This window comes from Armigeres subalbatus, chromosome 2, assembly GCF_024139115.2.
Source record: "Armigeres subalbatus isolate Guangzhou_Male chromosome 2, GZ_Asu_2, whole genome shotgun sequence".
Lineage (NCBI taxonomy): Eukaryota > Metazoa > Arthropoda > Insecta > Diptera > Culicidae > Armigeres > Armigeres subalbatus.
Genome location: NC_085140.1, coordinates 105,930,148 through 106,074,326, shown reverse-complemented (window position 1 = coordinate 106,074,326; position 144,179 = coordinate 105,930,148). Strand labels below are relative to the sequence as shown.

The window sequence follows — 144,179 nt, the reverse complement described above, 5'->3', positions numbered from 1 at the left end:
AGCTCGGTTTCGCAGCGAACAAGGAGCCCCAGTTTATCATTCCGTCGGCGATTGCCATAAAGGAGACGGCCAAAGTCGGCGATCAGAGCGCCCGCCGCGTCACGAAAGGGGTGGAAGATTTGGACTTCTTCATCGGCGATGAAGCATTCGATGCCACCGGGTATTCGGTTAAGGTATGGTCCGGTTTCCGTATTTCTGTTCAGTAGGTACGGCGGTGATGAATCACAAAAATATTGAATAAGACTTTATCATGCACTCAGTGTTTACTCATACAATACAGTGTTTCTCAATTGAATATTTGCTGCAATATCATTTAGTAGGGGAAAAGACGGCTTTGGCAGGTTTTGTTCTATTATTGGCAGGGGGTTTTTGTTGACCAAATTTTATGAAATTTGGCCACAACATTCTTTGATATACAAAGAATGTTTAGGCCGAATTTCAGCAATATTGGTTATAGAAAACCCCACTGCCAATAATAGAACAAAACCTGCCAAAGCCGTCATTCCCGTCAGTTTATTTCAATTTACAAGGTGGAAATTCCGTTGTATGTATAACTTTTAGTTTCGATTTATAATAGGGTATCTGTTCCATTATTAATAACATGCTCCTATATCAGTAACATTCACAAAACAGGCAATGTAGGCTCAATTTGTGTCGTATTTTGTCAGCTCTGCTGAAAAAAATTACAAAAATGAGAAATAAAACATTTTGCGCACCAATTCTTTGTTTTCGAATGGTATTGATTTGGGTACATGGTATGATTTCAAAGAGCAGTTCCCCTATTAGGGTTTTAAGCTGTAATTGAGTCTGTACCAGCGAAAGTGAATAAATTAGTAAATTTTACAAATGACGCATTTTCCCAAAAATCCCGAAGAAAATTTTCAAATATACAATTTTCTGTCACTAAATAATATCAACATGCTGCACTCCTAACATAAGGATGTTATGTGATGTTTTTTCCACGTATTTTCATGTTTATTAGAAAATAATGTATGGAACAAAATGCAACGGAAACCCAAAACCGTTGCCAGGAAAAGTGGTACATGTGCATTTGTGATCTCATTCTAAATCCCTGTCCATGGATAAGGGGCTTGACGTTGATATTTCAAGTGTCTTAAAAAGATTTTTTTTTATTTTTATTTTGTTGTTTAATAGAGTGCTTTTTCAAACAAAGGTTAAGTTCAACACTAAATTAAAAGATTAAGATATTTTTCCATTTTTTTATATCTCCTTCACAAGAATATCGTTATTTTAATGGTAATGGTTTGAAAATAAGCTCCGTAGAGAAACTTTTATCACATCTTACTTAAATAAGTTACAGTTATACCAAACACTTGAGGTACCATGCCTCCAAGTTAACTAATGGTTAGTGTCGCAACTTTGATCTAACAACAACTGCCTATTGGTAAATTTGGAGGTGCTGGCAGGGCTCAGTAGGGTCTAACTAACATAACTCTAATACTAACAAGACCCTGAAACAAACGCTTATCCAAATAGCATACATCTATTTATACTTGTAGTAGTAGCTAACAATAATTCATTTTGTACCCGTATAGCTGAAGTAGAATTTTAGTAGTGAAAAGTAGAATTTGTAGATTTACTAATTTGGCATTAGAGATAGTGAATGTATCTATTATATCTTCTCGATAATCTTTTTATTTTAGTCTCTCTAGCTGCATGGATCAACGCAAAAAAAACTGTTTCTCTCTTCCTTCTATTAGGTTAGTTAGAAAAATTAGCGGATATATAGGGGACATAACTTAGTGTTTCTCGTATTAAGACAAATTCGCTGACCTTTACCTTATAATAAAATAAATGACCGATAGTAAAATAAATGACTGAAATTTAAAGATATCAAATAAATAATAAAAAACGAAAATAAATACATGACCATCGGTGGACAGAAAGACAAGAGACAGAGTTCTGTTTAGAATAGTTAATTGAGACCATTGCACTCACAAGATAGAGAATAACTAGTATCACTATTATTGCTACAAGACTAATAACTTGACCACTTACGGAAATGAGGATAGACCATATGATGCGTTCATCCACTATTATATTGAATATTGTATACCCTGAATCTGAATAACTGAATTTTAGACCTCATTATTTTAATAAATAATAAAGGTTTGAATATTAGAAAAGGGAATACTGCCGTTATACGCATAACTGTCCCATGTATATAGGAAATCCCAGCAAACATGGGACAAATATGCGTATAACGGCAGAATAGAACTTGACCAAAAAAAAAGCAATTACGGAACAACTGGACAGAAATTTTGTATAATGATCACTATTAGACTACTGAAACTTTAACATATGACATTACTGTGACTGATAGGATACAATTAACTCGACGACGTATTGACAAACATCCGATACTCAACCGTGTTAAAATAAGGGAAGTTCTTCAATGTGTCCATTTATTACAATAGTACTTAAATTAATCTATTTTGAAACTACCCTACCAGAATGATATCATTACATCTTTATTCGAAATTGTTACTTGGAAATGGCAACAGTACCACCCGTTGTCAACATAGACTGCTATTAGGTATTGAATGTCGGCTCCAAGTAACTAATAATTAAATTTACATGTTAACTACTTATTCAGAAAACATCTATGTACATGTTGAGCTTCCATTATTTGTTCGGTTTATAATTGACAGACTGTAGATAGAAAGAATAATGTATCGGTATGATCACAATACAAATCCAGGCCGCAGTGACCTAGTGAGCAACATAGCTTGAGTCGTCTGCTAGTATTGTGTATCACATGGAGAGCCCAGCCGAGATACCAGTCTATTAAGACTACAACTGGTCAACTCTCGAAAAAAAAAAAAAAAAAAAAAAAAATTTGTGATCTCATTCTAAATGGGAGTGAGTCGTCTTAAAATCCAAAAACCCGACCTAATCCTGTTGGCGCAGTAACCATCGAATTGTTTTATATCATAGTATGCCACTAACATATATGACATTAAATATATCATAGTTAGCCTCTACATATCGAACCAAACAGACGTGTTATGATTTAATTGTCCATTAGGTTCCTAGATTAGGTTATGGGCTCCAGGCAATTGCTAAGGAAACAGTTCTGTTTTGCGAGGTAAACATTTTTTCAACCCGAAGAAAAGTTTAAAGAAAATGGCTAGAGAAGGAGGAAACGGATCTCAAGATGGTTCCGGGGATCAATAAAACCAAGTTCGAAATGGTACCAGGAATCAAGCCGCCATCGGAGGTCGTTTGCCGAGCAGCTCGGTGTCGTTGTCGGCGCGGCTAGTGTTAATCGGTTCGGAGAATTACAGCTCGTGGTCTTTCGCGACTAAAATGATCCTGATCAAGGAACGGACGTGGTGCGCAGTGAAGGACCAGCAGAATGGTGAACCGGCGGTAAGCGACGAGATTTCCGAGCAAGCCACGATATGTCTAAACGTCGATCCCAAGATCTACGGACTAGTGCGGACTGCCAAAACCGCAAAAGAAGCGTGGGACAACTTGCGGGATTCCTAAGAGCATAGCGGCTCGACACGGAAGATTGGCCTGTTGAGAAGACTGGCGGGAATCCGACTGGTTGGCGCTGAACGGGATGAAGAAATCATTTGCCAGATGACACAGGAGTACGTGAACGAACTGTTTACGACGTGTCACCAACTTTCGGAGGTTGGTTTCAAAGTGGACGACACCTGGTTATCGAGCTTGCTGATGAAAGGCCTGCCGAAGCAGTACGAACCAATGATCCTGGGATTGGAGTCGTCGGGAATGCAGCTTACGGCGGACATCGTCAAGGCGAAAATCTTGCAGGATGTGAAGTTCGGCATCCGAGACCGGAGCAGAAATCTGGAGAAAAGTCTGCGGTGAAGTGTTTTTGGTGCAAGAAGTCGGGACACTATGCATCCCAGTGCCAGAGGAAATTTAGTGAGAAGAAGGAAACCCGAGGAGAAGCCCGTGGGAAACAAAGTGGTCACGCTGCATTCTACGCGCCGTTTATCGTAATACAGTCGTCAGAGGTCAATGCCGACTGGATCTTTGATTCCGGTGCAATGACGCATCTGTGCCGGAACAGGAAGTTATTGGAAGAAGCTGAAAATGTGTCGTCAAGTATAAACGTAGCGAATAATGCGAAAGCTGACGTCATCTCGAAGGGCGTCGTCAATCTGGAAGTAGACATCGGAGGTTCGTCGTGTGGTATCACAATGAAGAATGTGCTGCGTGTTCCAGATTTGGCCTTGAATCTGCTGTCCGTGGGCAAGATGTGCCAGAGCGGATACCAGGTGACGTTCGACAAGAGCTCGTGCAAGGTCGTTAGCCCCACAAAGGAGATCGTAGCGGTTGGACAGTATTCAGATGGTCTGTACAAGCTGAAGCTGGTCAAGAATCCGAACGTTCACGTGGCACGGGAGCAGAATAGTTTTCCACTATGGCATCGTCGATTAATACATCTTTCGGCCGACGGTATGAAGCGGCTGAGGAAAATAGCGACAGGCATGCAATTTGAAGACGAAGAGTTGGATAAATGTGTTACCTGCATTCAAGGTAAGCACCAGGGGCAACCGTTCAAGGTAAAAGGTCATCGTGCTGATCCACTCCGATCTCTGTGGGCCAATGGAGACGGTACTTCTTGACATTCAACGATGATGCAAGCAGGAAGGCGTTTGTATATTTTTTGAAATCGAAGGCATTTGAAGATTTCAAGTCATTTGTCGAGAACCAATGAGGAGTACGTTAATTGTGCGATGCGGCGGTGCTTGCGTCGAGCTGGTATCCATCACGAGACAACGGTTCCGTACAGTCCGGAGCAGAAAGGGGTTGCAGAACGGATGAACCGAACGTTGGTGGAGCGTGCCAAGAGTATGCTTTCTGATGCTGGGCTTGGAAAACGCTTCTGGGCGGAAGCGGTAGCCACTGCTTCATACATCGTCAACCGCGCTGCAACAAGTGTGGTGAACCGCATCCGTCCGACGAGTACGACAAGAAGGAGGTGGCCGATCCCAACCAACTACCGCAACAAACATCGGGCCACATCAAAGGGCTGCCCAAAGCGAGCGGGGCTCCTGGAAATCCGAAAGAAGGCTTCCACCAGGACTCTGTTGAAGAAGCGTGTTTCTGCACTCAATGAGGCGAACTATCCGGCCATGGTGGCTTCTCGACGAACAATTCCAATCCTGCCACCGTTGCAACCGCAAAAACGACTGGCAGAAGCAGCTGCGTCGGTTCAAGCTCCAGCACCGCTGGCTCCATCCTCCAGCGAGTGGCTCCCGCTCCCTTCTCTTGGATTCCGTGGGTAGCCGGAGAACGAAAATGTCCCATCATGGAGCAATGATATGGAGGAAGGCCACTACACGATCCTGAGTCCGGATTCCCCCACTCGGCTGGGGTGGTTTGCAAGCGGTCGGGCAGGATGCCAGTTTCCACACCTTGTGGTGCAAGCGATTTAAGCTTTTCATTAACAGCAGCCAGTCACTGATTTTGGTAATCACACTTTTCCAATTCATCGTAGGATACAGAAGGATCTGAAGATGTTGAGATTGTACCAGCAGAGTTTGCTCGGAACCTGGTTAGAAAATCAAGCAACCTACCTGGAAGTATGCGCCTCATGGTTTTCAAGTTGATCGTCGGAATAATATTCCAGACAAACAGAGATTGAATCGTTACTCGTTACAACAACAATGTGAAGAACAATTCGGCGAGACGCGCACCCCAAAACGCCACCGTTTGGGCTCGTTTGGGCGAACGGCCCCCGGGCCGGCACGCCGGCACACGTTGAGGCAAACCCCGCCCAGCACACCAAGGAACGTCCCGTTTTTGACCCGCCTGGCCCGGTGTTACGCACGCGCGAACGAGCGAACACGGACGGCACCGGCCGGGCGCGAGCGCACACGGGCGAGGGTATCCCCGAGCCATCCCAGTCTTCAGAGCCAATCCTTATCCCGAAGTTACGGATCTAATTTGCCGACTTCCCTTACCTACATTAATCTATCGACTAGAGACTCTAAACCAGGCATTGCAATATCATCTGAGCACAGGATATCATCTTTGCTGGTCTAAAGATATTATCCCTAACCAAAGAGCACTCTGGAAAGATATTATCATTAGAGCATTTGATGATGATCCTGATAGCGAGCGCGATTCGGGGTTTGTTCACGTTGCGAGGGCGTTGCTACAACAAAGGCAATGAAAAAACTTTTCTCCATGGCGAACATTGCGCTTTGTTTACTGAGCAGATAGATAACTTAGATCGATATCCCAGCATATCATCAGTATCTTTGCTCAGAAGATCGAATGATGGGATAACTTGCAATGCCTGCTCTAAACCTTGGAGACCTGCTGCGGATTCGATACAAGCTGTTGGGAGTTTGCGTGCCCTAGTCTTCGATTTTCAAGGTCCAAGAAGAGAACATCGACACAGCAATTTAATATGTCCAACCATATCTCTCTATGAAAGACTTCCATGGCTAGTGTGACTGTAAAACAGAAAGGAGAACTTTTCCGATGTCTCTTGTTGGCTTCTCGAAGAAAAGGATTCATGTTGCCTTGGTTACAAAGGCGCTACCGTTGCCGGTATGGGACGCCAATGCAAACGTATACGCAACAGGCTCCGGAATTGTAACCGGTTTCCCTTTCGCTCGTTCAATATATATCTTCGGTAGGTTGCATCAACAACAGACAGGCTGGTTGTATTTGGTTAAATGCTTAATATATATCAGGTTTCCCATAGAGCTTAGGGTTGGCTAACTCGTGTTCAACTGCTGTTGACACGAAACCCTCCTCCACTTCAGTCAACCAAGATCTCATTCGAATATTTGCTACTACCATCAAGATCTGTGCTTACGCCAGGCACTTCAACGCACACCACCAGGCCACCACCTACTCGCTGGCGTCTCAAAGGGCGCGACCCCAAACGGTCGGCCCCACTTGTACGCCAGCGGTAATGTATAGGCAAACGACTTAAGCGCCATCCATTTAAGGGCTAATTGCTTCGGCAGGTGACTTGTTACACACTCCTTAGTGGATGACAACTCGATGTCCACCGTCCTGCTGTCTGTAGCAATTAACACCTTTCATGGTATCTACAGGGTGTCTACTACCTGGAAAAACCTGGAAAACCTGGAATTATCAGGGAATTTCTCCCCACCTGGAAAATACCTGGAATTATCAGGGAATTCCTGACATAATCAGGGAAATTTCAATACCCGGTGATCATGAGTGTAATTCTCTCAAAAGATGAGAAAAATCCTTAAACATATTTGAATAAATATACCAATCAAATCTATTAAAAATGTAGTAAAAGTTAATGGATTGTTGTTCCCAAAAAAACGTTTTGCCATCTTCTAAAAACTTCCTGGAGAATTTCTGAAGCTATTCTTGGTGAAATCTAGGAATTCATTCGGGAAATCAATTAGGGATTGCTTTGTAAATTCTTTTGAGTATTCCCTCGGATTTTCTTTAGGAATATACTAGTTAGTAATGATTTTTCAAAGCAATTCTTGGAGGAACTTCCGAAGGAATTTCGGGATCAGTTTTCCAAGCAATTATTCAAAGAAATCACTTAAAGAGTGTCTATAAGAATGATTAGCAATTTTCTAAATTATTTCTGGAACAATTTCCAAGATAAAAACCGAAAAGAATTCCCGGAGGAATTTCAAAACGAAATTCCGAACGATTTTTTGTATGGTTTCTTTATGAAATTCCCGAAAGGGAACCTGAAGGGATTCTCAAAAAAAAGTGTAGAGTGATTTGTGAAGGATTTCTGCTAAAGAAATTATCGAAAGAATAGCTGAAGGATTCCCGAATGGATTTTTTAAACGATTTTCTAAAGATATTCTCGATTACCAAAGAATGCTTAAAAGCAAAATATCCGGAAAAACTGCTCCAGGTGTTTTCTAAAGTTTTCCTCAAGATTCTTCTGAACAAGTTCCTAAAAAATCCCAAGGAATTTCAAAAAAATATCCGAAGCATTTTTCGAAGGTTTTTACAGTAAAGCAGTAATAGAACGCTAGTGGCGCTGTAACCATTGAAATTATTCTGATTACTGCCCAGCAGTGGTGGAAATACTCGCATCACGAGTAAGAAAAGAGTGTAATTGGGCCTACCAAAAATGCCACACTCGCGCGAACCTACTGTCTGCATTTTTCTGGCGCTTGCTTTGTTCGCGAGTACGGGCAGAGCAAAAACATAAAGCCGGGCTGTATTTTGTTCGGGAGTAAAAACACGTTCGCGAGTTTTTGTGATTACTTCGAATACAATGGATAGGTTTGACTTGACATAAACACAATAACAATAAACAATTGTGTTCTTGCTCGAACATCAGTGAGAAATAAGTTCCGCGGTTGTCTTATGACTTTTAGTAAATTAACCCGAATGACTCGCGAAGCTTCACGAACATTTTTCGGGGTTTGTTTTTTTGTTTTCTCTGCGAGCAGTAGGTAGGCAAGAAAAAAGGCAAAACAAATGTTCGCGAGTCTTTTGCATTGCCTACTTCTTGTTTTGTGAGTAAGGTTCGCAGATTTCCACCACTGCTGCCCAGTGCTTTGAATGTCAACGTGAAGAAATTCAAGCATCGCTACTGTGGGGCAATCAACCGGGGGAAGCACCAGGGGGAAACTGTCGGGCGACCTGCGCGTCCGAAAACGAGAAAGCTGTTTCGTAATGGATCGCAGTGTCTCCACCTAGGAAGGGCATCACGGACCTGTTATCGCTCAATCTCATTTTGCTGAACACAAATTGTCCTATTAAGCAGAAGTCAACCGCGATGGGTTGACGTATTATCAGGTCACACTACACCGCCCCCAGGGGCGACTCGTCCATACGTTCTACCTGTTCATGGAACAGGTAACCATTTTTAGGTCAGAAGTAAGAAATTAATGTCTTGGCAATTAATTATTAGGGCAAATAATTTACTCAGTAAATTTTTTAAACAAAGCTTCACGTAATATTTCCAATGATTTTAACATCTAAATATCTAAAGAAACAAACTATTTCGTAGGCAGATCAAGTTAACGCCACATGCTTGGCGTACAGTCAAATTGCAGCTGAATGTGTGTTTCTCCGAAAAACCACACCCCATCACATAGAAAGCTTTTGCCAATCATACGATCTATAATGAAGAACCAACAGCAGCGCTGCCAGAAGTAAAATTTTAAGTTTTGCGCCATAACAAATGATTTGAAATAATTTCGTCCTTGGTATGCTCACTCGTTCTCCGCGCGCAGAGAACCAGCGTGAGCGTTGCCAGCTTTCTCCATTTTCTCACAGCATCCTCTTTCGAATGCGAAGAATGCGAAGCAAGCACGTTTAGTTGCAAGTTCTGCTATGCGCGCAAGAGTCAAACCCGTTCGACGCGCTGCGAGAACAATCAACGACGCGACGCACCTTCGGTTAGACTCGATCGTAGTGTCGGGCTGTGCTTTGCCGAAAGGCGCACCGCGCACGCTTTCGCGCCGATGATTGGAAACAGTTTGTTTTTCTTTTTTCTCGTGATGAATATGCAATGCATCAAGAACATAAACTTAGAGAAAAAGGTATAGTTTTCACTAAATTTGAAAAATTAAATGACTGGAACACATTTCAGCTTCTAAAGTAGAAACCTTCTTGATCCTGTGTCAATGACGAACGTTTCGTTTACATTCAATTCCTATTTTCTTATGACTTTTTCATATACTAAGGTGCTTAAGTGTACGGATTTCGATGCCCCACGGTAAATGTGACTCATTGGTCGTCACAATCTGGGGTCGCATCAAACAATAATAATTGTTTATTGTTGTATTGTTGTTGTATTATTGTTGTATACACTGGATTTTGTTTTTACACGATTTACATTTTCTCAATTTTCCACTCATCCTAAATGTTTAACGTATATTAATTATCATGTGATTTTTCTTTGATTTATTCTGGATTTTTTGAAACATGTTGCGAAGAGTTTGGTGGCAAATTGAAGTCACATGATCAAAAATACGAGCGAAAAAAAATCGTGTAAAAACAAAATCCTGTGTAATTATATACTAATTATATACTACATATAATTATTATACTAATAATGGTTAATAACATTTCTTTCATAGCAACAAAATATGTGAGAGTTTAAATATTAGCGGCGATGGGACCCGTGTACCCTGAATGGTGGAATGAGCCGATATGAAAGATCTTTATTCTGAGCAATATCCAGTTATGTTACCAAGTTAGATTTTAGACGATTTGCGAGAGTCTAAAATTTCAAGTGCATCTAAATTTAAAACATTTTTGTAACAAAAGAGAAAAATAAGTCATTTATTGTTTTGTAAATCTTTTCTATTTAAATTGTTTTTTTTTCTAATATTTGGTTAAGTTGAACAAGAAAAGGTTGTAATATTTGATTAAATGTCCAACTTTCATTCGAAACCACTCAGCTTGATGAATATTTTTTTATCAGCATGGTAGAACAGGTGTAGCAAAAGTCCACGAGACGCCCCTGACCGCCCCCCAGCACGAACGGCCCGGAGGCGATATCAACAGGCCGCAGGCTCCATTCCTGGTGGTGCCCTTCCGTCAATTCCTTTAAGTTTCAACTTTGCAACCATACTTCCCCCGGAACCTAATTTTGGTTTCCCGGAAGCTACTGAGTGCACCATAATTGGGCTTATTCTACGAGTCGAGTGACGTGAGGTGAGTCGATTTTAGCAATTCTCACGTGAGGTGACCATGTTATTCAAATGGGGCTATACGACTCTTCTCACGTCATTCGAGCAATCTCACGTCACTCCACTCGTAGAATAAGCCCAAATGTAGCGTCTCCCAATTGCTAATTGGCATAGTTTACGGTTAGAACTAGGGCGGTATCTAATCGCCTTCGATCCTCTAACTTTCGCTTTAGTTAGTCTTACGACGGTATACGAATTCCACCTCTCGCGCCGTAATACTAATGCCCCCAACTACTTATGTTAATCATTACCTCTTGATCTGGATTACAAACCAATGAATATTAAGACCGAGGTCACATTCCATTATTCCATGCAAGATTATTCTCGGCCGTAGGATAGCCTGCTTAGAGCACTCTAATTTGTTCAAGGTAATAGCAGCTGGGCTTGCGGAAAACACTGCACCCGATGAAAGGCATCACGGTCACACTACGCCGCACGGCCGCCGCGAGGCAAAACCGGTGACGCACCCAGTCTTATAGTCGCAACAATCCAGTGATCTACTGCCATCATTAGGAGTAGCACCCGTGTTGGACAAGAATAAGCTTCGAACGTTTTAACCGCAACAATTTTAATATACGCTAGTGGAGCTGGAATTACCGCGGCTGCTGGCACGAGACTTGCCCTCCACTTGATTTTTGTTGAAGGATTTATGCTCAACCCATGTGGACTGTTACGCATTTATGGGCAGTCTATTTCTTTCTAATTTGCTTCCCAATTTCTGCTTTCAGTACCCAGTCCGCCACGGATTGGTCGAAGATTGGGACTTGATGGAACGCTTCCTGGAGCAGTGCATTTTCAAATACCTCCGAGCCGAACCAGAAGATCACCATTTTTTGCTAACGGAGCCCCCGCTCAACACACCGGAAAACCGAGAATACACCGCGGAGATTATGTTCGAGACGTTCAACGTGCCGGGGTTGTACATCGCAGTGCAGGCGGTTCTGGCGCTGGCTGCCAGTTGGGCATCCCGCCCGGTAGAGGAAAGAACGCTGACGGGAATTGTGGTCGACAGTGGGGACGGTGTGACGCATGTGATTCCCGTGGCCGAGGGCTACGTCATCGGATCGTGCATCAAGCACATTCCGATCGCTGGTCGGAACATAACTTCCTTTATTCAGAGCTTGCTTCGTGAGCGTGAGGTTGGAATTCCCCCTGAACAGAGCCTCGAGACGGCGAAGGCAATCAAGGAACGGTTCAGCTACATCTGCCCGGACATCGCCAAGGAGTTTGCCAAGTACGACTCTGAACCTACCAAGTGGATGCGTCACTACGAGGGAATCAATGCAATCACCAAGCAGCCGTTCGGTGTGGACGTCGGGTACGAGCGGTTCCTTGGTCCGGAAATATTCTTCCACCCGGAGTTTTCCAACCCGGACTTCACGACACCACTGTCGGAGATTGTTGACACGGTTATTCAGAACTGCCCGATCGATGTGCGGCGGCCCTTGTATAATAACATTGTTTTGAGCGGTGGATCAACCATGTTCAGGGATTTCGGTGAGTTTGTTGTAATTCTGATATGTTGAATGTACTTATTATTCTATCGTCTTACATCTAAGGTCGAAGGCTTCAGCGTGACATCAAACGTAGCGTAGATGCTCGGTTAAGGATTAGTGAGAACTTGAGCGAGGGACGAATCAAGGTATGGAATCTTTTTTCAAGTAGTTAAACACTCTGGCTCTACTGCTGCTTGTCATGATTAGAACATTACAGCATTGACCATTGTAACCTTTTTAAGATATTCTTACAATTGTTCAAATCCACTATTCTTACTTGCAGCCTAAACCAATTGACGTTTCGGTGATTTCCCATCATATGCAGAGATACGCCGTATGGTTCGGCGGAAGTATGTTGGCCTCAACGGTAAGTCATCTACCTCGTTATTTTACATCGTCATGTTACACATATATTCATTACTATTTTTTTGCAGCCGGAATTCTACCAGGTATGTCACACGAAAGCCGCCTACGAAGAGTACGGGCCGGGCATTTGTCGTCACAATCCCGTGTTTGGCACCATGACGTAGTTTTGTCCCCAGAGGTCTGTCGACGTTCCTTCTGCTGCTGCATTGCTACTACCAATTACAACTAGTATCGTTTCAATTTGCATTTAGAAAAACACAAAGAACAAGTTAGTCCACAAAAGGCACAACGAACGGAGAACCACTTACAGGGTGGTTCCAACCGAGTGGTGTCGTCTATTGCGGCCGTGCAAGTCAAAATTTTAAGAAAAAGCAGTGTTGATCATCATTCCTCTTGTTTCTATTTCTATCGGCTTTATAAAAGAAAATAGTTTCACTCCATTTGCATGCTGCGACACGCATAGAAGCATTAAGTTTATAGGTATATTTATTAATTGTTTTATGCACTAATAAATTTTGAATTTACCGACAAAAGTTCATCAGTTTTCGTTTGAAGTCACGTCCCATCGAAGCGGACCGAACCGCAGATGGGATGTTGAGTGAGATGAGATACTAATCTGGATAATGGAAGCAACAAACATGCCAAAATTTACGATAGAAACAACCATGGGGTGCATTTATTTTGGGACTCATCATGACGAATTATAGGGAAATCGATATGAGATGCGTAATATGAAATCACAAGTCACACAAAATAAAACGAAAGTATTCTTCAAACCTACAACAAGGCAACGTCTATTATGGATTGGAAAGTCTTTTATTCTTTAGGCATTTTCACAGAACTATGTATTGAATTGAGTGATATAATAAAAGCAAAATTTAAACGAGTAAGACGGTTTATCCAAACGGTCACCGACCTGTTGGTAACTGAACCAAAATTGAACAATCGAAATTTGATTGAGTAATGATTCATAAATCAAATATGTAAACACATTCTAGATAATAAAGTTAAACTGAGTAAAATTATTATTTTGTTTGTGTATTAAGAGATATCACATAGAAAACTGAATAATCCATAATTCTCGTAGATGAGCGAGTGTACTGAAAAATGTTCAAGATGATGCGACTGCAAACCCCAGCATGCCATGTATTTTAGGCGTGCCACAAATGTAAATTATTGTAGAAACAAAATTTAGTCGTGATTTGACCGTCTAGCAACAAAGCCGACGACGGGGACATGAAGGAACTGTTTGTATGCCTCGCGAACGCATGGCCGAAGCTTGAACCTAGTTTGAAGGTAGCGATGGTGTTGAAGAGTATGCCCGACTCGTTCGATACCTTAAACAAAACTACAGCGTTAGAAAGCCGATCCGACAATGAGCTTACCATGAAGATGGTGAAGCGGAAGCTATTAGATGAAGCACAAAAGCGAGCAGAAAAACAAGAGAAAAACCATAGAGGTGAGTCTATTCTGCCTCTGCGTACCGGTGGGGACAAAAAGTCTACTGTCTGACACAACTGTCACAAACCGGGACACGTGAAGCGCGAGTGCCCAGTTTCAAGAATGGGAAGGAAAGCAAGCGATGGAGCGCCAAGTCGCGTGTCAAAGAAAAATTCAAAATCCAAACCTAAGGTTGGCAAGGCAACGCATTTTGCATGCATGGTTATGGATAGTCAAAAAAGTTATGGATAGTCGATTCGGGTGCAACATCGCATATGTGTTCTGATGACCATTCGTTTTTCGATGAAAGCCAAGCTCGGGGGTTTTCATTACGTTGGCGGATGGAAATGAAACGTTGATGAAAGGAGTTGGTTCCGGACGTCAGGTAACCAACAAGTGGTTACTCTTTCAGACGTCTCCCAAATTTGGATTCTAACTTGCTATCGTTAGGAATAGGTTTCCAAGGGAGCGGATGTAATATTCTCCAATCATAGGGATTGCGTGATCCAACGTGACGGAGTCGTAGCGGCAGTAGCGAAAAAAATGGTAGGCTGTATACCAATTGAAGATTTGCAAAGAGCAGGGTATGCTGGCATCGTACCACAAGAAGAACTGTATACACTACTGGCATCAACAATTAGGTTACCGTGACAACTAACAACAGCATGCAGAAGTTTGGCGTATCGAAAACATGTGTGTGTTGAAGGAAAAATTGCTCGACTGCCTTTCCCCTGAAAATTGGATAGACAATCGTCCAAAGTTCTTGAAATCGTTCACATGGACATTTGTGGGCCTATGAGCACGGTGTCGCCAGGTAGTGCGCGATACTTCCTGTCGATGATCGATGACTTCAGTCGGAGGGTGACTGGGATCGATTCCCGGTGCCGTTCTAGGCAATTTTCGAATCATCGTATCATCGTGTTAGCCTTATGATTACGAATGCAAAAATGGTACCTTGGATTATAGATAGTGGAATATATAGATGAGCGAAGATAAATCCTCTGTCTCCAAACGAACTGTCAAACGTGTCTCCAAACGAGCATGACGTCACGATTTCAATGGAAACGTTAAGGGCTGTGACGTCATATGCGCGTGTGCACGGGCAAAAAAATCGACTCAGCCATGCTTTCGCTCATCTATAGATTCTACTATCTATACCTTGGATTAGAAAACTTCGATGAGTTGCACCTTTTAGGAGTGTTTGTTTTCCTTTTATCGGCATTCACACATTCAGACGTGAGAATCTCAATACAGACAACAAAGTAGGCTAATCCCATTCAAATTGTCCGAGGAAGATGAAAATGAAATTATTCATTTATTTAGTTTACATCCAAACAGATAACACAGAATCAACAATTTGACGCCACAATACACGCCCATCGTACCCTGACCTGCCAATCGTACCCTTCCGGCTTTAGCAATCTTCTGGATACCGGCTTCGCCGTAGAGCTGGGCGTGCTCGTGGTTCATCCTTCGTCGCCAAACACCGTCTTCTTGCACACCGCCAAAGATGGTCCTAAGCACCCGTCTCTCGAATACTCCGAGTGCTTGCAAGTCCTCCTCGAGCATTATCCATGTTTCATGTCCGTAGAGGACAACCGGTCTTATTAGCGTCTTGTACATGACACATTTGGTGCGGTGGCGAATCGTTTTTGACCGCAGTTTCTTCTGGAGCCCGTAGTAGGCCCGATTTCCACAGATGATGAGACTTCGTATTTCACGACTAACATTGTTATCAGCCGTTAGCAAGGATCTAAGATAGACGAATTCCTCGACCACCTCGAAGGTATCCCCGTCTCTCGTAACATTGCTTCCCAGGTGGGCCCTGTCGCGCTCGGTTCCGCCCACAAGCATGCACTTTGTCTTTGGGGTCATCCACAAATTATGTAAGGGAATAGGGGGGGAGTTTTCTTACATTTGCTTACGATGGAGCGAGGGGGATTTGTTAAAATCTTACGTAAGATAAGAATATATATAAAAATTTAAATTAGGGGAACAGAGGGGGGGTTGAAAATCTTCAAAAATATGACCACGTGGTTTCTGGATGGCCCCTAGTACGTTCTGCGTCTCAACAATTCGAAATATTGAATCCATTGCCTCACTGCTGGGTGGCGATCAGGTTATCTTTATCAGTCAGGACGACAAAGCTAAAGTCCCGATTGGACTCACAGCGGCACACAAACAGTCACCTCTACTTATGCACCTTGAGTACCATGACCATGACTGGGTAGTAGCCCCAAAACACAAACTTACACCTTCCGTCTACAGTGCGATTGTAATTAAACCACATGGACAAGGCTATCCAGAAGCCATGACTTATTCAGGGCCAACGTATATTGCTATTAGAAGCCTCAAGAATGCTTCTTCCAATGCCGCAACGCATTCGGATGATTTAGATACTTTGATGGATGTTGAAGCTTTTCAAAGTTGCATGAAAATTGAAGATGGATTTGTAAGACCAGTCATGTTATCTCTGCAACACTTTCTTCGGTATGACCTTGATGCAATGCTTGTGATGACCAATGCGCCTGGAAGAAGCGCGTTCAATCGCGTAGAGCGGAAAATGGCGCCACTCAGCTCCCAACTAACTGGAGTGATCCTGCCTGCAGATTCATATGGATCCCATCTTGATGAAAGAGGTAAAACCATAGATGGAGAACTCGAAAGAAAACTTCACAGCAGCGGGTGAAGCATTGGGTCAATTATGGAGTGCATTGGTCATTGATGGATTCCCAGTTGTAGCCGAATATAAAGAACCAAGGAAAGCATGTGATCCTCCTAGCTTGCCAGATCATGAGTGGTACAAGGACCATGTACGCGAATCTCAATATGCCTTGCAAATCGTTAAATGTGAAAATACGGGATGCTGCAAGCCATTCCGAAGTAGCTATCTCCATGTTTTACCGAACAGGTTCCTTCCACCACCTTGCCTATTGAGTAGGGACGTTCCGATACTTCCGATATATCGGAATATCGATATTTTTGTTTCGATATCCGATATTTTTGTATCGATATTTTGCTTTCAATATATCGGTCATATCGATATTTTTGCTTTCGATATCGATATATTGAATCAGAACAAACACAAAAATAAGAGTTGCAATGTATTTTGTAAAAGAAGATTCTTCAAAATTATGAAGGCTATGATGATTTTTCCCGGTAGCGCGGATGGTGTAAGGTGTGCGCAGCCATCACAAATGGTTTTGGCAACTCGACACTTTGCATGAACCGCCGTTGCGCAACATATGTCGTGTCGCTGGTCCTTGAATCCTTATGTGAATTCAATTAAATATTTGACGTGATCCTATGATAAAATAGATAAATTATCTTTAGAAATTAAGAACCGATTTGTGAAAATGAGAATTTAGAAACTTCCGTGGAAATTCTGAGGGAAGAATTTCCTGTTGTTAAGAATCAGAATAACGCTAGGAGAAATACAGAAAAATTGTCAAGGAATTTTAGCAAATTTGTCGAAACTTCAGTTGATTTTTTCGAGCCAATGGAAAATAGCGAGTATCATGCCGAAAACGCTGCCGCTACCGGTTAAAGGCCGTTCAACATTTGGCGAATTACCCAATTAGAAAAAAAAAGTAATCTCCAATCATTATGTTGAAGGGGTAATACGATAATACGATAGTAATTGGATAACTTCTTTTTCTTCTTCAATGGCTCTACATTCCAACTGGAACTTGGCCGGCTTTTCAATTTAGTATTCTATTAGCATTTCCTCAGTTATTTAATTGAAAACTTTTCTATGCCAGCCATTACATGAGTATGTAGCTTATGTGGCAGGTGGTACAATGGATGAACTATGTTCAGGGAGTCGAGAAAGTTTTCAACCCGAAAACATCCTAGACCGGACCGAGTTTCGAACTCGTCATCTCCTGATTGGCAATCCCACGCATTTGCTCGCAAGGATAAATTTTAAATATTCTCATTTCTGAAATATCATATGATTTTCCGATATATCGATATTTTCATTCCAATATATCGGTGATATCGATACTTTGATTCGATTATCGTATCGAATCAAATATCGATATTTTGAAGTATCGGAACGTCCCTACTATTGAGACAATCTAGTGTGGGTATCATGGTACCAAGACCAGGTGTTGTAAAACAGACAGATCGGTTTTTGCCTCTGTTCCAGAGTCTTGCATTGGGTGTACCTATACCTGTTGGTTCTGACATGGTTAATGTACCATACGACATGTACTGCCCTTCGCTTCGTAATGAAATCAAGCAAAGAACCTGTAAGACTTGTGGTTTGTATTTGGCATCGATGAAAGCTGCTGGTATACACAATACACACTAAATCGGTTCATGGATCTTCGTGCAACAAACAATCTGGTAAAGTTCGTCCCGTGCGAGTAGCAGCTCGCCGATGCAAAGAATTGCTGTGTGTGATCCGTGACGATTACACAGGAGCTGAAGATGTTGGCTGGATGGATGAAGAGGATGTTGATACCGACAACGCAACAATCAATGGACGATTATTTTGCTGAGGTTCAAGCCGTCGAAGCCTGGGTAACAAATGAGTTCACAGCAGCTGATAATCATTTATGTTTGCTGAATCGTAAGAACACATAAATTGATGGTTCTGCTGATTCGTTTGCGCCAAAATTGATTTATTATTTTTTTATTCAACTTTCTTTTGTATTCAAAGTTTCAATAAAAACATAAACTGCTTTAAGAACATTTCACAAGCAATTTTGAATAATTTTAATGAAATCTTACTAAGATGTTAGGGGGGTCTTTGAAAATCTTATGATGCCTTACAAGGGAGGGAGGGGGGTACAAAAAATGGCAAATAAACCCTTACGTAATTTGTGGATGACCCCTTTGACGCATTCACCACCAGTCCAACTTTTGTTGCTTCACGTGTGTACAGTTCTGCCACCTTTGCAAATATTCGGCCGATAATGTCCATGTCATCCGCGAAACAAATAAATTGACTGGATCTGTTGAAAATCGTACCCCGGTTGTTACACCCGGCTCTTCGCATGACACCTTCTAGCGCAATGTTGAACAACAGGCACCTTGTCTTAGTCCCCGGCGCGATTCGAACGAACTGGAGTGTTCGTCCGAAATCTTCACACAGTTTTGCACACCATCCATCGTTGCTTTGATCAGTCTGGTAAGCTTCCCAGGGAAGCTGTTCTCGTCCATAATTTTCCATACGCGGTCTATACTGTCGTATGCCGCCTTGAAATCAATGAACAGATGGTGCGTTGGGACTTGGTATTCACGGCATTTTTGAAGGATTCGCCGTACAGTAAAGATCTGGTCCGTTGTCGAGCGGCCGTCAACAAAGCCGGCTTGATAACTTCCAACGAACTCATTCACTAATTAATGGTGAAAGACGACGGAAGATGGTGGTCGCTCGAATGTTCTCACACTCCAGCTTGTCGTCTTTCTTGTAGATGGGGCATATGAACCCTTCCTTCCACTCCTCCGGTATCTGTTCAGTTTCCCAGATTCTGACTATTAGTTTTTGCAGGCACGTGGCCAGCTTTTCCGGGCCATTCTTAATGAGTTCTTCTCCTCAAAAAGGCGGGTCTGCTGTCTCCGCTTCCGTCTATAATGTTCCACGTTCTGCCGGGTACCTTGCTGTAACGCGACCGCTCGCGCTTCGTCCTTCTCCTGCAGAATCTGTCTGCACTCTACTCCGAACCAATCGTTCCGTCGACTTCGTCCCACATACCCGACGTTGTTCTCCGCTGCGTCGTTAATGGCTGCTTTAACTGTTTTCCTGCAGTCCTCAAGAGGGGCCCCATCAAGCTCAGCCTCTTCCGGCAACACTGCCTCGAGATGCTGCGCGTATGCAGTGGCGACACCAGGTTGCCTCAGTCGCTCTAGGTCGTACCGCGGCGGTCGTCGGTACCGAACATTGTTGATGGCGGATAGTTTTGGGCGCTGTTTAACCATCACCAGACGGTGGTCAGAGTCGATGTTAGCGCCACGATATGTCCTGACGTCGATAATGTCGGAAAAATGCCGTCCGTCAATCAGAACGTGGTCGATTCGTGATTCTGTCTGCAGTGACGATCTTCAGATGTACCGATACGGAAGGCTGTGTTGGGAGTAGGTGCTGCGAATGGTGCTATGATGATTTTGACGTCGTGACTTGGGCAGCTGTCGTACTCACGTTCCAGCTGCGCGTAGAATGCGTCCTTATCATCATGAGTGCTTTCATAATGCTATGGCTATGGTCGTTGATTATGCTGAAGTTGAAGAACCGACCTTTGATCCTCAACCTGCACATTCTCTCATTGATCGGCCACCACCCGATCACGCGCCTTTGCATATCGCCCATCACTATGAAATCTGTTCCCAGCTCGTGTGTGTTGCCGCAGCTCTGATAGATGGTATGATTACCTCTAAACGTTCGTACCATTGACGCTTCCAACAAACCCCCTGCAGCATTATGATGCCGAATCCATGGTCTTCGAGCACATCGGCGAGTATGCGTGTGCTCCCGATGAAGTTGAGGGATTTGCAGTTCCACGAACCGAGTTTCCAATCGCTAGTCCCTATTCGTCGCAGTGGTCTTCGCCGATGGTTCCGGTCCGTACTCTTTTGTTGATTGTTCGTTGCTTATGTTTTTTTCAAAGGCTGGCTTGCCGGGCCTGACACCAAACCCCCTAATTTTCAAACCACCAAACCCTCTCAATTCCTCCTTATTTCCGGAGGACCATGGTGTACAGTTTCACTTAGAGAAAAATGAAAGCGAACTCATTCAAACTCATTTCAATAAAAGTTAATTGCCTATTTTCAGGGTATTAGCCACTCGGCATGGCTTATACTTACAACTTACAATATTCTGAAAAACTCCGATGTGAATATGTACCTTTATGTGTATGAACTTGATTTGAAAAATGTATAGAAGTTCAACATTTTCTTCTGATTTTTATGAGTGCTGAGTGCGTTCTTTAGATTTGTCTTCTTCTTCTTCGTTGGCATTGCATCCCCCACTGGGACATTGCCGCCTCGCAGCTTAGTGTTCATTAAGCACTTCCACAGTTATTAACTGCGAGGTTTCTAAGCCAAGTTACCATTTCTGCATTCGTATATCATGAGGCTAACACGATGATACTTTATGCCCAGGGAAGTCGAGACAATTTCCAATCCGAAAATTGTCTAGACCGGCACCGGGAATCGAACCCAGCCACCCTCAGCATGGTCTTGCTTTGTAGCCGCGCATCTTACCGCACGGCTAAGGAGGGATTTGTTGTCGAGATATAAAAAAATGATGTGATATTGGTCACTTGAATAAACCACGAAACCCTTCTGTATTTTTGCCATATATTTATATTATTGATTTTGACTCTTCAATAAATCAACATCACTTTGAAAGATTATACAGTACAGTTATTTGATTTGCTTCTGTGAACTCTGCCACATTTTAATATTTGATTCAGATGTGCCATTAACATCTGTGCTGTGCAAGTTGTCTCTCTGAGTAATGCGTGCACTTTTGTTTGATAGATTTGATTAAACGAATAGCAGTTTGAACGTGAATGTATTTAGATGAAGAGCACAATGAACTTAAATGACGTAAGCAATTGCCTTCTTGTTACATGCTTGTCTCGCTGATTGCAGTCTGTTCGATTGAATACTTTTTATTTAGTTATTCATATAATCTTTTACTTATTTAAGTATCGGATATACGAATTATGGTTTGATAGATCATAGTTATTATAGCCCTTGGTAAATTTTGTGGTAAATTAGTAGAAGACAGAAAAATGATTGAAATGTATTTCGATGCATATATTTTTTAAGATGTTTCATAGTTCGTCTAGTTTGAACTTCAAACTATCCGTCCTGAAAAAACATTTAAAAAATCCACCAACACATTATCATGAAAAATCCTAAAGTTTTCGATTTATTTCATCATAGACGAATTTGAAAATATAAACAGATATATTTTCATACATTTTGATTGATTGGCCGATTAACCAGCGAGTGTTATAGTTAACTGTTCGTTTATTCCTCCCGTTAGTGTATAGCAAAGTGTGACCAATAAGCGCGATAATGATTTCTCTTTATATAAATAAGCTTTCAGTGCAAATACAATCAGTGAGAGAGTGGATATTTATACGTAAACGGAATCAAATCTATTATATATTTCTTTCATTGATAATCTAATCGATCACATTTTATTATTTCTGCTGCAACAGTGTGGGGGCAATGTATCGTCGCAACAGAATACAATTTTGATTATAAACATTGATTTTTATTGATTGATTAAAGCAAAGCAATAGAATTTTCTAAACAGCCTTTGAGGATTAGAATAAATTGAAGGAAACAATATATGTAATGTTGTTGACTTTTGAAAGTGATGTAATTTGACTGTGGACACCCTTTATTTAGACTTTCTTCGGAAGACTTCTGAATATTCCAGGGCATTCAATGATTTCTCACGAAGAATTCTATTAGGTACATTTGTCCAGAGAACATTTTAGAATTTTTAAAACTTCGCAAAGGTGTATAAAAGCAAGACTGTACAGATAGAAAAAAAACTTGATCCTTTCTACTGATTACACCTGTTGGAGTGAATCTAGTTGGTTGGGGTATGTAACTGGTAGTTTAATGTTCTCAAATTTATGCAGATCTCTCTTCAGTTTAGGCAGATGATGAAGTTTTCATCACTTATGAGATCATCTTGGCCATTGTAAATTAGTACTGGCGGTGACAGAGTTGTGACAATGTTCGTTCACCAGAAATTTTGACGTAATTAGTTCATTCATAATTTGGCCAGTACAGAAGTTAAAATATTTTGACGCTGAAATTAAGATAGCAACCAAGAAAATCCCCCAAAATATCGACATTATAATCCATATTTGGTGCAAAAATTCCTCGAAAAAAATCTTGGAATATTCATCCTGGTGTTGTTTCATAAATTTATGCTGAAATACTTCAGAAAGTCTTCCAGGAAACATTCAAAATAATTCTATATGAAATACTCCCAGAAATTAATTCGGTAAGCCATACACATATTTCTACCTTGAACTTTTTTTAAGGAATTCCTTCGGAATTTAGGTATTTCATTGAAAATTATTTCAGGAATTCATTTTAATATTCCAACAGAGCTTCTTTCAAAAAATTCTCCGCAAATGAATTCAGAAATTGTTATCGGAAACTCTTTAACTCACTTTCTTCGGAAATTTCTATAGGAAAACCAAATTCCGCAAGGAATTATCCTGGAAATCCGTTCAGAAATTCTAAGGATTTTAAACGGAAATCATCCAAAAAGTCCTTTTGTAATATTTTCAGAAATTCGTACAGGAATTCCTTAAGAAATTATTTTATTAAGTCCCAGAGCAATCGCTACAGCGAAAATTATATTTCTTCTGAAATTTATCCAGCTGAATTCCCACCAAATAGAAATGATTTTTTTGGGAATGGATGAAAAAATGTTAAGTCGAAATTCTATGAATATCCAAACGAATTACAAAAGGAATTTCTAAAGGATTTTTGTAAAACAATTTTAGAAATTCTTAACCTTCCGGGACTCGCATGGTCCTGGATCGGTCACGCAGTTCCGCCTCTGTTGTAAATGACACGCGAGCTTTTTTCGGAGGTGTTGTACTTATAACACAGAGAACAGACGTTCATCTTCATTCGCGTGGTTGTGTAAAGTTTGTACTGGTCATTTTAAAGTATGTCGTAGTGTGCTGATAAATATGATGAAGATTTGCCGTGTTTTACTTTTTAGCGCTAGTGTTCATTCCAAATTGCTCCTAGGCTCGCTCCTGGGTGGCAGCACTACATTGTTTATGAAGTGTATGCCAACGCCATCGCTTAGTGAAATTGAGTTTTTATGTCGGGCAGCCTGCGTTGGCGGCGCTGAGGCACGATTTAAATCTTTACACACTTTTTTAACGAAATTTTGTTCGAGCATCCATGTCTGTTCGCTAAACAGCCCTGACACGACGGCCCTCCGACGAGACAGGAGGTTTGCGCAGGCCCAATAAGCCGCCTTTAAAAACAACTATTACGAACGACATAGAAGATAATACGACTCGATACAATCGGCAACGACCTAGGCGACGAATAAAGGATCACGATTGGAAGCTTGGAACATGGAACTGCAAGTCGCTAGGCTTCGCCGGTTGCGATAGGATAATCTACGATGAATTACATCCCCGCAACTTCGATGTCGATTTAGTCTGATGATTTAGTCTGATGATAAATAATAACTTCGATGACGTAGCGCTGCAGGAAATCTGCTGGACAGGACAGAAATTGTGGAAAAGCGGGCATCGAGCGGCTACCTTCTACCAAAGCTGTGGCACCACCAACGAGCTGGGAACCGGCTTCATAGTGCTGGGAAAGATGCGCCAACGCGTGATTGGGTGGCAGCCAATCAACGCAAGGATGTGCAAGCTGAGGATAAAAGGCCGTTTCTTCAACTATAGCATCATCAACGTGCACTGCCCACACGAAGGGAGACCCGACGACGAGAAAGAAGCGTTCTACGCACAGCTGGAGCGAACATACGATGGATGCCCACTGCGGGACGTCAATATCGTCATCGATGACATGAACACTCAAGTACGAAGGGAGGAAATGTATAGACCGGTCATCGGACCGGATAGTCTACACCGTATCGAATGACAACGGCCAACGATGCATAAACTTCCGCAGCCTCCCGCGGAATGGTAGTCCGAAGCACTTTCTTCCCCCGTAAGAATATCCACAAGGCCACATGGAAATCACCTAATCAAGTAACGGAAAACCAAATCGACCACGTTCTAATCGACGGTAAATTCTTCTCCAACATCACGAACGTACGCACTTACCGCAGTGCGAATATTGAATCCGACCACTACCTCGTCGCAGTATGTCTGCGCTCAAAACTCTCGACGGTGATCAACACGTCGGAGTAGTCCGCCGCGGCTTAACATTGGGCGGCTACAAGAGGTAGACTAGCCCAAGACTACGCGCAGCAGCTGGAAGTGGCACTCCCAAAGGAAGAGCAGCTAGGCGCAGCATCTCTTGAAGATGGCTGGAGAGATATTCGATCCGCCATTGGAAGCACCGCAACCGCTTCTCTAGGCACGGTGATTGGTATGACGGCATATGTGAGTAGTTAGCTGAGGAGAAGAATGCAGCATGGGGGAGATTGCTGCAACACCGCACGAGGGCCAACGAGGCACGATACAAACGGGCGCGGAGCAGACAAAACTCGATTTTTCGTAGGAAAAAACGCCAGCAGAGTTCGAGACCGTGAAGAGATGGAGCGAAAGTTCCATGAGAAGTTAAACCGCTTATGTAAGGGCCACGTTCCACAGCCCAATATGTGTAAGGATATAAATGGGAACCTTCTTACAAATAAGCGTGAGGTGATGCAGCACTACGAAGAGCACCTGAATGGCGATATGGCAGACAACGGTGGCGGTATGGTAATGAACCTAGGAGCACGCGCGCAGGACATGCGACTTCCGGCTCCGAATCTCCAGGAAATCCAGGAGGAGATCGGCCGGCTGAAAAACAACAAAGCCCCTGGAGATGACCAACTACCAGGAGAGCTGTTTAAACACGGTGGTGAAGCACTGGCTAGTGCGCTGCATTGGGTGATTACCAAGGTTTGGGAGGATGAGGTTCTGCCGCAGGAGTGGATGGAAGGTGTCGTGTGTCCCATCTACAAAAAGGGCGATAAGCTGGATTGTAGCAACTACCGCGCAATCACATTGCTGAACGCCGCCTACAAGGTACTCTCCCAAATTTTATGCCGTCGACTAACACCAATTGCAAGAGAGTTCGTGGGGCAGTACCAGGCGGGATTTATGGGTGAACGCTCTACCACAGACCAGGTGTTCGCCATACGTCAGGTATTGCAGAAATGCCGCGAATACAACGTGCCCACACATCATCTATTTATCGACTTCAAAGCCGCATATGATACAATCGATCGGGACCAGCTATGGCAGCTAATGCACGAAAACGGATTTCCGGATAAACTGATACGGTTGATCAAGGTGACGATGGATCGGGTGATGTGCATAGTTCGAGTTTCAGGGGCATTCTCGAGTCCCTTCGAAACCCGTAGAGGGTTACGGCAAGGTGATGGTCTTTCGTGTCTGCTATTCAACATCGCTTTGGAGGGAGTAATACGAAGGGCAGGGATTGACACGAGTGGTACGATTTTCTCGAAGTCCGTCCAGTTATTTGGTTTCGCCGACGACATTGATATCATGGCACGTAACTTTGAGAGGATGGATGGAGAAGCCTACATCAGACTGAAAAGCGAAGCTAAACGGATTGGACTAGTCATCAACACGTCGAAGACGAAGTACATGATAGGAAGAGGCTCAAGAGAGGTCAATGTGAGCCACCCACCACGAGTTTCTATCGGTGGTGACGAAATCGAGGTGGTTGAAGAATTCGTGTACTTGGGCTCACTGGTGACCGCCGATAACGATACCAGCAGAGAAATTCGGAGACGCATAGTGGCTGGAAATCGTACGTACTTTGGACTCCGCAAGACGCTTCGATCGAATAGAGTTCGCCGCCGTACCAAACTGACTATCTACAAAACGCTTATAAGACCGGTAGTTCTCTACGGACACGAGACCTGGACGATGCTCGTGGAGGACCAACGCGCACTGGGAGTTTTCGAAAGGAAAGTGTTGCGTACCATCTATGGTGGGTTGCAGATGGCGGATGGTACGTGGAGGAGGCGAATGAACCACGAGTTGCATGAGCTGTTGGGAGAACCATTCATCGTTCACACCGCGAAAATCTAAAGACTGCGGTGGGCCGGGCTCGTAGCCTGAATGTCGGACAGTAATCTGGTGAAAATGGTTCTCGACAACGATCCGACGGGAACAAGAAGGCGAGGTGCACAGCGGGCAAGGTGGATCGATCAGGTGGAGGACGACTTGCGGACCCTCCGCAGACTGCGTGGTTGGCGAAGTGCAGCCATGAACCGAGCTGAATGGAGAAGTCTTTTATGTGCAGCACAGGCCACTCCGGCCTTAGTCTGATGATAAATAAATAAAATGTCTGTTCTCTGTGCTTATAACGGTGCAAGTCCTGGAAGGTTAAATTTCTTCAAGAATTCTTTGGATATTCAGCTAAGAGTTCTCCTCCAGAGATTTCTTTGGAGAACCCTCACGAAATTACTCCAAAAATAAATCCTGAGTATTCTTGGGAAATTCCTCCAGATATTCATTTGAAAGTCTAATAATTTGGAAATTCTCTTAGAACTTTCTTCAGAACTGCCTCCAGCATATTTATTTTAGAAAACTATAGGGAGTTTTATATGGATTTCTTAGAATTTTCCGTGGAATCTTTCGAAGCATCTTCTGGAGAAACTCACAAAGGATTTTCCGAAGGTATCCCTGGAAGAATGTTCAATGGAGATTATTTGGAACTCCTCATTAAGCTCCCGAAAGTATTTCTGAAGGAATTTACAAATGATTTTTAGAAAGATTTTCCAAAGAAAAACCCGAACGGATTTTCTAAAAGTATTCCTGAAGGAATCTCTGAGAAAATTTCTAAAAAAAATTTGGATGAAGTTTCTAAAAGAATTTTTTGTGGAATTTCCGAATGAATTCCTGAAGAGATTTTTGAAAGAATTTACGATGGAAGGTCTAATGGAATGCCTAGTTTCTCCAGATATTTCTTCGAGAATTACTTCAGGATTTCCTCCAGGAAAATTTCATTTTCTCACCTGTGTGTTCTATATTTAAAGCACAGACGAACTGACGTAACAGCTTGAACATTTTTCTGAAAAGTCCATCGCCCAGATTCTCTACCACCATCTTGCGATCATTTTACACGAAACAATGTTCATATGACATTGCTCCCAGAAGGCGCTTAAGTGGAATATCAAACTCGAAGGATTCCGACGCTAGCGCCTGTAGTTGTGAAACGTGCAATCAATCAAATTTAAATTGATCGTTGAAGTCATTGTCGATGGTAATTTCTCTAGTGTTACGTCTGTTTGTCTGTGCTTATAGGTAGCTATAATTAAATTAAGTAAAAATCATTAATAAATAAAAAATCACTCCAATTGAAATTGAAAGTGCACTTAAAAAAAAAATCCGTAGATATCCGTAGAAATCTTCAAATTTCCGTAGTTTTTACCTACGGATCCGTAGATCCGTAGAAAGCACTCAATTCCGTAAATCTACGGGAATTTCCGTAGATCTGGCATAGCTGATTCTGTGTATAGTAGAAAATCGAAGATTTGTTTTCAATAAAATGAAATATCTGCAGTTATCATACGTCGCAACTCATTTCTGATTAGTGCGCATGATAGTACATCCATGCGTGCATGATGCGCACTACTAATGAAATATTTCAAATTGTCGCGACTCGCGTCGCAGCGCGAGTGCTCAATCGCGCGGTCCGGTTTGGTGGCGGCCGACAATATAAAATTTGTAGTCGAGTAGCAAATCAATTGTACCTGTATCCTAGAAACCTCTTAGTAACATAATTTTGTTGGTCCAACACTGTCAGCGCTCCCTTCGCACTTAGAACATTGCGAGTCAACAAGGCGCAGCGGAAAGGAGCGCTTTGGCTCCCCGGTAAGTTTATGGATTGTTGGTTACGGAGCAACTTCTGGCGATTCATTTTATGCAGATGTCCCACAAACATATGACAAGATTGTTGAACGAGACGATAGCAAAGATTAGTTTCAAGCGGTGTACAGCGAACCTCAATCCCTCAAATCAAACAACGTGTGGCAGTTAACGACGTGCCCAGACGGTATGAAACCCCTAACATCAAAATGAGTATTCCGGCTAAAAGAGGATGAAAATGGCAACTTATTCGCTGCAAAGCAAGGTTCGTTGCGAAAGTTGGAGTTCATCGCAAGTTTCACTTGCATCAAATGGACGTCTCAAGGAAATCATCTACATGAAACCTCCGGCTGGTTTTTAAGCAAAGCCTGATGAAGCATGTCGTTTAATCAATTCGCTATATGGTATCAAACAATCACCTCGATGCTGGAATGGGTCCTCCAACGACGAACTCCTCAAAATGGGATACTTAAACACGGTTATTGCCTGTACACGAAGCTGATTCCAGGACGATGAACTAATCATCATCCTGTATGTGGATGATCTGTTGGTTGTAGGACGAAATCTTTCATCTGTTCGGAAACTAAAGTTAGATCTGGCCAAGTTTTTTAAAAAGTCGGATTACGGAGAACTTCATCTTTTTTTTTAGGAATCAAGAAAAATTACGACTATGAAACCGGAGTGATGCAGCTATCGCAAGGTGCAAGTATCGACCGATTAATGAAACGTTTTGGGATGAGTGACTGCAATCCGGTTAGAGTTCCGATGGAAAAGGGATTGTCACTGGACCTGACGGGACAACACATCGATAAACCATATCGAACTCCTGGGATCGCTGATGCAGCTCATGCTGTGCGTGCGGCCAGATATTTGTTTTCCGATTGGATACTTGGGTTGTTTCCTGCGAAGCCCTAAATCTCTGTTTGATTTTAGTCTATTCGCTCCGCTATCATATCATCAAATTATGTTGATTTTTTATTCATTTAGGGTAACTGTACCAGTTTATGCCATGTTCCTAATTTGGCCAGTTTCTCGTATAACTCCAAAAGTAAAGCAATTTTCGAGGGTTTTATTAACTCTAAATCTTCTGATTTTTTGCAAGAATTTTTTTATAAACTTCCTCTGAACTTTCTTCTGAAACTGAAAGAACAGTTATTTGGAATTAGAACGATTTGAAAATTAGTCGATCCAAGTACGAGACACTTAAACGGCCTTACTGTTGAGGTCGAATTACGTATAGCTGTAAAAGTTACAATTAAGTGGTGGTATTAAATTGAATAGTACTAACTCGCCGAACAAGTGTCGAAATCTAATATTCACGAATTTTCTTTAAGGATTTTTTTTTTGCATATATCTAAAACGTTCTGGATTCTTCCAAAGAATACTTAACAATTGAACGCTATCTTAAACAAATCGATTTATGACCGTTTTAATCGGAATCAAAACTGTATTGCCAATTTGCAGTGAAGTCTACTCAGCATAACCAATTTCAGGCCATATGAAGGCTAGTGTTCCACTCCGTTTTTTTAAAATAAATATTGCATTAACAACATAACAATTCTCAAGTTACTGCCAGAGTAGACGCAACGCAAAAAACCTACAAAAAGAAATAATAATAATCGATAAGCTGCCAAACCTTCTTGAGGCATCCCTCTCCATCGTGTTGATATACCTACTATGCCCGCATCCTCAGGCTGACAACACAAAAAAAAAACGATGCTTTTAATATTAAAAAATAAATGAGTCGAAAAACTAGCAAACTATCAAATTATACCCTAAAAACTTGACTACTCTCCATGTGATGGAAGGTTTCCTAAAATCTTAAGCGTGTGCCATTCTCAATCCTTCCGGCCCATTAGCCAACCACAAACACCCACCGTTCCTCACTGCCCCCGCTTACGTGAGATAGTCGTTCTGCTCGTCGCCGTCGGAGCTTTCGTTGTCGTCCACGTCGGCATCATTGGGCCTCTCCAGCACCCGAATGTCGGACAGGAAGTCCCGCATAGCATCCACAATGGAGTTGAGCGAATTGGTGTACGCCTGGAGGCCGGCGATGGCACCATCGCCGGCTGCAGGGGCCGCCGCAGCAGCAGGACCTTCGCCGGCTTCGCGGTTACGGATCGCCAGCTGGCCCGGTTGCTGCTGTTGGGCTTGCTGCTGTAGACTGAAGCTCGGCAGTAGCGATTGGAAAAACATCGAAAACGGTGAAGCGTTGATCAAGTTCCTTGTAGTCGGGCTAATTGACGGCCTGAAAAGAAAAAACGAAATGGATAGTTACTGTTCTACAATCTTAAAAAACAGTAGAATAATGGAGAAAGGCATATAAATTAACTACGTATTGTTTAAATTAGTAAAATACAGATATTGTATTACTCTCAGTTTTTAAACCCATAAATCGTTCTTTTCGTTTTCATAAAAATAGGCTGTTTAACTGTTCGATGAGAACTGTGTTTAGTTCCTGGTAAAAAAATGTGTGTTTAGTTATTGGTAAAAAAAATCGCTCAAGACTTTATCTAAGAACATATGTTTCCTAAAATATCTATTTTAAAGATTCCTTCAACAGTAATGTGACCAGCAAGCTGCCGTAATCTCAAAAAGTGACGTATACGCCATTTTCCAATAATGGTGTTAACGAGTACTACTTATCGAGCTCTTTAACAGAAAAATTGGAAACATGCATGTTGTAAAATGGCTGTTACGATTACGGCAGCAAGCGTCCTGCGAAACGTGGGACGCCTATCTGGATTACGTCACTGACTTGAAAATGAATTCGACAAAAGTGCATTCCGCATAGATTTTGGCCCAAAAAAATAAATAAAAATATTCGTACGACTGCAAAAAATCAGTAAGAACTTTAAAAAATGAAATTGAAAAATACCGCGTCCCCCGAAACGCCTGGTCACATTATTCAACAGCAGATGGGTAGAGCAAGATGGCCACCCTAAGCGAAACTTTCGTAAAACAGTAAAAGGCTTCAAAATGTGTACTGTAGATTTGTCACCAAAAAAATCTGTATAATGCTTTTTCTTTTGTATCGGTAAATAAAAATCCTGATTATTAAAGTTTAAAATCCGAAAAATTTGGGTTAAAAAGATGATTTTGTGTTGCTCATATTTATTATACCTATGGGTTATTATGTCTGTGTTGTAGAGAAAACGGAAACGGTCATAGTAGGCGTATAAGAATAATTATTGTCGTTAATAATTAGAAAATAAATTCATTTGCATTTGTTTGTTCATTCTAACCAGACATATTATCCACTATGAGTTTACTCCTCACAAGAGGTTACGGGTACCAGTGTTAGCAGTTAGTAATAACGAATTAGAATCCCGGAATCTAACGGCTGGTTGGCAGAGAAAATTGAACCACTTGGAAATTTGCCGTCCAAACTTATCTTGAAGTGGAAGACCTTTGGGAAGCCGTCGAGCCCAAGAAGAATGCAGATGAATCGTTGGCGGTGGTGGACCCCGTGAAAGACAAGAAAGCGGGACGCGAAGACAGCTCTGGAGGCTTGGAAGAAGCTCAACGCGGCGTTCGAGGAAAATGGCTTGACGTGAGAAGTTGGATTGCTTACAAGCTGATTCGGACCGACATGGAGTCCTACGGAACTATGGAGGCGTACGCAAACAGGATGATTTCCACGTGCCATCAAGCTGAACAAAATTGGGTTTCCGATTCCAGAACGTTTCGTCGGGGTTTTCCTGCTGGCCGGACTACTGGAGCGGTATCAGCCAATGGTCATGGCGAAAAACTTCGTTCGTTGCTAGGGGTAAGTTTCAAACAAAACTACAAGCTCACCATGGCAACGAGAAAAACAGAAAAAATTAGGCGCCGCCCAGGGGGCCGCCGCAGTGCAGGAAGTGCAGCAAATTTGGCCACATCACGAAGTTCTGTCCGGAGAATCCAGGAAGTTAAAAAGCTGACGCTTTTTTCACGGTGCTGTTGACAATACAGGGTCAGGATGCGGACCAGTGGTACCTGGACTCGGGTGCAACTAAGCACATGACGAGGGATCTGCAGCTGCTAGATGACGTGCGCAACGCTAGCGGGGTAGTTTTTGCTGCCAACAAGGAGACGATGAAGATTGAAGCGTGTGTACAGCCACTATTTACCCGGTGTGCCGCAACGATCAAGATGGAATTCGTGTCCGCGACGTGCAGTTCATCCCGGATCTGTCGAACAACCTTTTGTCGGTGGTACAGATTGTGAAGAAAGGCTTCAAGGTTATATTCCAATCGACAGGCTGCGAAATCTTCAACTCCGAAGGCAACCGGAATAATCGAGAACGAGTTGTTCAAGCTAGCACAGGTAAGAAAACCCGGCCAAGCAATGTTGAGCTCTGCATGTGCCTCTCTTTCGATACCTGGCACAAGCGGATGGGACACCTCAACTACAGTAGCGTGAAGAAACTGGCCGGTGGAATAGCGTGTGGAATCCAAATTTCCAACGATAAGCCCAGGACTGCGTGGTGTGTCCGATGGGGAAGCATACCCGGACTCCATTCAGTAAAAGCGGTTCAAGAGCTGAAGAATTGCTGGAAGTGATTCACTCAGACGTAGCGGGACCAATGGAGGTATCGTCACCATCTGGAAGCCGTTATTACCGTAGCCGTTACCTCATTGACGATCGTTCGCGTAGGATGTTCGTGTACTAGAAGAGGTCCTCGGCCGATTCAAGGAATTTCAGGCGCAGGCGGAGCGTCAGTGCGGACGAAAGATCAAGATCCTGAGGACAGATAATGCTAAGGAGTATATCAATAACGGATTTTAAAATTTTGTTGAAGCAGATGGGAATACGCCACCAAACAACCAACGACTACACGCCCGAGTAAAATGGGCAGGCAGAGCGTGCACACAGGACGATTACCGAGCGTACGCGGTGCATGCTATAGGCTACCGCTTGTACGATAGGCTACCGCTTGTACGATCCCAGTACGAAGTGCTTCCTGAAGAGCAGAGAGGTGAGTTTCATCGACTAATGCACTGGCGGTTTGCTCTACCAACGAGGCAGCAACGCACGGTGGTGCCGGTGGACTTTGAAAGCGCTCCAGGTCAAGTGTCAAATGTTCCGAACATTCAAGACCATGATGAGGTAGCATACGAAACAGCCGAAGAAATCTCTGAAGATGAAGACATCAATGACACTTCTACTGATACTATTGTTGAGATGACTGTGCTCCCTTCGCAAAAATCTTCAAATCCACCTTCTCAGTCAAAGGTGTTGGGGCGCAGCAGACGGGAGCACGTACTACCAGGCAAGTACAAAGATTTTCATTTGCAAAGCAAACGACTTCCCGTGCAAAACATTTCTCCGAGTCCGACCATATGATTCAAGCGACTTCGAGGGGTTCAGCGATGTGGATAGCAACCCCGATTCCAAACAGTGCTTGGCTACAAATTCGAGCCGATGGATGACCACGAACGATGGGAACAGCGACCCGAAGAACTACAGGGAGGCGATGGCAGCCCCGAACTGGAAGAAAACGATGGCGGAGGAATTAAAGTCGATTCATGCCAACAACACTTGGACGTTGGCTGATTTCCCTCCATAACGGAAAGCTGTAGGATGCAAGTGGGTATAAAAGATCAAGTATGACGTCGCCGGAGAGATTGTTCGATTCAAGGCTCTAGCTACGACGAAGTGTTTGCTCCAGGGTTACAGCCATCTACCTACCGGACGCTAATGGCAGTTGCACCGAAAAAAAGCATGGTGGTGAAGCAGTACGACGTCAAGACCGCATTCCTGAATGGCGATCTTTAGGAGGAGGTATATATGCGGCAACCATGTGGATTCGTGCAAAGAGGAAGCGAAGGCATAGTCTGCCGACTTAATCGAAGCTTGTACGGGCTGAAGCAGGCGGCAAGAGCGTGGAACCAGAAGCTACATGAAGAACTGGTTCGACAGCAATTCGAACGCTGTGTATCCGATCCTTGCCTGTACCGGAAAAAGTTGAAGGGGCGATGGTGGTACGTACTGGTGTACGTCGACGATCTCGTAGTGGTGAGTGATGATCCGGCGATGATTGAAGCGTTCGTGAGTAAACTGAAACGCTCTTTTGAGATCTGGGTGATATTCGTCATTACCTAGGGATGGAAGTAGAGAAGGATAAGCACGGGGATTAGTTTCTGAGTCAAAGGAAGTACATTCGAATCAAGCGGATTGACGGACGCCAAAGCATCCAAAAAAAAACGTTGGACCCTGGATACATCAAGAGCGAGAGCGACGGGACGCCGTTGCTGACCAACACCGAATACCAGAAGCTTATCGGGAAAGTGTTGTACATAGCTGTGGACACCCGACCCGACATTGCGACTGCGGTATCTATTTTGAGCAGGAAGACGAATCGGCCCACTTAAGAGGACTGGACCGAGCTGAAACGTGTGGTACGGTACCTCAAGGGTACAGCCGACTATCGACTACGACTAAGCAGGAAAGGTGAGACCGGTACCATCATTCTGACGCCGACTGGGCGGAAAATCGAAACGACCGAAAATCCCATAGTGGTTTGGGATCAAGGTCAACGGAGGAACGATAAGCGGCGCAGGAAGCTCTTTTGGTTAAAGCTACTACTGCAAGAACTGAACGACGAGCAGCGGGTAGTTACCCACGAGGACAACCAAAGTTGCCTGAAGATCATGGAGAAAAATGAAACATATCGCAACGAAATTTCATTTTATGAAAGATCTCGTTGAGAAGCAAGAAATGAAGTGCGTGGTCTGCCCATCCGAAGACATGGTGGCCGCAGGGACGGGAACGGTTGACATTTCTTTTTATCATTCGTTCTGCCACGCAGTCAAAGAAAAATAAAACCACGGCAGCCGCAGCAGCAGCCACGGCCAAGCAGACGACAGTCAGCGCATAATTTTATTATTTTCTCTCCCCACAATTAATGTTTCTGTACGCTCATTTCACGACGTATGACCGTTTTTGGTGGTAAATGATTATTTTATTATTCCCTGCTCATTTTAGAGGCTAGAACTGATGAATTAGTACCAACAGCTCAGCTAGCATTCTTTCTATGCTTTGCGCCACAGGCAATTTGACTCGATTCTGTTCTGTTTGCGCTGCGCACGAACCGAAACAAGAAATCTCATGCAAATGCTGACCGCACCGACGGCTCGACTCTCACGCAGCAGCATGCAGCAGCAAACAAACAGTTTGCCTCATCAGCAAAAAAATGTCACAATGAGGCGTACATTTGTTTTTGAAAACTGTTTCGGTTTGTGCGGTGCGTGAAATTTGACCGGATAAAATGTAAACATTCGCATAATCACAATGTTTTACTGTACATTTCCCAACACTTGTGGCGGATCTATTAACGAATCCGTTAGGGCGCACAAGACTTGAGAAGTTAGTCAAGTTGATTGGACTAACTGTTGCCGTTTAGGAGGAGTGTTGTAGAGAAAACGGAAACGGCTTTCACGGTTAATGCTATTTTCGTTGTTTCAAATCATCTCTAATTCATGCAAAAACTATTTTAGTGGTTTTCTGAACACTTGGGAGCATAATCAGTGGTTAGGCGTTTCTCAAAATTAGCTAAAATATTGTCCTAGCTGAGTTTGCAATACCGCCCCTAGCCGATACATACTTAAACAGAGGTGCGTCCACATTCCGAGTCGTGGGTAGGACAAATAGGAAACGCCGATTTGGGCACCAGTACCAGAACACAGCTAGTATCAGCTTTAAGCAATTAGCATCACTTCCATACGTTACCACAGGTAACTACATCACTGTCAAAAATATCTATATTATGATATACGTGTCGTTATACATTTTTGCGATCCAGTTTTCCGCGAGCGGTAATGACCGCCAGCTTTCCTGTGGGCTTATATCTGATTTGACGTTTGCGGAGGTGAACTGCACCCACCGTTCCCAGCATTTTAATCAATGTGATAAATAAGAAGGTGCTGATGAGATGGATTCACATCAACGTTGGCATTATTTCCTGAATGGCGATCTTTTGCAAGCGGAAGTTATGCCGTTGATTTCAAATTAACAACTTACCTGCTATAAATGTTAATTGAATCCAACGGGGGTAGTGGATCGTACATCAGTACAGGTTCCGTTTCTTTCTTGATGAACTGTGCGAGCGGAACTTTCTCCTTGAAATCCGACAGGACGATGTGTCGCAAGATTGCCCTCGGAGGATTCATATATCTATAACGCAGATAGGAAAACATTGAATTATTGATGTTATTACTAAATACATCTTTCCTCCTGCACATTTACCTTTGATTCCTTTTTGCAGTGTACTCCGCAACGATTTCATCCTTGTTGTCAACCCGATCCAACACCGTGCTAACGTTCCGTTCCAACCACGGCAGAATCTCCGTATCTCGCCAGACCAACTTCGACCGACAGACGTACATCGACGTGAGCTGTTGCAGGGCAACAGTGGCCTTGTCGTAGGTGCTCGCAGCGAAATAGCTGTGCCCGATAACTCGGGAATCCGGCTGAATACCCAATTCGTCCAACAGTAATCGCAGCACGGACGGGAACATCAGCAGCGCATACTGAAGGGCACGATCGGCAGCCTCTGTTCGCTTCAAGAGAAACAACGCCAGGGAGTACGAATATGCCATGTTCGGCAGTTGCGACAGGTTGTTGGTGGCCTCCCACTCATCATATAACTGGACCAACCAGTCATACTGTTTGGCGCGAATAGCATAGAAGTCGATCATAAGAATGATCGCCAGCGGGTCATTGACCGGATCAAAAGTGAGTATCAGTTTCGCTACTTCAAGAGCGGTCCGAGAGCACGCACGAGACTCGAGGTACTGCGAGTGCTTGAACAGAGTTATGAAAGGGCTCGATTCTCCTGACGCCGATAGTCCAGCCGGCAGGTGCCTTGCGTCAAACTGAACATGGTATGAAACGAGGACTCCAGTGCAAATAAAGCGTGCTCGATCAGGTCGGAAGCCATGGCATGATCCTCGGACATCTTACACAGCTCGCTTAACTGAATGAGAGAATCCACATGATAAGGATGCTGATTGATAATCTTGATTATGTTGTCTGAGTCCATGCTCTCGACGGCATTCAAGAACTTTTGTTGAATCTGCCGGTACGAAAGACTGTGCTCGAATGCGAAATAGATTACATTTTTATCGGAAATCCCTTTGGATGTACCTCCCACGGATTGTTCTGGAGCCTGCACTAGGTTCATATATATACCGGACTTGCCCACTGGTGGCCAGCTGTCTTTGGGATTGACCAAGTAAGTGGACTTCAAAGTGCGCGGAGCTCCCCGATTGTTACGCCTTTTATTCTGCTGATCTGCCACCACCTTGCTACCAAACATGCGCTTCATTTCATACTGCGGATTAAGGTTCTTGTGTTGAATCGTGAGCAGAGATTTTCCCCCACTGAAGCTGGGACCGGCTTCGTCTCCCATACCGTTTGCTCTGTTCGCCACGGCTGCGCTGTTCTCCGACTTTCCGTAATCGGCGAAAAGCTGGTCCACCTCTTTGACCGTTTTGGCAAAGTCGTCCTCGACGTCGGCGTTGTCTTCACTGCTACGGCGAGCTGAATTGGCCACATATCTGCCAGTACGCTTCTTCTTCTTTTTCTTCTTCTTCTTGCATTCGACCAGATTGGTATTTTGCGTCCCTCCGGCGGCGTCCCGTTCCGTTTCGTCGTTATCGTCTTCTTTGACTTCGCTTTCCGAGAGCGACTGCTGTTGGTTCAGCTGGAATTGTAATGAGAAATGAGTTATGTAAGATGAAAACTGCCATAATACACTTTTGTACAATCTTAGATCGTTTAGCAGTGCTGTTACCTATCTCGTTAAAAAAAGTAAAAACAGCATTTGAAAGGTTAAGAATAGCACTGATAGGAGCAATTATTATCATTTTTTGCATGATCATATTCAGATTAGTATTTCAACATACTTGTATTACTGATATGGTATTATTAAAATATTTAGTAGCATAATTTTATATGATTAGCTTAATAGTTTATTAAAAGAGAAAGTGAACCTTATACAATAATTATTTCAGTGAGGTCAAGGAAGCAAGTAGAGGGAATGACGGCCTTGGCAGGGGATTTTCGATAAACTAATGATGCTCGAATTCGGCATGAACATTATTTGCATGTCAAAAAATATTGCGGCCAAATTTCATAAAATTTGGTCAACAAAAACCCCCCTGACAATAATAGAACGAAACCTGCCAAAGCCGTCATTTCCCCTATATTAAGTTTTCTTTTATCTTTATTAATTAGAGATATTTGCAGCCCTCGGCTGGCTCATCTCTTCAAGCTTAAAATATTTAATAGAAACTATGTCCTACACTGGTCTCCGCAAAGATGAGAGGAGGATAATAAAAAATAAATATTAAAATATTAAATCCGACCGTTTCTTTCAATATTAATATGTCTTCCTTGACCTAAAATAAGGGGTAACATTTTTTTTATTCAGAACGTTTGTTTGTATCCGCCTTTCTCGGTTTTTCAAAACGATATAAAAGTTAAATAAATTATTCAAATTAAATTTTATTAAAACTTTGAAGCGAGACATACGACGTCATTGCTCGAACATTATTCTGACTTCTTTGTCTTGGCCATTTTTATGAGAAGCTTTAGTTTTAAATGTTTATCAGGACATTCACCCCGGAAATACCCAAACATATCACCTGCTGAAGATATTCAATTATTGTACTTACCAAATCAAATCGATTTATATTGATTTTCTTACGGGTCTGACTGCCCACACTGTTGGTATCGTAGTCCGCATCAGCCCCATCCGAAATCTCATCGATGGGGTCCTTGATCTCGAGCTCGTTGCCCTGCAGCTTCCGTAGAATCCGGTAGGACATTTTTTTAGCGTCACTTTTTTATAGTCTTCTGTTCCACGACCTTTCAACCGTGGCCCGTAGGTTCTGTAACTATATTGTAAGTGGGAACGCGGAAGGCGACACGTTTGATGACGATTATCACTTACGCACTAGTGCTTGCAAATTAGTTCACGATGCTCATCAAAGTTACACATCCAGTGCAACGGGTTTTCACCGGAATCAATCCACCGATCGATTACTCTGAAGACGAAAACTGCGTGGTGCAAGTTAAGTGACACGAAACAAAAACAATAAACTTTCGTCCGGCTGCAGAAGAAAAATTGCAGTCGAGTAGTTTTTTTCGAGCAGATACGATAAAAATGTTAGCAAAATATGCGTTTTTGCCCCGAAATCTCCTAAAACAACTGTCATAAAAATACATATGGACCATAGAAAATAAAATGCTGAAACATTATAGCACAGACACACAGAGGTAACACCATCGGAGAAAAAAGCCTTTTATTTTAAAATAAGGCCACAGAGAACAGACGTTCCCCAGAAAACAATTTGTGAGATGTTAGATGCTGGTTAGGTAGGTTAGATATGCTCTTTAAAAAAACATAACCATGTTCATGCTTTTATGCTGATACCGTTTTTCTTCTTCCAGTTCTTGTTCGACAATGAAAACAGCTCCGCGAGGCAGTGGAAAACAAAAACAAAATTCAGAGCTCAATTAGCGGAAAAAAATCGTAATCGCGTGTTTGAACGGTCATTTATTATGCGCAAGATTGTGCGTTCCCTAGCAGGGGGATTCTAAGCAGTTCAAGACAGCGGCCTTCCTTTGTTCGCGTGTTTGTGCTCATCAGGAGATGTGCATCCGGAATAAATATTAAATATACACAGCAAAAAAAGTTGTTGAATATTACATCGAAATCGATGCAACCCATCGAATCCGTCGATTGTTGAATATTACACTGCACGATGTACCCGAGAGCTTGCTGTGTAATAAACAGTAACGATGTAATTTTTTCCCGATGTAAAAATTATTCAACGTAAGCTAGGCGATGTAAAGTTAAACTATGTAAAATAGTGTAAGATAAAAGGCATTTATACCATTGAGTTTTCTTTTGGTGGATTTCTTTCATCAATAATTGTTTGGTCAAGTTTTTTAAATGATTCGTGAATACAAGATAAAAAAATACTATATTTTTTTACTACATCAGTAGATCTATCGCCGGTAGATCAAATGCAACGGCGATACATATTGAAGCGAGTATATTGAAGAGCATCAGGAATCCAGTATCGATCGGCAGACCCAGGGTGGCTCATGTCTTGCTGGAATCCCATCGCGTTCGGAGGCGCTTTGAAGCCGCTGAAAATAATAAAATATGTTAGCATGCAGATCTGGTATGCGGGTGTATGACATAGGAAAATATATAACTTAATCTGAATCGAAGACGACGGGAAACCTATCCGGATTGCGACAGAAATCCTTTCTGGATTCCGGCGAATATTCTATAGGGATTCCGACGAGAATCCAATTCGGTTTCCACCGGGAGTCCTTTATAGTTTGTGACGGGAATCCTTTCCGGATGCCGACAAGAATCTTTTCGAGATTCCGACAAGATTTTGCCTGGATTTCGATAAGAATCTTCATCAGGCTTTCGGGAATGCGTCAGATATCCTTACGCAAATCCGATGAAACTCTTCCGGAATCCTGGCGAAAATCCTTTCGAGATTACGACCGGACTTTTTTCAGATTTCCGACGGGACTCCTTTCGGGATTTCAACGTGAATCCTTTCGGGATTCCGACGGAAATCCTCTCTAGGATACCAACAAAAAAACCTATCGAAATTTCAACGAGAGCCCTTTTTGGATTTCGACAAGCATCTTTTCGTTATTCCGACAAGAATCTTCTCACAATTTCGTCAAGAATCCTGCCCGGATTTTGACACAAATCTTTTTGTATTCCGACAAAAATCTTCTCAGGATTTCAACAGGAATATTTTCGTGATTCAGACGGGAAGTCTTTCGGGATTTTTCCGGAAAGCATTTTGCGATTCCCACGGTAAGCCATTCGGGATTTCGACGGGAAGCCATTCGGAATTCTGACGAGAAAGCATTCGGGATTCCGACGGGAAACCATTCGAGATTCCGAAGGAAATCCTTTCGGGATTCCGACGGGAATCCTTCCGGTATTCCGACGGAAATCCTTCCGGGATTCCGACGGGAATCCTTCCGGGAATCCTTTCGGGAATCCTTCCGGGATTCCGACGGGAATCCTTTCGGGAATCCTTCCGGGATTCCGACGGGAATCTTTTCAGGATTCCGACGGGAATCCTTTCGGGATTCCGACGGGAATCCTTTCGGAATTATGACGAGAAACCATTCGGGAATCCGACGGAAATCCTTTCGGGATTCCTATGGGAAGCCATTCGGGATTCTGACGGGAAAGCAGTCGAGATTCCGACGGGAATCCTTTCGGGATTCCGACGGGAATCCTTTCGGAATTCTGACGAGAAAGCATTCGGGAATCCGACGGAAATCCTTTCGGGATTCCTATGGGAAGCCATTCGGGATTCTGACAGAAAAGCAGTCGAGATTCCGACGGGAATCCTTTCGGGATTCCGACGGGAATCCTTTCGGGATTCCGACGGGAATCCTTTTGGGGTTCCGACGGGAATCCTTTCGGGATTCCGACGGGAATCCTTTCGGGATTCCGACGGGAATCCTTTCGGGATTCCGACGGGAATCCTTTCGGGATTCTGACGGGAATCCTTTCAGGATTCAGACGGGAATCCTTTCGGGATTCCTTTCGGGATTCCGACGGGAATCCTTTCGGGATTCCGACGGGAATCCTTTCGGAATTATTACGAGAAACCATTCGGGAATCCGACGGAAATCCTTTCGGGATTCCTATGGGAAGCCATTCGGGATTCTGACGGGAAAGCAGTCGAGATTCCGACGGGAATCCTTTTGGGATTCCGACGGGAATCCTTTCGGGATTCCGACGGGAATCCTTTCGGGATTCCGACGGGAATCCTTTCGGGATTCCGACGGGAATCCTTTCGGGATTCCGACGGGAATCCTTTCGGGATTCCGACGGGAATCCTTTCGGGATTCCGACGGGAATCCTTTCGGGATTCCGACGGGAATCCTTTCGGAATTCTGACGAGAAAGCATTCGGGAATCCGACGGAAATCCTTTCGGGATTCTGACAGGAAAGCAGTCGAGATTCCGACGGGAATTCTTTCGGGATTCCGACGGGAATCCTTCCGGGATTCCGACGGGAATCCTTTCGGGATTCCGACGGGAATCCTTTTGGGGTTCCGACGGGAATCCTTTCGGGATTCCGACGGGAATCCTTTCGGGATTCCGACGGGAATCTTTTCGAGATTCCGACGGGAATCCTTTCGGGATTCCAACGGGAATCCTTTCGGGATTCCGACGAGAATCCTTTCGGGATTCCGACGGGAATCCTTTCAGGATTCAGACGGGAATCCTTTCGGGATTCCGTCGGGAATCCTTTCATGATTCCGACGGGAATCCTTTCGGAATTCTGACGAGAAAGCATTCGGGATTCCGACGGAAATCCTTTCGGGATTCCTACGGGAAGCCATTCGGGGATCCTACGGGAAGCCATTCGGGATTCCTACGGGAAGCCATTCGGGATTCCTACGGGAAGCCATTCGGGATTCTGACGGGAAGGCATTCGGGATTCCGACGGGAATCCTTTCGGGATTCCGACGAGAATCCTTTCGGGATTCCGACGAGAATCCTTTCGGAATTCCGACGGGAATCCTTTCGGGATTCCGACGGGAATCCTTTCGGGATTCCGACGGGAATCCTTTCGGGATTCCGACGGGAATCCTTTCGGGATTCCGACGGGAATCCTTTCGGGATTCCGACAGGAATCCTTTCGGGATTCCGACGGGAATCCTTTCGGGATTCCGACGGGAATCCTTTCGGGATTCCGACGGGAATCATTTCAGGATTCCGACGGGAATACCTTCGGGATTCCAACGGGAATCCTTTCGATTCCGACGGGAATCCTTTCGATTCCGACGGGAATCCTTTCGGGATTCCGACGGAATCCTTTCAGGATTCCGACGGGAATCCTTTCGGGATTCCGGCGGAATCCTTTCGGGATTCCGACGGGAATCCTTTCGGGATTCCGACGGGAATCCTTTCGGGATTCCGACGGGAATCCTTTCGGGATTCCGACGGGAATCCTTTCGGGATTCCGACGGGAATCCTTTCGGGATTCCAACGGGAATCCTTTCGGGATTCCAACGGGAATCCTTTCGGGATTCCAACGGGAATCCTTTCGGGATTCCAACGGGAATCCTTTCGGGATTCAGACGAGAATCCTTTCGGGATTCCGACGGGAATCCTTTCGGGATTCTGACGGGAATCCTTTCGGGATTCCGACGGGAATCCTTTCGGGATTCCGACGGGAATCCTTTCGAGATTCCGACGGAAATCCTTTCGGGATTCCTACGAGAATCCTTTTGGGATTCCTACTGGAATCCTTTCGGTAAAGAAGAAAGTTTTCTCTGGAACAGCAATAATACCTCCGGAAGTTCCGCCAGGAATTCCTCGGGAAGTGACACCAGGAATTCCTTCGGAAGTTCCTCCCGGAAGTCCTCTGCAAGTTTCACCAGGAGGTAATTCGGAAGTTCCGCTAGGAATTCCTCAGTATGTCACGCCAGGAATTCCTCAGTTAGTTACGCCAGACATTCTGCCTGAAGTTCCTCCAAGAATTCTTCCGAAAGCTCCTCCATGATTTCCTCTAGGATTTGCTCCAGGAATTCTTCGGAAGTTCTTCCAGAAATTCTTGTGAAAGTTCTACTAGAATTTAGTTGGGATGTTCGTCCAGGGATTCTTCGGAATTTTTCTCCAAGAATTTCGGAAGTTCCTCAGGGAGTTCATCCGGAAGTCTCAGGTAACTCCTTCGGAGATTCCTGCAGGATTTATTTGATATTTCTTGGAGTAATTGGTCCGAATACCCTGTTAAAACTTTCTGTGGCGTCCACAAATTTCATAGGAACTATTACGAAATTTCTCCGGGAATTCCTCCAGTAAGTTTATTTATTTACGAATAGTCATGTAGAATATCCCCCAGTTTTTCCAGTTTCCAGTAGTTTTTCTAGGAATACTCGCGTAAATTTAATTCTGAATTGCCTTCTCTTCTTCGAGTTCCTCCAGGAGTTTCCGCGGAAATTACTTCAAGAATCCTTCTTCAAATCCATCAATATATTCCCCATGAAACTTCTCGGAAATTTGTTTTTAAATTACCCCAGCAAATCCTTAAGGTGTACTTCAAAACTGCTCCCGGATCTACTCTGGTATATTTCTCCTGACGGAAAAGGTATCCTCCTTAAGGATTTCTTGAAGAAGTTCCTGGATAAATTCGCAGAGGAATTTCTGGTTGAAAACTTTCTATAAATTCTAGGATGAATTCCGCGAATTTCCGATGAAATGTTTGATTCATTTCTCAATGGACTTCCTGGAGAAATTCTCAAAAAAAAAATCTGAGATTGTTTTTGGAGAAATACCTGGAGAAATTCGGGTTTGGTGATCATTGGAAGAACTCTTTTCATGATTTCGGGTGGAAATCATCGGCGGCGGTGGCGCACAAATCTAGTCAGGAGGAGATTACATGGGAATTCTTGAATGATTTTCTGGTGGAAGTTCTGCGCAAATAGACGTGGAAGTTTCTAAGGGAATTCTTAAATGAATTGCGAAGAAATTACCGAGGAAATAAGGGAATTTCTTGGGTTTATTTAAAAGAATTAACGGATAAACACTTAGCAATAATTTAAGATGGGTATCCGGAGGAATATTTGAAAGAATTTCTTAAATTTCTGGAGTAACTACTCATATCAATCCTAGTCGAACTCCAGGAAGAATTTCTAGAGGAATTCCTGGAAGAACTGGCCGCTGGCTAAAACATTATCTATCATGCCACCATCGATAAAATTTCAATCGGTCCACATGTTAAGATTGAATATTAAGTGAATTCCCGTTGGAGAAACTGCTGTTCAAGGGGAAACTTCTTCGGGAATTCCCGGAACTTGAATCTCTAGTGGAATCCTGGGATGAATTTTTGGAAAAAAAACTCCATAACTATCGACCATAACTATCGAATAAATAAGTATCTGAAAACCCAGATTAATCACCTAGCGGTGATGGAGCCTTTCTCGTGTGTTATAAAAATAGTGTTTTGGCCATCACTTTTGAACCCATAGTCCGATATGGGCAATTTTCAATAGGAAACAATGGGACAAGATTTTGCGTCGAATAAAACTTGTTGCGAGCAAAGAGTAAGTTCCTAAAAAGTGAGTGAGAATTTTTCTTGTAATAAAAACATATTTTGCCCATCCGTAGCCCATAGTCCAATTGGGCCAATTTTCAATACGAAATAATGGGGCAGGATTCCGCGTCGAATGCAACATGTTGCGGGCAAATAGCTTAAGGATAAGTCCCTGAAAAATGAGTGAGATTATTTTGCACACACACAGACATCACGTCACTTGGGCTGCGAAATGGAGAGTTGACGTCTGGGAAGGAGCGACCTACACAGCTCTGATCCTCTCAAGTTTTAATCTCACGCTTTTACGGGTCTTCCGATGACAATCGACCGCCAGCTAAGGGTTTTGTACTTAGCCGGTAGTGCAGCCTGGGCACTGTTGTCCTTCTGACATCATCTAGAGTGAGGGGGTGCGACCAAGGGGATCATCGTCCCTAACCCCTAATTCCAAGGCGTTATGCGACCCGTGCCGAGGGGATGCATGGCCAGGGGGGTGAAATAATGAGCTAGGCCTTTAACGGAGCCTGTGGGGTACCTGGGCACCCTCCACAGTAATTGTCCCTTACCGCGTCATGCTGGGCTCTGGCGTGGTGGACCTCTTTTCCTGAGCAACTCGTGGGACCAAAATGGAAAACCAAATCAATTATTCAATTAGTGGTAGTAGTGTAGGCGACAACCCCTTCGCAAGAGGTGGGTTGTTCAGGTCTCCGCCTAGGAGGTCAGAGGCAATAGTCGGCAGCTCGGTGCGCAGCGCCAGCGTGGGTCACTCAACCTTCTCCTCGGCTACGCCGGTAGTGGTTATGGACGACCCATGGCTTCGAGGTGGCGACGGAACAGCTGGACGCCATCATTGACTTTGCGTCATCGAAGCATAATATCAGTAAGGTCCTCAAGGGGAGCTTGCTGAAACTTCGAAAGTCGATGTTGGACGCCAAGCTGGAGAGGGCGATCGGGACGCCCAAGTGCAAACCCGTGAAATTCGTGGAGTCGATGTCTACCCAGACTGAGGCCCAAGGATTCGCGGACTCGGGCAAGGTCGAATCGACCGAGGGCGTGCCAGCGAAGACGGTGGTGCCAAAGTCTACCCACACTGAGGCTTAAGTATTCGCGGGCACGTCGGGGGTGACTGCTCCAAAGGAGCAGACACAAAAACGGGGAAGACAGTCCCCAGGGGATGAGCTCCCTGGGGGCCGCTCCAAAACGCGGAGGGTTACTACCCCGAACAAGGGTAGTGGGGCTGGGAAGTTGAACCCCGGCCAGGTACCTCCAAAACCGAGGAAGGAAAGGTCCGTCCACCCAGGAAAGACGGTAGTAAGGGGTTACGGCAGACTGAGAGCTCTCAGCCGCACCAGATCAGGGAAATAGAGGGGGATGACGCCTCCTGGACCTTGGTCAAGAACAATAGCAAACCGAAGACGTCACGAGCCGAAAAGAGTGCCCAGGCGAATGAGGGTAGCAAGAAGTCTAGGGTAGGCGCCAATTACTCCAGGGGCGATGCTCTAGTCATCAAGACGGACGAGGCTAAAGCCTCAAACGCAATACAACGGAACGGCGACGGAAACGGAAAATTTGACAGTTAGCCCATATATTTTCTGTCAAATTGCCGTTTCCGTCGCCGTTCCGTTGTATTGCGTTTGGGGCTTATGTACTCGGACATCTTGAAGTCGATGAGGAGTGACGTCAAGCTCGGTGAACTCGGCGCCGACATACGTCGAATAAGACATACCCGGACGGGCGAGATGATCCTCGAGCTGAAGCGGGGCGTCTCGCAAAAGAGCGCCGCCTACAAGAAGTTGGTGGAGGAAGTCCTAGGCGAGACGGTCAAGGTGAGGGCACTCACGACGGAGGTGAATCTAAGGGTTGAAGACCTGGACGAGATCACCGAAGTCGAAGAGACTGTCACGGTACTGCGGCAACAGTGTGAAGTGGAGACGCTCACCGCAGCCGTTCGGCTACGGAAAGGTCCGGCAGGGATGCAGGTAGCATTAGTTCGGCTATCTGCAGTGGACGCCTCCAAGGTAGTTAAGTTAGGGAGCGTCAAGGTGGGATGGTCGGTGTGCCCTGTGGGCATATTCAAGTGCCAAGTGCCTGAAACCGGGGCACAAGTAATGGCACAAAGCTGCGAACAGCAAGCACCCCATGGGGAGTTCAAAGTGCTCGGCGTTGAGGCGTGTTGCAAAATCACAGTGCAGGTACGATGGACACATAGGTTGATACCGGAGATAGGTACATGGGTTAAGAGACGCCATGGGGAAATCACTTTCAACCTGACCCAGGTTCTTACAAGGGCCCTCCTTAGCCTAGCGGTAAGATACGCGGCTATAAAGCAAGACCATGCTGAGGGTGGCTGGGTTCGATTCCCGGGGCCGGTCTAGGCAATTTTCGGATTGGAAACTGTCTCGACTTTCCTGGGCATAAAAGTATCATCGTGTTAGCCCCAGAAACCTCGCGGTTAATAACTGTGGAAGCGCTGAATGAACACTAAGCAGCGAGGCGGCAATTTCCCAGTGGGGGATGTAATGCCAGTAAGCAGGTCCTTATGGTTGTTTCAGACAGTATCTACACCGGTTCGGACACTCGGCCTCGCCCGAGTGTCCGGTGTGCGCAGGTTTAGAGGAAACGGCAGAACACGTGTTGTTCGTGTGCCCGAGTTTTCGCAAAATGCGTGACCACATGCTTGCCACATGTGGTCTGGACACTACCCCGGACAACCTAGTCCGGAGGATGTGTAAAGATGAAGTTGGCTGGAACGACGTTTTATCGGCTATCGTCGAAATCGTCTCGGAGCTACACAGAAGGTGGCGCGTGGACTCGAGGAATGGCTAGTTCAGGCGCAAATAAGAGATGGTCCAAGGGTTCGCATGGGTCATACCGGTGCCCTGTGGTCTAACTCCTTTTATCGAACAAGTGGACGCGCGAAGAACAACATGGTATCGTCGCATTCGCGGCGTCGGTCAATCGAGAGGGTTCCGAGCCCGAGAACGGAAAGGTTCGATGCTGCAAGGACACGCAGCTAACCTCGAGGGTGCGTTGTGCACTGCCTCCCCTTTGAAGCATTACTTTCTAGTTGTACCGAAGGGACGACGGGCTTGGCGGCAATGGAAACGGTTTAGCGGGTCGGGGATGCAGTCCTGCCTCCCTCGTTTGCTGTTGGAGGTGGTCCCTAACCCCGCACTTCCTGGACAACCCAGGATGTCTGTTGAGCAGATTCCCCCTCCATTGCTTAGGAAGAAAAAAAAAACACAGACATCACTTTAATCCGTCGAGCTGAGTCGATCGGTATATAACACTATGGATCCCCGGGCCTGCTATAAAAAGTTCGTTTTTGGAGCGAATATATAGCCTTTACGTATACTTTGTATACCAAATAAATTTATCCTCATTTTGAAAACGCTGTTAAAATTTGTCACCGAAAAGTTGGAACTAAACTTACTGAAAACTGAATTAAACAATTAAAAATCTTGTCGCAAGTTCAATGATGGAATTAATTTTCTCCTCCGACAAATATTCTCTGATCTTTTAGGTGAAATAATGCATAAGGAACTAGAACTTACTTCCTTGGTAGATAAAATAATTCAGACATAATAAAAGTTCAAGTAATTGGATAGCTATTCTGCTTTCTAAAAAATAATGTATACATCCATACCCATACAATTTGAACCATTGCTGATAATACTCTTACGAGTATGTAATCAGCTGGTTTAGATGCTCCTTGAATAGTTTAAAATAATAATATAATTTGTGTTACGTAAGACTGTCAAACATTTATGACACGCTGCATTTTAAAAGTTTTGCTACTAAATTCGCTACTAAATTAAAACATAATCAATTACTCACCAAACTATGCCAAGGCGGCTTCTATGCTCCTATATGATACTGGATATGTTGTAACCGAACGTCTGTCAGCGAGGCATAAATTGTTCTTGAGCCGGAAGAATCTCGCATGCTTGACTCCTTTGATTAGACTCGCTGATGGAGATGAACCGTTCCAGTCTGAAAAAAAAGTTCCAGCTTTAGGAAGTACTTTCAGATGTTTTCGAACAGTGCTTAGAAAATCGATGGATCAATTGAACACACTAAAAGATTACTGAAAAGATGCTTCTAAGGTTTCTGTTGAACAATTTTGTAGTTCTTTTGAAAATCGCTTTATAATTCTATTAAGAATCTACCTAGAATTCAAGTAGGAAGTTTGATTATGTTATATACACAAACCAGATAGGTCGAAACCAAGAAATGAGTGTTGCAGATATACAGATAAAGTATCAAAACTCTTGAACCGGTAAAACTACAAATTGTTTCTAGACCAGTTTCCACAAGTACTCACCAATTTTTCGCTACATTCGGCGATATCTAATTCCTTCTGTCTTCTGCAAAATAATCGTCCAGTTTCGGCTATGTTGCCTTTGTTCCCGAGTTTGTACCATCCCTTTGCCAACGATTCGCAAAACTGTTTCCATCGTTTAGCACTGGATCGTCATCCGGTTTATTTTTTTCTGCCGGGCCTGAGCTTTTTGAAATCGGAACCAGGAATTCCAAATGATGAATGTTGCTCATCACGGGCAATAATTTTAATTTTGTTCCATTCCAAATGAATTCCGTTCCCGAGTAGTTGTGCTGAAATTAAAAATTTCCTTGAATATTGTCAAATGAAAATCCGAGGGGAACCCGGTATAAACTTTACAGGATGTTGATGATCGGATACTTACATTAACAGGAGTGTCGTTTATCCAGTTCTGCGATCCAGATCTCAAATTTAGTTCACAAGGGATGCTCGACCTTTTCGCGCACCAAAATGCCTGCTTTTTTTTAAATTGAAATTCAGCAAAGCAACCGCAGCAAATGCAGCAAACAACCAAACAAAAATGGCGTACTGATGACAAACGATGACGAATGACGAAAAGCGAAAAAGGTCAGTGTTGCCAATATACAATATTGCGTAGTAAACTATTGTGATATCACATTCAAAGTTGTGTAATTTCACACTACAACTTTTGAATAAGTGGGTTGCACATGATTGTGTGTAATATTCATCGCTTTGACATGCGAATATTACACACTTGCAACGTAAATGGAAACTGGTAGTTCTAAACCTGTGTAATTTCAAGGAGATGTAGAATTACATCCAAATGGATGTCATTATACATTCGAATTTCGTCATTACATCGAATATTTGCTACGTTGCTCAAATTACGTCGATGGACATTACATTATTTTTTGCTGTGATTGCCGATTTCACCAATTTGAAGAGTTATGTGTAGATTGTGATTTGCTCGCTTCTTTTTCTCACACTTCGTCTCAGGTCATAATCAAATAGTTTTTGTTTTTAATTTATTTGCACCCAGGAAAAGATATTTTAGTTACTAGATAAAGATTGTCGCTGTCGTCGCTGTCCGGAACATCTTTTGCTGGCGAGGATAGGGGAGCTAAATGTCAAAGAAGGAAAATCCATACGATTTGACAGGTATGTACCTGAGACGAGACCTGCAAAGACGCTGCTTCTTTTCTCTTGTTTTGACACTTGTTCTTCTTTTCATCACAGTTGACCATCGAGTTTCAACTGTTTACTTAACTGTTTCACCTAAGCCCCAGGTGGACCCTTCTGAGCACAATAAAAGTGTATCCAATTCACGAAATAGTTTATTCATTTTCATAAGGATTTTTATACCGGGAACAAAACACAGGTTTATTACTGATTATTAACAAGCTAAACGGAAGGTTTGGAATACTCGTTAAAGTAAAAAAGTCTTGGTGAAACAAAAATGATGTGAAATATTTTATTTGGGATACCAATACTTTCACTCAAAAAGCTGCTGGTTGCACCTGCACCTGACAGTTCGTGACAGCAGTTGACTGGCAGCAGCTGAAGTTACATTTTTTCCTCTTTGCAGGTCTCGTCTCAGGTATGTACCACACATGTTTCGGACAGCAGAACAAAGGGAACCGAAGCGACAATCTTTATCTAGTAACTAAAATATCTTTTCACCCAGGTAATCGTTAAGCACTGTAATAAGCCGCATTTGTACCATATAACAGCTTTTCAGTGCTTATAAGTTCTATATATGTTTTTCAAGTGCTTATTGGCAGTATGAACCTCAAGCAGTAAAAGAAGCCGTATATCGGTATATAACGCTTGAATGTAAAGCTGATCAGCTCTGTGGATACAAGCCGAATAAAGGAACCTTTAATTCTAATTTAGAGCTATCATGTATGACGTTTGGGCGAAATCATAAACAATAACGCCCATAATTTTATAAGCTATCTCTTTCACTCGCAGAGATATTTTTGAAAACCTGCAGGAATAATATTATTGATATTTAACATTCGTATAGAGAATGTATGATCCATGTTTCGCGAGGTGTGGATTTCTTCTATTTAACGATATCAATTGCCACCTGAAAGGCTCGCTGATGGTACATTTTTAATAGACTTAATTCGAAAAGTTCCGTTGGCCTTATTATAATAAGTAATAAATCATTCGTATACGGAATATATGTTTTGAACATTTTCCTCGCCATTGGCATGAAAGCAGATAGAATTCTTCTGTTAATTAACCCCTCCCAGCAATGTATCCACTCAATACGGTGATGGATCAGATGGCAAACTCTGCTATCAACTAAATCCACACAGCAAAAAAAGTAGTTGAATATTACATCGAAATCGCTGCAACCAAGTGAATCCATCGGTTGTTGAATATTACACTGCGCGATGTACTCGAGAGCTCGCTGTGTAATAAACAGAAACGATGTAATTTCTCTCGATGTAATCCATACAACTACGTAAACAAAGCGATGTAAATCAATATGTGATGTAAAACCTCCTGTAAAGCTGCCTAATGCATGAAGGTATTCAGTATTGGTATTTTCGGTTTATTAAACATAACTTGTTTTTTAATGGTATTGTACATACAGTCATTTTTATTTGTTATATTTTGCAGCATTTGAACGAAGAAAATTAAATTTATGCCCACAGATTGAATTTCCCTGAACGGGTGTCATTGATCGTCGATTGGTATAGTCTTGCTTGCCAGGGTATGTTAAGGAGTTTCCACTATCTGTTCGTATGATTAATTGCCATCATCCGCTGCAATAATTACCGGAGGAAGCGAGTAATCCTGCAAACGAAGCCCATCGGGTGTAACGGCATGGCGAAATGTGAGCAGTTTATCACTTGAAATATGCCGGTTCTAGACGAACATGCACGATGAATGGCGACTTGACGGTACCACCGTATGAAAACGATGAAAATAACTTAACTAATTGGCACATTCGATGACTTCAGACGCTGAAATACAAAAAAAATGTCAATTGGAATGGAAGCATTATTTATTTTAAGATAATTCAATAAATATAATGTATCGTAGGTTTTGTTCCAAGGTGTTCCAACCTCTAGAACACAGCAGAGGATTTTCCAGAATTCACAAGATTTCCAGAGGTGCCTTGAGAAACTCCTAAAAGAATTTTCCAGAGTTTATGCAAGATTTTGCCCAAATAATTGTATTGAAATAAAGTATTTCGGTTGGAATGGATTCCGATAAAAATCCATTCGGAGTTTCAACGGAACCACTTTAAGACTCCGAAAAGAATTTCTATGAAATTCCAAACGGAATACTTCTTGGATTCTATATTGCATATTTATTGCAATTGCAATATTTATGGGACATCGAAAGGAATTCTCCTGAAATTCGGAAGAGAATCCTTCCGAGACTAGAAAAAATTTTAAATTCCAGTAGGATTCCCTTCGGGATCACTTAGGGGCTCCGTTCGAGATCGCAAGAGGATTCCTCCTAAGATTCCATAAAAGTTCCGTTCAGGATTCGAGCTCTCTTAGGAATCCCAGATTTGTTCCGCCTTTGGGATTCTAGAGAGAATTCTTATGGGATTCCTATTATTATTTATTTTCTGAGTCTGCGTCCGACATTCTGGTTACGTGCCCGGCCCACTGTAGTCGTAAGATTTTCGTGGTGTGAATGATGGGACGGTTTTCCCAACAGCTGATGAAATTCGTTGTTCATTAGTATCCTTCATGTACCTTCCGCCATCTGCACCACATCATAGATGGTATGCAGCACTTTCCTTTCGAAAACTCTAAGTGCGCGTTGGTCCTCCACGAGCATCGTTCAGGTTTCGTGTCCGTATAGAATTACCCGTCTGATGAGCGTTTTGTAGATAGTCAGTTTGGTACGGCGAACTTTATTCGATCAGTTTGGAGCGTATTGCGGAGTCCAAAGCAAGTACGACTTCCTACCGCGATGCATCTTCCAATTTTTCTGCTGGTATCGTTTTCGGAGGTCATCAGTGAGTCCTCGATTTTGTCACCACCGATACAAAATCGTGGTGAATGGCTAACATTGTTTTCTCTTGAGCATTATTTATCCTATCATGTACTTCGTATTCGACGTATTGATAACTAGTCCGATCCGCCTTGCTTTCCTCTTCAGTCTCATGTAGGCTTCTTCCATCTTCTCAAAGTTACCCCTATATACCTATTTATACGTATGATGGTAGTACACTCCGTGTTGTTCGGAGCAAAACCGTATGCAATGTCTTAATCCTGGTCGCTCCGTCTTGGGCCGCCAGTCGTCAGTGTCCCTGCACGCCGGCCGCAAGCGGGTCTGTCTCGGTTGCACACAGCCAGTGACTGCGGGATTAACTCCGGAGCCGACGTTTTTTCAAGTTTTTCTGCTAAACATGATTTTTTCTGATCTCTTTTCCGGCTTACGCACTACATGTCCAGCCCACTGTAATCTGCCGTATTTTATCAGCCTGCCGATTTCTGCATATTTGTACACTTGGTCTCTGTTACCGTTACTGGAGCGTTACCACATGAATATCAGTGGTCCATTGAAACGCGTGGTGAATGTTTGTCATTTGCTTGGTGAATGTGTACATTTTACTGTGGGGAATTCCGTATTTGTGGCGCACAGGGTGATGTAAGATCTGTTGTTTACTCCTCTCCCTCCTCGGGAATGTGAGATCGATTTCAAGGAAGGAAGAAAATAACAAAATAAAATCAACAAACATCACCTTCATTCAGTCCTGCCGAATATTTACAACCCAGCTCCCAACCATCGGTCCTACTCACAAAACCCTCCTTGGGAACCAACGGCAATATCCCCCCGGGACAGCTTTCCAGCATTACTTCTGGGGGATAGGCTATACTTTATGTACTCATTCACACAGGCACTCACACCATTTGAAACGTACTTGGATACTCACTCTATCAATCCATTACCATGCCTCGATGAGTCATTAGCGGTACACTAAGCGGAGGTCCTTCGTAGCTTAGTTGGTTAAAGCACCAGTCTAGCGTACTGTAGGGTCATGGGTTCGAGTCCCATCGAAGGGAAAGTGGTTACCTCCAATACATTTTCCAAATCAATATCTTCCACATAACGTACATATTCACATATGAGTTTTCATAACATTGTAAATTAACGTCCAAGTCGGGTGGTTTAATCCCCGGAAATAGGCAATTACCTTTGATTGAACTGAACTTGAGTTGCGTGCTCTTGCCTACGCAATGCGGTCGGGTCTGAGCTTGACGACCGACTGGCAAATAGCTTACACAACCTCGCTTGATCGGTACCGTTGCTGATGAAGAATGTGTATAGCCGCCAGACATTCTAAATACTCACGCTCCTCTAATGTGGACGTGTACAATACACATGTGGAAGTATTGGCTTGATAAATGGATTGCGAGTGATTTGACTATGTGTCCAATTTGGGAATCTCGAGCTCGTTCAGTAGCCGCTAGGTTGCGAAGGCCGACGGAGGTCCTTCGTAGCTTAGTTGGTTAAAGCACCAGTCTAGCGTACTGTAGGGTCATGGGTTCGAGTCCCATCGAAGGGAAAGTGGTTACCTCCAATACATTTTCCAAATCAATATCTTCCACATAACGTACATATTCACATATGAGTTTTCATAACATTGTAAATTAAAATGAGAGCTGATTAAGCCAAAATAGCCCTTCTTATCCGAACTTCTGGTTGCTTGGGTAGTCTATGCACAAACTTCAGCCGTGCCTCGGGATGCCGATAGCGGTTACCCGCTACGACAGTCCTTCCTCAGCACAAGCCGATCACTCACTCTTTTGCCGAAGCAGACCACACGCTACCCTACCGAAGTAGGCACACTCCCCATGCAACACTTGGGCCTCACTGTGGGTGTGTAGATTTAACACACCACTACCGTCCCGAGATCCATCCAAGGAGAATCCTTCCGGGATTCTCGAAGAAATCCTTCCGGGATACTAAAGAACATTCTTCCAAGATTCCAAAGGAAATCGTTTCATAATTCATCCAGGATGCCATTTGAGATTCGGAGAGAAATCCTTCCGTGAGACGGGGATCCTTTCAGGATTCGGACGGAGATCATTCAGGGATTGAGAAAGGATTTCTCCCAGAAGTCAAAGGGAATCCTTCCAGAATTTCGAAAAGAATTCATTCGGGGTTTTGAGGAGAATTCATTCTGGATTTCCGGGATATTTCATCCAGCATTCAAAAGAGAATCCATCTTGGATTTTCATCAGGGGAATCCATCGTGGACTCCAAGCGGAATTCATTCTGGATTCGGGTGAATCCCCAAAGATTCCGAAGGGAACCCATCTGGGATTTTGCGGCGAATCTATCCAAGATTTTTAGCTGAATCCTTTCAAGATTCGGATGGAAAATTTCCGAACTGGAGTCTTTCCGGGATTCCAAAGAGAATCCTTCCAGCATCCCGAGGGAAATCCATCTGAGAGGAATTCATCCGGGCTTCCAAGGGGCATCCATCTGGGATTCCGAGGTAACTCATCCAATATTCCGCAGAAACCCATCCAGTATCCCGAGGGAAATCCATCTGAGATTCTGAGAGGAATACTTCCGGAATTCGGACGGGAATCCAATCGGAATTCGAACAGGAATCCTTTCTGGATATTGGCACAAATCATTCCAGAATTTAGAGGCTAATCCTTCCGGGATTCAAGGATTCTGAGGAGAATCGGGCTTTCAAAGGGGAATCCATCTTGGATTCCGATTTGAGTTTATCTATTCCGAGAGGAACCCGTCCGGGATTCAAAGAGGAATCCATCCGGGATTCTAAGGGGATTTCTTATGGGATTCGGGCAATAATCCTTCCGGAATTCGAACATTTCGGACGGGAATCCTTCCGGGTTTTCAAAAGGAAATCTTTCAGATATTCTAAGAGAAATCATTCCAAGATTCCAAAAGGAATTCCTCCGAGATTCTGAGCGAATCCTAGTGTGGTGGATAGCTCAAACAGTAAGTATAGATCACCGTCTTGTGTACGGGTCTCCATGTATGGGTATTGCCTTGGAGCATTCTAGGGTTAGACTAGCGAGTGCGCGAGCACAGTCGATTATTACTTAAGTTGGACGCGTGTGCTAAACATCTCGGTATCACAAGTGGCGACGAGGGTGAAAAAAAAAAATCTCGGTGTTTAAGAAATTGGAAGTGTTAATTTTCGAAGTGGAAATAAATTGTTCATCGAATTGTTGCAAAAGAAGATCCAATAACCAGGTAAAGAAAAAAAGAAGTGATTATAAGTGCATTTGGAAATTTAATTGAAAGAAAGTGGAAAAAAGAATATCTACCAACCAAAGCTTGTGACCCGCCATATTGCGTTATTCGTATAAGTTTAAGTGAAAAAAACAAAGGAAAATTAATTAGAAAGATTTGTGAAATGAAAAAAAAAAACGAGAATGGTGTTTATAAAATGTGCTTGATAGTGCGTTCTTGCTGGTTAGCGAGAAGATATCAAACTACGACACCTTTTTTCTCCAAGGTATGTACACACATTTTAAAATTCCTGCAAACATCCAGCCGAAAACGTAATAACTTTAAATAAAATTTGACCACACAGCAATTAACTAAGAACATTTTGCTCGGTCTCCACGCGACATGACGCGCGGCGCGAAAAAAAAAAATGGCGTCTCACAATGAAACAATCAATACATGTTTCTGTGGAAAAAAAAGAAATGAGAGAAATCTCAAAACGCGAATCGTACTCAATCATGCGCTCGCGAAATTCAAATTACATATACGCGCACGTGTTCTATGAAGTACGCGCATGAATTTTCAATTGTCTATGCACCACGAGATGAGTGTAAGTACGCAATAACCCGACACATAACTCTTACCCTCTAATGATCAAACGCGAAAACGTACTCACTCACGCGCACCCATAATTCAAATCACGTGTTCCCACATAGACGCGAATGCTTATCTTGTATGCGCCACGAAATGTGTATGTAACAACGCGCCACGCACTGCTACCGTTGCTGCTGGTACGGTTGTCGGTTGAAGCTTGTGAGCATTCGTTAATCCATTGAGATTGCTGTTGGATGCGCTGCGCTGCACTTAGCAAGAGAGAAGAGAAGCTTAGAAAAGAGAGACGAATGCAGAATAGAGAACAACTAAACTAATAGCGAAGACCACTTTATCAAGAAGACTGGCAGCTCTGGCATTTTTCCATACAAGCGGTCAACTTCATTGCCGACAGAGCCTCTTCTGAGTTAAAGTGGTAGCTTGTTATCTGTGTGGTAGTGATCTTAGCTGACAAAAGTAAATGGGATCTAATAAAGGTGCGGAGGAAGTCGATGTCTGCTAGTGTTAGTTAGCTGTCAACAAATTACTTTTAGAAAAAATATTTTCCACAGTAGCGAAAAGTAGAATTCTACTCTAAATTGTGTTGACATCGCGATTGTATCTGTATTGTATCTGTATACTTGGGATCGCAATATGCCAAAAGAATTGTCATGAAGCGTGTATACTAACTATTTTCGCAAATCGCCAGTACCAATCAATTTACATTAGCCATCCACGATTATGCCCTTCAGTTAATTGCCTAGCTTCTGGCTATTAGTCAACCGGCACTACGAACCCTCGCCGCTTGGTTCGCCGGGTTACAAAATTTCTCTTTTATGTTTATTTTGCTGAAGATCTACCAACACAAGCAAACGTCGATGAACCCCACACCTTTATTATTTGCAATGGAATATAGCTGTCAATTCACAAAACAAACCACACGGAATCACAAATCAGCTCAGTTTTGTACAGGCAGAAAAATTCCTCGTGAAAATGAGTTTGAAACAAAAAGAGTTTTTCGTGGCAATTTAGAAAAAACAAAAAAACACAACAACACACGAAATTATTATTTGTATGAAAATCTCGCATGGACAGTTCCTTAGTACTTAACATCAATCAAGAGAGAGAGAGTCAGAGTGTAAGTTTAAAATTGAGGCTGTTTACTTAGTTTTATATGCTTTAAACTTATTTCTTTGGGGTCTTTTTTGTGTTCTTATCCGTTTGTCTACAAAATAAAGTGTTGTAACGAATTTGAACCTATTGGAACGGTAGAAACATCAAAAACTGAAAAGCGATAAAAATGAGTTTTATTTGCATGGGAAAATTATCAATCTGTCAAAATTCTGGCTTGCTCCAAGGTATCATAATCACGGCTAGTGAAGTAACATTCTCAATATTTGCCGTTTCTGTATGTTAACATCTATTTTTGTTATCTATCATCTGAATTTTCTCAATGAATTATTAGCAATGACTGGTTTCCTACTCGCAGCGGCCAGGCGCTAATGTACAGTAGACGTTCGATAACTGCAAGTCATTTAACTGCAATGCTTTTTAACTGCAATTCGATAGTTGCAACAGTTTTGCGGTCCGACCAAACTTCAAACTGATGTCAAACTCAATGACAGCTGCATTGCGCTGCACATTTGGATGCACTTTTATTGCATCTGACGTCGATTGACAACCGTTTGACGTCTAGAATGCGTTGCAGTTATCGAACGGCATTCGTTAACTGAAAAGTAAACATTTTGCAGTTATCGAACGGCTACTGTATATGTGCAAACAGCCAGCATAAGTTAACCGCCGGAAATTTGTATGGCGAAAAACATCTAACGTGGGTTTTCTCGAAGTTAGGAATTTTGAAGAAAAACTATTTGGTACTATTTCTGTACACGCCCGTTTCAAATTACTCAAAGACTAAGTGAAATTGACGTCTCTTTTTTCTGACGGAAATCTTTCTCATTTTTTCGTAAAAAGTGGAACTAATCAAAATTTGAGCAGTTCCACTTTTTACGAAAAATTTTCGTGAGATAAATGAGATAAAAAGATACGGCAATACAATTTCACTCAGTCTCTGAGTGAAGAGTTCATTTTCTACTATGTCTAGGATAGCAGAACCTTTTCGAACTTTTGGGTTTTTAGGCAAGGTAATGATAAAAATTAAGAAAAATCTAGGGTAAATTGTTTCAAATCAAATCATGAAAGCAGTCTTCAGTCGAAATGTGAAGGAAATTAACGGGTCCGTACGGAAATTGATATAGAGTGCGGCACTTTAATCGTCAGCTCAAGGTAAAATTCCGAATATTATTTGGCTTAAAGTTATGCTGATCTCATAAAATTGAAAAACGTTTAATCTCAGTGTACTTCTCGAGAGTTTTTTGTAGCATAATTTAAATATGGTTTTAATGTATTTTGATTGATCGTGTAACTGAGGTTACAGTGTCAATTCACTCACACAAACATACATAGTACCACCTCGGCTCACCGACAGCGCTGCTAACAGTGTCGCCCGATTTCAGGCTGTGTTGTCAGTCTTCTTGATAATGTGGTCTTCGCTAATAGCCTATTCAGATTGGGCTATTTATGACTTTGTTAAGTGAGAGGGTATCCAATTATTACGAGGTGTTCAGACTGCAGCAAGATAATATATCTTGACGTTTCCATGTTTCCTCATTTGCACGCTAATACAGGGTTGAATTCAAGGAGAGTTTAAAAATTTAATTTACGAAATCAACCATTTGTGTGGCGACAATCGAACATTTTTTTCTGAACAAAGTTTCTACGAAAAAAAATATAAAAAAAATATGAAAAGGGATTTTCGAAGAATATATGAAGCTCTCATTAAGATAATGAAGCGAAGCTACATTCATTAGTTGGGTGCACCATTCTTCGGGGAATCAGACTATTCCTCAATTTATGTTTACGTTTAAAAAGTATTTTGTACTATGATCGAACGGAGATTTGATAGAAAAATTTAGATACTTTTGGGAATTCTCACAAATAAATAAAAAAAGGACGATTGGACCAATTTTCAAGAAATATTATCAAACTAAAATGTATTTCCACCAGTATCTCCATGTATGAAGGGCAACTCAGCAATTTAATTTTTTTCAAAAATGGAAACTGAACTGTTGCGTTCTACTCGACAATCAAAGATACAGCTTCTAACAAAAACGAATCGTGTGAATGTGATATAATTTAAACTGGATTTTGGATGACTTAATGCATAACCAATCCATGTTTTATATCCCATTCAAATCGTACAGTTGTCCCACGTGAAAAATGTTGAAATCCAAAGTATATTAAGCCATTCAAGGAGCAGAATTGAAACAATTTATGAAACCATGTTTATTCATCATGTATTCGTTTTACAACCATTCCTACGTTTTAAATTGTCTTCCGCATTGGCCCTTGAAATTTGAAAATTTATTCGATTTGTTCTATTAAATCTAGGTTTAAGTTAAATACTTCATGTTAATTCTAGAGAGCCTCTGTTTTTAAACAATTCATGTTGAATAAGTGGAGAATAATTATTATCATCATTATTTTCATCATATAAAATGCTTTCCACAAAACCATCACAATCCAAGTTATTCTTCAGCGCTCAGATGATTTCCATCTAACATGCATTCGACCCTGCTGCGACAGAAAGAGCATGACTGTCAACTACGAAACGAAATGTAAACAGAGAGAATTTTCTCTGGCAAAGAGAGCGTGACGCTTGTCAGTTTTGTTTTGTTGAATTACTCCCTGCATCCCAGTTAGAAAGAAAGCTCTCTCGTAATAATTGTTCGTAATAAATTCTTCATGACTCTTTTTAGCGGGTATCTTTTGACAGCGCAAAATGTATGAAATATTACGTAAATAATGACATCATAAAGCGTATTTACCCTGAAACGCCAATTATTATGTCATTAATGGCGTAATCTGAATAGGCTATAATGTGATTGAATTCACTAATAAGTTAAAAAGGTATCTGACTGGAAAGTGAAATATTGCTTGCCTAAAACGTGATTCAATTCACTGAGAAGGAAACGAAGATATGCGCTTATACAAGAACAGAGAATGACAGTGCGTTAGATGTTTCCAGCTTGCGCATGGGCTCACTATTACTGGTATGGAATGGAGAAATGAATGATTGCGATGGTGACTTGGACTCTGTTGAATGCGATTTATGATATGAACGGTGATTTAGCCATTCAAAGTGGGATGAATTGTTTTCTATGTGTGTGTTTTTATTCGAATAAGCACCAGCAGATTAATAATGTGATTGAATTCACTGGTCATGAAAAGTGATTTGATTCACTACATAGATTGAAAGAGCATAACAGGTGATTAAATTCACTATATGAGAACCGGAAAAGAATAATTAGGAAATATGGCGGTGTCATTTGCTATAAGACGATGCCCACCAGTGCGTAAATAAAGCCAAACTAGCAACCTCTATCATGACGCGAACGCGCACCGGTCGTTGGTAAACGGGTTTGGGAAATGTAAACGCAACCTTCGGTGAATAGCGAGTTGGCAAATTTGGCGACCCGCTCCAACCGTTGCCAAACCATCACACGGAAATATAAAGTAACCCATAAATAAAAAATCTGCCGTCTGCTGAAAAATTGTTCGGGTATTAATCATCAAAACCATTGTGATGGAGGTCAGTTTAGTTTGGATTTCAACTGATTGGCGGCGCTAGTGCATATGAAATAACCTGATAGGTTAGATATCTCGAAATCTGGAATTTTTAGAATATTGGCGTCTTCTACAAAGTTGTTCGGGTGGTCAAAACCATCATGACGAAAACAAGTTTAATTTGTAATACAACCGCTTGGCGGCGCTAGTGAATTGGAAATAACCTGCTAGGTTAGATATTTCGAAAACTGATTTTTTTTAATATTGCCGTATTCCACAAAGTTGTTCGGATGGTGAAAACCGTCATGATGCTAGCAAGTTTAGTTTTAAACACAATCGCTTAGCGGCGCTAGTGTATAAAAAATAAACTGATAGGTTAAATATCTCAAAATCTGGAATTTTCAGAATATGGCCGTATTCTACAAAGTAACTTGCCATAAGACGAGTTCGTACAATTCCATTTAATTCCACCACTTGGTTGTACCTTTGACAGATACTACAGTAAGACCATCTTCAGTGTCTCGTACTTGACTCGATTCGACTCAACTCGAGCGCCAACGAGTATTGCGGTTTCAAACTAAACTTCTGGTTTTGACTCCCCTTTAAAAATTTAACATAATAACCAACCTAACAGATAATTCGGATAACTTTGTAGAAGATGGCCACTTTCTAACTCTAACGGATTTAGAAATATTTAACCTAACATGTTATTTCTCATATACTAGCGCCGCTATGCGTATGAATTCCAAACTAAACTAGTCTCCGTCATAAATGTTATGGTTACACGAACAACGTTGTAGAAGACAAAATCTTTCTAAGTCTTATAGATCTCGAGATATCCACCTCACTAAATTATTGCATATAAGCTAGCGCCACCTAGCAGATGTGTGTCTAGCTAATCTGATAATCACAAAATGTATTACGCACATATTTATATTACAAAAGTTGGAGCGCGTTCTGAAATATCTGAAAATAAATAATATTTTTTTCCTGATTTTATTTATTTCCGTGTTTGCCTCAATAGCAACCGGATATTCACCACCCGTGCGAAGCATGATTGCACTTCAACAACCTTGATAGAAACAACCGGTGCGAGAACAAGTGCATAAATAAAATATGAACGCATTTCGTTCCTATACTAGACACTCATTTGGATACACATTGGTGGGGATCGTCTAAAGGATATGGTTTCAATTTCCTGGTTCGTTTGTTCTCAGTATAACGCCAGTCTTGTTGTTTTCGTTAATAGGAAAATGGATTCTGCTGCACGGGAAGTTGTTCACGAGGTGCCATTAGCATCATTTTTCAGTCCGGCGTACAATCATTCCCCAATTCAAATTTCCCATCTTCCACCATCTGAAGTAAGGAATGCTTGGGTTGGTTGGCTACGGTGGTTCGAAAACGTGATGATCGCCACAAGCATTAATGACGGGATAGGTCGTAAAGCCCAAATGCTAGCCATGGGTGGAATGGAACTTCAAAACGTGTTCTACGGCATACCTGGAGCTGATACGAACGATGATGATGGTTCTGATCCATACGAAAAGGCGAAACAGAAGCTGACTGAACATTTTCTCCAAAGTAGCACGAAAGTTTTGAACGATTCCAGTTTTGGTCTATCCCCAGCCGACGAGGAACCTATCGAGAAATTCTCCTTCGTGTTCAGCAGAAAGCGGATAAATGTTTTTTTGGCCAAACGAAAATCAATGTCGTCAAATCGCTGTTTTGGATAAGGTTATTCAGAACTCACCTGAAGATCTGAAACGGAAACCGCTGGAAAGGAAAGTTTAACACTTGACGGCGCAACGAAGATCATCAATGCACATCAGTCAATAAAACAGCAAGCTTCTTTGATGAAATCTGCCTCTAAAGTGGATATCAATCGTCTAATCGGTCAGCAAACAACGAGTTCCATACTACAGAGATAGCGGACTATTGGCATATAAGGCGAGGTGTTCTGATGTGGCCGATTGCAGCATAGAGATGACGAAAATGCCCTGCTCTGAGTAAAACGTGCCATCGTTGTCACATGAAAGGACATTTTCAGTCTATGTGCAAATCCAATGTTGAACGAACTGTAAGATTATTGACTTAACATTACATAACATTACAATTATTACTTCGAATATTTCATTTTATTACTAATCCAAAAGGGAATGAAGCGAAAACATTCGCCGTACAGGTCGGGTCGTGAATCTAACTACTTCAAGCGGACGAAGACAGTAAGAAACATTGAAACCACTGAAGACAACGACACTAGCAGGGAGGACTTGTCAGTCTACAATATAGTTGATGAAGAAGACGAATTCATTAAATGTTGCGTTGGGGGAGTCGAAATTGATATGCTGATTGATTCTGGTTCTACTTATAACTTGATAGATGACGCGACCTGGCAGCTTTTGAAATTCAATGATGCCAAATTCACTGCTGAAAGACACGATGATTCGAAGCGATTTCTAGCGTACGGAAGGGTTCCGCTAAAACTATTAACAGTATTTGATGCGGTCCTTGAAATAAAAGATGGTCTTGAAAAAATTTCGACTGAGACAACATTCTACGTAATCGAGGGGGGGCAGCAATCCTTGCTAGGAAAAATTACTGCCCGTAAACTGGGACTTTTACAAGTTGGTCTACCAAGCACTTTTGGGATGAATATCAATCATGTGAAGAATACAAAATCGTTCCCAAAAATCAAAGGTTTTCAATTAACCTTACCAATTGATCGTACCGTTCCTCCCGTTATCCAACCTCTTCGCCGTTGCCCGATCCCCATTCTTGGTCATGTAAAATCAAAGCTAGACGAATTACTGGAAATGATAATCATCGAACGTGTTACGAAGCCAACTTCGTGGGTGTCCCCCCTAGTCCCGATTATGAAAGACAACGGTGATATCAGGCTGTGTGTCGATATGAGACGAGCTAACCAAGCCATTCAGCGATTGAACCATCCATTACCCGTGTTTGAAGATTTGTTGCCAAAATTCAGCGGAGCCAAATATTTCACGACGTTGGACATTAAACAAGCATTCCACCAGGTTGAACTGGCGGAAGAAAGTCGAGACATCACCACCTTCATTACGAACTGGGGATTATATCGTTATACTCGGTTCTTTTGTCTGGTGTAAATTACGCCCCAGAATTCTTCCAGAGCCGATGAAAGTATATTAGCAGAATGCCTCGAACAGTTGTCTTCATTGACGACATTCTAATGTGGGGTTTGACAGAAGAGAACACATGACATCGCTGTAAAACAAACGTTGGATGTTTTGGAATAGATACGGTTCATCACTGAATAACAGCAAATGCAAATTCAAACAACTTGAAATCCAATTTCATGGACATAAAATGTCTGCTAATGGAGTTCTTCCATCGCAAGATAAAATAAAATCCCTCTCAGAATGTCGACCGCCATGAAACAAGGAAGAATTATGCGAAGTTTTTGGGACTCGTGACGTATATTTCCCTGCTTCATTCCCAACTTGGCAAACTGAAAGTCATCCGCCAGCTACGAGAACTTTTTGAAGAATTCTAGCTATTTTCAATGGCTACCGCAACATAACAGCTGCTTCGAAAACTGGAAAACAAAGAATCACAAACCTGGAACATTTGGGATATTATGATCCTAAAGATCAAACAGTTCTAGTGACGGATGCTTCTGGAGGACTCGGAGCTGTGCTGGTGCAACTGAAAGAGCATAACCTGCCTGTGTCATCAGCTACGCATCGCGTAGCTTATCAGAAGCAGAAAAGCGATATCCCCTATAGAGAAAGAGGCGTTAGGAATTGTCTGGGGTATCGAACGATTCAAAATTTATTTGATCGGAATATCTCTTCACATTAGAAACAGATCACCGACCCCTGGAGTGTATTATTCTTATGACTATGTTACAAAAGAAACTTCTGAAACTTATGTTATTATTCTTATTCAGGTCTTATTTACAACGAATTCACGTCCGACAGCTAGAATTGAAAGGTGGTTGCCTCAGACTTCAAGCGTTCAGGGTTTAGAGTTGTATACAAAAAGGGTCATCGAATATCGCTGACACACTATCACGTTTATGGCACATGTCACTGATAACTCTTGGCAAGAAGACTCAGATGTTTATATAAGGAGGACGATGGTGTCAGCTTTGGCTGCACTGATCGATTACACTAAAGAGTCAGACTATGATCAAGACATGGAAAACACAATTCGGTCTATCCAAGAAACCGCTGCGATTGACATTTCGGAGGTTACGGAGGCGTCACTGAAATGGATGGTGAGCTGCAGGTCAGTGAAAGATGCGATAATGACGGATAACTGGTCCTTAGTACAAGTTAAACAATATTCCGTATTTCGTACTGAACTATCGTATGCGAACAACCTTGTCCTTAGGGGGTCGAAGTTAGTAATTCCAGCAGTTTTGATGAACAGAATGTTGATGCTAGCTCATGAAGGCATCCAGGTCAATCCACTATGAAAAGACGTTTACGAGACCGATGTTGGTGGCCAAACATGGACCAAGAAGTAGCAGTAAAGCATGTGAAAAATGCGAAGGCTGCCGTTTGGTACAGATTCCAGATCCCCAGAACCTATGTCGCGTAGACCATTGCCGGATAAAACCCTGGATAGACATTGCAATCGATTTCTCGGTCCGCCGCCATCTGGGGAGTACATTTTGGCGGTAATCGATTATTTCAGCAGACACGTTGATGTTGAGATAATGACGAACATTACCGCTAAGGGAAACAATAAAACGGCTGGATAAACTTTTTCGTGTTTGGGGTATTCCACGTACTATAACACTAGATAACGCGAAGCAATTTGTCGCAATCGAATTCGATGAGTACTGTCGAATGAAAGGAATAATCCGGAATCATACGTCACCGTATTGGGCCCCAGGCGAACGGGAGGTAGAACGCCAGAACCGCTCCCTTCTAAAGAGGCTGAAAATCGCCAACGCATTGTACGGCACCTGGCGTGCGGAGCTGGATCGATATTTAGAGATGTATAACAATACACCGCATTCAACCACCGGTAAGACTCCGAATGAGCTCCTTCAAAATCGAAAACCACGCTCGAAGCTTCCTGGGGTGGCATTGTGTATCTCGAATCGAATCACTCGATTCGTACGTTTTTGCATTCGTTTCGAAAAAATTGCGGCATTATGTATTTCGTTCGACTTCATTCAGTCGCAGTACAAGATTTCGAATGGTGCTGTACTAGCTCAATCGAGTATGTCAAACGAAAATGTAAACAGAGAGAATAAGAGATAGCTGTCTCAGAGCCAGAGTGCCGCCCGCTGGAGAGACAACCTCCAGCGTATGGCGAATGTGAGTAAATAGAGAGAATAAGAGTAATTTCATCTGCGTGTAGCATGTTGTCTGTTGGAAAGGCATCCTTCAGGGCATGAATTGGCAGTTAATTTATAAACAAGCAAATTGTGCTCAATGACTATAAAAAGGAATATTATTTATTGAGCAGTTGCAAACTGATTAAAACATTATGCCTATACGATATGTTTTGTAAATTGAGATATTGTTACGACACAAAATTATAAATTTTATGTTTATTCGAGTTTATGCCAAAGATCCAATTTTGAGCCTAAAGAAGGATTCGAAAATAAATTACTTTGATGTTTCCATGTGTTTTGAAGTTAAATGCACTTAAGTTATCTCTTACGCGTTTTTTTATTTAACTCAACTATTTTACGTACATTAATCGAATATACACGTTTACGCAGATTTTACTCTATCGATTTTTCATGCGGTTTATTGAAATCGGCATGAAATACGTGAAAGCCGCAAAAAAAAGATTTTAGTTGAAGTTGTTTTTACGCGGATTTGGGATAATTAGAGATTGCATATTGTCTGGAAATTATAAAAGTAGTTATACTAATGACATTCTTTTCCTCAAGATACAATAATAAAACATGTATTCTCTTCCCGTAGAGAAATAACAACAAATATATTTAAAAACTTTCAGCAAGAAACGACTCTCGAACAACATTCGAAAGCCATAAAGGGGTGTTTTCAGTGTTTTCATTCGACTTAGATCGTTTTCCAGTGTGCTATCGAGTATCCATAATGCCAAAACATCTCGTTATTCTTGTACCTCCTCGAGCATACTCGAACGATGAGTCGTTTTCGAGATCGAATCGAAAGCCGTAATGCCAAACATGTTCGACTCGATAGTATTACGTTCGAATCGAGATGCGCAATGCCACCCCTGATCTGGAAGATCTCTCTACAGCAGTTACTTTTGCAGATTTCTCTGATCGAGATAAAGCGCAGAAATTTTTGGGAAAAGAACGAGAAGATACCAATCGTAGAGCAAAGCTAAGCGACATCGCGATTGGTGATGTCGTTCTTATGCGAAATCTACATCCTTCTAATAAGCTCTCGACTAACTTCTTGAAAGAGAAGTTCCTGGTTGAACATCGCAACGGCTCAAACATTTCTGTAAAATCATTGGAAACAGGGAAATCATTCGAAAGAAATGTTTCTCATTTGAAGAAGATTTCAGATTACACACAAAGTATCGCCGAAACGGATATGCCCCCAAGTAACCATGAAGATGAACAACCTCGACGTTCGGAAAGACTACGGCAACTATCCAATAGTTATAATTCAGGTAAACACTAAATTGTGAGAAAAATAAGTTTTGCTTTACCTTAAATTTATATGAATATTAAATAACCAAATAATAATAAAATTATCTTTTCTTTATAAAAAAGGGGATGTGGTGGATAGCTCAAACAGTAAGTATAGATCACCGTCTTGTGTACGGGTCTCCAGCAGGGTATTGCCTTGGAGCATTCTAGGGTTAGACTAGCGAGTGCGCGAGCACAGTCGATTATTACTTAAGTTGGACGCGTGTGCTAAACATCTCGGTATCACACCTAGAACCCTTTCGAGATAAGAACGGGAACTACCGGCATAGCGAAAAGAATCCAGTCAGGTTTCGATGGGAGAATTCATTCAGGATTCGAGGGATTTTGAGTTGATTTCTGCCAATATTCGGGTGGGAATCCTTCCGGTATTCGTACGGGAATATGCCGAGAATAACCAATCTAGGATTCACAGGGGAAACATCCAAGATTCTGAGATGAATCTATCCGGTATTATTAGAGGAATCTATCCGGGCTTCTTGGGGAACTCATCAAAGATTTTGAGAGGAGCCCTTCCGAGATTTGTACGAGAATTCTTCCGGGGTTCTGAAATCCCTGATTTTTTAATACATCCTTGTGGGGTTCCGAAAGGAAATTCTTCCAGTATTTCGAAGGGAATCGTTCCATAATCTCAAAAAAGCCTTCCGGAATTCGTACGGGAATTCATTTGGGGTTCCAAAAGGAAATATTTTGGAGATTCTAAGGTGATTCATCCAATATTCTGAGGGGACTTCTTCGTGGATTCAGACGAGAATCCATCCGAGATTATAACGAGAACTCTTCCGGAACTCCGAGGGGGAATCTATCCTGGGGAATCCATTCCGTATTCTAAAAAGAATTCATCCATGATTCCGAAAGGATTATTATTATTTATTCAGACTAAGGCCGAAATGGCCTGTGCGGTATATAAGAGTCTTCTCCATTCGGCTCGGTCCATGGCTACACGTCGTCAACTACGCAGTCTACGGAGGGTCCGCAAGTCATCTTCCACCTGATCGATCCACCTTGCCCGCTGTGCACCTCGCCTTCTTGTGCCCGTCGGATCGTTGTCGAGAACCATTTTCACCGGGTTACTGTCCGACATTCTGGCTACGTGCCCGGCCCACCGCAGTCGTCCGATTTTTGCGGTGTGAACGATGGATGGTTCTCCCAACAGCTGATGCAATCGTGGTTCATTCGCCTCGTACCGTCCGGGCCATCTGCACCCCACTATAGATGGTACGCAGCACTTTCCTTTCGAAAACTCCAAGTGCGCGTTGGTCCTCCACGAGCATCGTCCAGGTCTCGTGTCCGTAGAGGACTACCGGTCTAATGAGCGTTTTGTAGATTGTCAGTTTGGTACGGCGGCGAACTTTATTCGATCGAAAGGATTCAATGCGGAATTGCGAAAGTCCTCTTCAGTGATTCCAAGGGGAATCCATTCGGGATTCGGAATAGAATTCTTCAAGGATTCAAACAACAATCCTCTCGGGATTCGGAAGAGCATCTTTCCGGGATTCGGACGAGAATCCTTATTACGTTATCCCGTGGGGAATCTTTCCAGGGTGCCAAAAGGAGATCATTCCGTGATTAGGAAGGGGATCCTTCCAAGATTACGAAGAGAATCCATCTACTATTCGTACGGGGAGTTTTCCGGAATTCCAAGGAAATTTATCAGGCATTCCGAGGGGATTATATACGGGATTCTGAGGGAATACTTCCGGGATTTTGAGAGAATGCATCCTGGGTTCTAAGGATAATCCTTCCGAGATTTGGTGAAGCATCCTTCCAAAATGTTGATGGGAATCCTTCCGGGATTAACACAAGAATCTGTTTAGGATTCAAACGGGAGTTCTCCGGAATTCCAAGGGGATCCATTCGGGATATCGAAGAGCACACCCTCTGGGATTCTCTTGTAGGTATCACTTGTAGTAAAAAAATACGGATTTAACACGGTTAGCTGTTGGAATCCTGATAACGGCGTCCAGTCCCGGGTTACTTATTTTTTCACATGTTTTCACCCGCTCCCAATCCTACATTCCTAGCTTTGATGTCAGCATTTGGAATTGGATGGCTTCCAGAGACTTCGTGAACAGATCAGCCAGTGGATCACTAGTGGCGATGAATTCAACGTTCAGAGTTCCCCTTTCGACCATATGAAATGATGCTTCATGTCGATGTGTTTGGTCCTCTTGTTCTGCAGGTTTTTGGGCATGCACACATAGCCACGATTGTGTATGTGTTATCTGCGTGGCCCTCTATCTGTCTCTGCTAAATTGCATTTAAAATCAAGAAATACTGTGAGCTATCGTCGATTTTATTACATTGTGTTATGATCTCGTATGCATCAATCATCATTGTTCGTATGTTAGTTATCGGATGCATTGTTGGCCGGTGTTCTGAGCCAGAAAAAGCAAATTGAAAATTTGCCATTGTGCAGTGATTCAATCTACATATTGCCTTCATTACAATCAGCTGTACGGGATTACATCATATGCAATGGTCTGTATCTGTAAGAGTTGCTTGATGACACCAAACTTTGGAGAAGCGGTCGTTGTATGTGAAGGATTTTGTGCCAGCACATACACACTTAATCACGATTTTCTTGTTCGGTAATTTTTTTTACCGATCTGAACTGCAAATTGTAAAATATACCGAGAAGGTCGTCAATTTTTAGAAATTTTTCAGTCCTATATCAGTAACAGATTCATTGAATTACTGACCACTGTTATTTTTATACAGGGGTTTCAGCAAAAAGTTACGTTTACTGGATAGATCATTAAAAGTCAGTACAAAAAAATACTGACTATTCGGTACATATCAATATTACGTGCTGATGGCTTTGAACTGTCAGAATTTTTCATTTTAGCCGCCACCTTCTCCGAGGACCGAGCTGAAACATCGGGAACATCCATTAAATCAAGTTTCTTTCCACTGGCAAACCGTTCCGATGAATTTACGTTTCCTGAAAAACTAACCGACGCGGAAGCAGAAACCGAAGTAGACTATACATTACTGGATAGTGAGTGGACATTTGTTGCAAAATTAATATTATTCATTCGAAACAAAAAGAGAATTGCAATCGAAGCCAACCTGTTTCTTCAGGGCAAGGATTCAAGCCGGCAGAATACCAATGTTGTTTGCTGCTTGTCTTGCGCCAAGCGCATAAACTGGAATAATCCTGTGCACTTAAATAAAGCAGCTCAATTTTACACAAAATTAGATTCAATACCGTCACTATTGCAATCGAAGTTACTATCTAGCAAACTTTTCAGGGAACGTCTTCCATCGGAGCGGTAAAACAGCAGTGGAAAGTTTCGTATTCCATTGACTTTTGAAATGAAATGTGGAATGAGACAGGATTGATTTCAATAATCAATCTGTATGAAAATGATAAGAATACAATTTCACATAACAATAAAATCAATATGTTTGAAAATTTAAATTTAATGATAATTGTGGTAAATCGGAGAAAACAAAGTATTACCGAAAAAGACAGCAATGAAATTTACCGACAAACTCGGTTGTTTTTGACATTTGGGAAATTTACAACTCTACTGAGTTTTCAGTAAATTCAAAAAATTACCGAGTTAAGTCCGCTGTTCAAAAACTCAGTAAAATTTTACCGACTTCGGTAATTGAAACTAACTGTGTACCATTCCAAATGTGTTGGATTGTCCACCGAAGAAATTAACAGCTATAAATTAAACCGTCACATGTTCTGGATTTGTGTTGATTGTAGCAGCTTACTGCGTGACATCCGATATAGTGATAGTATGCAAGATGAGCTCCGAAAGCGTAAACCAAACTTAGCAACTCACAGAGACAACCAAACGACCTCAAGTAATGCATGTACATGAGAAACGATATTGTCGATATTAAACAAACAGATTGCTAAAATTCACAACAGCTTAGCTGATCTCGCCGCTCAACGCTCTCGTGAATCCATCCCTTCTGTGGTAGTTCAACCGCTAGCACATTCATCTCCTACATCGTCGTACAAACTCATTCGTGGATGCCGCAAAGTTGAAAATCGCATGAATTCTGCAGGAGGACCGACTACGGAAAATGCAACTGAAACATTTTTTGGATGTTTTACACGAATTAAAACGATGTCACCGGAACATGAAGTCCATGATATGGTGTCCGACTCTGCTTGGTACTGATAGCAACATTATAGTAAAGAAACTAGTTCCTGACTGGAAGGATACATCACTAATGCCATTCATCCTGTTCAAAAATTGGAATCGATAACACCTTCGTGATCGTGCATTGTGTTCGTCGACTTGGCCAACTGGCATTTGTTTCCGGGAATTTCGCGACAAATGTGTCACATGGGAACCATTGATTCGTTAGAATTTTAAAATATCTCCGATAATATTGTTTTATGTTTAACCCTTAAAAGACTGGGACGACACTTTGACCATACTTTTGGTCATAGCTCATGACGCCGTGGGCCGATTTTCGAAATTTATATAGTTTTACAAAGGGGATAGCAACTGCTTTCAAATGCCGTTACGAAATTCTAGTTCATAGATTCCCGTCCGGAGGAATAACTGGAAATGTAGTGGACACCTCGCATATTTCCATATATCGAAGGTCAAATTTTAATTGTGTAGCCAATAGTATTCTAATAAAATGGCTTAAATCGACAATTATATTAATATATGATTGCCGGGAATCGATATCTCAGAATCAATAGACTTATATTGACAACTACGTCCACTATTCCGGGACCGGAATCACCGGTAGGTGGTTCCGAAGGACCAAATCAAAATTTCAGAGAACCATACCATGCGACACATCAAATTACACTGCCGCAACGAGATATGACCAACGAAAGTGTAATTGGACCGTTTTGGTCACATGTGACCACTCTGGCACAGGTTCCGGTACGCCACTATCCGGTTCCGAGGACCAAATCAAAATTTCAGAGAACCATACCATACGACACATCAAATTACACTGCCGCAACGAGATATGACCAACGAAAGTGTAATCGGACCGTTTTGGTCACATGTGACCACTCTGGCACAGGTTCCGGTACGCCATTATCCGGTTCCAGAGGACCAAATTATAATTTCAGAGAACCACAGCATGCGACACATCAAATTACACTGTCACGAGATATGACCAACGAAAGTGTATTCGGACCGTTTTGGACACATGTGACTACTCCGGCACAGGTTCTGGTACGCCCCGATACGGCTCATCCCTTGGGGATTTTTTATTTACGAAAACTTTAATTATTTACGAAAACACCTTAAGGAATTGTTCTGGATAGTCTTAGAAAAAATCCTTTGGATGTTCCTTCGGAAATTCCTTTATGAATTTCTTTGGAAATTTTAATAAATTCCTTCAAGAATTTCTTCGGAATTATTTCTAGAATTCCTAGAGGAGATTATTTTCGGTATTTGTTTTGAGGAATTCTTCGAGTAACTTTTCCGGAAATTTTTTCGGTCATTTCTAGAGTGTTTCTCTTCTACAAATTTCTTTGAACATTCGTAAATTCTCTTAAAATTTCCATAGAAATTGATTTCGAAATTCCTTCGGGAATCTTTTCAAAAATTCATTTCAGAATTTGTCTGAGGTATTCTTTGTTTTTGTTTTGAGAATTAGTTCGAGATTACCTTTGAAAATTGTTCTGGGAATTCCTTGGAAAATCCATTCGATATTCCATCGAAAATTCCTTTAGCAGAAATCCTTCACAATTTCCTTTAGATTTCTTTTCTTGAAAATCTCTTTATGTTCTACCGTGGGAATTCTTTAAAGAATCCTTTCGGAAATTCCTCCTCAATTACCTTTAGAAATTCCTCCAGAAATTTATTCGAAGATTCATCATGGAAATTCCCCCAGAAATAATTCAGAAAATTACGCTTATAATTCCTAGGTTTTCCAGGTAGTAGTAACCCTGTGGAAATTCTGGAAAATTGCGTACAACTTTTCATGGAAATTTAAAAAAATCTCGTGCCAATTAGAATAAATTTTCTATGAAAACTAATTTCCATTGAAATCGATTTTTTTTCTCATTTTGAAAAATTTCCCGCGGTAAATTTCTGGTGAAAACTCCAGCGAGTTTCCCGTAAAAACTCCTTGGAGTCTCCCATGGATGTTCCAAAAAATGTTCAGTGTAAATTTGACAAAATATTTTGTTGAGTATTCTGGAGTACAAAATTTAGAACAATTTCTCATGAAAATTCTGAAAAGTTTCTCATGCAAATTTTGAATTGTTTTCCCCTGAAAATGTTGATAATTTCAAATCATTGCCAACGTTTCGATCCGGGGGTTTGGATCTTCATCAGACAATGATTTGAAATTATCAACATTTTCATGTGACTGAAAGCCGAAAATCCTGAAAATTAGCAACTAATCCAGTCGAAATCCCCAAAAAAATTTTCCCCTGAAATTCTAAACAATTTTCCTTGGGAATGACAAAGAGCTGCCAAGTAGTTCTTGTGGAAAATTCGAAAATGATTTCCAATAATGAATAGGTATTTCGGAACAAAAAATCTGGAAGAGATGCTCCCGTTGATGCCTTGAAAATATCCCGAAAAAATGATAACAAAAAAATCTTCGAGAACGTTATAAAAAAAATCACCACGCCGATTTACGCCGCCGTCGCCGCCGGTTAAAATGGCTTTCGGCGTGACGCCGAAAACGCCGCCGCCGCCGACCAAAATTCCGACAAACGCCGGCGCACACTACATGCTGCTCTCAGCACATAAGCTTAAAAATTATGCTTTCAGCATTATTTCAACCATTATTCAAACATCTATCAGCATGTTCTGTTGGCTAACTTTTATGCATCATCAAAAGCTGAAATTTTTTTCGGCAACATTTTCTTGATCTGTATACTGCCGCTAACCGCAAGTCAGACTTATCTGTATATGGACGCCATTTCCAGATAAGTCTGACTTGCGGTTAGCGGCAGTAGATGCTACTCTACTCGCTTCTAAATGGCTTGTTTTCTTACACGGAAGAAATAAACTACCCAATAGTGAGTTTAATTCACCCAGCCTCGAACATCCGTACGGGAAGCCAAAATTGAGTAAGTAGGGTCGAAGTAGTTTGGTTTACCTCATGTTAAAAAGTACCCAACGGAAAATTTATTGACCCAAATTTAAGTTTAATTCACTCAATTTCGACCTCAGGTAATAAAACTCAAAACTGGCTTCCTGTATTGAACTGGCGTCGTTGGATTGTTTGGCTCTTTTGTTTTTGACAACACAAGAAAGCGTAGATGAAAGCGAAGAGAAAAAATAACTCAAAAGTAAGTTTAAAAGTACTCAATTTTGGGTACTTTTTTTTCTTCCGTGTACACTATCTGCTAGCATTAATGACAAGTTGAAATTTTAGACTAACATTAGGGAGGTTGTAAATTTATTCCTTCTGATTCTTCATCTACATATATAGCTATATATGTGGACTAAGAATAAGAAGGAATAAATTTTGGCTGTTACGCCTTTTTCAAATGTTGGTCTAGAATTGCTATAAGAGTAGGTGAATACCTTTGTAGCTGCATTACAGAAATCAATAGCTCATACACAGCTCCGGCAACAAAAATCAAATGTGAACAAATTGCGGTTTTGACGTTCCATACTGATAAGCTATTAAAAGAAGCAGTATATAGTTTATTTATAGCGCCGTTACGCTATATTGTTAGTGCTATAACAACAGCGAAAACGTTTTCATTGTGAAAGCTACTCACCGTAATATGTGAAGTTGCTAACAAGCAACTCAGTTACATACATGAGCTCTTAACCAATAAGCTTTGTTGCTAATTCAGACAGAGCTGTTTTATGACCATATGAAAGCTGCATAAACGATAAAAGATGAAATATATTCGGCACAAACTGACTAGCTGATAGATATTTGGTAATAGTCGAGTTGAAGTTTAAGGGATTATTTGCGGAGGCTTTTCTTTTATTCAGAATTGGCTGCTTTTATTCAAATATTATACAGCCAGAGGCTAGAAGTTGAAGCTTTTAGCACCAAAATTGTTAGATGGGAATGTTGAAAGCTTCTAATATCTTGGTAGCCAAATGACGTCAGACGGCGGTAACAAGATCGACATAGGCGCACGGATCAAGAAAGCAAGGGCTGCCTTTGCGAGTTTAAGAAATATCTCAAAAAACAAGCAGATAAGTGAACGCGCCAAAATAAGAATTTTCAACTCTAACGTGAAATCTGTGCTGTTATACGCTAGCGAAACATGGTGTGTATCAGTGGAGAACACTCAACGGCTGCAGGTGTTCATTAACAGATGCCTGCGGTATATAATCTGGACCTGGTGGCCTCACAACTGGATCTCAAACAACGAGCTCCATCGTCGTTTTCGTTGTCACCAGAGGCCGATAGCAACAGAAATTCGGGATCGGAAGTGGGTCTGGGTCGGCCACACGTAGGGGCGGAAACGAAATCTGTAAACAAGCATTAGACTGGAACCCAGCGGGACATCGCAGCAGAAGCAGACCCAGAGGGTCATGGCGGCGAAGCCTCAATAAAAAATAAAAGAAGTCGACCGAAAACTAACCTGGCAACAGGTTAAAGCGATAGCCGGGCAACGCTCAGGATGGAGATCTTTCAAGTCGGCCCTTTGCACCACCGGAGGTGTACAGGATCCATAAGTAAGTAAGTTTCTTGAGAACGGCATAGTTGTTCCATCTCCTCGCACTCCGTTTCTTCCAGACGGCGTTTCTTCTCCAGAAAACCCTAAAAGTTCGCACCATTGATCCCTCCCAACAAACCTTCTACAGCGTTACGATGCCGGTCCTTGAGCACATCGGCGAGTATGCATGTGCTCCCGATGAAGTTAAGAGATTTGCAGTTCCACGAACCGAGTTTCCAATCGCTAGTCCCTTTTCGTTGCAGTGGTCTTCGCCGATTGTTCCGGTCCGTACTCTCTAGTTGATTATTCGTTGGGTAAGTTTTTTTAGAGGCCGTATAGCAAAGTGTGACCAATAAGCGCGATAATGATTTCTCTTTATATAAACAAGCTTTCAGTGCAAATACAATCAGTGAGAGAGTAGATATTTATACGTAAACGGAATCAAATCTATTATTGACAGATTTTCTGGATATGATACACTGCGCGGCGTTTGTAGTATTCCCAAATGGGTACTTGCACAAAACTTCACGCGGCGAATGACTGTCGAAAGGTACGGCCGCGCCAAACGATACACCGCAATGCTATTCACCCATAAGAATCAAGTAAACGGGCTGCAGAAAGCGCGGCGGTACCTTTCATGAAGGGTTCGCCGCGTGCAATTTTTAGAAAATCAGGCAATATATATTTCTTTCATTGATAATCTAATCGATCACATTTTATCATTTCTGCTGCAACAGTGTGGGGGCGATGTATCGTCGCAACAGAATACAAATCTATATAATAAAAATGAGTTGAGATTTCCTTCCTGACGATTTAACTCGCGAACGGGTTGACCGATTTGCAAGATTTCTTCCCTAATTGATTCGATTTGGGATCCGCAAGGTTTGTATATACAAAAAGCTGTAAGAATATAACGGGAAACAAAAAATCATTAGAATACAATTTTTGTTCAGCTATTGAGGAAAACAAAACAAACGCACGGAAATTGATCTAGAGTGCGGTGCTGCAAATAGTTCATTGTGACATTTGCAACACCCGCAACACCGCAAAGCTGGGTTTCTTTTGCTAGTTTGATTATAAACATTGATTTTTATTGATTGATTAATGCAAAGCAATATAATTTTCTAAACAGCCTTTGAGGATTAGAATGCATTGAAGGAAAAAATATATGTAATGTTGTTGACTTTTGAAAGTGATGTAATTTGACTGTAGACACCTTTTATTTAGATTTTCTCCGGAATACTTCTGAATATCCGGAATATCCCAAGGCATTCAATGATTTCTCACGAAAAATTCTATTATATTTGTCCAACATTTTAGGTTTTTTTTAACTTCAGTATTTTCAGAATTTCAGAAATTCTTTTAAAATTCCACGACAGTTTTTTCAGATTTTCTGCGCGAAAAGACTCCATTTTTTTCAAAAAAAATTCTGAGGTGAACTGTAATATTTTTTACAAATTTCATCAAAAATCCTGCTTTTCTCGAGAAGTTCTCCTGAATATTATAGAGAAATTTGATGAGGTATGCCTTGCACAACTGTCAAGCAGCCGAATACGGATAAATTGAAAGTATGCTTTTTTCGGGGAGATTTTTACACTTTTACGGGAGAATGGGACAACCCCTTGAAGTACCTACAAAAGGAATACAATTTGTAATCGAGTAGCAAATCAATAGTACTCAACGCTATCCTAGAAACCCCTTAGTATCATAATTTTATTGGTCCAACACTGTCAGCGCTCACAACGCACTTAGAACATTGCGAGTCCAGCGAACAATGAGGCGAAAGGGAGCGCTCCCCGGTATGGATTCATTTTATGCAGATGTCCCACAAACATATGACGAGATTGTTAGACGAGACGATAGCGAAAATTAGTTTCAAGCGGTGTACAGTGAACTTCAATCCCTCAAAGCAAACAACGTGTGGCCGCTAACGACGTGCCCAGACGGTATGAAACCCCTGACATCAAAATGAGTATTCCGGCTAAAAGGGGATGAAAATGGCAAGCCTATCCGCTTCAAAGCAAGGTTAGTTGCGAAAGTTGGAGTTCATCGCAATTTTCACTTGCATCAAATGGACGTCTCAAGGAAATCATCTACATGAAACCTCCGACTGGAGTTCAAGCGAAGTGTGATGAAGCATGTCGTTTAATCAATTCGCTATATGGTATCAAACAATCACCTCGATGCTGGAATGGTCCTCCAACGACGAACTCCTCAAAATGGGATACTTAAACACGGTTATTGCCTGTACACGAAGCTGATTCCAGGACGATGAACTAATCATCATCCTGTATGTGGATGATCTGTTGGTTGTAGGACGAAATCTTTCATCTGTTCGGAAACTAAAGCTAGATCTGGCTAAGTTTTTAAAAAAGTCGGATTGCGGAGAACTTCATCATTTTTTTTTTAGGAATCAAGAAAAATTACGACTATGAAACCGGGGTGATGCAGCTATCGCAAGGTGCAAGTATCGACCGATTAATGAAACGTTTTGGGATGAGTGACTGCAATACGGTTAGAGTTCCGATGGAAAAGGGATTGTCACTGGACCTGACGGGACAACACATCGATAAACCATATCGGGAACTCCTGGGATCGCTGATGCAGCTCATGCTGTGCGTGCGGCCAGATATTTGTTTTCCGATTGGATACTTGGGTTGTTTCCTGCGAAGCCCTAAATCTCTATTTGATTTTAGTCTATTCGCTCCGCTATCATATCATCAAATTTTGTTGATTTTTTATTCATTTAGGGTAACTGTACCAGTTTATGCCATGTTCCTAATTTGGCCAGTTTCTCGTATAACTCCAAAAGTAAAGCAATTTTCGAGGGTTTTATTAACTCTAAATCTTCTGATTTTTTTGCGAGAATTTTTATAAACTTCCTCTGAACTTTCTTCTGAAACTGAAAGAACAGTTATTTGAATTAGAACGATTTGAAAATTAGTCGATCCAAGTACGAGACACTTAAAACGGCCTTACTGTTGAGGTCGAATAACGTATAGCTGTAAAAGTTACAATTAGGTGGTGGTATTAAATTGAATAGTACTAACTCGCCGAACAAGTGTCGAAATCTAATATTCACGAATTTTCTTTAAGGATTTTTTTTTGCATATATCTAGAACGTTTTGGATCCTTCCAAAGAATACTTAACAATTGAACGCTATCTTAAACAAATCGATTTATGACCGTTTTAATCGGAATCAAAACTGTATTGCCAATTTGCAGTGAAGTCTACTCAGCATAACCAATTTCAGGCCATATGAAGGCTAGTGTTCCACTCCGTTTTTTTTAAATAAATATTGCATTAACAACATAACAATTCTCAAGTTACTGCCAGAGTAGACGCAACGCAAAAAACCTACAAAAAGAAATAATAATAATCGATAAGCTGCCAAACCTTCTTGAGGCATCCCTCTCCATCGTGTTGATATACCTACTATGCCCGCATCCTCAGGCTGACAACACAAAAAAAAAACGATGCTTTTAATATTAAAAATAAATGAGTCGAAAAACTAGCAAACTATCAAATTATAGCCTAAAAACTTGACTACTCTCCATGTGATGGAAGGTTTCTTAAAATCTTAAGCGTGTGCCATTCTCAATCCTTCCGCCCCATTAGCCAACCACAAACACCTACCGTTCCTTACGGTCCCCGCTTACGTGAGACAGTCGTTCTGCTCGTCGCCGTCGGAGCTTTCGTTGTCGTCCACGTCGGTATCGTTGGGCCTCTCCAGCACCCGAATGTCGGACAGGAAGTCCCGCATAGCATCCACAATGGAGTTGAGCCAATTGGTGTACGCCTGGAGGCTGGCGATGGCACCAGCGCCGGCTGCAGGGGCCGCCGCAGCAGCAGGACCTTCGCCGGCTTCGCGGTTACGGATCGCCAGCTGGCCCGGTTGCTGCTGTTGGGCTTGCTGCTGTAGTCTGAAGCTCGGCAGTGGCGATTGGAAAAACATCGAAAACGGTGAAGCGTTGATCAAGTTCCTTGTAAGCTTGCTAATTGACGGCCTGAAAAGAAAAAACGAAATGGATAGTTACTGTTCTACAATCTTAAAAAACAGTAGAATAATGGAGAAAGGCATATAAATTAACTACGTATTGTTCAAATTAGTAAAATACAGATATTGTATTACTCTCAGTTTTTAAACCCATAAATCGTTCCTTTCGTTTTCATAAAAATAGTCTGTTTAACTGTTCGATGAGAACTGTGTTTAGTTCCTGGTAAAAAAAATGTGTGTTTAGGGTAAATGATGTATCTTGGACAAGCGCAGGACTTTCATTAGAAAATATATCGAGAACGGATAGTATTAATCAATTGAAAACCACTAGGTTCATCCATATACATAACCTATGATTAGTCTTGTGTCTCCATTGCCCAATTTTTGAGTAAATTACGTTTACTAGTGTAACGAGCTTGCCGTAGGTTGTTCGGATAGAATGAACTTAACGAGGAGAAGGTCTAGTTGCAAGTGTGTTCTGTATTTTTCCAAACTTCTTAAGTTAACTTATCATCTAGGAAATAATGGTTGAACGAGGAGTGAGCAAACGACGGTCGGTGTGTTTAACAAACAGCGTGAATGCACATGGTGCTTGTTGTGCACATGTGGTAATAATTTGGAGGTTTCATAATAACGAAGAGTAAATACAATACGTGTAAAATTGGCCTAGTGAGACCTTCTCATTAGGTCAAGTACGGGTGGTCGGAATTTAGGCAAATAACTGTGTCGGATTGAGGAAGTGTTTAATTTATGGCCCAACTAACATTTTTGGTGCTAAAAGCTTCAACTTCTAGCCTTTGGCTGTATAATATTTGAATAAAAGCAGCCAATGCTGAATAAAAGAAAAGCCTCCGCAAATAATCCCTTAAACTTCAACTCGACTATTACCCAAATATCTATCAGCTAGTCAGTGTGCCGAAAATATTTAATCTTTTATCGTTTATGCAGCTTATATAGTCATAAAAACAGCTCTGTCTGAATTAGCAACAAAGCTTATCGGTTAAGAGCTCATGTATGTAACTGAGTTGCTTGTTAGCAACTTCCCATATTACGGTGAGAGTAGCATTCACAATGAAAACGTTTTGCTGTTGTTATAGCACTAACAATATAGCGTAATGGCGCTGAAAATGAACTAACGAAGCTTTAGGCAACTTCTGTACCTTTGAAGATTACACAACGTTTAAGTAAACCTATTACTGCTTCTTTTATTAGCATATCAGTATGGAACGTCAAAACCGCTATGTTTACATTTGATTTTTGTTGCCGGAGCTGTGTATGAGCTATTGATTTCTGTAATGCAGCTACAAAGATATTCACCTGCTCTTATAGCAACTGACAAAGCGCTGTCATTAATGCTAGCAGATAGCGTAAGAACTCAAGCCATTTATAAGCGATATTTCTGTTGACGACTACTGTTAAAACGATTAGCAGCAAAGTAGCATCTATACAGGTCGAGAAAATGTTGCCTAAAAACAATTTCAGCGATTGATGATGGATAAAAGTTAGCCAACAGAACATGCTGATAGATGTTTGAATAATGGTTGAAATAATGCTGAAAGCATAATTTTTAAGCTTATGAGCTGAAAGCAGCATGTAGGCCTCTTTCTAACGTTTATACAGCATGAATCTTTAAATAGCGTTAGTAAAACAACCTATAGGGTATGCGAAGAAGCACATCCATAATTTTCTTTGTTATTTACATATGTCAAAGTGACGGTGATGACAGAGCAGCGGCCATTGAATCAGGAGATCAGGAGTTCGAATCTAGGTAGCAACATAATTGATATTTGAGTTTTCACAAAAAAAAACATTGAATAAACTCCCGAAATTTACTCTCCTCTCAAATAATATTTAATCAAATTGAATTCAGTGGCTGTATAAAACTTATTTAACAGATTCAAAAAATCTGCATAAGCGCCATTGAAGCGAATTATATTACTAAATGGTTTAGTAAAGATTGAAAAAAAAACTGTGTAACATGCTGTAAAGTAGTTGTGCAGACACGTCAAAAACAGCTGAATAGATTCGCCAGATTTGCTGGTAAAAGCATTGAATAGAAGTTCTTGATCATATGTATAGCACACATATTCAGCTTGAAGCCGTATAGACGAGTTGAAATAACATTTACATTGACATTAAATGTTAGTTGGGGGGTTTGTGCAAGAATACACATTTTATACATGTTTGAAATATGAATCTTAGTGTGGTGTTGTATTACTACACCTCCCTCCTTTAGAAGAATGGTGGAACCATTCGAATAAGAAAAAAATTGGTTACTCTGTCGTTCACTCATTCATCATTTTGTATTGACATTACCTTTTTTTAATTATTGTGTTTTATTAATCTTGTTTTATGAACGGTTATGGTTTGATTTGTAATGTTGTGCTTAATTTCAGCGTTACTTCCATCTAACTTTATGATTTCAAAGGGTCCATTATGTACGTTATCTAACTTTTTTCTGCCTTCTATTTTCAAATATACTGTATCATTTAAACTCAGATTTGTTGGATTCAAGTTTTTGTTTAATTTCTGTATTCTAGAGAGTTTTGTTTTTTCTATTTTATTAAAGACATATCTATGTTCATTTCATTCATTTCATTTATTTAGTTAACATCTAAACAGATAACACTGAATCAACAATTTGACGCCACAATACACGGTTCGAGGCTGCATCTCTCCATCCTCGGATACGCCCCACGCTCGCCAAGTCGTTCTGCACCTGGTCTGCCCATCTCGCTCGCTGCGCTCCACGCCGTCTCGTACCTGCCGGATCGGAAGCGAACACCATCTTTGCAGGGTTGCTGTCCGGCATTCTTGCAACATGTCCTGCCCATCGTACCCTTCCGGCTTTAGCTACCTTCTGGATACTGGGTTCGCCGTAGAGTTGGGCGAGCTCATGATTCATTCTTCGCCGCCACACACCGTCTTCTTGCACACCGCCAAAGATGGTCCTAAGCACCCGTCTCTCGAATACTCCGAGTGCTTGCAAGTCCTCCTCGAGCATTGTCCATGTTTCATGTCCGTAGAGGACAACCGGTCTTATAAGCGTCTTGTACATGACACATTTGGTGCGGTGGCGAATCTTTTTCGACCGCAGTTTCTTCTGGAGCCCGTAGTAGGCCCGACTTCCACTGATGATGCGCTTTTCGTATTTCACGGCTAACGTTGTTGTCAGCCGTTAGCAAGGATCCGAGGTAGACGAATTCCTCGACCACCTCGAAGGTATCCCCTGTCTATCGTAACACTGCTTCCCAGGCGGGCCCTGTCGCGCTCGGTTCCGCCCACAAGCATGTACTTTGTCTTTGACGCATTCACCACCAGTCCAACTTTTGTTGCTTCACGTTTCAGGCGGGTGTACAGTTCTGCCACCTTTGCAAATGTTCGGCCGACAATGTCCATGTCATCCGCGAAGCAAATAAATTGACTGGATCTATTGAAAATCGTACCCCGGCTGTTACACCCGGCTCTCCGCATGACACCTTCTAGCGCAATGTTGAACAACAGGCACGAAAGTCCATCACCTTGTCTTAGTCCCCGGCGCGATTCGAACGAACTGGAGTGTTCGCCCGAAATCTTCACACAGTTTTGCACACCATCCATCGTTGCTTTGATCAGTCTGGTAAGCTTCGCAGGGAAGCTGTTCTCGTCCATAATTTTCCATAGCTCTACGCGGTCTATACTGTCGTATGCCGCCTTGAAATCAACGAACAGATGGTGCGTTGGGACCTGATACATATCTATGTATCACTTGTAATTTGTGTTTTATTTCTTGTAAGTATGAATCATAATTATAAATTGGGTCTATATAATTTAAGTCTATGTGATCGAATTTGTGTACAGGTTTGCCATAGAGAATTTCGAAAGGTGAGTATGCATGTGATGAATTTGGAGTTGTATTGTAACAATAACTATAGAATGGAAGCCAATTATCCCAGTCAGTTTTCAGATCATTGATGAATGATCGTAGGTATTCATTCAAACACCTATGATTTCTCTCCAATGATCCTATTGTCTGAGGGTGATATGCCGTAGAACAAATATGATTAATTTTTAAAAGATCGCATATGTTATCAAATATTCCTTTGTACACGGTTCCTTGGTCCGTGCGAATGGCACACATAGGACCATAAACTAAGATACAATGCTCAACTATTGCTTTGGAAATTGTAGCTGATGATTTGTCTGGAATTGGAATAATAATTGTATATTTGCTGAGATCACATTGCATGGTCACAGCATATCTGTTGCCGTTAGAGGTTAAGCTGAATGGACCAATTGTGTCAATTGAAACAATTTCGAAAGTTTTGATAGGTGTCGTTGTTTTAATCATTTTTTCTTTGACGGGTGTGAAATGTTTGTTTATTTTACATGACTCACACGATTTAACAAACTTGTTAACAATGTACTTCATGTTGCGAAAAATATATGAATTTCGTATTTTTTTGTATAATCGTGATATACCAATATGTCCTCCAGTTGGTGAACAATGATTTAATTCCAGTAGTTTCTGTATTTCAGTGCTATCTGATAGAAATTTAGGTGGTTCAAAAATAATAATTTGAACTTTGTTTAAAATTTTGTTTCCAATTTGTTTGAAATCATTAAGATGTATAGAATTGAATATATCATCGTTTTTCGAAATTGCTATAATGTTTTCAAATTTGGATTGTTGGAAAGAATCATTAATAATATGAAAAATGTTTTTTAAATTTTTCAGTAAATTCTAGTCCTAACGCTAGAGTTAGGCCTTTTTTATATTTTTGTCAAATAAGCTTATGTTTCCCACCGGTGGATTTAAATTTTGCAATATTTTGAATGCGATTTTACGTAATTTATAAATTTGTTCATTATTTATCGCTTCATATATGTGAAGATGATCAGGCTTCACTTTATTATTTTTCTCGTTGCTTTTTGCTAGGCAAGGTTTGCTTGTCATTGACCTTGTCTGCATTTGTAAGATATTCATATTCTTTAATTCATCAGAGTTTACGTTAATTCTAGATAAAGCGTCTGCTACGACATTACTTTTACCTGGGACAAACTCTATCTCGAAGTCGAACTCTTCGAGGTCGACTCTCATCCGAGTTAACTTCGAGGAAGGGTTTTTCATGCCAAAGAGGTAAATTAAAGGTCGATGGTCAGTACGCACTATGAATTTTTTACCTAATAAATATGGTCGGTAATGCATTATCGCCCAGTGAATAGCAGCTAATTCTTTTTCGATGATGTGTTTATTTGCTTCGCCTTTTGTAAACGCGCGACTGGCGAAAGAAACAGGCAGATCATCGTTTCCATGTGTTTGAGATAGGACAGCACCGCACGCAAAGTCAGATGCGTCTGTTGTAACAATAAAAGTTTTTTCAAAATCTGGATATTGTAAGATATGGGGCGAGAGTAAGTTATTTTTAAGTTTAACAAAAGCAGTTTGACAGTCTTTTGTCCAAGAAAATTTTGTATTTTTTCTCAATAATTTGTTCAAGCAGTTACAAATAGTAGCGAAATTCGGAATGAATCTTCTATAATAGTTGCACATTGCCAAAAAACTTCTAACTTGATCAGCATTTTGTGGTATGGGGTAATTCTTTATTACCTCGAATTTGGAATCATCGGGTAAAATTCCTTTATCGGTAATCTTATGCCCTAAGAATGTAACTTCGCTGAAAAAACAACATTTTTCAGGATTTAATTTCAAGTTTCGTTCTCTGAAGCATTGGAAGACTTTTCTTAAATTTTTAAATGGTGTGATACCGAGCAACCTACAACAATCACGTCGTCAATATATAAAATGCGCACTCGACTCAAGCCACTTAGTGCCATGGACATCATTCTCTGAAAGCTATTTGGACTTATATTCAATCCAAACGGCAATCTTTTAAACTGAAAGTGGCCACGTTCTTGTGATGAGAACGCAGTGAATTCTCTTGAATTTTTGTCTATCTCAATCTGATGGAAACCAGACATTAGATCTAGAGTTGTGAAATATTTGGCTCTGCCGAGTTGATCAAGAATGTCATCAATTCTCGGTAGAGGAAATTTATCAGCTAACAACTTTTTGTTTAACTGACGATAATCTACGACAAGTCTCCATTTTTTTTTCATCATTTAAAGACTTTTTAGGAACCAGAAGAATTGGAGAATTGTAATTTGAAACAGATGGTTCGATAATGTCATTTTTTATTAATTTATCAATTTGACGACGTTGACTATGGGCATTTCGGTAATTTTTAATATAGACAGGAGTTTCGTCCTGTACTCGAATTTTCTGCTTGTAAAAATTATTACAAGTCAAGAAGTCATCTTGAAGACTAAAAATATCGTTGTACTCATTACATAAATCATTCAATGGTTTTTTTATGGAACATGGAACGTTACTTAAATTTAACTCTTTCTCTAGGGCTGCAACTCTATTAATTTTATCATTATTTTCAATATTGTAAATGTGATAATTGTGTAGTGGATTTATACGTGGTTTGAAATCTTTTAACATTATAATTTCACTATTTGTGTTAATTATTCTAATAAATGGTGAATGTTTTGATATTATAGTATTACTGCAAAACACTCCCGGTGAAATCTCTGAAGATTCCACTAAAGCATCATTATCTAGCTTTAAATTGCCAATATGTCTGATTACTTCAGAACGTGCTGGCAAAATAATCGTACCATTTAAATTATTTTGGATAGGCACTATTAAAGAATTGTTATTAAAGTTTATTGTTAAGATCCAAGAATCATAATCTATGTTACACCTAAAGTTTACTAAGAAATCTCGTCCTAATATACCATCAGCAGGTATTGGGAACGAATTATCTACTAATTGAAAATCATGTGATAAATTAAGATTGTTTACAATTATATTAATATTTACACTACCAAGACTTAAAATTTCTTGGTCTGTGATGCCACGTAGTGCACTTTGATTTTCAGGATTGTAAAATAGTTTTGTGCATAAAAGTTTGGGTTTAAAAATTGATACATCTGCACCAGTGTCAACGATAAAAGTGCAGGGTTGATTAGTCACATTTGTTTCGAGAGAAACAAAATTGCTGGCGGTTACATTTATTGTGTAAACTGCCCTTGCGTCCCGCCTAAAGGGTGGATACTTTGAATGTTTTCAATCTGTGGGGTAATTCGTGAAGAGTTTGATTGCTGACGTGAAATGTTCGGCAGAAGTTGGGTTTGTTGGTTCATAAAATTTGGGTCAGACTGCATGCAATAAACACGCGGATTTCTTTGGCTATTTTGTGACGAATTGTGGAAAAATCCACGACTATTGTAAAAATTTCCACGACCACGTGGAGAATAGTAATTTCTTTGATTGAAAGTCTCATTATTGTGAACTCTACTTTGCATTCTTTGTCGATTATTATAACTATTTTGTTTGTAACCACGATTAACGATGTTGTTACTATAGTTTCCACGGTTATGGTTCAAATTGTTTCTTCGCGGAAATCCTCTTCTGGAATTTACTGTCAATACTTGTGTAGATAAACCAATATTCTCGTTTACCTTCTGAATAGCTGATTGAATTGTAGGGAATTCATTAGCTTTTAAAATAATCTTTGTTTCGTTATCCGCTACTCCGTTTATCAACGCATTAACTCCAGCTTTCGTTGCCATTTTAGTGGCGACGTCTGATGGAATTTTGCTTTGTATGTACAAGGAAGTTAACTGTATAGATAATGCTTCTACTTGTTCCAAAAAATTTTCTGAATGTCTGTATTTCAATTGGTTCAATTTCGCCAATACTGTATCTGGGGATTCAGCACTTTTACAATTCTGCGATACGGCGTCAATGATATCGTTTAATGTTGTAACATTAGCGGGTAGAGCTAAGCGAGCTTTCCCACTTAATCTTGTTTTTACAAATTTTGTTGCAGTAAGCATTTGCTCTGGTTTAATTAGTTCCGACAGCAAGTTTACTGCGTCAACAAATGATTCCAATAACGATGGAGAACCATCATATGGCTGCACCAATGAAATAGCGGTTTTTATATCAAAATTTGCTGTTGTCGTCATTTTAGAGCTGTTCTGGCTGGCTAATTTCCTTTTAGTTATTTCGTTAATCTCCCAAAAAGTATCTCTGGTTTGTTTACAAATTTCATTAAATTCTTGAGATGGCAATTCCTGGTATTTCTCATTTAAACAACTTTCGATCACTTCTTTTAATTCTTTAGCAAAATTTAGGTTAAATTCCAATGTATTTATAGAAATTTGTTTGTAAATCGATTTTTTGAGATTATCCCTAATTCTTCTTAAATCATTTATAGCTTCTTTTAGCGAAGGACAGCTAGAAATTGTTATTAAAGATTGAGTTTCTACAATATTGAATTCTTTTCTTGTGTGGAACATAACAAAGTCACTTATAAATTAATACATACATTTATGATGATACTCCAACTACCGTTTTAGTACACTGCTACACATATGTCACTTCCATACATCCATCGGGGTTGCTTCCTTTTTAACTTTCTTCTTTACGCTGCTGTTGCTGCTGCTACTGCTGATGCCACGATTTTTGTTAACTGCACATATCACATCCATCGAGCCCGTTGGTATAATTATTTCTTCCTATCCCAGCTAGGTGGACTGCATTCATGTTGTTCGTCTACTGGAAGAGTGACATTCCCTCCAGTTGCTCTTTGATCATCTTGCACCATAAGTATATTGTCAATTGCATAAGAGCTAACGCTGCACCGCGATTTCTTGAAACATTTTTGGTTAATGTGAATTTTAAACTTTTAAACTACACTTGTTTTTAAATTATTCAGACTCATTGAATTGTTCAATCGTGTTTGCGCTCTCATGCGTTCATAGTTCGTTATTATTTTATACGCTATGTAAATTACTCCGATTGTGACTGTCACTAGTAGCGTATATGCAATAAGTTCCGTCGAAACACTTGTTCTTTCTGCATGGTCTTTAGTTTTCGCATTGCTTGCGTTTATTATATTCACTATTTGTTCTTGTGTCATTCCTGACTCAGACGGTTTGGAGTCACTCGCACCCATTATCACTGAATTTATTTAACTGATTTTCCGTTAGGGGTGATCGGGGCAATATGGGCCACCTAAGGAAATCGTTCCGAAAAGCGCTGAAAAGCTCAAAAAAACATCATTCAAATGTAGTTGACTTATACTAGAGAATGTTACCTTTCATTTAACGTCGATGAATGACGAAAAATGCGTTTGGAAATTGTTGGAATGCACTTTTGAAAATGTATTGATTTCAATGTGTGTTCCCGACTATACGGGGCAATATGAGCCACCATTTGGGGCAGTATGGGCCACCCATTCAAAACGTTTATTTAGGCGAAAAAAATATCGTAATATAGAAGAATATGATATTCCTACACCAGTTTAGAGTATTCCATACCAAATAAAATTAAAAACCGCCCAACAGCGGACCAAATCGATTTGCCACTCTTCACCGTTTGAACAGCCACATTTCAATTGGCCAATGGTCATTTTTTCTGTTTCAATCGCAGTAATGCGCTGTTGTAATTTTTCCGTAATGAATCTTACATATATGATAATATTCTTGTATTGGACAACTGAAATTTGAACTTGTTCGTATTTTAAGGCCTGATATCTTGCTCTGTACAGGTATGCCCATATTGCCCCATAGAGACTGGTTTTGGGAAAAAAAAGTTTTATGTTAAATTCAGATTTGTATCAATACAAACATGTGTGTACAATATTCAATTTTAATATATCTTTTGATTGTGGTGTATTTTTGACCTGTATTTTAATCAGTTTTGTGTCAAAACCTTATTTATAAACTTCAAATCTTATAATAATTTTGCCTATGCAGCGAAAATATACATTTTCAAGTGTATTTTCATGTTTGAATTGAATTTTAATGCGGTTTTCACGTTGATGCATATGTGTAGCATCCTCTTAAAGATCATATAACTTTTACATGATAAAACTTGTCAATAAGCTCAAAATGAGGGTGGCTCATATTGCCCCGTATGTTCATATTGCCCCTACTACCCCTATAGTCGGTAATTACACATTGCACCAAAAATCACTTTTTCCGTTACGGTCAGCCATGTAACGAGCTTGCCGTAGGTTGTTCGGATAGAATGAACTTAACGAGGAGAAGGTCTAGTTGCAAGTGTGTTCTGTATTTTTCCAAACTTCTTAAGTTAACTTATCATCTAGGAAATAATGGTTGAACGAGGAGTGAGCAAACGACGGTCGGTGTGTTTAACAAACAGCGTGAATGCACATGGTGCTTGTTGTGCACATGTGGTAATAATTTGGAGGTTTCATAATAACGAAGAGTAAATACAATACGTGTAAAATTGGCCTAGTGAGACCTTCTCATTAGGTCAAGTACGGGTGGTCGGAATTTAGGCAAATAACTGTGTCGGATTGAGGAAGTGTTTAATTTATGGGTTTGTGCAAGAATACACATTTTATACATGTTTGAAATATGAATCTTAGTGTGGTGTTGTATTACTACACTAGGTGTAAACTGTGATAAACTGCGAACTGAAATATTTTCTTTTTGGACATCAAATATATAATTTCGACATGGAAAATGCATATATTTTGGACAGAGTCATTTTCTCCTAATTTAAAAATGGCCACCTACAGATCTCGATGGTATGACTTACCTACACGTATCCACATTCATTTAAATGCATTTATTTGCTTAACTGACATAGATTAAACCAGAAATTAACATTATTTCGCAATCTTATCGATATCATTGAAAACAGCCTGAAAGTTGGCAATTAATGGTTCATCCATGTACTGTACATGGGGTGACCAATAAATGTCTGATGAATAAAAACATAACTTCATTTTGGTCACTCCTTTTTCATCCGTCTCAAGTTCATGTTAAGTGATTGGAATATGTTAGTATCTCAATTACAATCATACTTTGGCCACAGGACTTCAAGATTGCCGTTTGAACCAATTTAAACGTGTTTCAGGTGCATGTTACGAAGAGTCCTATAATGCATGTTCTCCTGCATACTGGCGTCCAGCAGGCACTTTGGTAGATAGCTTTACATTTTAGAAAATTTTAAAGACAAATAATAGTTGATTTGTGAATTCTCATCAGGAGCCGCTAGAGTTGAGGTAAAACTATGCAATGATTATACTTTCAATAAAAATTTTCCTACACATTATCTAAAATTGATCGAAGAAGCTCAGGCTTGTCCAAAATATGTACATGTCCAAAATATATCATTTGCCCTAGTTATTGGTAAAAAAAAATCGCTCAAGACTTTATCTAAGAACATATGTTTCCTAAAATATCTATTTTAAAGATTCCTTCAACAGTAATGTGACCAGCAAGCTGCCGTAATCTGAAAAAGTGACGTATACGCCATTTTCCAATAATGGTGTTAACGAGTACTACTTATCGAGCTCTTTAACAGAAAAATTGGAAACATGCATGTTGTAAAATGGCTGTTACGATTACGGCAGCAAGCGTCCTGCGAAACGCGGGACGCCTATCTGGATTACGTCACTGACTTGAAAATGAATTATTCGACAAAAGTGCATTCCGCATAGATTTTGGCCCAAAAAAATAAATAAAAATATTCGTAAGACTGCAAAAAATCAGTAAGAACTTTTAAAAATGAAATTGAAAAATACCGCGTCCCGCGAAACGCCTGGTCACATTATTCAACAGCAGATGGGTGGAGCAAGATGGCCACCCTAAGCGAAACTTTCGTAAAACAGTAAAAGGCTTCAAAATGTGTACTGTAGATTTGTCACTAAAAAAATCTGTATAAATGCTTTTTCTTTTGTATCGGTATATAAACATCCTGATTATTAAAGTTTAAATATCCGAAAAATTTGGGTTAAAAAGATGATTTTGTGTTGCTCATATCTCGCGTAACATATGATTACGGCTTATAAACCAAACCCATGATTTTTCATTTTCTAGCATAAACGATTGCTTTGTAAATGATTGTTTATCGTAGGTAAAACTCCGTACTTAATATCTCTTAAGAAACACATTTTTGTGTTATTTTGAGTGAACGTCTCATGAACCATTTGCACTATAGTGGTTTTTAAGTCCTTTGTTGGCGCCCTTAACTACCATGCAGAATGTTTGCTTTGGTTTTTAGGCCGTTCACTTTTTATTGTTTTGCCTTTCTCGTACAACAAAGTTGTACCGAAAGGCTATCATTTCACTCTGAAAACGAACTTTTTACAGGAACATCTGATAGTAAAGTTTCTTATACCATTCGACTCAGTTTGATGAATCGAGGTGATGTCTGTGTGTGTTCATTTCATTTATTTAGTTAACATCTAAACAGATAACACTGAATCAACAATTTGACGCCACAATACACGGTTCGAGGCCGCATCTCTCCATCCTCGGATACGCCCCACGCTCGCCAAGTCGTTCTGCACCTGGTCTGCCCATCTCGCTCGCTGCGCTCCACACCGTCTCGTACCTGCCGGATCGGAAGCGAACACCATCTTTGCAGAGTTGCTGTCCAGCATTCTTGCAACATGTCCTGCCCATCGTACCCTTCCGGCTTTAGCTACCTTCTGGATACTGGGTTCGCCGTAGAGTTGGGCGAGCTCATGGTTCATTCTACGCCGCCACACACCGTCTTCTTGCACACCGCCAAAGATGGTCCTAAGCACCCGTCTCTCGAATACCCGAGTGCTTGCAAGTCCTCCTCGAGCATTGTCCATGTTTCATGTCCGTAGAGGACTACCGGTCTTATTAACGTCTTGTACATGACACATTTGGTGCGGTGGCGAATCTTTTTCGACCGCAGTTTCTTCTGGAGCCCGTAGTAGGCCCGACTTCCACAGATGATGCGTCTTCGTATTTCACGACTAACGTTGTTGTCAGCCAGGATCCGAGGTAGACGAATTCCTCGACCACCTCGAAGGTATCCCCGTCTATCGTAACACTGCTTCCCAGGCGGGCCCTGTCGCGCTCGGTTCCGCCCACAAGCATGTACTTTGTCTTTGACGCATTCACCACCAGTCCAACTTTTGTTGCTTCACGTTTCAGGCGGGTGTACAGTTCTGCCACCTTTGCAAATGTTCGGCCGACAATGTTCATGTCATCCGCGAAGCAAATAAATTGACTGGATCTGTTGAAAATCGTACCCCGGCTGTTACACCCGGCTCTCCGCATGACACCTTCTAGCGCAATGTTGAACAACAGGCACGAAAGTCCGTCACCTTGTCTTAGTCCCCGGCGCGATCCGAACGAACTGGAGTGTTCGCCCGAAATCTTCACACAGTTTTGCACACCATCCACTGTTGCTTTGATCAGTCTGGTAAGCTTCCCAGGGAAGCTGTTCTCGTCCTGTGTGTGTGTATGTATGTTTGTGTGTCTGTATGGTCACTTTTTTAACCTCAAAAACTCACACGATTTTCATGTACTTAGACTCAACTGATTTTATCGCAACATGTTGCATTCCGCAGAGCCACTCTTCTAATTACATGCTATTTAATTTCATCAAGAATAATTAATGCGTTTGCAGCTGACAAGGAAAATGGTTTAGGAAGTTTTCGATTTTTCCCATATAATCGGGACTACGATTGAGCAGCTACCATGAGGCTATCTGACGTTTATCATCTTTCTCTTGCTCGCGCACAGACGGAATAGGATTTGTTTTCATACGGAAACGCTTCGGAAGCGTTTCCGTATGAAAACAAACCCTATCCTTTCCGTGCGCGTGCAAGAGAAAGACGATTAAACGTCAGATCAAGATTTTTTTTATGTATACAGGTTATCCGACTTCGTCAGTAGATGGGAATAACCAGCGCGGGGGGGGGGAACATACATTTTCAGTGCAAAACGTAAACAAACGAGCATAAATTCCATACAGAAATCCAAGATGGCTGAGTTGGGGATATTGACAAGTCGGATAACCTGTACATAAAAAAATCTTGCGTCAGATAGCCTTATGCTGTAATATAGATTACGTTTGGTCAATGGGTTAGAAACCTCGCTACGGCAATATCGATAACGCTAACGCAACGAGCAAAGCTTTTCAAAGCTTGCAATGTGGAACGTGTTGAACACGAAAATTAATCGACGAACAACATACGCGCTTTTAAGTGTAGAGCCGACTCGATGATGTTTATTGCCGGAGCATTCGCACCAACACAGTTGTAAGTTTCATCGTTGGCAACAGAAATTGCACTCGATAACGACACGATTAACTGCTGGTTCGTACGCTCGTGGCCATGGTGGTGTTTGCGTTTGCTTTGTGTCATACATTGGAAGGGGAAAAAGAGGGGTTTCATTGATGCTTCAACATGCTGTTTGGTTTGGGTGGTGTGTGGTATGATGGGTGATGTGGAGTTATGGTGAAATTTGGGTGATTTCAAGGGCAAATATGAATATAGTTTTCGTTTTATACATCTCCTTATTTCCATACTATATTATGTATTCGGTTTAGTTTGTCTTCTATTTATATTTAGGAATCGTTCAAAAATGGCATCGGGGCCTTGGCTAAGGGGGGTGGGGGTGTCGATCGTCATAACTTGATCGATCGATCGTCATAACTAGATTATAACATAATGTGATGGCATAACGATTATAACATAATGTTATAACATAACGCGATGGCATATGAGCAAGTCAAACCACCTTCCTTTTGCCAGTGGAGATATATCAGCTTCCACACTGATATTCTTCCCTCCCCCTTCATACGGGAGCTTGGCAGAAGGAAGGTCGTGTGATATATGCCATCATAAATATTGCCCTCCGCTCGCTTTCAAATCGACTTCTATAAAAACATTCTTCATGCCTGCCGTACCTTTCGGCCCTAATCATATGGCCCTAATCATATGTTGCTCGAGATATTTATTATACCTATGGGTTATTATGCCTGTGTTGTAGAGAAAACGGAAACGGTCATAGTAGGCGTATAAGAATAATTATTGTCGTTAATAATTAGAAAATAAATTCATTTGCATTTTCAGAAAAAATATATTAAGCTCGTTTAGTGGAATGTATTTAAACCGTCTAAGACGAATTAAGTACTGTCCATTTAATTCCACCAGTTAATTTTCGTTATCTTTGCAGATACGTATTTCGACCACAACTGTGTGGTCGTCTTCAGTGTCTTGTGTCTTGTACTTGACTCGACTCATTTGCATTTGTTTGTTCATTCTAACCAGACATATTATCCACTATGAGTTTACTCCTCACAAGAGGTTACGGGTCCCAGTGTTAGCAGTTAGTAATAACGAATTAGAATCCCGGAATCTAACGGCTGGTTGGCAGAGAAAATTGAACCACTTGGAAATTTGCCGTCCAAACTTATCTTGAAGTGGAAGACCTTTGGGAAGCCGTCGAGCCCAAGAAGAATGCAGATGAATCGTTGGCGGTGGTGGACCCCGTGAAAGACAAGAAAGCGGGACGCGAAGACAGCTCTGGAGGCTTGGAAGAAGCTCAACGCGGCGTTCGAGGAAAATGGCTTGACGTGAGAAGTTGGATTGCTTACAAGCTGATTCGGACCGACATGGAGTCCTACGGAACTATGGAGGCGTACGCAAACAGGATGATTTCCACGTGCCATCAAGCTGAACAAAATTGGGTTTCCGATTCCAGAACGTTTCGTCGGGGTTTTCCTGCTGGCCGGACTACCGGAGCGGTATCAGCCAATGGTCATGGCGAAAAAACTTCGTTCGTTGCTAGGGGTTTCAAACAAAACCACAAGCTCACCATGGCAACGAGAAAACACAGAAAAAATTTGGCGCCGCCCAGATGGCCGCAGTGAAGGAAGTGCAGCAAATTTGGCCACATCGCGAAGTTCTGTCCGGAAAATCCAGGAAGTAAAAAAGCTGACGCTTTTTGCACGGTGCTGTCGACAATACAGGGCCAGGATGCGAACCAGTGGTACCTGGACTCAGGTGCAACTAAGCACATGACGAGGGATCTGCAGCTGCTAGATGACGTGCGCAACGCTAGCGGGGTAGTTTTTGCTGCCAACAAGGAGACGATGAAGATTGAAGCGTGTGTACAGCCACTATTTACCCGGTGTGCCGCAACGATGGAATGAAGATGGAATTCGTGTCCGCGACGTGCAGTTCATCCCGGATCTGTCGAACAACCTTTTGTCGGTGGTACAGATTGTGAAGAAAGGCTTCAAGGTTATATTCCAATCGACAGGCTGCGAAATCCTCAACTCCGAAGGTATAATCTAGTGGCAACCGGAATAATCAAGGTGAATACAAACAGGTGTAGCAGTATGCCAATTTTATGATTCAGCCATCTTGGATTTTTATATGGGGAAGCCACCGAGTTTGTTTATGTTTTGCACTAAAAAGGAATTTTTCACCCCCGCGCTAGTCTCTCCCATCTACTGTCGAAGTGAGTGAACCCTGATATAAGAACCCTGGGAATAATCGAGAACGAGTTGTTCAAGCTAGCACAGGTAAGAAAACCCGGCCAAGCAATGTTGAGCTCTGCATGTGCCTCTCTTTCGATACCTGGCACAAGCGGATGGGACACCTCAACTACAGTAGCGTGAAGAAACTGGCCGGTGGAATAGCGTGTGGAATCCAAATTTCCAACGATAAGCCCAGGACTGCGTGGTGTGTCCGATGGGGAAGCATACCCGGACTCCATTCAGTAAAAGCGGTTCAAGAGCTGAAGAATTGCTGGAAGTGATTCACTCAGACGTAGCGGGACCAATGGAGGTATCGTCACCATCTGGAAGCCGTTATTACCGTAGCCGTTACCTCATTGACGATCGTTCGCGTAGGATGTTCGTGTACTAGAAGAGGTCCTCGGCCGATTCAAGGAATTTCAGGCGCAGGCGGAGCGTCAGTGCGGACGAAAGATCAAGATCCTGAGGACAGATAATGCTAAGGAGTATATCAATAACGGATTTTAAAATTTTGTTGAAGCAGATGGGAATACGCCACCAAACAACCAACGACTACACGCCCGAGTAAAATGGGCAGGTAGAGCGTGCACACAGGACGATTACCGAGCGTACGCGGTGCATGCTATAGGCTACCGCTTGTACGATCCCAGTACGAAGTGCTTCCTGAAGAGCAGAGAGGTGAGTTTCATCGACGAATGCACTGGCGGTTTGCTCTACCAACGAGGCAGCAACGCACGGTGGTGCCGGTGGACTTTGAAAGCGCTCCAGGTCAAGTGTCAAATGTTCCGAACATTCAAGACCATGATGAGGTAGCATACGAAACAGCCGAAGAAATCTCTGAAGATGAAGACATCAATGACACTTCTACTTATACTATTGTTGAGATGACTGTGCTCCCTTCGCAAAAATCTTCAAATCCACCTTCTCAGTCAAAGGTGTTGAGGCGCAGCAGACGTACTACCAGGCAAGTACAAAGATTTTCATTTGCAAAGCAAACGACTTCCCGTGCAAAACATTTCTCCGAGTCCGACCATATGATTCAAGCGACTTCGAGGGGTTCAGCGATGTGGATAGCAACCCCGATTCATAACAGTGCTTGGCTACAAATTCGAGCCGATGGATGACCACGAACGATGGGAACAGCGACCCGAAGAACTACAGGGAGGCGATGGCAGCCCCGAACTGGAAGAAAACGATGGCGGAGTAATTAGAGTCGATTCATGCCAACAACACTTGGACGTTGGCTGATTTCCCTCCAGGACGGAAAGCTGTAGGATGCAAGTGGGTATAAAAGATCAAGTATGACGTCGCCGGAGAGATTGTTCGATTCAAGGCTCTAGCTACGACGAAGTGTTTGCTCCAGGGTTACAGCCATCTACCTACCGGACGCTAATGGCAGTTGCACCGAAAAAAAGCATGGTGGTGAAGCAGTTCGACGTCAAGACCGCATTCCTGAATGGCGATCTTGAGGAGGAGGTATATATGCGGCAACCATGTGGATTCGTGCAAAGAGGAAGCGAAGGCATAGTCTGCCGACTTAATCAAAGCTTGTACGGGCTGAAGCAGGCGGCAAGAGCGTGGAGCCAGAAGCCACATGAAGAACTGGTTCGACAGCAATTCGAACGCTGTGTATCCGATCCTTGCCTGTATCGGAAGAAGTTGAAGGGGCGATGGTGCTACGTACTAGTGTACGTCGACGATCTCGTAGTTGTGAGTGATGATCCGTCTATGATTGAAGCGTTCGTGAGGAAGCTGAAGCGCTCTTTTGAGATCAGCGAACTGGGTGATATTCGTCATTACCTAGGGATGGAAGTATAGAAGGATAAGTACCGGGATTACTTTCTGAGTCAAAGGAAGTACATTCGAGAGCTAGTCAAATCAAGCGCATTGACGGAGGCCAAAGCATCCAAAACACCGTTGGACCCTGGATACATCAAGAGTGAGAGCGACGGGACGCCGCTGGAGACCAACACCGTATACAGGGTTGTTACGGAGATCCTGGAATATTTTTCGCGCCAAATCCGCGCCGACTAAAATCAAATCCGCGCCATTTCCGCGCGACATGAAATCTATTTCGCGCCAAATCCGCGCGACCCAGAACTGACTTCTCAAATATACGTGAAATATCAGTTTTGGTTACCACAATTAACTAAACATAATCTTATTTATTTAAATTTGTATCAAGAAACAAATAATAAAAAAATTCAGCAGCAAAAAACGAAAACTCCAGCAAAAGCTAGTCCGAAATTTGTGCGGAAAGCTCTTTTTCAAATGCTTGTGACAAGTATATCTAGGAGGAAATTCCTCCAATTGACACCTATTTTTTCGTAATTCTCCGACAAGAACTCCTGTGTCGTTTTTAGTAGAATTTCAACTAAAAACTTCAAGAATATCTGCAAAAAAATTCTGCAGAAATTCATCATTCGTGCTCACATTCATTCCGGAGATTTCTACGGTGAGTACTGCGGAAATATTCGCGGAAATCATCCTGGAATTTTTTTTTGCAGAAATCCAATTGCTCTTGGAACTTCTGAACTTCTGGAACTTCTGGAGTTGTTCCAATATTGTCTGGGATTTTTTTCTGAGAACATCTGTGGAAATCCCTCCGGATATTCTTGCAAAAGTTCCCCTGGAAAATCAAGCGGAAATTCATTCGGAAATATTGTAATAAATTCAAGAAAACTCTTCAAAAACAACCTACGGAGCATTTTCAGAGAAAACATGTAAAAATTCCTTCATTAATTCCTGCGGACATCGGAAAATATTTCGTTAAAATCTAGACACAATTTTTGAGAATTGTTTACAGAAATTCCTGTGATCATCGCTACAGGAATTTCTAAAGAAATCGCAACGTAAATTTATGCGGAAATTTCTCTCGGAGTCTGTAAAAATTCTTCCGGAAATACATTCAAAATTTCTTTTATGAATTTCTGTGGAAATCGCTTTGGAAATGTATGCAGACATTCTTTGGTGAATTCCTGTGGATAATCTTCTAAGCATCGTTTCGAAAATTCAATATGGCATTGCAGCGGATTTTTTACAGTAATTCCTGTGGTTCAAGGCAAGACCCTCGCGAAGAATTCCTCCACAAATTTCTTCATAATTTTTCGGTTTTAAAATGCCGCATAAATCATCTTTAAGCTGCTTTAAGCTGTAAAGATATTTATTAAATTCCTCATAGAATCCTTGTAAAAATTCTTCAGGGGATTTCGTAATCGGTGAGTTATCTGAAAATATCGCAAAAAATGCTCCTAGAATTACTGTGTTTTTTAGAAATACCTTTTGAAAATTACATTCTAATGTTTGAACGAATTTCTGCTGAAGTACTTATTTAAATGAGGCATCTGCATCAAATTAAGGAACATTTTTGTATTTTCAATTGCTGAAAAACCCTTATTCGTTTAAGATGAATGCTATGGAAGCAATATTAAATGTTCAACACTATATCTGAATTCTTGACGAAAAAACTATCGAAAAATGATATAATATAGCATGCTATGTGGTTCCTTACGATAATCAATCAGAAACTGACACATATCTCGGGTGTTCATGTCCTTCAACAGACATGTTTTGTATGTATCATGCTTTAAACTGGTTTACAAATGACAACAAGTGGCACCTCTCTCCTCATAACATTTGTTTAATGGATGCTCAAGAATGTAATCATGGCAATTAATAAGGGCTTGTAAATATCCGAAAATAATGTGAGTAATTGACTTCAAACGTAAATTTTATTCTCAACGACATTTGCTCACAAAACGAAAATAAAGCCCATCTAAAATTTAGATTCTAGATAGATATAAAACTAATTTTCAAATAAACATCCTTAGATTTAGCATTTTATTTGTAAAAATTTCACCTAAAACTAAATCCGCGCCAAATCCGCGCGAAGTCCTAAAATCGTTATGTAAATCCGCGCCAAATCCGCGAAAACCGCGAAATCCGCGAAAATCGCGAAATCCGCGTAGTCGTAACAACCCTGCGTATACCAGTAGCGTATCGGCTGTATACATAGCTGTGAACACCCGACCCGACATTGCGACTGCGGTATCTATTTTGAGCAGGAAGACGAATCGGCCCACTTAAGAGGACTGGACCGAGCTGAAACGTGTGGTACGGTACCTCAAGGGTACAGCCGACTATCGACTACGACTAAGCAGAAAAGGTGAGACCGGTACCATCATTCTGACGCCGACTGGGCGGAAAATCGAAACGACCGAAAATCCCATAGTGGTTTGGGATCAAGGTCAACGGAGGAACGGTAAGCGGCGCAGGAAGCTCTTTTGGTTAAAGCTACTACTGCAAGAACTGAACGACGAGCAGCGGGTAGTTATCCACGAGGACAACCAAAGTTGCCTGAAGATCATGGAGAGGGAGAAGCTAACAAGAAAAATGAAACATATCGCAACGAAATTTCATTTTATGAAAGATCTCGTTGAGAAGCAAGAAATGAAGTGCGTGGTCTGCCCATCCGAAGACATGGTGGCCCGGCAGGGACGGGAACGGTTGACATTTCTTTTTATCATTCGTTCTGCCACGCAGTCAAAGAAAAATAAAACCACGGCAGCCGCAGCAGCAGCCACGGCCAAGCAGACGACAGTCAGCGCATGATTTTATTATTTTCTCTCCCCACAATTAATGTTTCTGTACGCTCATTTCATGACGTATGACCGTTTTTGGTGGTAAATGATTATTTTATTACTCCCAGCTCATTTTAGAGGCTAGAACTGATGAATTAGTACCAACAGCTAGCATTCTTTCTAGGCTTTGCGCCACAGGCAATTTGACTCGATTCTGTTCTGTTTGCGCTGCGCACGAACCGAAACAAGAAATCTCATGCAAATGCTGACCGCACCGACGGCTCGACTCTCACGCAGCAGCAGGCAGCAGCAAACAAACAGTTTGCCTCATCAGCAAAAAAATGTCACAATGAGGCGTACATTTTTTTTTTGAAAACTGTTTCGGTTTGTGCGGTGCGTGAAATTTGACCGGATAAAATGTAAACATTCGCATAAGCACAATGTTTTGCTGTACATTTCCCAACACTTGTGGCGGATCTATTAACGAATCCGTTAGGGCGCACAAGACTAGAGAAGTTAGTCAAGTTGATTGGACTAACTGTTGCCGTTAGGAGGAGTGTTGTAGAGAAAACGGAAACGGCTTTCACGGTTAATGCTATTTTCGTTGTTTCAAATTATCTCTAATTCATGCAAAAACTATTTCACTTGGTTTTCTGAACACTTGGGAGCATAATCAGTGGTTAAGCGTTTCTCAAAATTAGCTAAAATATTGTCCTAGCTGAGTTTGCAATACCGCCCCTAGCCGATACATACTTAAACAGAGGTGCGTCCACGTTCCGAGTCGTGGGTAGGACAAATAGGAAACGCCGATTTGGGCACCAGTACCAGAACACAGCTAGTATCAGCTTTAAGCAATTAGCATCACTTCCATACGTTACCACAGGTAACTATACCGTGCTGTGCCCTTATTCCGTTCACCTAAGACAATGCGCTATGTCTAAAAGCTCTAAAAAATACCCGTTTAGTATTTTGAAGCTGCAATTTCGCTACATAGTGTCATTTGCTATATACAATTGAAAATAAAATATGTTGGGATGCATTCATAGACTTAGGCTCCACTAGTGAAAAAAACATTGACAAATTATGTGGTCCTAATTCCAATCATCTGAAATGGCATTGTTCCTAATTCCGTTCATTCGTGTTCCTAATTCCAATCACCCGAAAAACATTTGATTTCTTGAAGATGCTAATACCAGGCATCATTTTTCTCACAAATCCATCTTTTCATTTACTATAATATTGCAAATAAAAAGCTTAAAATGTAATTTCCTTCCAAATTTAAAATACAATGAATGATATTTCCTTAGTATAGCCAAGTTGACTGTTTTTTCGTTTGTTTCACTTACCATTCGAGATATATTCAACATGAACATTGATGCTAGCTGGCCAGTTGCATCAGGTACCACAGAGAAGGCCAGATACTATTCCTTATCGGAGTTTTACACTTTAACCTCAACGTAATTTTGACTAGAGCCTGGATACTAGACCTTTAATTCTGACCTGAACCTTCCAAAACAATGTCTCTGTTCGTTTGGAATTGTTCGTACCACTGTTTCGTTGAAATTGAATATTCTTGAAAGTTCCTGTTCTTTATAGTACCGGATAACCCTACTTCTACGAAGTATTCACGCATTTCGGTAAAACATAACCTTATTTGCATCTGAGAGAGGGCAGTGTTTTTTTTATAGAAATTACCATGAAATTTCCGGATAAAGCTTTCAAACAAGAACGCCGCAATTATGCTGTTTAAAACTGTCCATATTCTCCGGAAACCCTTTCTTAACATTGTCCAGCATTCACTTTATAAATCATCATTAAATCATTGACTGAAAAACTGTATTTTCCCGGCACGAGTTGAAAAAGGTCCCATAACCTGTCGTTAACGGAATTCCTTTCGGTCTGCCTGCTTGTGGGATAGAATTTCAAATATTCACCATTCACCACTCATATGGCTTCATGTACGATGTACCTTTTCTTGCTCATAGATTAGATTATAAAACACAGAACTTTCGGAATCCATCCTCCAAACCCAATGAACGGAATAAGGAACGAGTAGATTTAGAGGTACCCTTATTCCGGTCAAGATATTTTTCACTTTTCACCATTTTCTATCGAGAAAATACAGGCAACAATTTGGGAATACGCTATAATGTTACCTGTTTTGCCTTGTTATGCTGCTGTGTTTGAAATCCAGGACAAATTTTCACTTAAAAATGCTTAAATATTATGACAGACGTTCTTAGCAAGTGGGTTAATGAAAACAGTCAAAATGGCGCTCGTAGTGACGACCAACAAATTTTGTTTAAATTTTCACTATTAATCGCTAAAAATGACGCTGGTTTTCATTTCATTTCATGCATACATAACCATAGAAAAGTATAAGGATATTTTTCTGCTATTTGTAGACAAAAACTCTTTATTATTTATCATTTTGTCTTGCGTGAACGGAATTAAGCGCTGATTGGAATAAGGGCACAGCACGGTACATCACTGTCAAAAATATCTATATTATGATATACGTGTCGTTATACATTTTTGCGATCCAGTTTTCCGCGAGCGGTAATGACCGCCAGCTTTCCTGTGGGCTTATATCTGATTTGACGTTTGCGGAGGTGAACTGCACCCACCGTTCCCAGCATTTTAATCAATGTGATAAATAAGAAGGTGCTGATGAGATGGATTCACATCAACGTTGGCATTATTTCTTGAATGGCGATCTTTTGCAAGCGGAAGTTATGCCGTTGATTTCAAATTAACAACTTACCCGTGGTAAAGGTTAATTGAATCCAACGGGGGTAGTGGATCGAACATCAGTACAGGTTCCTTTTCTTTCTTGATGAACTGTGCGAGCGGAACTTTCTCCTTGAAATCCGACAGGACGATGTGTCGCAAGATTGCCCTCGGAGGTTTCTTATATCTATAACGCAGATTGGAAAACATTGAATTATTGATGTTATTACTAAATACATCTTTCCTCCTGCACATTTACCTTTGATACCTTTTTGCAGTGTACTGCGCAACGATTTCATCCTTGTTGTCAACCCGATCCAACACCGTGCTAACGTTCCGTTCCAACCATGGCAGAATCTCCGTATCTCGCCAGACCAACTTCGACCGACAGACGTACATCGACGTGAGCTGTTGCAGGGCAACAGTGGCCTTGTCGTAGGTGCTCGCAGCGAAATAGCTGTGCCCGATAACTCGGGAGTCCGGCTGAATACCCAATTCGTCCAACAGTAATCGCAGCACGGACGGGAACATCAGCAGCGCATACTGGAGGGCACGATCGGCAGCCTCTGTTCGCTTCAAGAGAAACAACGCCAGGGGTACGAATATGCCATGTTCGGCAGTTGCGACAGGTTGTTGGTGGTCTCCACTCATCATATAACTGGACCAACCAGTCATACTGTTTGGCGCGAATAGCATAGAAGTCGATCATAAGAATGATCGCCAGCGGGTCATTGACCGGATCAAAAGTGAGTATCAGTTTCGCTACTTCAAGAGCGGTCCGAGAGCACGCACGAGACTCGAGGTACTGCGAGTGCTTGAACAGAGTTATGAAAAGGGCTCGATTCTCCTGACGCCGATAGTCCAGCCGGCAGGTGCCTTGCGTCAAACTGAACATGGTATGAAACGAGGACTCCAGTGCAAATAAAGCGTGCTCGATCAGGTCGGAAGCCATGGCATGATCCTCGGACATCTTACACAGCTCGCTTAACTGAATGAGAGAATCCACAAGATAAGGATACTGATTGATAATCTTGATTATGGTGTCTGAGTCTGAGCTCTCGATCAAGGCAATCAAGAACTTTTGTTGAAAATGCCGGTACACAAAACTGTGCTCGAATTCGAAATAGATTACATTTTTATCAAAAATCCCTTTGGATGTACCTCCCACGGATTGTTCTGGAGCCTGCACTAGGTTCATAATTAAACCGGACTCGCCCAATGGTGGCCAGCTGCCTTTGGGATTGACCAAGTAAGTGGACTTCAAAGTGCGCGGAGCTCCCCGATTGTTACGCCTTTTATTCTGCTGATCTGCCACCACTTTGCTACCGAACATGCGCTTCATTTCATACTGCGGATTAAGGTTCTTGTGTTGAATCGTGAGCAGAGATTTTCCCCCCCTGAAGCTGGGACCGGCTTCGTCTCCCGTACCGTTTGCTCTGTTCGCCACGGCTGCGCTGTTCTCCGACTTTCCGTAATCGGCGAAAAGCTGGTCCACCTCTTTGACCGTTTTGGCAAAGTCGTCCTCGACGTCGGCGTTGTCTTCACTGCTACGGCGAGCTGAATTGGCCACATATCTGCCAGTACGCTTCTTCTTCTTGCATTCGACCAGATTGGTATTTTGCGTCCCTCCGGCGGCGTCCCGTTCCGTATCGTCGTTATCATCTTCTTTGACTTCGCTTTCCGAGAGCGACTGCTGTTGGTTCAGCTGGAATTGTAATGAGAAATGAGTTATGTAAGATGAAAACTGCCATAATACACTTTTGTACAATCTTAGATCGTTTAGCAGTGCTGTTACCTATCTCGTTAAAAAAAAGTAAAAAACAGCATTTGAAAGGTTAAGAATAGCACTGATAGGAGCAATTATTATCATTTTTTGCATGATCATATTCAGATTAGTATTTCAACATACTTGTATTACTGATATGGTATTATTAAAATATTTAGTAGCATAATTTTATATGATTAGCTTAATAGTTTATTAAAAGAGAAAGTGAACCTTATACAATAATTATTTCAGTGAGGTCAAGGAAGCAAGTAGAGGGAATGACGGCTTTGGCAGGGGGTTTTCTATAAACTAATTATGCTCAAATTTGGCATAAACATTCTTTGCATATCAAAGAATATTGTGGCTAAATTTCATAAAATTTGGTCAACAAAAACCCCCCTGACAATAATAGAACGAAACCTGCCAAAGCCGTCATTTCCCCTATATTAAGTTTTCTTTTATCTTTATTAGAGATATTTGCAGCCCTCGGCTGGCTCATCTCTTCAAGCTTAAAATATTTAATAGAAACTATGTCCTACACTGGTCTCCGCAAAGATGAGAGGAGGATAATAAAAAATAAATATTAAAATATTAAATCCGACCGTTTCTTTCAATATTAATATGTCTTCCTTGACCTAAAATAAGGTAACATTTTTTATTCAGAACGTTTGTTTGTATCCGCCTTTCTCGGTTTTTCAAAACGATATAAAAGTTAAATAAATTATTCAAATTAAATTTTATTAAACATACTTTGAAGCGAGACATACGACGTCATTGCTCGAACATTATTCTGACTTCTTTGTCTTGGCCATTTTTATGAGAAGCTTTAGTTTTAAATTTTTATCAGGACATTCACCCCGGAAATACCCAAACATATCACCTGCTGAAGATATTCAATTATTGTACTTACCAAATCAAATCGATTTATATTGATTTTCTTACGGGTCTGACTGCCCACACTGTTGGTATCGTAGTCCGCATCAGCCCCATCCGAAATCTCATCGATGGGGTCCTTGATCTCGAGCTCGTTGCCCTGCAGCTTCCGTAGAATCCGGTAGGACATTTTTTTAGCGTCACTTTTTTATATAGTCTTCTGTTCCACGACCTTTCAACCGTGGCCCGTAGGTTCTGTAACTATATTGTAAGTGGGAACGCGGAAGGCAACACGTTTGATGACGATTATCACTTACGCACTAGTGCTTGCAAATTAGTTCACGATGCTCATCAAAGTTACACATCCAGTGCCACGGGTTTTCACCGGAATCAATCCACCGATCGATTACTCTGAAGACGAAAACTGCGTGGTGCAAGTTAAGTGACACGAAACAAAAACAATAAACTTTCGTCCGGCTGCAGAAGAAAAATTGCAGTCGAGTAGTTTTTTTCGAGCAGATACGATAAAAATTTTTAGCAAAATATGCGTTTTTGCCCCGAAATCTCCTAAAACAACTGTCATAAAAATACATATGGACCATAGAAAATAAAATGCTGAAACATTATACTTGCCCACACGGAGAAATGGGAAAACTCAGAAATGGGTGATTTTTCACCCACCTTCGAGATAAGTGGACTAAACCACAAGGTGGGTAAAACGTCTGTACCCATAAGTGAGTACGACCCTTGTACGTCAAAATGGATGTGCATTTTTCACCCACCTTCTCAAATCAAGATTTTCGCCAGATGGGTGAAAAATACCCATCTACATAAAAATAATATTGCGAAATTTGGAGATAATTCAATCTATTATTTAAAACTGAAAATCACACGATATGCTACACAGAAAAAAATTCCATGGTAACGGTTACTATTTTGTAGACTACGCCATGTTTTTAAAACAACCACAAATTTTCAGTTAAATTAACCACGCACTCGGACAAATTCACCACTGATTCAGTTCATGCAACAACATTCCGCCAGGGCCACAGTTGATTTTTACTGCGCGCATGGTAAAATCAAATGGGTTTGTTGTCTGCTGAAAATCGTCGGTGCGTATTCTTAAATTAACCCTCGGAATGGTAGTTTCGACCGCAATATTTGTTTGCGTGTAGTCAATTGTTGTTTATTTAATTGCTATAATTTTACATTGCACATTTCAAGAATAATAAAATGTATAATGAAACGATGTAATTTCCTCATCTTCACCACAATGTTCCCGATATACATATTTTTGTTCACTTTTTGTTGGATTGATTTGTTCTTTACAGGGGGGAAACTTCAAATCCTTTCGGCGGCGGAGGACGACAATCTGTACACATTCGGGAGGAACCATACGCTATTTGCGGGGCAGCAGGGCTTGGGCCAATACGCTTCTTCTTTTTCTCCATGACGAATGATCATCCCTCAGATCTTAAAACAAAAAGAAATCTCATAGAAACGGGACAATTTATATTTAGATAAGGCTTACCTGTAGGCTATTGATATTTTTAATTTTTAATTATTTTACATAAAAAACGATATTTTCACGAAAAATTACGCTTGCTATGAAGCGACAATTTTTTGGCTTTGTCAAAATTGTTAAGTTTATTTTCAGCCAAAATAGAGTGAAGAAGACCCACTTTAATGACCACATAAAACATCTTCAAGGTGGGTGATTTTAGCACATTTTCATAAATTTGAAATCACCCACCTTTTTGACAGCTCCATATATCTATTCAAGGTGGGTGATTTTGAAACATAAAATGTGTAATCTCAAATCTCCGTGCAAGTAACCACTGAGGCGTTAAAAATGACATTAATTCGGTTCTATTGAGATTCTCACGTCCGAATGTGTGAGTGGCGATAAAAGGAAAACAAACACTCCTACACGGTTAGATGACTTTACCCATTAATGGGTACTGTGTTATTGTTGATATTATTCCCACCGTGAAAAATTCACCCATTTTCTTCAAAAAGCGCCACTACTCATTAAAATGGGTCAGCAAAGTTTGGGTAAAAATGAGTATATTTCCATATATTTTTTTACTCCTTCGCAACCATCGTGATGACTCGATCAATTTTGAGGTTATGAGCAGAAGGAAAACAAACATGTATTCCCGAATAAAAACTACCATAAAAAAACAATAACTTTTTTTGTAACAATAAGAAAGAATACATTAAAACTACAATAGGAAATATTGTGAATTGAACATTAAAAATACAATACAATATACTGTAACCAACAATAAAATGTATTGTTATTGGGACTTTTACAATAGAAAATAGGGGTTGTTAGTTACCATAACAGTAAAAAAATCCTTTTTTTCTCTTATATTTTGGAACACAAAACAATGGTTTCTATTGTTCTTGTATTGTCAATTGTTTTTAGCTATACAATTAAATGAATTGTTAAACAATTGTTTTTCCAATTCAAATAAATCATTGCTAATTTGTTGCAATTTACTTTTTCGGGAAATTCAAGTAGAATAAAGGTGAATTTGTCATTTGCTGGTGTACAACAATAGAGCTATATGTCAATCAATACCATTACAAGTAAACAACGCTGTAATTTACACTGTTACATTTTTTTATTTCTTCAACTAAACATATGATTTCATTTATAATTAGTGTAACATCCCCGGAGACGAGCCAGCCTCGGGCTGAAAGTCTCCTTAATAAAGACACAAAAAAAAAAAAAAAAAAAAAATTAGTGTAACATTAGATTTTACTAATTAATAAAATGAATTGAAACCCCGTTCTCACTACAAGCTATATCACTTGGCACAGACAATCTTGATATGTATTATATTTGTTAATTCCAGTAAAAACTAGACGTACGAAAATAATATTAAGTTACAATTCAATATAGCGTATTTCTTAATACTAAAGACACACTGGTGGTACAAGGACCGTGGTATACCACGGTTATGTACCCTAGTACACATTGTACTATGGTTTTCCACGTTGTACCAGTATGCTACAAGGTGACACACCTGTGGTACAACTTGTACCGGTACGAATACCCCCAGACCCCCAGTGTGTCATTAGTATAAGTATCGAGTGGTTTAGCTCGTAGTCTGGCTGGCACTTAAATATATAGAAACATCTTTGCATTCTTTCTTTGTTCTAAGTGTATTATTCGCTGCAATAGCATAAGAGTATTTCTGTTTTATAGACACATGATTTACAAATTCTTAAATGCCCCTTACTCGAGCTATATATAATGTATTGTATGAAGTGAAAATGAAAAACATTGTGGAATACAGCACGTGTGAGCCTGCATAACTCTTTTTTAAAATACATAAGGTGTGTGGGCAATCCACGTACTGTCTAAGCTATCTGATTATATATAATATATACAATATAATATAATATAATATATTGTTAAGTTTCTATAATACTCATGTTAAGTTTCATGCTAAAAAATATCTTTTCAAAAAAGCAGCTCATGTTCGTAAAATCTTTTAAGTTAAAGCCTGTCCACGTTAAATTTCGGACACCCATCATACAATACGATTTTTAAAAATTTTCACAAACCACCGAGAAGATCAATCTACATGACAGATGAATCTCTCCGCTTCACATGATGCTTTCAGCATGTTTTCATTCTCGTCCAAATTGATAAAATGGTTAAAAATCAATTAGACATTGTCTAAGTGTCCGAAATTTAACGTTGACAGGCTTTATTTATTGACGCATATCAGTAAACATGATGTTGTCTATCAAACGAGCGATTGGTAGAACAATACTTACCCCATGCGGTAGAATACAGGGCAACAATGTCCCTCACGACCCCCATGTCTAACATTCGAACGTCACCAGCGTTTCCAGCTCCGGCTCCGGAAGGGAAGCTAGACCCTTGTAGCTTTCTCATCACACGACGACGGATGGTCGGCGTAAGAAATCAAGTTCTCCAACACCTTGAATTACGGCATCGGGAGCATATTGGAGCACTTCTGCCTGATTACCAAAAGACGAGTCTTCGGACGAATCGTATGCAGCAAACTCGGCAGCAAAAGAAAATACAGTTTAAGGCACCGCTTACCCTCCGTGCCTCGCGTGCCATCGGTTGAGTTATTGGCGCAGTTACTCTGAATAGTTAATCAATCCACTACCACCGTTTCCTTGAGGATGGAGTCTTAATGGGGAATTGTTTTCGTTTCTGCTATAACGTCCGGCTGGTTGATAATGTCGAATTACATCGATTCCCATCTTTCCGCTAAGTCGTTTCGGAACCATTGATCAAAGTTTTGACGAACTTAAAACCATCTGGAATATGTTTTTACCAATTAACTATCATCATACCTGAATAAAAATAAAGAAAAGGCTAATTTGACCGAAGATGTTGTAGATATTCTAATTTAGTTGGTACTTACCGAAAACGGTTATTACTACTGTTGCAAATCAAAAACCAAATCTAACAACTTACGGGAACCATCGGAATCACCATTTTTGTTAACTTGTTTTTGTTTATTGTCGGAGTAATAATAATTATTGTAATTTTATTGTAAATACAATTGTTCAATTTGAATTACACATCGTACAATAAAAGAACAATATTTTTAATTGTTACCAATAAATTGTATTGTTTTTATTAGTTATATTGTTCATAACTTGCGGTTTTGTTTTATTCGGGTTTACACATGCCGAATTACGCGAGCGTTAAACGTCACTCATCTCTACACTCAAATTAATTGATTGATAAATTCTATGTGCGAAACTCGCATAGAACTTATGATCAGTGCTAGTTTTCAGTTTCAAGTGCACCTTTTGTGAAATATGTGCCAAGCTATTGAATTTCATTACACAATTGAAATTATTTTAAGTGCGGTGGCTAATAAAACAAAACTATGATTCCCACACATAGAATTCACTACGAAGATAATTAACAGACTCCAACAACTGTCAGCAGCAAAACAAAGAAAATGTGTCGAGTGAAAACTGCCTTTCTTAAGCTGTTTTTAAACGTGGATTTTTTCATTATTATCAACTAGATCTAACATAATAAATAGTTATAACAAGGTAAGTGCAGAAAACGTGTAAAGTCTGACACAGAGATGAATCTAAAAATTCAAAAAATCTTCGGTTTCAGAATTTGGTCAAATCCACACATAAAACGGCCAATTCCCGGAAAACGTATCTTTCTCACCAAAAGCCAACGTAGCCCATCATTTTAAAATCGGTGGATGGATCCTTAACATGCATACCGGATGTTTATGCATAAATCCACCGAGGGATGTTTGACTATGCCCAAGTCATGCCCGAGTTCATCAAGGAAAAACAAATTAACTTTCAGAATACAGTTTCATCTAAAACCAAAATCCACACCAAGTGGCTTGTATGATTGTAAAGGTAACAAAACTTAACGTGTATCTTATAATAATAAACAATATAATTATGATTGATATTAAACAACAAATAATTATTTCTTGATGGACATTACTGATAAATCCCGTATTATGGAAAATATAAGCAAGCCTTAGATTACCTAAAATTACGTTTTTATTTTACCTAAAATTAGGTATTGGATGTTTACTTGAAATATGTGTTTGTAAAAAAATATGTTTGCTGCTGGTGATTGCTCAAAAATCTCCAGCTATCGCCATTGCATTTTCCTGCTGTTGGATTATTTGCATTCTTTAGACTACATTTTGCGATTCAAAGCTAATGGTAAGTGGTTGATTTTTTAGGGGCAAATTTTCGAGGATAATACAGGAACTTATATTTATTTACAGAATTCCTGAAAATGGTTTCCATGTGTAATATTCCGCCTGAAATTTTGGGGCGGCTGATCAGTTGGCATTTCAACAGTTATTACAAAAAGTCAATCCTCTGGATAGTTATGACAATGTCCCACCCGAAAAACTTTCAGACTGGACCAGGACTCTAACCGAGTCACCTCCAATAAGGTTTGCTAAGGTCTGCGTTTTTCTAATTGTTTATTTTATTTATATAGATTTTTACACCTACAGATAAAATCGAGGGATAAAATTGAATCAACAATCCTCGATTCACGGCCACATGCCTCCATCCTCGGTTGCGCGGAACGCCTGCCAAGTCGTTTTTCATTTGGTTTTCCCACCGAGCTCGAAAACCGCTAAAAATTGTCCTACTCACACATCATTCGAATACCCCAAGTGCTTGCAGGTCGTCCTCGAGCAGAGTTAAAGATTCATGTTCATGGAGGACTACTTAAGAGCCCTTTGTAAATGATACATTTGATGCGGGCATGAATCTTGCTTGACCAGTTGTAGAACTTGTATTATTCTAAAATTTCGGAAAGCCTAACTTCTCTGATGGAATGTTTCTCACGGATTTTATTCCCATTTATTTTATAGGGGGTGTTTCGAACGAAAAACCGAAAATCCGACCTATTTTGAAATACATAGGAACCGGAATCCAGCGGAAAAGTTTGTCAAGGTATGAGCGAAGACGGCTAATAACCGTCTTCGGTATGAGGCTACCGTAAGGGGCCTTAAAGGTAGCCTCACACCTCGGGAATTTGGTCTGCGGATTTTTCCCCATGCATTTTTGCATATGCGATGTTTTCGGGATTTGGGCACGGAAAATCAAAATCCCGGCCCCATTTAAAATGCACGGGGATCAAAATCCGGCGGAAAATTTTCCCGAGGTGTAAGGCAGCCTTAAATCCTGCAAAAAAGACAAAATCTGCACAAGATATATACCATCCTTTTTGAGGGATATGCCGTTTTTTCGGTATAGAAAAATTTGTGTAGTTCCTCTTGGGAAATTCGTCGTTTCGGTGCAACTCGGGAACAAAAGTGCGAAAAAAGAATTCCTTTTTTGGTGCTCGGTTTAATTTGTCGCAGCCTTTTCGCTGACTGCACAAAGCCAGACTGTTGAGCAAGATGACGCCAATAATTCGACCAATAAGCTGGAACAACCTGAAAATAAATATGAAATGTGGCTGCAACTAGACCTACCTCGCTGAACGACTAAAGTATAATGAATTTTTTTCTCAAGTCTGAAGAGTAATGCAGCGAGCTCGTTAAGTATTCAAAAGTTTATTTTTCAGAAAATCTTTGCAAAGCTTAAAAAGCATGCTGAGCTAAATTTATTAATAATCCTTGTAACAATTATAATTTGAAAAAGCTTTAGAAGGAATAGATAGTAAGCTAACTAGCTTTTTTCATTTTATCCGTGTCAAACTATTTAGACGACTTGGAAAACGAGAAAAAAAAATGAAAGGAAAAATATTATTAGATATTATTAGAACTTCGAAATACGGACGGCTATATTGAAAAGTTGAGATTTTGGTTCATGCACATATGCGGAAATAATCTGCTAGTCTCCGATTTCCTACTTTTGTCTATAGAATAACGATTAGGTATATATATATTTTTTAGATCATTTTCTCTTTATTTTTCAGGTTTGGTGTTACATTTTTGTTTTTGTTTTTTTTTCAGTACAAATTTACCACACAAAAAACCACAAATTTACTATATTGTACCACAGATGGAACCTCAGAAAAAGACGCTGTATACGTATTTATCGTCAAATCGAGCTGGCTTTCTTGTACTTCGTTTTTCCCTCGGTTTTGTTGACGGTGATTTCAAAACAATTTGTGCATCTGGACTTACTAGTTGAGATGAGCTACAATTAGGTACGGGCAATTCTGCGGATCCATCCAAAGGCAAGTTCATTGATTCGTTCTCGGGCCTCTCGTGAGTATCCTGTTCTTCAATCGCTGCTGGCGGTGCAATCTTAATGTCCTGAACATTCCGAGTATATTGGATTCCCCTTTTGCTGATGATCACAACTTTCGGACCGCTTCTGGCAACGACTCGGAATCTTTCTGATGAAAAGTTTGGCTCTGTTTTACCTTTCTTATATTGGGCCAGTAGTACAATATCCCCAACGGAGATGATGGAATCCCTGGCCCTATGAATTTTGTCCGCATACTGCTTGCTCGCCAGTTTTGCTTCGCTATCCCGCTCTCGTATCTCTGTACGATCGATCTCGTTATCGTTTGATTGGCTCCATAAACTCGGAAACGTACCGCGGTACTTCCAGCCTACCATAAGTTCAAATGGCGTGACACCTAGTCTAGCATGAGGAACAAGATTGTTATGAAAGTGTACGTATTTTTGCAGTGCTGTTCTCCAGTTACTGCCCTCTATTTTAGACGCCGTCAAAGCTTTAATGATGCCCTGATTCTGTCGTTCGACAAGGCCGTTTGTCTGTGGGCATAACGGTATCGATTTTCGTACCTTCACCCCCTTATTTTCCCAAAATGAAACGAAGCTGGAGCTCTGAAAGGGAGGCCCATTATCACTCTGGATGACGAGTGGGCAGCCCCAAAACTGGAATATTTCACATAGCGCTGCGTTTGTGCTTTCCGAATTCGTACACTTCATTTCTGCAACCGAAAGATGACGCGAATACGTGTCGACCACAATCAGGAATTCTCCGGAACCAAAATTCGACATGGACAAAAAATCGATTTGTAAAACTTCCCAAGCGCGCTCTGGAAGGATTCGGCTAGACAGGGGTACCGGTGGATTCTTTTTTGACAATAAGACGCAGGTCTCACAGTTTTTCACGAATTTTTCGATTTCCGTTGACATTCCTGGCCACCAGAAGTAGTCGCGCATGATTCTCTTCATGGCAACTACTCCTGAATGGCCACTGTGAGCGGCTGTCATTGCCTTGATCCGGAGTGAGAGCGGTAGAAGTGTTCTGTCGTCTTTGAAGATAATACACCCAAGGTGATGCAAGCTGCGTTTTTGAGCCTCATATCTGCGTAGATTTGTCGGCCATGTGTTGTACTTTAAGGCTTCGAGCACCATCTGAAGTTCGTTATCACTTTCTGAACAGGCTTCGATCTCATCCCATGATATCTCCATACCACCTACGTCTAATGAGTAGAGGAAGTGATTGTCATCTTCTTCGTCAAACGGAACTGCCTCTTGCGTTTGGCGAATCAACCTGGAAAGCGCGTCAGCCAAGTTTAGATCTCCTCGCACCCTCTCGATGGTAAAATCAAACTGCTGGAGGCGTAAAGCCCAGGACTCCGCTCGCGTTGTTGCACGTTTTCCCAGCCGATGCATGCCGTTGAAGATATATTCATTGGCTTCCGCATCCGTTCGTATGACGAAGGTCTTGCTCAGAAGATAAGGGGAGAAACGCTCCACCCCCCCCCCACTAAGGCGAGCGCCTCTTTCTGAGTTTGCGGGTAACGCTGTTCTGTGCTAGTTAGTGCCTTCGAAGCACATGCGATGATTCTTGGTGTACCATCGTGACTGATTTGTACTAGGACGGCTCCCAGTCCTACTGGTGACGCATCGACAAAGAGTTCGATTTTATCCGTAGCGTTGTAGTAACCCAGACGTTTGATTAATTTCAAGGCCTCATGTTTCAAGAAATTAAATTCTTTTTCGTGGTCTTCTGTCCAACTGAAGCAATTGGAATTTGACAACGCTCGGAGATGATGGGTTCTATCAGCCCTTTTTAGGATAAATTTATCCATATAGGTGATTAGGCCGAGAAAACTTTTGACCTCTGCACAGGTTGCTGGGTTTCGAAAGTTTTTAATTGCTCTGACCTTCTCGTCTTGAGCTTGCCAGCCTTCTGCCGTAATGACGAACCCGATAAAGTTCACCTTTTGGCTACCGAATACGCACTTTGAAGTATTCAGTTTTACATTGTGATCTTCCAAGCGAGCCAAGACGACTGCTAGATTGGCGTCGTGTTCCTCTTTAGTGCGTCCGTACACGAAGACGTCGTCGAGATAATTCTTAACGCCCTTGCAGCCGCCTAGAATTTTCCTTTGCAGAATTTCCTGGAAAATGTCAGGTGAATTGCACAAGCCAAATGGTAAGCGTATGCACCTGAACATTCCATATTCCGTAAAAAAATTCGTCAAATGCCTAGATTCTTTGTCGAGTTCTACGTGGAAAAAGGCGTTTGACAAATCTATGGTGGAGAACCATTTTGCTCCGTCTAGGTCTGCAAGTATCGATTCTAACGTCGGCATACAAAACGGTGTCCTATAAATATATCGGTTTGGGCCTCTTAAATCGATGACAAGTCTTATGTCTTCTTTGCCCTTTGGGACGACTACCAACGAGGAGCAAAATGACGTATCCATATTGTCATTAACTCGTTCGATAATATCAGCATCGACTAGCTGCTTAAGGCGACTTTCTACGAGAGGTTTGAGTGCTTGTGGTATATTGCAAAAAACGTTCCGACATGGCGGCTCATATTTGTTGTAGTGTATCTTGACGGGTGGGACGTTGAATTTGGGGAAAGGTTCATTGCAGATAATTGAAGCCACTTCCTTAGAACCGCTACTCAATGCAATGCGAGATTCCAGTAAAGGAACTTTCAGCCCTAGCATTAATACGCTATATCTTGTGGCTGTAGACTTTCCTAGTAATGCCCTAGTCTCACTAACGACGTAAAACTTCTCAATAAAGGAAGGTCTGTCTTCAGACACAAACAAGTATGCCTCAAAGGTTGCCAATACACGAATATCTCCTGTGGCATAAGCCTTTAAGGAACGATCCGACTTGTTATTCAAGTTAAATATCTCACCTTTGTACCGTTCGTCGCTTATGAGCATTTTGAAAGACTCCTCGGTGAACGTATTCACCTGTGCTCCGGAGTCGATTAAGAAATCACAGGGCATCCCTGCGACTCTTGCGGAGATAATGCCTTCGTTGCCGTTAACGCTCAACTGGTACAGTGTCATGATGTCCGTCTGCTCAATCGCTATATTTGTCGCCTGGCGATTAATTAAGTTTAAATTAGTTGCTATTAGGAAGATGTCATATATCCGGTTGAAAGTAAGAATGGTCGAATTTCAAAATCAATCATTTTCCCATGTAATACACTTAACTTTTCTTCGGAACTCGCTCGAATTATGATTTCAAACACTTCTGAAATGTTGTACTACTTATGTGTAATGAGAATGACCGTACTATGAAAATCGGCCTTTCTAGCCCTCAATTAAGCCGGCAATATTATAGCACCGTGACACGTTACTCGCGTACTGGACATATAGGTAAAAGAAGCTGTATCTAATGATTCATATGGAAGTTCTTTTCGTTTTTTTTTGCATTTATTTTATTTATATTTTACGAATTCAAATCAAGTTCATTCATTTATATTGAAATTAGCAAAATTACTCGTACGTGTCATAACGCGGTGAAATCATTCATCGGTTTTGTCACTTACTTCTGATTGGTTGACATCGTTCTCCAGTTTGTCCACCGCAGCTATTCTGACTGGTCTAGTTTCTGGTGGTCCTGTCTCTTGTCCTGCTGGTTTGTAGTCTCGGGTGCGTACAAAACTTTTGCACGCTCTACGAATATGTCCTATTCTGCTGCAATCCAAACATACCTTATCCACTGCGCTACATTCAGATGCTTGGTGGAAGATACTGGTGCATCTCCAACACCTCACAGTGGCGTCTCCCCCACCATCGGTATGACCTCGACGACTGAGCTGCATACCTATTGTTGGGTGGTTGCTCCGAATTGGGTTGAAACGATTTTCTTGTCTGCGCGAGCCGATGAGTTGGAATCTTCCCCGTCTAAAATTTCCACGTGGGTACGGTGGACGGTCTCTTTTAGGATAAGCCGCAGATACAGGAGCGACTAGGGGGGGGATCAGGTTTGCTGTTGTGTTGTTTAAAAAACTCTTCATTGATTCTGATTGCCTCTAGTTCCCGCACTTTGTCCACTAGTTGGGCAAACGTTCCTTTGCGGCTCAACATTTTCAACGCTGCTACGCGAACATCGCGGCATACAGCATGTTCAGCGATAGCTCCCACTATTTCCTCGAACTCCTTTTCGTCTCCAAATTCACACAAGCGGGCTGTTTCTCCGACGCGTGAGATAAACGCCAAGCTTGACTCTCCTGGCTTCTGCTTCATAAGTGATAATTTCCTACGCTGCAACATCACATCCGACCCGGATCCAAAATACGTCCTCAATCGATGCATCGCATTTCCGAACGGTTCAACTATTGGGTCCGGGGAGTCGGTGTTGGATTTAGTGTTGCGGAAAATCTGGAGCAGTCGTGCTCCCGCCTTTATCTTGAAGATTGTAAACTTGGTACATTCATCTTCCACGCCAGCAAGGCGCATTGTGTCTTCGAGCAGTTCTCTCCATGATTCGTATGTGGATCTATAGATTTCCTCGTCACCCTCCATTGGTTTGCATTCCGGTACGTGTATTGATGAGATCTGACGACATGAACTTCGATTCTTCGAAAGATACAGGAGCGACTGCTCGCTGAGTGCTTGACGGTCCCAGAGCACGGTCGAACGAAATGCTGCCGTCTTCACTCACTTCCGATTGAGGATACTGAGGCTGCATAGGACTGTTCCGGAGGGCTTCCCTCTCCTCGTGTGCTTTCAGCTGTTGCTGTAGCTCTGTAATCAACACTCTACTTGCCTCCAGCTCTTTGGTCAGAGCCTCGATCGCCTTGCTTTGTCGTTTGCTCTTTTGTTTACGTGGGTTGGGTGGTGCATATGGTACTCTGTTCACTTTTGTCTTTCTGCGCGATATCTTTCTGCAATAAAACAAATTCGTTTTTTTTTTTTTTGTTATAGATATCTACTTATTTGATCATAATGCCTATTCGCATATCCACCCAGAATTTTTTTTGTATGAGGTTGTTCTTTTGCGGCGCCATTTTTCTTTGCGGTAGCACCACCTTTTTTTTTTTTTTTTTTCGTGCTTTACTTGGCTTTACTTTCCTTTTTTTTGCGTATTCTATATTTTGGATTTTCTGAATCTATGTTAAGCCACACGAACTTTTTTTTTTTTTTTTCGTGCGCCATTTCAGCGGTAGCACTACACACTTAAATTATTTCACAGATTTCGGTGAATTTTGCTTCAATTCACCGAAATCTCAACAGCAGATTTGTTCGGTAATTATTTCACAAAATTTTCGGCGATTTTTCCTTTGTTCAACTGTCAAAACCACCGAAAATCTTTAAAATTTAAAATTATTCACCGAACAGTTCTGCTGTTGAGATTTCGGTGAAATTTCACAGAAATCTGCGATTTATTTTAAGTGTGTAGCTTTTATTTTGTGCTTTACTTGGGCTGAGCATCCGTTTTTTTGGAGCCATTTTCTTTTAGCGGTAGCACTTGCTTTTATTTTGTGCTAAGGCGTGCCTAAGCAACCGTCTTTTTTTTTTGCATTGCTTTGAAACGTTTTCTTTTGCTCCCATTTTCCGTGTTTTCTGCCGTTCAATGGTTTTTTTTCATTTTCGTTTCCATTCCCTTTTGCTAAAATGGTTCGTATGAACGCTATACATTTCTCCTGCCATTTTCTCCTACTTAACTCTTCGTTTCGACGAAATGCTATACATTTTGTTTAACTCTAAACTATACTCACCCTTGGGAAAGTTTCTCTGCGCCATTGTGGGATCCGCTGGGTGAGTCCTCGTGACCTTCCATTTCTTGGTGGAATTCGATGACCGCTAAGACATCCGTCTTCCGCAAAGATAGTCTAAAGAATGCCTCTGGTTTTCGCCTGCATGGCGTGTGTGCTGAATGAGCACATATACATTTATATTTTGTTCTCACATATACACTCATACCGATTTGTATGAATTTCCAAAATGTTCAAATGTTTGCGTTCAGCGGCGTTACGCTTCCGGTAAAAGATAACGCTGCTGTAATATGACAGTGATGCCAAAATGTCTTAACGATCCTGTTATTGTGGATATTAAATAACAGGATACAACTCAGTTCATTTTTTTGCATTTGTGCTGCGTAATGAATAATTGATTCTATCCCATTTACTACATATAACGATTACTACATATAACGATTAACGAAGGGGCGGGGCTAATGGAATTACTTCATTAGATATAAGAAAGCTGCTTTTCGATGCGCCCGAGCCATTTTGATCGGGATTCCGCTGACAACGGACCGTTCCGAGAATGACAAATTCTTAAAATCCTATATATTTTTCTCGCAAGATTCTGTATTTGGTTATGAGATGTTGGTTATGTAAGATGCGTATTGTTGCGAGGAATAACAACAGAAAATTGACTCAAGACGAAGTTTCTTCATATTACAAAACATTATCTCCTGGCATCTGTCTGTCCGAGCGACGTTCACCGATGGGTGGTTGCTGTAGATAGTTTCCACTGAGGTGGCGTATTCATTGATTTTGTACAAAAGCCACCATTTTATACAAAAGAAGGTTGATCCGACTATCCGAAACAAACTTTCTTCAAAGTGCAAAACTCAATCGTAAATAGCGAATTTGATAGCGCTTCGGAGGAAGATGATGCAGTAAATTTTAATGGATGGAATCACTAACAGCAACCAACCTACCACACCAAACCCGAAACACTCCACCATGCCAAATCCGAAACACAAACATGCCACCGAAACACTCCATTTTCGCAATTAACTCTTTCTTTTCATAAAATGTTGGTCCTGAGAAGCACCAATTTTTCTTTTCCTAATGCTCCTTTCCAACTAGCTGCCACCACAATTTGTAATAAATTTTCAGCGTCGGCACTGGCGGTGCGGGATAGCCACAGTGCTATTTTTATGGTCAACCTTTTCTTCATATGAAATGCTGGTTCGTTGAGGTTGAATGATCTGCAGCAACACATCGAGCACCACCACCAATGCGATGGATTTCCTTTGAAAATGTTATTCGCGCCTCTGTGATGCTGTGTCCGCTCCGCAGCGCTCGCTTTGATGCGTCTGCTCTGCGTGAAACCTTGTACAAACTGAGGATTAGATCCAAACCCGCAAGTGATTGATTTTTGATGTATGTGCTAGTGATGCATATACGTTATTGGTTGGTTGACCTATTTCTAAACTTTTTATCAATTATTGATAATAAATAATTAAAAATCAGTATTTTCAAATAAATACGAAGAAGCGTTGACTCATCCTTGATCGAATGGTCCAAAACAATGAAAATCCATCGAGAAACGGCTGAGATATTAAAGTTCAAAGTCTATCATATTTTCGTGACGGTCCCCGATTTTCGCAATCGTAAAGTGTACCCCAATATAGAAAACACAGACGTAGTCCTACGTCAAAAAGTCTAGCTCTCTTTTATAGCACTTAGACTTCATCTATTCGCTCGCAACAGATTGCATTCGACGCAGAATCTTGTCTCATTGTTTCCTATCACGGATAACTTCGTAAACTCATTTATGAGTAAAAATATAACCATTTTTGGATCTTATTGAGCTGTCAGAAATGGGGAAATTTTGAAACTTGAAATGGGTGAAAAATACCCATTTTGAGAAAGTTGACCAATTCAAAACGTTTAATTTGAAACCCATAAATGGGTGAAAAAGTAGATTTTGTTCGGAAATTTAGCTAGTTGTGCTGGCGTTGTTCTTTGAATTATTGTGATCTGTTTTACGGAAATAATAGAAACACTTGAACGTAAGTAACTGAAATCAATTCAATTGAATGTAAATAACCTACAGTTTATTTCATTATTCAATAGGATTGGAACCGATGGAAGCGCTCTTCAACAAGACCAAGATGAGGGTTATTTCTATGGACAAAATATCATATTTAAAGACTTTGTAATGTTGAACGCGTAAAATGTATTTGAAAATAAATAATCGAGTTAGAGAATTTTATTTGTTGTACTCTTCTTTAAACCTGCAAAATCTCATTTTTATTATTTCCATCTAGATCCATCTCAAAATGAGAGTTTTTACCCATTTCAACAAAATCAATTCTAAAGAAGGTAAAATGCCACATTTTTGAAATATTGCGCTTATCTCTATGAGTAAAACATAGTTACTCTTTTTTGAGTAGATCCATTATTCTTCAAAGTGAGTGTATACCTTTAATGAGTTTTGAGGTTCTCCGTGGCGCTGTTGTCTGTTCGCGCTGTTGCCATATTTTTACACTGGACAAATAAACATCAAAATCTATCTCTTTTGTTGCACTTTGACAAGACAGGGACGACCAGCTTTTGTCAAACTTTTGTCAATCTCGCGACCCGCGGGTGAAATTTGCGGAATTTGTTCCAGATTGAGATAGAAAGACGTGTTATTAGGATTAATAATCAGGTAAATTTACGAAAGTCATTCAAATTTCTTGTTTTCATTGCTTCACGGTTTGATTTCAATTAACACTTTTCCAGTATTCAATACTAAAATGGACACGGATTTCGAACCACTCGCTCCGAGTCTGGAAAACATCACCGACCAGGACTCTTTGAAGTGGATCTTTGTCGGTGGAAAGGGAGGTGTAGGCAAAACAACTTGCAGGTCTGTTATTTGCGTTTTGCTAAATTATCGATACGAGTCGGAGCATTGTTTGAACAGTTGTAGCTTGGCCGTGCAGCTAGCGAAGGTGCGCGAGTCGGTGCTGATCATATCGACCGATCCGGCGCACAACATCTCGGATGCATTTGACCAGAAGTTCACAAAGGTTCCGAGCAAGGTGAATGGGTTCGACAATATGTTTGCCATGGAGATCGATCCCAATGTCGGGCTGAACGAGCTGCCGGACGAGTACTTTGAGGGTGAGAACTCGGCGATGAAGCTAAGCAAGGGTGTGTTCCAGGAGATTATTGGAGCATTGCCCGGAATTGATGAGGCCATGAGCTACGCCGAGGTGATGAAGTGAGTAAAATGTTGAGAGTTTAGACAATATTTAGTTACCAATTGTAATTTCCGACGGTTCTACTAGACGATTTTTCTTACACACATACATACAGACAATCATTAACAGTTCGTCGAGCTGAGTTGATTAGTATATACAGGGCTGACAATGGTCATTCTCGTCGTATGAAGAAAGCGAAAAAAATATAGTCATAACATTGCACGACGCAATACCTACCTATATTCGGTTTCTTCGCGCCGTATGTCTACCACGAGGATAGTCGCGCAGCCGTCATGGTAGATGGACTTGTTGAGAACACGATGGCGTCTCAAATAAACTAATAGTATTATAAATTCAGTAGAAAACCGAATTATAGCCGCTATCGAAATTGGATTTATCTCACAATCCATACGTTAAACCTAATTTCGGAAGTGGTGCGCTGTATAGCACATCACCAAATGAAAACAGCGCACCACTTCCGAAGTTAGGTTTAACGTATGGATTGTGAGAAAAATCCAACTTTGTTAGCGGCTATAACTCGGCTTTGCACTGAATTGATAATAATAACATTTATAACGCCTTCACACGTTACTTCAAATTCTTTATTACAAAGGATTAATAAAAATCTTCGCATGGTAGCTGCCGCTTGAAGAATATTGGTATGAAGTCTTCCTTCTACGATATCGTCAGGATTATTTTGTTGCACGACGAAAGCTAACGTCGTGCGCGTCGCTACTGTGGCATTTCATGATACGTCGCCACTGTGACGTCGATGATGTAGTCCTAGCACTGTAGGTCTCCAAAGGCTACTGTGAATACACCCAATATTTTTTTTACACGGTTGGTATTCTTTAATTGCCCTGTTAATCTGATTTTTCACAGCTTTTTAAATACCCCATAAATTTTCTTTGATTTATTGTGATTTTTTTCATGGGGTTAACTCATAGTTTCATTAAGGCTAAAGAATCGACTAAAACCCACCCGTGTAAAAAAGGACTGGGTGTTGTTTTCTAATGATGTACACAGTGCGGTGTCATGATACTAACTGTTTATTTCAAGGTGACTTATACAAAGGTAATACAAATACAACATCCCCCTCCTTTTAATGAATACAAATTACATGAATCATTGTAATTATATCAAACAAAATCTGAAAATCTCGCAGGCTTTCGTATTACTCGCGTAGATCTTCCCTTGGAAATATGTTTGTCTTTCACTCCCTCTATTGACTGTTCGTTATTGTGATCGATCACCGGATCCTCCTCCCGATCGTCAGTTGTCGCTTCCTCTTCATAGTTGTGTGTGTGTTTCTTATAATCGTATCTTTTGAAGACATGACTCGCAGCCGACGTTGCTTCTTTCAACGATCACTTTCCTCCTGCTGCTTCTGATGATTGTTGTTGGGCTTGACATGTATAGCACTCCTGCGATATCTTCTTCCGTCTTGAGTCTCCAAACCGTAGGACAAGTCCGGGAACTTCCTAAATAGAACGGCTTTCTCCCACTCTGCGGTTATATCTGGTCTCCGCTGGATAAATACATTATCTCCTTCACATAGCTCCGGTAGTTCTCTTGCTCGTTTGTCGTAACTTGCCTTGATTATTTGACCTTTTTCTGTTATTTTCTGCTTAACCTGTGTCGCCTTCGGTGGTTGTAACTTGTTCGTAATTAAAGGAATCTCACTTCGCGTATCCCTTGAAAAAAGGCGCTGATTGGGACTCGATCCTACGGCGTTAGGTGTATTCCTATGCTGCAATAAGGCCTTCCAGAAATCCGTACCACTCCTTGAACACTTCCGGAACAACTGTTTCATAGTTTTTATAGCTGACTCAGATTTACCATTACCTTGAGCATGGTATGGCGCAGAGGTAACCTGACTGAATCCCCATTCCAGTTGAAATTTTCTCCATTCTGCATTATCAAATTGAGTTCCATTATCCGTAACAACCACTTCCGGTGTTCCATGTCTAGCGAAGTGGCCTTTGCAAATCTCGTTTTGGCATTTCGGAGGAAATCAACTTCAATGAAATCGGAAAAGCTATCAGCTATTACCATAATCTGAATTTTTTTCCATCTTGCATAACCTCTCCAAGGCACGGCAAATGCTGGGTAAAGCGTACCATTGGTACTTCGCGTACCTGAAGGAATAAAATAGATCCCATCTCGCGGTCCTTAGCCTCTTACCCAGTAACTCCTATCCCTACCTCCCCGCGGTGCTGGCCGGGATATGAGCAACCTTAGGGAAGATCGGGTAACCAACCCCGGTGGGAACTATGGTCGTATGCTGACAGGGAAGGGGGGGTTTGCTTCTCTCCGGAGGTGCAAATCTTATTGAGCGTCTGTTCTCCATGTCAGGATCGGCTCACAACAGCGTCTGTTCTCCATGTTAGGGGCGGCTGATCATCGTCCGAGTGCCAGCGAGGGACTCTAAGTGAAACTGTACACCATGGTCCACCGGAAATAAGGAGGAATGGTCCTCCGGAAATTTAGGGGGTTTGGTGTCAGGCCCTGCAAGCCAGCCTTTAAAAATCATAAGCAACGAACAATCAACAAGAGAGTTAAACTGCGGTCGAAAAAGATTCGCCACCGCACAAAATGTGTCATGTACAAGACGTTAATAAGACCGGTTGTCCTCTACGGCCATGAAACATGGACAATGCTCGAGGAGGACTTGCAAGTACTCGGAGTATTCGAGAGACGGATGCTTAGGACCATCTTTGGCGGTGTGCAAGAAGACGGTGTGTGGCGGCGAAGAATGAACCATGAGCTCGCCCAACTCTACGGCGAACCCAGTATCCAGAAGGTAGCTAAAGCCGGAAGGGTACGATGGGCAGGACATGTTGCAAGAATGCCGGACAGCAACCCTGCAAAGATGGTGTTCGCTTCCGATCCGGCAGGTACGAGACGGCGTGGAGCGCAGCGAGCGAGATGGGCAGACCAGGTGCAGAACGACTTGGCGAGCGTGGGGCGTATCCGAGGATGGAGAGATGCGGCCTCGAACCGTACATTGTGGCGTAAAATTGTTGATTCAGTGTTATCTGTTTAGATGTTAACTAAATAAATGAATAAATGAACCTCTCCAAGATCAATGTTCACTCTTTCTAAAGGATAGTCGGGAATTGGATGTGACATCATTGGTTTCCGGCTTTGGCTTCTTCCGAACGTCATACATACTTCACAGTTTCTTATGTAATTTGTTATCTGCTCCGACATTCCTGGCCAATATAACGATTCACGTGCCGCCCTGAGCGTGTAATCAATTCCCAAATGTGCTGTGTGGAGTTTTTCGATGAACTGATTACGAAGGTTCTTCGGTACTAAAATGCGATCAGATTTGAAAATTACACCCTGATGCAAAGACAACTCATTTTTTATAGCGCAGTAACGATGCAAATCGTCGTCCAGATCTTCTTTTCTTTCCGGCCATCCGTCTACCAATGTCCGAGAAAGTTTGCAAAGTGTTTGATCTGCCTTAGAAGCTTGTGCTATGATCTTGAACCTCTCGTCGGACATGTTTATGAATTCAACCACATTCGTACTAGCTATCTCCAGGAACGCCGCATCTATTTTTCCTTCAATCAATGTCTCCGCATCTGACATCTTCGATGCCTCATCTCTTGTTGCCGTCCTTGATAACAAGTCAGCAATGTGCATATCTGCACCTCTTTTGTACCGAACAGTGATATCGTAACGTTGCAGAGACATTCTCATTCGTTGAAGTCGCAAGGGCGCATCAGTAATTGGTTTCTTGAATATTTCCTCCAGTGGTTTATGGTCAGACTCTACCACTGCTTGTCGTCCAGCTATATATTGATCAAAACGCTTACACGCAAAAACTATTGCTAAACATTCACGTTCGATGGGTGCATAGTTGCTCTCTGTTTTCGTCAACGTTCTTGAAGCATATGCTACGGGTCGTCCTTTCTGCAATAATGCACAACCTACACCTAGCTTACTTGCATCGCACTGTATGATCAACTCTTCTGAGGCACCATAGTATCGAAGAATTGGCGTTTGCGTTGCCAAACGCTTAATCTGCTGGAAAGAGTGTTCTGCTTCATCGCTCCAATTGAACTCGACCTTGTCTCGGGTTAGTTTACGCAACGGAGCACTAATGTCTGCTAGCTTCGGTAAAAATTTTCCCAGATAGGTAGTTAATCCCAGAAACGTCATCAATTCTTTCTTGTTCTTCGGTGTCGGTATGTTCAAAACTGCTGAAATCTTTGCAGAGTCGGGCTGGACACCGTTATCCGTCAGAACGTGACCGAAGAAAGGTACGGATGTGAGAGCAATTTTCATTTTGGAACGATTTAGTTTCAAACCACGTTCTCTGAACCGCTGCAAAGTTGCCTGTAATTTGCCGTTATGGTCTACCATAGCTTCTTCGACTATATCACCACATCCGAAAATGATGACGTCATCTGCCAGACACCTCCAGGAAGTCCTGATATCAACTGTTGCTGAGCCTTTTGATAAATATCTGGAGCACACGAAACGCCGAATGGCATCCTTTTCCATCTGTATACTGCCATTGGTGTCCAAAATGCGGTGAGATCTGAATTGATTCATCTAGCTTCAGATGCCAAAATCCATTTTTCGCATCCAAAACGGAGAACACTTTGGCTTTTGCGAAATCCGGAAGTATTTCTTCCACCGTCGGAATCTGGTGATTTGCGCGCTTGATGGCTCGATTCAGTTCCGGTGGGTCCAAACATAATCGTAGCTTGTTTCCTCGTTTCACTAGAACCAGATTGCTCAGCCAATCCATGTGACGATTTACTGGTTCGATGATTTGCTTCTTTTCCAGTTCCTTGATTTTTGCTTTTAGCTCAGGCACGTACGCAAGAGGGACTCGCCGTGGCTTTTGCTGTACTGCTGCAACAGAGGTATCTATTTCAATTTTGAAAGTGCCATGGAATAAGCCTTCACCTTCGAAAACATCTGCGTACTTACTCATGATGTGCTCACATTCTTTCCGTAGCGTGCTTACATTGTACATATCATGTACTTTGATAATTCCCAAATCGATGGCTGCTTTCGAAGACAGCAACGGAGGACGCTTTTCTTTGACCACTATGAAAGATAGTGTGGTAGTTCCATTTTTAAGCATCACTTCGAGATCGAGATCGAATCCTGTTATATTTGCCCACTACTTTCAATTGCACCATTATCTTGTCCGAATCCATGTTACGTTCGCTATCTACCATTGCTATGTCCACAAATTCGCACTGCTCCTCGCTGTCATAATCGTCCAGGCTTGTTTCGCTTTCCTCCAGCTGTCGCACATTCCTCCGGGAAAGGGTTTTTCGAAATTGTTTAGATCGGCACACTCTTTTGAAGTGATTCATCTTACCGCAGCCTAGGCATTTTTTGCCGTATGCTGGACATTTTTCCTTCTCCTTTTTGTGCTTACCACCACAATAACGACACGGGTTTTCCAGTTTCGTTGTTTTTGTAACTTTGTACGCTTCACGTGACGTTTCACCAGAACTTTTCGGATTAGACATTTGTTCGTACATTCGGGCCAAATTCTCGATTTGCTGGTATTCCTTCATCTTCTTCAGCATGTTTGCCAGTGAAATATTCCCTGCTCGCAAAAGTTCTTTCCGTACTTGGTGGTCGTGAATACCGGCAATGATCCTATCTTTTAGATGCTCCTCTCTTTGTTCTTCGCTATAACCACACGAGGCCACTTTCTTCTTCAGACGTTTCACAAAATCTTCTATTTTTTCGTCGTCGCGTTGACAAATTGTGTTGAATTCGGCTCGCTCAACTCGCTTATCTCGCTTTAGAACCAAGTGTTCTTCAATTTTTTTCAATATTGTTGCTGTTTGGCTTTTTTCCTGTGCTGTGAGTCCCAGCTCTTCCACTAGCATTACTCCTTCGACACCCATGACCGCCATCAACGTTGCAACTTGTTGATTGTCTGGTTTGTCATCCACCCCTGTTGCTAAAGCATAATAGTTCCATTGTTGCTTAAAAACTTTCACCGCCTCCTCATCATCTACTCCCAGTTTCAGGGGTGCTGGAACCGGAATGCCGCTCATTTTTGGTTATGTTGAGTACTTTTTCGTAAAATCGAAACCGAAATCGATCGTCAAGTAAACCTCGAGATTCCACTATCCGGCGATTGTCCGCGAATTCGCCTTCGACCCGAATCCGTAAACTAGTTATCCAAAATGCGATTTCTCAACAAATTCAATAAACTTCTGACACCATGTTCTAATGATGTACACAGTGCGGTGTCATGATACTAACTGTTTATTTCAAGGTGACTTATACAAAGGTAATACAAATACAACAGGTGTAGTGTGCGTTTTTCAAGGGAAATAATGATAGCCTTTCAACAAAACTACTGGAAAAGCAAATACATATTGGCGATTAAAGGTTGCATAAAGAAGAAAAAGTCGAAGGATGATATTAGAAAAATATTGCACGGGAAAGCATACGGGAATTTTTTTAAAACTCTTCTCAAAAATTCTAGAAGCGATTTAATTAAAAACGGAAAGCAGTACGGGGTTGGACTTTTCTTATACTGTGTATCAAGTATGATATCATAAAATAAAATTTGAAATCGAAAAATTGCGTTTATTATGCAGTAGAAGGAAAGTCCAACCCCGTACTGCTAACCGTTTTTAATTAAATTGCTCCTAGAATTTCTGAGAAGAGTTTTAAAAAACTTCCCGTATGCTTCCCCGTGCAATATTTTTCTAATATCATCCTTCGACTTCTTCTTCTTCATGCAACCTTTAATCGTCAATACCTTAATCTCTAAGGTCGACTTCCTGGTTAAAATTATCAAGATTTTTTCAGTGGAAAATCTACTTGTTATAAGCCAAGTTAGTACACTCTAAATAATCATCACGTCATATTCACGTGAAAAATCACGTAACTGATGTGTCTTGAACAAACGACGATTGTTACGTGATGTTAGTAATGTTGACCTGAAATTCACGTAACTTTTACTAAAAATCTTGGTGAATATGTTTGTATGTACTCGTAAACAATTAAAGTGAAATTGTGTTAGTGTGATTGCAGCTTCGATATTTGCGGAAAACTAGCATTGTAAACAATCTTCACGTCAGATTTACCTGAAAACAAATATGGTTCTCATCCACCATACTTTTCACGTGAGAGTGACTTGATACTCACGTAAGAATAAAAGACACATAACCTAAACATAATTAGAAGATTTGCAGAGGTAAGCGATATTTCATGTGCAACTAGGCGGGGATTTTCCGAACCTGCATGTTCCCTCCTTGGAAAAAAATCAGCGGAAGTCGGATAAAATTTATAAGATTCGTAGAAAGTAATATGGAAGAAGATGAAGCTACATGAAGCCTATAACTACCGTTTTCGGTAGCGTTAGTAGAACATTTCTATTCCAGATTTCAACTGCCAAGACTGAACTACTTTTTGCTTGATTTAACAGCGGAAATAGCAGCAATTTTTGAGAAAGAAACTAGTTTCATCTTTTTCTACAAATCTAATAAATTTTATTCGACATTTTTCAGTAACTGATTTGTTCTCCAACAGTGTTTTCCCGAAGCGCAATGGCCGAATGACAGCATTTTCTGTCTAATGATAAAAACATCATTCTGCATCAAATGCAGTTCAGCGCATTAAGTAAGAGGGGGGACAACGAATTTTTTTCATATGGAGTTTGGCAAGTATGACAGTACCCTCTTATTTGGCGCATAAATTTATACTCCAATGTCAAAATGCTCATATACTTACATAAATTGTCGTGGTATTTGTGAAAATTTGTATTGTTTACCATTTTTACAAGAGAGAGTGGTGTCGAAAGCACATATTAAATTAAAGATTGCAACGAACAAAAATACACCAAATCTAAAAAAATGTAGTGTTTTCACTTTATTCCGTACGCGAAATATGCAGATAAATAAGTATGTTGGTAGAAAAAACTCTGTGCTGAGCAGAAACAGTTGTTTCTGGCATTATCCAAACTTTGTGCGTTTCAGAACATTCTCACTTACTGCAGTGTTTATTTTTCATAGACTACGGCGTAGTGTTAGTGCCGTCGGCATTCGCTTGATTTGAGGCAACAAATATTTGACACCTTAGCACCCGCCTGCATCAAGTGCATCAACAATGCGAAGAAGTCTCCTGTTTACGGCTGCAGGCAGTCACTACACACAAAAAAAAAAAGTTGGTAAAATCCAAAGAAACGTTAGTAAAAACAAGAAAATTCGTTAGTGATTTTCAGTAGAAAGTATAGAATTGTTAAATCTACAATTGCAAAAATGTCACATCGGGAAGAACTTTAACAAGAGCCGACTTTTCAATATAACAGTTTTCCCTCAAAACTAAATGTGTATTTTACTTTTCAAAATGACATTTTCCTCTCAAAACTAATTGTATATATTACATTGAAATCAACAGTGATACTTTCAAAGCGTTGTGCATTTTTAATTCCAATTAAATGCCAAAATAAATTTTAAGACTTATAGTAAAACTTTTATTTATTGTATCGTCATGTTTATGTTCTGCGTCTTGCAAGGGATCCGGGTTCTAGGGTACCATGTTATAGCGCTGGAATTGCGGTGCCAGATCCCATTCACCCTGGTTATGGTACTCGCAGCCAAACGGCGGACGCAGCAGCAGATCGTACTTCATGGTAAGCGGTGGGAGACGGCCCTACGCCGAAGGCCACCTTTCGCAGTGACAAGATCACGAGAGTGCTGTTCCGAGATTCTTACCGCAGTTCTTGCCAAGCTTTTCATGTTCTCGCCATGTGTGTATACTTTTCCTAAAATGTAAATAGTAAAAATAATAAATCAGTCCATAAGAAAAGTATTTTACAAACCCCACCTTAGAATTTTCATTTGCCGTGCCGATTCCGGAGCCATCAGAGAGGACATCTTCTGCTGGTGTTTAGAAACCCCACTAGAGATTCGTTTTTCACGCAGCTGACCGGTTATAATCGAAGTTTCGAAGATTATCCGTAATTAAAATTCAAAACGGAATGTATTTCGGTTTCTTGTTAAATATACTGACTTCAATTTTTACCATTAATTTGTTCAAATTTCTCTCCTCAGTTAAAACTGTTTTTGCAGTTACAAATGACAAAACAAGAAGTATATAGAATGACAGTTGCCAAATTTTTAGAAAGTAACATGTTTATTTGAAATCTTTTGATCTGTCAAAAGAAAAATTTCAACTGTTGAAATAACAGTTTTTTGTTTAGAAATAATTTCTCAAATAAAAAGTTTTTCTCTCACATTTAGAGTTTCATTAATCAAATTAACTACATTTTCGATCTTTTTATAATAAAAGTGTGAAATTTTCAGAAACACAATTTATTTTTTCTCTGTGTATAGCTTATTTTGCATTCATTAAAAAACAATTTTGCAATATATTTCAAACCATGTAGTGGTTACCTGATGTCATATAGCTTTTACTGAAATTTCACGTAACCAGTACGTAGAAATCACGTAAAGTTCACCTGATCAAACACGTAACTACTTTCAAACTTCACGTCATTAGTACTGGAAAATCCAGTCAGATTCACCTGATAAATCACGTAACTCAACGAGGTAAAATTTTGTTCAGGTTACATGCCATTTAGGTCACTCTTACGTGAAAAGTATGGTGGATGAGAACCACATTTGTTTTCAGGTAAATATGACATGAAGATTTTTCAGAGTGTACTATAATATTTAATTCCACTGCTTGATTAGAGCAAGATTACCGGTGGTGAGTTTAAGCCGTTTGGCAGCGCAGTATCATTACTTGACACTTTACCGGTCGCTACTAAACGCGCTGCTATAACAGTAGCGCGACTGACAGGTGACCAAATTTGGTAGCGCGATAAGAGCGCTGCTATTTGATGAACTGTCAACTGTCAAACGTCACCGGTACGGAATACAGCAACCAAATTGAGAGCCGAAAATAGTGACCGATACGGAAACAAGTGACGAAACTAAAATGAAAGCGCTGCGCGGGTGATTAAAATGCTCGCGACCGATAATGATGCTCTTATAACTTTATAGATAAGATACGTATTTTAACCTCAAACGAGGTTATCTTCAATGTGTCGTCAAGTACGTAACACTGAAGACGACCTAACTGTTGAGTTCAAATTAAGAAAAGTTAAATCGAGTTTTGGAATTAATTGGGATGGTACATAATAACTCGTCCTATTGACAATCAACTTCTTGCTGTTACTAATCATGAAGAAATGCTTTTTTCCACTCATTCTCAGATTAGTAAAGGCTATGAACTTCTCGGTAGTGGTATTCGACACGGCCCCCACTGGCCACACGCTGCGGTTACTCTCGTTTCCCCAGGTGGTAGAGAAGGGTCTAGGGAAGTTACTTAGATTGAAAATGAAGCTGGCCCCATTCATATCGCAAATGGGATCGTTGTTCGGCATGCAGGATTTCAACGCGGACACGCTGACGAGCAAACTGGAGGAAATGTTAACCATCATTCGTCAGGTGAACGAACAATTTCGGAATCCCGTAAGTTGATAAGTCGCGAGAGAAAACTTTCGATACTCATTTCATCTTATCCTTTTTCCAGGATCAAACAACCTTCGTCTGCGTGTGCATTGCCGAGTTCCTGTCGCTGTACGAAACGGAACGATTGGTGCAGGAGCTGACCAAGTGCGGCATTGACACGCACAACATCATCGTGAATCAGTTGCTGTTCCGTCGGGAAGGGCAGGACCCTTGTGCAATGTGCTCCGCCCGTTACAAGGTACAGGAGAAGTATCTGGATCAGATAGCCGATTTGTACGAGGACTTCCACGTGGTGAAACTGCCTTTGTTGGACAAAGAGGTTCGTGGGGCGGAAAATGTGAAAAAGTTCTCCGAGAACCTGATCAAGCCGTACTGTCCAAATGGTTCTTCACCGCAGGACAAATAGTAGAAAGCATGGCGGACTTGGGAATGACTAAGGTGAAACTAAGTGTGAAAATTCCAGGTTATCGTTTTTTTTATTTCGCAACATTGTGTTTTCCATGTTTCTACAAGCCTTTAATTAAATGGGATTGTGGGTACTAAATCACCTATAATTTATATTCTTGCTGGAACATAAGCAAGGTATGCTCTTGTACGATATTTATTTGATATGTTTCGTTCCAACACGAAATCAAATTTCGGGTAATATATTTGTAAATTCAAAACATTTCTGGTTTCTGGTGAAAGAGAAAATCCTTAGAACTCGTACGTAATCCTCCTATTATGAGTTTCCTTCGTCAAATCGACTTACGTCACGGATTATTTGTTCCGGTGGCAGAAGACCACTATTTTGGTGAGCCTAATTCTAATGTATCATGGGACCCGTGCTGCTTGATAAGTAGTTAAAGAAGATGAAATGGACTGCAATTTTCATAGCAATTAAACCTCAATCATTGCGACACAGCACAGCAACTGTTGTGACAGTAGGCAACAGAAGCAATGTGCGACGTGGCAATAATTGCTGAGTCTTATCGATTCCGTTCAGTTAACGGCCCAGTTGCCGGCGGATTCATCGGGGGTTTAGAATGTTCAAGTGATAGGCAAATTCCCTAAGAAGTTGTAGACAGCTTAAGCAAAAGCTTCGTAATAGCCAAAATTAACGGGATCTTCGTGGGAAAAAACCTCTTAGAAGGTCACGTCTCCACGCTCAGCAATGAGTATTAACAAAAACAAGAGGAAGGGGGAGTCTCTGAATTCTCCACTTCCTTCAAAGAAACAAGGTTTCAAGACCGTCCTGCCCAAGCGCGGAAAAAATAGAAGGAAGCTGGAGACTTCAGATATTCCTTCTAAATCTAATGTTGACATTGTTTCTTCTCCTATCGAACTGAGCAATCAGTTCGATTTGAAATTGAGCAAATCGAAACTACCTTTAGCCCAGGTGATTCGATTCATGCGAAGAAACAAAGGATTCCGCCAATTGTGGTATCTGTTGCCGAGTTTTATGGCTTTCGGAATGAAATCTTGAGTAACCTTCAGGGGATCAAGGTTTCATTTCAGATTGCTAGGAAGGGTGACTGCCGCGTTTTGCCGGGATCCTTTGACGATCGCAAACGTCTTCTTCACTATTTAACTGAGAAGCGCCATAAATTCTTCACATACGACGACAAAACTGAGCGATTGTTCAAAGTCGTCTTGAAAGGTCTCCCCAGTGATGACAAATCACTGGATGAGATTAAAATTGAAATTTCTCAATTACTTGGATTTTCACCAGTCCAACTAATTAAGATGAAAACAGAAATCCCATTCTGGTACATCCCAGAGGGGCATTTCTCAAGAATTTTATTTAGTTCATTTTTACAAAAGTGAACTAAATAATATGAAAAGTTTGGAAAAGGCCTGTATTATGTCTCATGTCCGTGTTACATGGGAACATTTCCGCAGGCCTGGGGGAAATTTCCAAAACCCTACCCAGTGCCGTAAGTGCCAAAAGTGGGGTCATGGAACCAAACATTGTCACATGGATGCTAAATGCATGATTTGTGGTGGAACCTCTCACGCCAAGGACGCATGTCATGTGAGAGAAGATTCCAATAAATTTAAGTGCGCAAACTGTGGGGGCAATCATAAATCCAATTTCTGGGAATGCCCTTCACGCAAAAAAGTTTTGAATTCCCGTGCAAAAAAGATGACGGGAATTTCCAATCGGATCCCAGATTCGACGGATAGAAATTTTTCAAACGCTCAAATTTCGAAACCGGTTACCGGTCGAGCAATTCATACCCACCACAATTCACAAACAAATTTTGCCGCTCGTCAACGGGTAGCAAGCACTTCAGTAAATTCCAATTTTTCGAATGTACCTACGTATGCAAACATCGCTGCTGGTAGACAAAATTTCTCTTCTCAAAATGTGGTTTATACCCATGTCCCAACGGAAAATAACGGTCATGTTGCCGATTCAGGTAGCATGACTGCTTCCGATTTTGATTTTTTAACTGAACAATTGCATCACATGATTGATGCAATGTTCAAAGCAAATACCATTCCTGAAGCTGTTCAGGTTGGTATAAAGTACACACAAAAATTGTTATCGGACTCCGTTTCAATGGATCCAAATAATTCTTTGAAAATTTTAAATTGGAATGCCTGCTCTTTAAAGGGTAAGGAAGATGAATTATTCAACTTCCTTTCAGTTCATAATGTGCATATTGCCATTATAACTGAAACGTATTTAAAACCAGGACTCTCCATTAAAAGAGATCCAAACTATTTTATCTACAGAAATGATCGTCTTGACAGCGCCTGTGGTGGGGTCGCCATTGTCATTAATAGACGTATCAAACATAAATTATTTTCTTCGTTTGTAACCAAAGTTTTTGAAACCTTGGGAGTTTCTGTTGAAACAAATTTTGGACAATTTTCCTTCATTGCAGCCTACTTGCCTTTTCAATGCAATGGGCAGCAAAAGAATTTGTTGAAAGCTGATCTTCAAATTCTGACTCGCAACAAATCAAAATTCTTCGTAATTGGTGACTTCAATGCCAAACACCGTTCATGGAATAATGCTCAAAGCAATTCCAATGGTAAAATTTTATTTGAAGATTGTTCTGCGGGATATTATACTATTCAATATCCCAATGGACCAACTTGTTTTTCTTCCAGTCGAAATCCTTCTACAATTGATTTAGTTTTAACGGATTCAAGTCAGCTGTGTGGCCAATTGGTAACTCATGCTGACTTTGACTCTGATCACCTTCCTGTGACATTTGAAATCTCACAAGAAGCCATTTATAATCCAATCAGCTCTACTTTTAATTATCATAGAGCTGAATGGGATTTATATAAACGTATATCGATAGGAATTTTGATGTTGATATTCCTCTCGATACCAAAAGTGATATTGATAATGCTCTCGTATCTTTGACAAATTTAATTGTCGAAGCCAGAGGCATTGCAATTCCGAAATGTGAAGTTAAATTCAACTCCATTATTATTGACGACGATCTTCAGCTACTGATCCGTCTTAAAATGTGAGAAGAAGGCAATACCAAAGAACTCGCGATCCCGCGTTGAAAGTTATTTGGCGAGATTTGCAAATGAAATTAAAAAAAACGTTTCCTTTATTCTGAGAAATACCAACTTTGAGAATAATGTCTCGAAGTTGGATCCCAGTTCGAAACCCTTTTGGAAATTAACAAAAATTCTTAAATAACCTCAAAAGCCAATTCCAGCGCTTAAAGAGGGAAATAAAATTTTATTAACAAATGGCGAAAAGGCTCAAAAACTTGCTCAGCAGTTCGAGAGTGCCCATAATTTTAGTCTAGGTCTCACTAGTCCAATTGAGGATCAGGTTACACGGAGCTTCGAAGACATTCTCAATCAAGAGAATGTTTTTGACCCTTCGTTGGGAAACCAATTTGGATGAAGTGAGATCTATTACTAGAAAATTTAAAAATATGAAAGCCCGGGTGATGATGGTATTTTCTACATACTTATCAAAAACTTCCTGAGAGCTCTTTATCCTTTTTGGTTAATTTATTTAACAAATGTTTTCAATTGGCATACTTTCCAGATAAATGGAAAAACGCCAAAGTTGTTCCAATTTTGAAGCCGGACAAAAATCCAGCTGAGGCTTCTAGTTATCGCTCAATCAGTTTGCTTTCTTCAATAAGCAAACTGTTTGAAAAGATTATTTTAAATAGAATGATGGTTCATATTAATGACAATTCTATTTTTGCTGATGAGCAATTTGGTTTTCGCCATGGGCATTCAACCACTCATCAGTTATTAAGAGTTACGAACTTAATTCGGCTCAACAAATCTGAAGGATATTCGACTGGAGTTGCTCTTCTTGATATAGAGAAAGCATTTGACAGTGTTTGGCATGAAGGTTTGATTGTAAAATTGATGAATTTTAACTTTCCTCTGTACATTATTAAACTGATCCAAAATTATTTATCAGATCGCTCACTGCAGGTAAACTATCAGATTTCTAAATCTGAAAGGGCTGGTGTCCCCCATGGCAGCATACTGGGGCCCATATTGTATAACATTTTGACTTCTGACCTACCTGATTTACTTTGGTCTTTGTTTGCAGATGACACGGGCCTTTCAGTCAAAGGAGCCTTCGTGTCATTTGTAGTAGATTGCAAAAAAGTTTGGATATTTTCTTCACTTACTTGCGAAAATGAAAAATTTCTCCGAATGCTTCCAAAACTCAGCTTATAATTTTCCCACATAAGCCGAGAGCTTCTTATTTGAAACCTTCTAGCAGACATATTGTCACTATGAATGGGGTTCCAATTAATTGGTCTAGCGAAGCTAAATATTTAGGACTTCTGCTAGATCAAAAATTAACTTTTAAAAATCACATTGAAGGCCTTCAAGCCAAATGTAACAAATATATTAAGTGCCTATATCCACTTATAAACAGAAAATCAAAACTTTGTCTTAAGAACAAACATTTGATTAACAAACAAATTTTTAGACCTGCCATGTTGTATGCTGTGCCAATATGGGCTAGTTGCTGCAATACCAGAAAGAAGGCCCTCCAGAAGATTCAAAATAAAATTTTGAAAATGATTCTGAAGTTGCCTCCGTGGTATAGTACCAATGAACTTCATAGAATTTCTAATATTGAGACATTGCAACAAATGTCCAACAAAATTATTTCCAATTTTAGACAAAAATCGTTGCAATCTTCTATTGCAACGATTAACTCCTTGTACCCTTAGTATAAAATAGGTTAAGTTTAGTTTAAGTTGAAAACATTGTAATTCCTACATGGTTCAATTCAACCAGAGGAAAAAATTCTAACTGCCAGAGGCAATTGAAATGTATTAATAATAACTAAAAGCGTAACATAGCAAATAAGGATGATTATTTATTTATCATCAGACTAAGGCCGGAGTGGCCTGTGCTGCACATAAAAGACTTCTCCATTCAGCTCGGTTTAAGGCTGCACTTCGCCAACCACGCAGTCTGCGGAGGGTCCGCAAGTCGTCCTCCACCTGATCGATCCACCTTGCCCGCTGTGCACCTCGCCTTCTTGTTCCCGTCGGATCGTTGTCGAGAACCATTTTCACCGGATTACTGTCCGACATTCTGGCTACGTGCCCGGCCCACCGCAGTCTTCCGATTTTTGCGGTGTGAACGATGGATGGTTCTCCCAACAGCTGATGCAACTCGTGGTTCATTCGCCTCCTCCACGTACCGTCCGCCATCTGCACCCCACCATAGATGGTACGCAACACTTTCCTTTCGAAAACTCCCAGTGCGCGTTGGTCCTCCACGAGCATCGTCCAGGTCTCGTGTCCGTAGAGAACTACCGGTCTTATAAGCGTTTTGTAGATAGTCAGTTTGGTACGGCGGCGAACTCTATTCGATCGGAGCGTCTTGCGGAGTCCAAAGTACGTACGATTTCCAGCCACTATGCGTCTCCGAATTTCTCTGCTGGTATCGTTATCGGCGGTCACCAGTGAGCCCAAGTACACGAATTCTTCAACCACCTCGATTTCGTCACCACCGATAGAAACTCGTGGTGGTGGCTCACATTGACCTCTTGAGCCTCTTCCTATCATGTACTTCGTCTTCGACGTGTTGATGACTAGTCCAATCCTTTTAGCTTCGCTTTTCAGTCTGATGTAGGCTTCCTCCATCCTCTCAAAGTTACGTGCCATGATATCAATGTCGTCGGCGAAGCCAAATAACTGGACGGACTTCGTGAAGATCGTACCACTCGTGTCAATCCCTGCCCTTCGTATTACTCCCTCCAAAGCGATGTTGAATAGCAGACACGAAAGACCATCACCTTGCCGTAACCCTCTACGGGTTTCGAAGGGACTCGAGAATGCCCCTGAAACTCGAACTACGCACATCACCCGATCCATCGTCGCCTTGATCAACCGTATCAGTTTATCCGGAAATCCGTTTTCGTGCATTAGCTGCCATAGCTGGTCCTGATCGATTGTATCATATGCGGCTTTGAAGTCGATAAATAGATGATGTGTGGGCACGTTGTATTCGCGGCATTTCTGCAATACCTGACGTATGGCGAACACCTGGTCTGTGGTAGAGCGTTCACCCATAAATCCCGCCTGGTACTGCCCAACGAACTCTCTTGCAATTGGTGTTAGTCGGCGGCATAAAATTTGGGAGAGTACCTTGTAGGCGGCGTTCAGCAATGTGATTGCGCGGTAGTTGCTACAATCCAGCTGATCGCCCTTTTTGTAGTTGGGACACATGACACCTTCCATCCACTCCTGCGGCAGAACCTCATCCTCCCAAACCTTGGTAATCACCCAGTGCAGCGCTCTAGCCAGTGCTTCACCACCGTGTTTAAACAGCTCTCCTGGTAGTTGGTCAACTCCAGGGGCTTTGTTGTTTTCCTGGAGATTCGGAGCCGGAAGTCGCATGTCCTGCGCGCGTGCTCCTAGGTTCATTACCATACCGCCACCGTTGTCTGCCATATCGCCATTCAGGTGCTCTTCGTAGTGCTGCCGCCACCTTTGGATCACCTCACGCTCGTTCGTAAGAAGGTTCCCGTTTATGTCCTTACACATATCGGGCTGTGGCACGTGGCCCTTACGTGAACGGTTCAACTTCTCATAAAACTTTCGTGCGTTATTAGCGCGGTACAGTTCCTCCGTCTCTTCACGGTCTCGATCTTCCTGCTGGCGCTTTTCCTCCGGAAAATCGAGTTTTGTCTGTTCCGCGCCCGTTTGTATCGTGCCTCGTTCGCCCTCGTGCGGTGTTGCAGCAATCTCGCCCATGCTGCATTCTTCTCCTCAACTAACTGCTCACATTCGCCGTCATACCAGTCGTTTCTCTGATCCGGAGCCACCGTGCCTAGTGCAGCGGTTGCGGTGCTTCCAATGGCGGATCGAATATCTCTCCAGCCATCTTCAAGAGATGCTGCGCCTAGCTGCTCTTCCGTTGGGAGTGCCACTTCCAGCTGCTGCGCGTAGTCTTGGGCTAGTCTACCGTCTTGTAGCCGCCCAATGTTTAGCCGCGGCGGACGACTCCGACGCGTGTTGATCACCGTCGAGAGTTTTGCGCGCAGACATACTGCGACGAGGTAGTGGTCGGATTCAATATTCGCACTGCGGTAAGTGCGTACGTTCGTGATGTCGGAGAAAAATTTACCGTCGATTAGAACGTGGTCGATTTGGTTTTCCGTTACTTGATTAGGTGATTTCCATGTGGCCTTGTGGATATTCTTACGGGGGAAGAAAGTGCTTCGGACTACCATTCCGCGGGAGGCTGCAAAGTTTATGCATCGTTGGCCGTTGTCGTTCGATACGGTATGTAGACTATCCGGTCCGATGACCGGTCTATACATTTCCTCCCTTCCTACCTGAGCGTTCAAGTCACCGATAACGATTTTGACGTCCCGCAGTGGGCATCCATCGTATGTCTGCTCCAGCTGCGCATAGAACGCTTCTTTCTCGTCGTCGGATCTCCCTTCGTGTGGGCAGTGCACGTTGATGATGCTATAGTTGAAGAAACGGCCTTTATTCCTCAGCTTGCACATCCTTGCGTTGATTGGCTGCCACCCAATCACGCGTTGGCGCATCTTTCCCAGCACTATGAAGCCGGTTCCCAGCTCGTTGGTGGTGCCACAGCTTTGGTAGAAGGTAGCCGCTCGATGCCCGCTTTTCCACACTTTCTGTCCTGTCCAGCAGATTTCCTGCAGCGCTACGACATCGAAGTTGCGGGGATGTAATTCATCGTAGATTATCCTGTCGCAACCTGCGAAGCCAAGCGACTTGCAGTTCCATGTTCCAAGCTTCCAATCGTGATCCTTTATTCGTCGCCCAGGTCGTTGCCGATTGTATCGAGTCGTATTATCTTCTATGTTGTTCGTAATGGTTGTTTTTAAAGGCGGCTTATTGGGCCTGCGCAAACCTCCTGTCTCGTCGGAGGGCCGTCGTGTCAGGGCTGTTTAGCGTCCCACCTAACACCAGGACTTGGGCTTGTGCGCTTTGAGCGGCACACGGTCGCTTTGGCGGAGCCTACTTGCGGATTCATGCAGCTTTTTATAGAGGTTTAACAGGGCCCACTGTCAAACCCCACCACATCCTAGGCAGGCGCCACAACTCGCAGATGGCCTGGGGAGGGATCGTCAAGCCCTTGGACATAGTCCCTGCTGGATGATAGTGTTAAGAAAACACGGAACACCTAGTCTAAGAGATGAATGCATGTATTAGATAATTAGCAAATAAAATTAGTTAAAAAAAAAAAAAAAAAAAACGGGATCTTCGTTTGTAACTGCTAGGCACTCTCAAAGGTGGACTTCGGAGTAGTATAACCCACCCCCATGAAACGGCTGTCATCCACGAACAACTCGCCTGAAGCCGAAAACATGGTGCTGGATGTAAACATTGCCGGTTAAGCAATAAACACACGAAGTCAGAATGTCGAAGTCGGATGCGTAAGCGGCATGTGTTGTATTGTTAAATTATATTCAACGAGATGTATTGCATTGTTGCGTGATTCTCGACGTGATTAATTGGCGCTTTGATGTTGCATGAAGAAGAAGAAGCAGAAAGATGATATTTAAAAAAAATCGCACGAGAAAACATACAAAGATATCTCTGAAATTCTCAAGGCAATCTAATTAAAAACGGTAAACAGTACGGGGTTGGACTTTTCTTATACTGAAATTGAAATATTTTGTTTATTGTGCAGTACAAAACAAGCCTAACCCCGTACTGCTTACCGTTTTTAATTAAATTGCTTCTAGAATTTTAAAGAAGAGTTTCAAAAATTTCTTCGTATGTTTTCCCGTGCGAA

The 144,179-nt window shown here is 41.3% G+C and overlaps 5 protein-coding genes and 2 long non-coding RNA genes across 7 annotated transcripts in view; 4 read left to right on the top strand and 3 right to left on the bottom strand.

Moving 5' to 3' along the window:
* The window catches only part of LOC134210591 (actin-related protein 3), a 14,010-nt gene extending 447 nt beyond the window's left edge, over nucleotides 1-13,563 (top strand). The window contains exons 2-6 of the mRNA XM_062686705.1: nucleotides 1-173; nucleotides 11,405-12,173; nucleotides 12,236-12,318; nucleotides 12,456-12,539; nucleotides 12,607-13,563. The exon at nucleotides 1-173 is cut by the window's left edge and continues 8 nt beyond it. Coding sequence (XP_062542689.1) covers nucleotides 1-173; nucleotides 11,405-12,173; nucleotides 12,236-12,318; nucleotides 12,456-12,539; nucleotides 12,607-12,702 — 1,205 coding nt within the window. The 3' untranslated portion in view covers nucleotides 12,703-13,563. The remainder of the gene's footprint in view (nucleotides 174-11,404; nucleotides 12,174-12,235; nucleotides 12,319-12,455; nucleotides 12,540-12,606) is intronic.
* Nucleotides 13,564-29,566: 16,003 nt separating this feature from the next.
* LOC134210588 (ribosome quality control complex subunit TCF25-like) lies at nucleotides 29,567-39,591 on the bottom strand. Its single transcript, XM_062686703.1, is given in 6 exon segments — nucleotides 29,567-30,760; nucleotides 36,517-36,669; nucleotides 36,742-37,318; nucleotides 37,321-38,200; nucleotides 39,174-39,389; nucleotides 39,452-39,591. Coding segments are annotated over 5 exon segments (2,115 nt in total). The 5' UTR covers nucleotides 39,327-39,389; nucleotides 39,452-39,591; the 3' UTR covers nucleotides 29,567-30,408.
* A 748-nt stretch (nucleotides 39,592-40,339) lies between these two features.
* LOC134210590 (uncharacterized) lies at nucleotides 40,340-51,578 on the bottom strand. Its single transcript, XR_009978838.1, has 5 exons — nucleotides 51,507-51,578; nucleotides 50,305-51,067; nucleotides 49,923-50,212; nucleotides 49,436-49,591; nucleotides 40,340-40,656 (listed from the first exon to the last, which is right to left on the bottom strand). It is a non-coding gene; the product is annotated as an uncharacterized LOC134210590 (long non-coding RNA).
* A 900-nt stretch (nucleotides 51,579-52,478) lies between these two features.
* On the bottom strand, nucleotides 52,479-108,331 carry LOC134210589 (ribosome quality control complex subunit TCF25-like). Its single transcript, XM_062686704.1, is given in 7 exon segments — nucleotides 52,479-52,879; nucleotides 81,183-81,553; nucleotides 105,230-105,382; nucleotides 105,455-105,791; nucleotides 105,794-105,838; nucleotides 105,841-106,900; nucleotides 107,871-108,331. Coding segments are annotated over 6 exon segments (2,100 nt in total). The 5' UTR covers nucleotides 108,024-108,331; the 3' UTR covers nucleotides 52,479-52,879; nucleotides 81,183-81,201.
* On the top strand, nucleotides 64,358-65,434 carry LOC134209129 (uncharacterized). Its single transcript, XM_062685112.1, has 2 exons — nucleotides 64,358-64,386; nucleotides 64,463-65,434. Exons 1-2 carry the CDS (start codon nucleotides 64,360-64,362, stop codon nucleotides 65,432-65,434), a joined length of 999 nt encoding a protein of 332 aa, XP_062541096.1. The 5' UTR covers nucleotides 64,358-64,359.
* A 5,084-nt stretch (nucleotides 108,332-113,415) lies between the features above and the next one.
* Nucleotides 113,416-114,350, top strand: LOC134214873 (uncharacterized). Its single transcript, XR_009979955.1, has 3 exons — nucleotides 113,416-113,545; nucleotides 113,611-113,784; nucleotides 113,848-114,350. It is a non-coding gene; the product is annotated as an uncharacterized LOC134214873 (long non-coding RNA).
* Nucleotides 114,351-123,796: 9,446 nt separating this feature from the next.
* Nucleotides 123,797-135,610, top strand: LOC134210586 (ATPase ASNA1 homolog). The gene is made up of 5 exons (XM_062686698.1): nucleotides 123,797-123,923; nucleotides 123,998-124,124; nucleotides 124,182-124,481; nucleotides 134,687-134,945; nucleotides 135,007-135,610. The coding sequence occupies exons 2-5, from the start codon at nucleotides 124,012-124,014 to the stop codon at nucleotides 135,349-135,351; spliced, it is 1,017 nt and encodes a 338-aa protein (XP_062542682.1). The 5' UTR covers nucleotides 123,797-123,923; nucleotides 123,998-124,011; the 3' UTR covers nucleotides 135,352-135,610.
* The last annotated feature ends 8,569 nt before the right edge of the window (nucleotides 135,611-144,179 follow it).

What these genes read in the sequence shown, in the direction of transcription:
- LOC134209129 (XM_062685112.1), top strand. Translation starts at nt 64,360, where the DNA reads ATGTGCAAATCCAATGTTGAACGAACT. An exon ending in AATCCAATGTTGAACGAACT is followed by an intron (nt 64,387 to 64,462) that starts GTAAGATTATTG and finishes CTAATCCAAAAG; the next exon opens with GGAATGAAGCGAAAACATTC.
- LOC134210586 (XM_062686698.1), top strand. Translation starts at nt 124,012, where the DNA reads ATGGACACGGATTTCGAACCACTCGCTCCGAGTCTGGAAAACATCACC. An exon ending in AGCTACGCCGAGGTGATGAA is followed by an intron (nt 124,482 to 134,686) that starts GTGAGTAAAATG and finishes ACTCATTCTCAG; the next exon opens with ATTAGTAAAGGCTATGAACT. An exon ending in ACGAACAATTTCGGAATCCC is followed by an intron (nt 134,946 to 135,006) that starts GTAAGTTGATAA and finishes TCCTTTTTCCAG; the next exon opens with GATCAAACAACCTTCGTCTG.